The sequence below is a fragment of the Quercus suber genome, unplaced genomic scaffold (genome assembly GCF_002906115.3).
Source record: "Quercus suber isolate HL8 unplaced genomic scaffold, Cork oak 2.0 scaffold_648, whole genome shotgun sequence".
NCBI lineage: Eukaryota > Viridiplantae > Streptophyta > Magnoliopsida > Fagales > Fagaceae > Quercus > Quercus suber.
In genome coordinates, this window is record NW_027070089.1 from 274,940 (window position 1) to 418,473 (window position 143,534).

General features: G+C 33.4%; 12 protein-coding genes and 2 long non-coding RNA genes across 17 annotated transcripts; 8 read left to right on the top strand and 6 right to left on the bottom strand.

Annotated features, from left to right (window-relative positions):
• Positions 1–38,269: 38,269 nt before the first annotated feature.
• Positions 38,270–39,471, bottom strand: LOC112031843 (transcription factor MYB63; the record flags this gene model as incomplete). The annotated part of the gene is given in 8 exon segments (XM_024064555.2): positions 38,270–38,442; positions 38,445–38,494; positions 38,496–38,594; positions 38,596–38,649; positions 38,651–38,897; positions 38,900–39,064; positions 39,067–39,113; positions 39,335–39,471. Coding segments are annotated over 8 exon segments (972 nt in total), but the record flags the coding sequence as incomplete, so codon positions are not given.
• Positions 39,472–49,854: 10,383 nt separating this feature from the next.
• On the bottom strand, positions 49,855–60,938 carry LOC112031844 (uncharacterized). The gene is made up of 4 exons (XR_002885025.2): positions 53,539–60,938; positions 53,265–53,364; positions 50,570–50,734; positions 49,855–50,462 (listed from the first exon to the last, which is right to left on the bottom strand). It is a non-coding gene; the product is annotated as an uncharacterized LOC112031844 (long non-coding RNA).
• Positions 60,939–61,089: 151 nt separating this feature from the next.
• On the top strand, positions 61,090–63,380 carry LOC136064224 (uncharacterized). The gene is made up of 3 exons (XR_010625896.1): positions 61,090–61,205; positions 62,800–62,877; positions 63,026–63,380. It is a non-coding gene; the product is annotated as an uncharacterized LOC136064224 (long non-coding RNA).
• Positions 63,381–65,058: 1,678 nt separating this feature from the next.
• Positions 65,059–66,821, top strand: LOC112004461 (uncharacterized). The gene is made up of 2 exons (XM_065765693.1): positions 65,059–65,691; positions 66,451–66,821. Exons 1-2 carry the CDS (start codon positions 65,586–65,588, stop codon positions 66,588–66,590), a joined length of 246 nt encoding a protein of 81 aa, XP_065621765.1. The 5' UTR covers positions 65,059–65,585; the 3' UTR covers positions 66,591–66,821.
• A 2,908-nt stretch (positions 66,822–69,729) lies between these two features.
• Positions 69,730–70,386, top strand: LOC112004471 (uncharacterized). Its single transcript, XM_024036727.2, has one exon. It carries the CDS (start codon positions 69,789–69,791, stop codon positions 70,275–70,277), a length of 489 nt encoding a protein of 162 aa, XP_023892495.1. The 5' UTR covers positions 69,730–69,788; the 3' UTR covers positions 70,278–70,386.
• A 1,886-nt stretch (positions 70,387–72,272) lies between these two features.
• LOC111988186 (uncharacterized) lies at positions 72,273–72,953 on the top strand. The gene has a single exon (XM_024019968.2). The coding sequence runs from the start codon at positions 72,356–72,358 to the stop codon at positions 72,842–72,844; it is 489 nt and encodes a 162-aa protein (XP_023875736.2). The 5' UTR covers positions 72,273–72,355; the 3' UTR covers positions 72,845–72,953.
• Positions 72,954–74,126: 1,173 nt separating this feature from the next.
• On the bottom strand, positions 74,127–79,903 carry LOC111988202 (pentatricopeptide repeat-containing protein At1g20300, mitochondrial). Its single transcript, XM_065765689.1, has 2 exons — positions 78,623–79,903; positions 74,127–75,612 (listed from the first exon to the last, which is right to left on the bottom strand). The coding sequence occupies exons 1-2, from the start codon at positions 79,761–79,763 to the stop codon at positions 74,399–74,401; spliced, it is 2,355 nt and encodes a 784-aa protein (XP_065621761.1). The 5' UTR covers positions 79,764–79,903; the 3' UTR covers positions 74,127–74,398.
• Positions 79,904–82,136: 2,233 nt separating this feature from the next.
• LOC111988199 (probable prolyl 4-hydroxylase 3) lies at positions 82,137–86,461 on the top strand. 3 transcript variants are annotated; one of them, XR_010625895.1, is made up of 8 exons: positions 82,137–82,500; positions 82,576–82,660; positions 83,758–83,855; positions 84,036–84,133; positions 85,102–85,231; positions 85,347–85,534; positions 85,647–85,732; positions 86,201–86,461. XR_010625895.1 is itself a non-coding variant. In XM_024019981.2 (8 exons), exons 1-7 carry the CDS (start codon positions 82,373–82,375, stop codon positions 85,714–85,716), a joined length of 801 nt encoding a protein of 266 aa, XP_023875749.1. In that variant the 5' UTR covers positions 82,137–82,372; the 3' UTR covers positions 85,717–85,732; positions 86,201–86,461. The 3 variants fall into 3 exon arrangements, 1 of the variants encoding a protein (XP_023875749.1); XR_010625894.1 differs by having other exon boundaries at positions 86,204–86,461; XM_024019981.2 differs by having other exon boundaries at positions 85,643–85,732.
• A 1,830-nt stretch (positions 86,462–88,291) lies between these two features.
• On the top strand, positions 88,292–91,869 carry LOC111988198 (probable prolyl 4-hydroxylase 3). Its single transcript, XM_024019979.2, has 8 exons — positions 88,292–88,640; positions 88,739–88,823; positions 89,294–89,391; positions 89,505–89,602; positions 90,421–90,550; positions 90,669–90,856; positions 91,040–91,130; positions 91,558–91,869. The coding sequence occupies exons 1-7, from the start codon at positions 88,450–88,452 to the stop codon at positions 91,111–91,113; spliced, it is 864 nt and encodes a 287-aa protein (XP_023875747.1). The 5' UTR covers positions 88,292–88,449; the 3' UTR covers positions 91,114–91,130; positions 91,558–91,869.
• A 1,670-nt stretch (positions 91,870–93,539) lies between these two features.
• LOC111988200 (RNA pseudouridine synthase 2, chloroplastic) lies at positions 93,540–101,384 on the bottom strand. Of its 2 annotated transcripts, XM_024019982.2 has the most exons (8): positions 100,921–101,382; positions 99,690–99,833; positions 98,052–98,300; positions 97,671–97,873; positions 96,466–96,544; positions 94,421–94,596; positions 94,236–94,338; positions 93,540–94,010 (listed from the first exon to the last, which is right to left on the bottom strand). In XM_024019982.2, the coding sequence occupies exons 1-8, from the start codon at positions 101,278–101,280 to the stop codon at positions 93,993–93,995; spliced, it is 1,332 nt and encodes a 443-aa protein (XP_023875750.2). In that variant the 5' UTR covers positions 101,281–101,382; the 3' UTR covers positions 93,540–93,992. The 2 variants fall into 2 exon arrangements, with proteins under 2 accessions (XP_023875750.2, XP_065621763.1); XM_065765691.1 differs by having other exon boundaries at positions 93,540–94,338; positions 100,921–101,384.
• Positions 101,385–106,242: 4,858 nt separating this feature from the next.
• Positions 106,243–107,838, top strand: LOC111998760 (protein WHAT'S THIS FACTOR 1 homolog, chloroplastic). Its single transcript, XM_024030852.2, has one exon. It carries the CDS (start codon positions 106,402–106,404, stop codon positions 107,617–107,619), a length of 1,218 nt encoding a protein of 405 aa, XP_023886620.1. The 5' UTR covers positions 106,243–106,401; the 3' UTR covers positions 107,620–107,838.
• A 4,438-nt stretch (positions 107,839–112,276) lies between these two features.
• LOC111998766 (proline-rich receptor-like protein kinase PERK2) lies at positions 112,277–113,479 on the top strand. The gene has a single exon (XM_024030859.2). The coding sequence runs from the start codon at positions 112,479–112,481 to the stop codon at positions 113,253–113,255; it is 777 nt and encodes a 258-aa protein (XP_023886627.1). The 5' UTR covers positions 112,277–112,478; the 3' UTR covers positions 113,256–113,479.
• A 4,033-nt stretch (positions 113,480–117,512) lies between these two features.
• On the bottom strand, positions 117,513–119,004 carry LOC111998775 (adenylate isopentenyltransferase 3, chloroplastic). Its single transcript, XM_024030872.2, has 2 exons — positions 118,854–119,004; positions 117,513–118,705 (listed from the first exon to the last, which is right to left on the bottom strand). Exons 1-2 carry the CDS (start codon positions 118,925–118,927, stop codon positions 117,694–117,696), a joined length of 1,086 nt encoding a protein of 361 aa, XP_023886640.1. The 5' UTR covers positions 118,928–119,004; the 3' UTR covers positions 117,513–117,693.
• Positions 119,005–131,294: 12,290 nt separating this feature from the next.
• Positions 131,295–134,659, bottom strand: LOC112016287 (pectinesterase). The gene is made up of 2 exons (XM_024048814.2): positions 133,658–134,659; positions 131,295–132,123 (listed from the first exon to the last, which is right to left on the bottom strand). Exons 1-2 carry the CDS (start codon positions 134,598–134,600, stop codon positions 131,432–131,434), a joined length of 1,635 nt encoding a protein of 544 aa, XP_023904582.2. The 5' UTR covers positions 134,601–134,659; the 3' UTR covers positions 131,295–131,431.
• Between the last annotated feature and the right edge of the window lie 8,875 nt (positions 134,660–143,534).

Consider the following 143,534-nt stretch of genomic DNA (forward strand, 5'->3'; position numbering starts at 1 on the left):
TGTTGAAGAATATATTAGAAGCATCTTAAAGATATGGCTGAAATTGCTCATTTACTACTGGTTCCCATACATGCACCAAACTAGCTTCATTTAAGACTAAAAATTTGTATTCTTTATAGATAGCGAGTGTACATTTTTAGACCCTTTAAACACAAACAGATTAACCTAGTTATTTAGCCAAGTGATTAATTTAGGTAAATTATTCAAATTTAGGTTAACACAGATAAATCATATGATTGAAACAGTGAAAATAAATAACATAATGATATGATAACTTAGGAAAACCAAACAAGTAAAAAAGCTGGGGAGGATTTAACCTAGCTATCCTCAAGATAAAACAGATCCACTATGAAAGAATTGGAGTTTACACAATAGTGACTTAGACCACTAACATCCTATTGCTACCTTGAGTAGGAAACTTACTACCACGACCATGACCACGTGATAGTTTCGAGTTCACGGACTACTTTTTTATTGGATTCACAGCAACTACAAGTACTCCCACTTATGTTTTCCTTTAAGCTCTTTATGCAGCAAGTGAAACGATCACCAAGCTCTCAACATCAATCTTGAGATTGGAAACCCTAAGTATGTATAAAGGAAAACACATCTAGATCTCACAAAAGATTCACACGCACAACATAAACAACAATTCTAAAACGTGGCTAGGGTTTTTTCTTTTATACTTAAGGCAAAACATAAAACCCTACATGTTATATGGGCTTGGGCTTGGGCTTTAGTTGGAAAATTCTGCAAAAAAACAATCTACACGAGCTTTGATTAATCGAGTCTAATTTTCAATCGATTGAGCCTTGCAGATTTACACAGTAAATCTTGCGGTACACTCGATTCCAACTTTACAAATAAATACACTTTGAGCAGCCTAATTCTAGACTCTAAATTTTGATCATGGTTTGCCAACATAATACAAATTGAAGTTCTGATACATTAGTCCCTAAAGTCTTAGAACTTAACAAACTTCCCCTTTGGTAATCCATGACAAAACACATAATAAACAAAATGCTTAAAGTTACAAAAATAGCCCATTACAATATAATTTCCCAACAAAAATAACTCAACCTAACTACTATCTATCAGTTGTAAGTGTAAACAGCAGCACGACTTAATCAACTTGTATATTCCTGAAATACTTAACAAACACATAAACACATGTGTGGAAAATACAAGTAAAACAAAGTAAAATTTTGATTTCACATAACATAAACTACAAGACATATATCATCAATAACCTCATAAATATAAATCAATAATCAATATAGCACAATGTGAAATAAGAAATAGAAAGACATCAAAATAAATACATAATGAGCCAAAAAATAAGTACAAAGTGAAGCACCTAGATACAATATAAAGCTCCAAAACTCCAAAACAACAAAAAATCTCCCCTTATCTCCATCCATATGTACTCCCCCTTTTTGCGACGAATTGCTAAAGGGCAATCAAGACTCATCATCAAAAGGAGGTGGCGGAGGGGACCATCTAAAACTCACCAACTATGAACACAAAGCCTGAAGCTCTGTGAGAACATCCACCAAAAGCAGACCATGAGCCGCCTGAACAGTCATAACAGTGTCCAACATATGACAAATGCTGGAATCATCCGAAGTAGAAGGTGGAGGAGCAACAGCAGCAGTCGGATCAACATACGCATCAGCATTCGTGTCACCTGAAGAAGGAGGAGGATAAGGTGCAACACCCAAAGAAGACTCAACTCTAGGCTGTTTAAAGCTAGCTCGCATCTGAGCAGCCCTCTGTTTAAGGAAGGTGGTACCTATGGGAGCTATGATATGTACGAGCTTAGAAGCAGGAAACTCATCTAAACCTAGATGCAACAAAATTCGATGAATAAAAACCGGAAAGAAAAAAGCATGAGCAGAAGAACTACTCCTATAAACCTCAACCAAAAAATGAATGAAAAGATGAGGAAGCTTATAGGAGCTTCTGTGACAAGAGCATACAAAAATGCACATCTCTCGGAGGAATAGTATGCAAATGAAAGATAAGCCAGATAGAATGGCAAGAAATCCAGAAAAACAAGTAATGAATCTCGATCAACTCGTGAGAAGTGATCCGAGGATCAGAACCCCACTGGATAGAAGATCCAGTAAGATATGACATAATGTAATCTATGGGAGGAGACTCATCATAAGGATATATGGGATGCTAGACCCTAGGCACCCCAAGAGTAGAAGCCACTACCGTAGGAGTAATGACATACTTTTCACCCTTTATCCAACTCTTCACCAGTGTGTCGGAATCATTGGAATGGATAGAGAGGTTCGAATATAACTCTCTAATCAAGGTAGTCGGTGGAGGATGGTTTACATCCAACAAAGGCAACCAGCCCCTACGCTCAAAGTTTCTCCTAATCTCTGGATCAAGCTCATCTAAGACGACCTTTCTCACAGCCCACACATTCCTAAGAATGTTCAGCTTCTCATAAGTTTCCTGGTTTTTCTCACCTGGAAACCTCTTACTATCAAAGGACAGGTAGAAGAAGAGGTGGATTTCCTATTGGCTATAGTCTTCCTAGTCATGATGCTAAGGTTGGAATAGGATAGACAGTAGAGAGACAAAAGAGAAAAAACAAGAAAAATCCAAGGGCAGACTGCATCAGACACAATTAGAGCAAAAAAAAGAAAAAAGAAAAAAAAATCTATATGATGCATGAACAGCATTAACACATGATGTATGCTCTAATGTAGTGAGAATAGTTCAGTTTTACTTTAAAAACACAGAATTTGGCTTGAACACAGAGTTTATATCAAAAATCCCAAATTTTGAAAATCCACTTTCAAAAAACCAACAAATTGATCACATTATCATTACACAAGTTAGATAACAATATATAATGATAAGATTAAACAATAAAACATGCCAATTTCATCAATTTTAGCTTAATTGAACAAAATCCCCAATTTGAGTAGTTTCAAGCCTTAGAATTTTCAATTCTTCCCAAATTCATCAAATTGATCAAATTAAATCACAAAGATCAGTTTACAATCATCCAACAACAAAAACCCATTGATCAATTTTGAAAGAAATGATTGAAAACAACAAAAACCCCAAAAATTCATAGGTTCGAATTTCTCCCTAAAATGCATGAAAAATGAAAATAATTGAAAAAGGAAGGGTAAAAGGGTCTTACCGGTGTATGAAGACAAAAACCCTTGAAAAAATTTGAGGGAAAACGATAAAAATCTTTACTTTGAATCTGGATCAGTCGAAGAGAGAGAGAAAAGCTTTTTGAAAAAGTTGAAATAGTGATGAACACGTGAAAAGCTTAAGTTTTTTAAAAAATTTCTGAACAATTTTCGATTGATCGAAAAATAGATTCGATTGATCAAAAATTACATTCGATTGATCCAGCGGCAATCGAGAATCAATCGAGCCAAACAAATTCAAAACAAATTTTTAATCGCAATTTCGATTGGTCGAGCAACATGTTTGATCAACTGAAAATCTAGAAAAATTAAAATTTTGAAAAATAGAACATTGCAATGCAGAAACTCCTCAAAGCACAATAGTTTAGGAATAAAATGCATGAGTATGAGATTAAAAGTTTTCCAAAAACCCTTGAATTAAACCCAGATCTTCCAAAAACAAGATTTTCAATCAATTTGTCCTTAAATCTCAAACTTTAAACATATTTTGCATCAAAATCAAGGAAATTTTAATCTTGTATGGCCACAACAAGATCACACATAATATAATGTACCAAGTTTAGTAAAGAGTAACTTGTGTAGTGTGTGCAACTAGCAAAAGCTTGAGATACATGTGAGGTGATAAGTAAATAGTGATCAATCACAATTTCTACAAAATTCATCACATAAGTTTGAAAAAGACTATCACCTAAAGAGTTACATCATTTAACTCCCACATCTTTTAGAATAAAAGTTTGCAATCATGTAAGTTTCTTGATTTGCCTCATAATGTACACACCAATTTTATTTGATTGAAACTTATTAAAATAGCTAAGATAATGTACGCACCAATTTTAGTTGATTGTGAAGTTATTACAGCTCAAAAATGTACACACCAATTTTAGCATTTAATCTAAGGCTTACACGTTATATTCTTTTTGTGCATGTGCTACACTTTTTCGAGCACAAAATCTTATGATATGCACTAAGGTGTTCATAATTGGCTAGTAAACAGTGGTGAGATGGTTATTTATGCATTTCTCATTAAGTTCAAGTCCAACAATCAAAGACATATGACTTCAAGATCAAGATCATGTGATCAAAAACTATAAACAACTTCCACACAACATGCACTACAAAGCTTGAACTAGTAAAGTGCAATAAAATAAGCTCATCCAAGCTAAACAAGGGACATAAACATGTTATGTAAAGATAATATGGCCAACCTTGATTTCAATTCCAAGAAAAATAATGCAAAACACATTTTTCATCCCTTTTTTTTTATTATAAATTTTTGAAAAGAATAACAAAAACAACCTAGCATGAAATGTATAAATGTTATGCAATGCAAATCCTAAAAAAACAAAGAACCAAAAACAACAAAGAGGAATGGTCACAAAGAATAGAGAGATGAAGCACAAGGACCATGTCAGAAAGACTCAATTAGATCGAGTTTTTTGCATCTAAAACTTTTTAGATGCAACTCTTGCATTGAAGTTGTTATTCATATTAGACTGCTGAGTAACTCCAAGATTGGAATAAAGGTTTAAAGTCTTTACCAACTCACCAATAAGTACCATGGGATCTTGTGCTTGAGGCACAGATACTTTTGGCTTATTTGCTCGCTTAGCAGCTTGCAACTTAAAACTGTTTGGACGAATGTGCCCAGACTTTTCACAAAAATGACAAACCCATGCAGGTCTATCATGCAACTTGTCCTTAGGAGAATTAAAAGTCTTAGGTTTAGACTTTTGAAGATCAACCCTAATCTTCTTAAGAGGAGTAACTTCTGCTGGTTTGACAATTTCACTCATAGGAGACTCAGAAGAAGAAACAAAGTTTGTGGAATGATTCTTAGTCACAAAAATGCTATCTTCAAAACCTAGACTAGTTTTCTCTAAGGGAGACTTTTGAATACTCAACATATGTTCAAGTTTGGAACTAGCAAATTTATTTGTTTGTTCTCTAGCAACAGATAATTCAAGTTCCAAAATTTTAACTTTTTCAAGCAATAACATGTTCTCAGTCTTCACCTTATCAAGTAATTCATTAGCATCAAACAATTTCAAGAGCAAATTCTTCTTATCAAGTTCAAGAGAAGCAATTTTCTGTAAGCCTAAATCAACATTCATAGCATCCTTTATAGCATCCTTGCAAAGCTTATTACAGGCTTCTTGCAAATCAGCATTCTCAGAGAGTTCCCCATCAGAAGGGTTCTCATCAGCCACAACACTTTCATCAACTACAACAGTAGCTGTGAAAGTAATGAAATTTCCATACTTATCACTACTAGACTCATTGTCAAAAACTTCATCATCACTAAGGGTTATAGTCATAGCCTTATCCTTTGATCTCAAGAATGTAGGACATTCTGATTCACATGACCATATTCTTGACAACCAAAACATTGTTGACCCATAGAATTATTAGAGGTTTGACCTGCTTTCTCTTTAGGTTTCTTATTATTGTTCACTTTAGTGGGTTCATTCCTCCTAAAATTTCTAGGTCCAGCATTATTTTTACTTCTTGCTCTTCTATTGTTGTTTCTATGAAAATTTCTAAAGTTCTTGGCAAGGTAAGCAATTTCTATAGTAAAGAGTTCATCATCAAATCCATTCACATCAACATCATCAACAGACTTAAGAGCCATTGATTTGGATTTGCTTGTCTTAGGTAGGTCCAACTTATAGGACTAAAGAGATCCTACAAGTTCATCAATAGGGATGAAGTTCACATCCTTACTTTCAGTTATGGCAGTCACTTTGAGTCTAAAGTCCTCAGTCAAAGATCTAAGTATCTTCCTAACAATTTTAGGTTGATCATAGATTTCACCCAAATTATAAGCAGAGTTAACAATATCATTCAATTTAGCATCAAATTCATCAAAACATTCATCATCAGACATTTTAATACTTTCAAATCTAGAAGTAAACTAATGCAGTTTGTTAATCTTAACTGCCTTTGTGCCTTCGTGCACAGTTTGGAGAATATTCCAAGCAGTATGAGCAACCTCAACATTAGAGATCTTCTTGAATTCCTCCATAGAAATAACATTAAAAATAGCATTCATGGCTTTGTTATTAAAAGCGGCTGCTTCTTTTTGAGAAGTTTGCCACTCATTAACTGAAGTAGTAGGCTTCTCCCATCTGTATTCAACGAAGTTCCAAACTCTTTCATCAATGATTTTAGAAATGCTTTCATCCTTACTTTCCAATAGGCATAGTTATTCCCATCAAAGTGAGGTGGGATCACAAGAGAGTACCCGTGTTCCATGACAACAGGGGTCAAAGATCAACTCTTAGATCAAAAGATCTAAACACAAGAGCTAACCTACTTTGATACCACTTGTACGTTGTTAGACTCCTTAAACACAAACATATTAACCTAGTTATTTAGCCAAGTGAGGTAAATTATTCAGATCTAGGTTAACACAGATAAATCATATTATTGAAACAGTGAGGAAAATAAATAACACAATGATATGATAACCTAGGAAAACCAAACTGGTAAAAAACCTGGGGAGGATTTAACCCAGCTATCCTTAAAGTAAAACAGATCCACTATGAAATAATTGAAGTTTACAAAATAGCAACTTAGACCACTAACATCCTATTGCTACCTCGAGTAGGAAACTTACTACCACGACCACGTGATAGTTTTGAGTTCACAGACTACTTCTTTCTTGGATTCACAACAACCACAAGTACTCCCACTTGTGTTTTCCTTTAAGCTCTTTATGCAACAACTGAAATGATCACCAAGCTCTCGACATCAATATTGAGATTGGAAACCCTAAGTATGTATGAAGGCAAACACCTCTAATCTCATAAGAGATTCACACACAGAGCATAAATAACAACTATAAAATGTGGCTAGGGTTTTTTCTTTATATTTAAGGCAAAACATAAAACCCTACACGTCATATGGGCTTGAGCTTAGGCTTGAGTTGGAAAATTCTGCAGAAAAATAATTTGCCCGAGCTTCGATCGATTGAGTCTAATTTTTGATCGATCGAGCCTTACAAATTTACATAGTAAATCCTTCAATACACTCGATTCTAACTTTACAAATAAATACACTTTGAGCAGCCTAATTCTAAACTCTAAATTTTAATCATGGTTTGCCGACATAATACAAATTGAAGTTCTAATACATTAGTCCCTAAAGTCTTAGAACCTAATAACAAGTTTTTAATATCCAATTACCTTGATATTTGGTAAGCATGATTGTTATTTTTTTTTTTTTTTAAGAATCCAGACCCAGAGGCCAAGTTTTATTTCAAAAAGGAGAGAAATTACAATGCATCCCTTGTAACAAGGGGAGCTATATCATTAGGGATGGATTTGATCCAAACTTGTAGCTCATGCCAAACTTAGAATATGTAGCAAGAAAATTAGCAACAAAGTTTCCTACATGCTTAACATGAGTAAACTTAAAAAAATCCGAAACTTAAAGGCTAAAACAAGAGTGTCTTGTATCACGAAGAAAATGGGCTTTTGCCCTTTTTTATTATTATAAATATCCAGCAAAATGCTCTATATCTGAAACTATTTAGGGAAATGCCGCTGTTTTGAATCTCAATTTTCTAAAAATCGAGTTTCAATTTAAAACTTGATTTTTGGACAATCGAGTTATAGCGAACTTAAAATTTAAAAGAAAAAAAAAAATTCTGGAACTCGAGTTCCATGTGAAGTACTCGAGTTCCCTAAAAAAATTCAAGTGGAACTCAAGTACTTTACATGGAACTTGAGTTCCAGGAAAATTTTTTTTTTCTAAGTCCACGTTCGCTATAATTCGATGTTCCAAAAATTGAGTTATATATTTGAAATTCGATTTTTAGAAAATCGAGTTTCAAAACAAGGGCATTTCTCTAATTAGTTTTAGACATGGGGCATTTTGCTAGATATTTTTTTTTTTTTTTTTTTTAAAAAAAGGGCAAAAGCCCATTTCCTCCCTTGTATCACATGTCCATACTCTAGATGATGGACCTCATTGGTAAGCATGATTGTTATAAGGAAGACATTCAATCAAATGGTGGGTTTGCAAAATATACAAGTTTATAATTAGAAAAAGGTCCTAGGTCATTTGGTCATCATGGGCCACAAGTTGGAAAGTTTGTATTTCGAAGCTTAACTGGTTGACTAGGGTCGAGCCTAGAGTCGAGGTTCACTTAATCTCAATTGATCAAGCAGCTATCCAAGTAGCAAAACTTCACTTTATTGTGAAGATTCTTAGGCTGTTCTCTTGTGTCTTCAATGCAATTTCTCAACCACACTCAAGACACCAAAACTTACAACTCAAATGCATTAAAAAAAAAAAAAAAAAGATTTTGAAATGGAGTTGCCAATAAAATAGAAACTTAACACATTTTAGAGTGGTTAATCCATAGGTGAGTTTGTGAAATCTAAAACCAAGGAATATGCAAAAGATACTAAATAGTGAGTAAGGAAGTATAAAATCAACATAGTACCTCCAAGGAGAAGATGCTAAGTAATTCCTGAGATTAGACCATCTGTATATTGCAAGTTTTAAAAACTAGGTTCATGAACAATGTTTCACACTATTATTACTCAAACTCTAAGAGCATGAACAGGTAATATTTATGCATCAAGAAGCATTCTAGCACCACAAAGACACTTCACTTTAGTAGTTCTTGGAATAAACCTTGAAACTTGTCATTGTAAAACAGATGCCAAGCCCCAAGTAGTGCACCCAAAAAGAAGAGCTTGAAGCAAGATTGGTTATGTGTGAAACTGAAAATAGATAATGAGGGGAAAACGGATGAAAGGAGAGTCAAATCAATATCAATATTATTATTATTATATATATAAAAGCAGAGACCTCATGCAGGAGTGCATCAGGTTCTGCCAAGTGGCACACTCCTTCAAAAGAGAATTGAACTCTCACCACAATCTTCCAAATTGTCATTAAATACTCTTTTTTGGGTGAATGCATCATCATTAATTTACTACTCTTTTTAGATACAACATCAGTAATTTACTAATCAAACTTCAAGTAATACATAAGATAGAGGGATGTTAATTATTAAAGACTCTTCATAACCTTTGGTCTAATTTTCTAAAAGCAAAGTTTCTTTTTTTACCTTGATAGTCAACCACTGGGCTTGAGGTTAATATTCTACTTTGAATCATTGATTGTATACTTACTGAATAGTAATAAATAGTAGAAATGGTAGATACAAAATTCTTGGTAAATTGAAAGAATTATTGTAAAATTGTTAACATTCCAAAGTAAGTTCCTGTATTTGAATATATGAGAAGTATATGAATCCATTGGAGGTGCATTGGTCCAAGAGAACTAGGCTAATCACTAATCAGGTCTCTCCCATCGTATTAACATATAAATAGAGGACCATATCAACCTTTTTATTCCATAGCTATACACACAAGTTTGTGACATCTTGACAAATAAAGCAAATTGTCAAAAAATTGTTTTTTGGTGCCCAATTTTTCATTTTGTTAAGGTTGTGGCACCTGTAGTTGCCACAATTGTTCCCATGGCGGCAACAATGGTGCGAGTTTTGGCACATGCGGTGGCACCCATGGTAGCAATATCTGCTATAGTTATTACTGTGAGGGCAATCCAGAATATGGTTTCTTAAATTCAGCTTTTGGAAAGGAGTATGACTATCCATATGCATACTTATGTTTGGCAGTTTACTATGTAAATTTACAAAATGTTCTATGTATGATGAAGATTTGAAAGCTTTATGAGGGCATCCATATATATGTTCTAAGAATCACTTTTCAACCATTGTGGTTTTTGGTTGATAAGTGCCTGCATATTACAAAAGGTTATTTTCATATTAGTTTGGAATACATACAAAAAATAATAGAGTATTGCTAAATTTGAATTTTGCACTAACTGTGCTCACTAAAAAAATTTCTTCATTTTAAGTTTTAACAAGATTTTATTAAACATTGACGTTTGGAAGACAATGGTAATTTTTATCTTTTATGTTGATGTCTATAATTTCTTTAACATTGTAAATATATTTGTCACATTACTCTTCTACAACTCATGATGAAACACTACATAGACAAAGAATACCCAGTTTTGGAATAAAAAGTATGTCTAAGGACTAGGGTTTAGTTTGAATTTAGTTTTACTAGCAAACTTTGTAGATTAACTATGACTAACAATTGAAATATTCTTAAGTGCCACATCAAAGATAAAAACAAAATAAATATTGAATTTTTGTTTCATTTGGGTCAATGTTTCAAGACTTTTCAAATTAAAAAATTAATATTATTATTTTCCTTTGGACTTATGGTTTTTGTAAAGGCTGAGATTGATTGTGAGTGTTTGAGATGTATATTTTGTTTTAGAAATAAGGAGAAAGAAAGAGAGACATTCTATAACAACTTTTATTCTACAATATTACTCCAAAGTTGTTTTTTTCCCCTCATTCCTTGAATTGAATAATCATAATGGTTATGTGTGTGCAATTTTTTTTTTTTTTTGATGGCATGTGTGTGCAATTTATAATTGTTGCTTTTTATGATGAACTCATTACTAACAAAGTTTTATTACAATTATTCTATAATATATGTATAACATTCTTCAAAATTATCTTACATAAAACATTACAATATTATCCGTACATCGCACGACAACTTACTAGTATATATCTAATTCACAAACTCACAATTTTTCACTACAAAAAAGATTGCTATTAGCGATGGCCAGAGTTCGTCGCAACAACACAAAAAGCCGTCGCAGATTAGTATCGCCGACGGTAAAAGGCCGTCGACGGCCGTCGGAAAAAGCCTTGTCGGTAATACTATATTACCGACAAGACCGTTGCTAACACTCATTTTCGACAGCACAACTCCGTCGTAAGTACTTGGTAATTGCCGTCGTAGATTCAACTTCATACGAGGAAGTTGGACGACCAAATACCTTTTGTGACGACCTTCAGCCATCGTTAATGCATAGTTTCGAAGACAAAATGCTGTCGTAGTAATTTCATTTGTCATCGACAATACAACTTTATATGAGGAAGTCATATGACCAAATACTTTCTACGACGAACTAAGGCCGTTGTTAATACCATTTTTTGACGAATAAAAGCCATCATAATTACTTGGTTTGTCGTTGACAATGTAACTTCATACGAGGAAGTCAAACGACCAAATACTTTCTACGACGAACTAAGGCCATTGTTAATACCTTTTTTTGACAAATAAAAGCCGTCGTAATTACTTGGTTTGTCGTCGACAATGTAACTTCATACGAGGAAGTCAACGACCAAATACTTTCTACGACGAACTAAGGCCGTAGTTAATGCCCTTGTTTTGACGAATAAAAGCTATCATTAGTACTTGGTTTGTCGTCGAAAATAACTTTTGTGATGAACTATAGTCATTGTTAATGTAGTTTTTCAACGACTAAAAGCCATCATAAAATAATTGGTTTTTCGTCAACAATACATCATCAATGTGACCATTTACCTTTTTCAATGAATTTTGACCATTATTGAAACCTATTCACCACGTCAGTAATACATTATTTGCAACAAAATAACTCTGTCAATAATAAAAGAGAGATCATTTCTAATATTTTAATTGTGAGGAAAAATAAATCTCCCAAAAGTTTTGCAATTCAAATAACAAGCACAAATCCATAATTGTCCAAATCTAGAAAGTGCATAATGCAATAAAAAAAAAATTAAAACGTCTATAAAATAGAATAAAAAACATTAATTAAAATGTCTACATGAAAGCTATAATATCCTTCACCAAACTTGAAAACATAAATATTGGAAGATCAATCATCATCTGAGTTAGTATTCTCCTTCTGAAAGCCATCAGAGTCATCTTCTGTGTTTTCGTCCACATTTTGATTTTCTTCTCCAGCATTGGTCTGTAATATTTTGATTAAACTAAATAAGTATATAAAAAAATTATTACTATGCAAATTATATTTACAATACATAATAAAGATATTGAAACATATTAATTTAACAACATCAACAACAATCCCCACAATGAATAACAATGGTATTATCAACATCAAAGAATACAGGATCCTTACTAACAAGAACCTTGTAGTTCTCTTGTGAATGAGAACTTCAAAGAATAAATTTGCCACCAATAATCACATTAATAACATTTTCATAACAAACACTACAAATCATGTACTTTGCATCGATAGGTAAAGATATACTAATTTAAATAACATGTTTTTATCTAAATTTAGCGATCCAAATAATTGAAATCTATAATGAGCAACTTTACAACTTATTTCAACAACCTCAAGAAAATAGCAAAAAATATTAATGTTGATTATACTGAAAAATATATAAATGTACCTGTGTAGTAGGTTCTTGCATAGAATTAAAGCCCATCTTTTTCAAAGCATTTGCTATCATACGAGGCATTTCCTCTCTCAATTGATTGATTTCTCCCTGCAATTCCATTTTCTCAGCAGAACTTTTATCCTCTGCTTCTTTAAAACGAAGCTCAAAATCCTCCTTTTCTTTTAAGCGATCCGCTTGACATCACTTACTACATTGGCTAGATGAACTTGGGCCATATACATCTCTAGGCTTGACACCGGCACCCATGCCAAGCACACGACCACGAGTAGGAGGTCCAGTCACTTCAAAGAATATTTGGCTATCATTAACAATCTCACCTTGAGATGCAACCTCTGATTTCCTTGAATCCATTTTTTCCTAAAACAACATTTATTTCGTTATTAAATATATACAAACTTTAAATTCAAAAAGACATTTAAAAAATAATAATAATAATAACATACATATAATTTTTGTGCTTTTTCACTAGCAAAAGTAACACCATCCTTTTTCATATGCATCGACCTGAAACATTCGATTGGACTTGGTTCACATCCATTCTTCTCCTCCTATGACCATTTTAAAAGGAAAATCATAAGATAAATCAATTCAATATATGAACTAATGTTATAGAAATTTAACATGGCAATTTTATCATACCAATTCTTTTCTGCGTTTAGCCATTGGTACAGAACCTATAGTCGCAATGATAGCTTGATTTTCTTTGCGATTTCTTTTGTTTCTATCAGTCTTTTCCTGGTTACATGAAAAAAATACACTAAATGAGTTAATTATTAAACATTTGCTTCTAAGAAAGATTTAAGAAAAAAATATATTAAAAAAACTATTAATAAAGTTCACTTTATAATCACCTGCCACTTGCGATTATTCCATTTGTTGCACATCTCTTTCCAAATAGTTGGAGTTACATCATCATTGGGATGCTTGTACCATTCATCTTGAGGAATTTTATTTTTTACACAGTGTTCTCTAAGGTGCTACATCCAATCAGGATAGTGTCGTTTGACATGCTCATCAAATACCTCCCTCTCAAGAACTAAGTCATCTGTCTCAAATTGTGCTTCTTTGTATAACTCATAAAGCATATTCAGTTGTTCTTTAGGGTATTTTGAAAAAGTTGTCCATGGCCCAGTAATGTTTTGGTGGAACTTAATAGTAATCTCTTGGGGTATTTTCTTTTCTATGAATCTAATAAAATGAAAGAAACACAAAGCATGTAAAATATTACATATAAATGAAATGTAAGTACTAAAAAATAAATGATTAAAGTAACCAAAAAATAAGGAAAAAAGACCTTCTGTCATGTATCTCACACTTGCAATTATGACTTGGATAAACACCCTTAGCCTTTCCCCGACCTCTTTTCTTTTGTAAAGTAGATCCTACCAATAATGGAATAAGTAAAAATAAATAAATAAGCTTTAAGCATAAAATTGGTATATTAGCATATAAACTTTAGGAAAATATTAAGTATTACCTTCGCTGCCCCCATTAATCACACTATTAGAAGAAACAGGTGCTTCATTAGTTGGAGACTCAAATGATGAAGGTGCAACTTGTGATTGACTACCACTATCACCTTTATCTCTCGCTTGTTTTATAGCTCGCTTCTTACTTTTCTTTGCCATTCACCTGTAACGTAGTGAAAAGGTAAGCCACATCATTGATAAGTTGTAATTATTTAAAAGGCGTTTGGATAGGAATTATAATTCCAACAGTAATCGGAATTTTTTTTTTATTGTTTTCAGTTTTTAATTTTCAACAAAATAAGCGATATCCAAACACACTCAGTCAACAAAAACGTAATTAAAACCAAGGACCACATATTAGAAATATCAATATAAAATTAATTAACAAATTGCTAATTTAATTAAAACTAATTAACATGAAAAGTTTAATCAAATTTTAGAGATCCACTAATTTAATTAAATAATTATATACAAATAACATGCACAGCTTCAACAAATTGCTAAAGTTTAGAAAAAAAAAGAAAAAAAAAAAAAGAATTGCTAAGGTTACTTTTACAGTACACTTATATTATTATATATCTACAAGACAAATACTATTATTATAATACTATTATTATAGGGTCACAGCTTCAACAAAACAAATATATATATTATTAAAAAGTGCTCAACAAGATTCTAGTCTCCTTGCAATTTTACAGACAAAGGAATAGTCAACGGTACACTAACCAATATTATATTATTATATATTCACAACAAACACTAACCATTCATTCAAATATATTTTTTTAATTAAAATTTTTTTTCAGCCATTCATTCATTGGCTCAGCACCTACCCTTCCACTATCACTATATATCTATTTAGTTGATTCATTTACCAGAACACGCAGTATAACATAAAACTGTACAAAAAACTAAATTGCAGAAAAAGAGAGTGAGATAGAGTGAGTGATACCAATGGCTTAGCAAGATGATTGGATTCTGGCAAGTATGGAGAACGATGGTGTAGAGACAAGCAAAGATACTGACGGCGCAAGAGACTAATAAGACAAAGTTAAGTTTTTTTTTTTTTTTAATGTTTCTGTTTTTTGGTTTTTGTATTGGGAATTAGGGATTTGTTGAGGAAGACAGATTTGGGCTTTTTTTGTTTTGTTTTGTAATTAGGGACATGTTTACCTAAAAGGAATTTCCTATATTTTTGGGTTTTTTAAATTTTTTTTTTTTTTTTTTTTTTTTTTTAATATATATATATATATATTTATATTATAAATTCATAATATATTTAAATAATGAATAATTTAATAATCAATTATATATTAATATTTAACAAAACTAACTAAATGAACCAAATTAAAATGTCTTTATAACAATCATACTCAAATTGATCAAATGCATAAGTGATAATACATTATATATAAATCAAATGAATAATTTTTTTTCTTACATATTCGTCATGTTGCTTAATATACATCGTATAAGTCAATGTTATCATCATTTTCATCATCTTATGAAATTAGTTTCTTCACTGATATTTTCTTCATCGTCATTAACATTTACTATTGCATTATTATTTTTCTATTTTATTAACTTTTCCTTTCTATTTTTTTCTGCACATTCTAGTTTCAATGAAGAATAGATCAAGACAAGTTTGAGGATGGAATAGAATTTTTGTGATTTCATATTGATGGAAACCCTTGATCTAACTAAACTAAGCTTTGAAGAGTTGTAAATGACAATGGTAAGGACACCTAACTCTAACACCACGCTAGAAAAGGCAAGACATAGCTCGCATATCATGTTAGAACAAGAAAGCACTAGTGAACTTAGAAAGAATATAAGGGATTAAAGTGGTTCGACCTTCATGGTCTACATTCATTGCAAAAAGCTTGAATAACTACATATTTACTATTAATTTCTATTTTTTACATTAAACTTATTCAAGGGTATTCTTCTAAAAAAAAAAATATTAATTCAAGGTTATGGATAGAAATACAAGGCCTTATATATATATATATATATGAGAAAGGTTAACCTTTATCATGAGTTATAGTTTAGGGTACTAATCGTGCATTCTAAAAGTTTAAAGTGTAATGTGTAATTTGAGATATAATTTAGAATGATAAAGTGTAATTTTCCCTTAAAATTAATAAATATTTACTGTTATACAGAAAATTGTGTGATTTATAGGATGTCAGATCTTATTATAGGTTGACTATCACACATGCATGCACACACACTCACGATAGGCTTCATATGATAACTCTAAAATCATAATAGTATTACAAAACTACAATGGCCCATAGTATTATACAAAACCTTTGTTCAAAATATTTATGATATACTCTATATGATTATAATTTCAATGATATTATACAAAATCAACTACTGCAATATTTTATGATGAGTGATTATAGATATCCTATATTCTATTATATAAGCCTTACAAACTGCCTGTGTCTAAAAGTTGACATATAGGTTTATAAGATTTTTGTAATAAAATTGGTAGTAACTTTCGAAATTTCCTTTTGATTTTGTGTCTAAAAGTTGACAAATAAATTTATAAAAATTATATCGTAAAATTTGTAATATCCCTAACACCACTCTTCTATCATATTAAATTGGAAGATTGAGGACATAAAAAAAGAAAAGAAAAGATGGTTCTCTTTATTTAAGTCAAATGGAAAGAGTTCATTTCATGGTTCAAATTTATTTTTCTTGAATCTAAGAGTGTATATGATTTCATATTTGAAAGGGACAAAATATCTTGGGATGTCTTATGTGACTGAACGGATCGAGTATGGTCCGCTTATGCCCGAATGATCAGATCCATCATTTGCACGGGCCTCCATTGGACGGACCTGATGTGAACGGGCCGGATATGGACGGAGTGAAGGATGTTGGGCTAGACTGGTTACTTGACGCACTAGACATGGCCTACATGTAATGACAAAACCTAAGACTCTGACGGGGTTGGAAATAACGACGGACACATGAAGTACAAATATATGCAAAAGGAAAAAGAAAGGACGGATATAAAATAACTCACCAGAAGCTTGGAGTAAGATGCGACGAGCGACGGATGCTTGAGTGAACGGATCGTGCTCTGACAGACGTGACGGACTCGCTCTGACAAATCTTTTCTAGCAGCAAGTGAGGAAATGAGGGGCGGAGGACTGATATTTATACTGGGAGTGCACGGAACACGAAGCGACGCCTCGTTCCAAAACAACAGCCATTGTCAGGATGACATTTGGCACAACACATTAATGCATCAGCTCCTGATCCAGCAATGTACGAATGAAAATTTACGGATATAGGCATCCTGTATGCCTGACCGAGTTTTAGATCCGTCACCCCATGGGTCTGTTCAGTATTGCTGACGGACCCATCGGGTGAGGGGGCAACTGAAAGGGACAAAATATCTTGGGATGTCTTATGTGACTGAACGGATCGAGTATGGTCCGCTTATGCCCGAATGATCAGATCCATCATTTGCACGGGCCTCCATTGGACGGACCTGATGTGAACGGGCCGGATATGGACGGAGTGAAGGATGTTGGGCTTGTTGTCCATGGGCCTGTTGAGCCCCTAATGGGGGATATTTTGACCCACTCTCATAAGGGCCCAAATAGAGTCCTTGCGCCCGTAGGACTCCGGAAATCTTATATATTTGGTAAAGATCTTCTGCATAAGGAGGAGACTTATTTATCACGTTTAGGGTTCTACAAGGAGAGTCCTATAAGGAAAAGACTTCCGCGCGAAGAAAGGGATGTCAACCTCAAGTCACTATAAAAGCCCCAATACCCTCACAAGCCAAGGTACGCATAATAAACCCCTCTCTAGCACTCTAGAGTTGTGAGAATACTTTCTGACTTAAGTTTCGGAGGGTGTTTGGCCGGCACCACATCGGTGTCCTTTGATAGGTTTACTCTTTTGTTTCGTGCAGGTTAGCATACGAAGTGAAAGGAGTATCGTGCGACTCATTGGTGAATTTTCTTAATTCATCAATATTATTTATAATTCCATTAAACAAAATAGTAAATAGAAATTGATTTTAAATAACATAGTATTATATTCACTTTTAAATTTATTAACTACTAAATCTTAATCATAGAATGCATTCTCTCCTTTTCCAAGCAAATAGAGAGGATGACTTTGGAATTGAAAAGAAAGATTGATGATTGCTCTAATTTTTAGAACCAAATTGGTAACAAAAGATTCTCGGGAAAGCTTAGGAGGTCAAAATTCTTTAAAGATGATAATAATTTTTTGTCAAGGTGTCAACACTCTTTTTAAGTTCAGCAAAAGCAAAGACCAAAAAAGAAAAGAAAAAACTCTTTTATTGAACCAATGACATAACCTTTATCCTTGAACAATGTTTAAAATAAGTTAGGGTTGCGCATAAGAAGATTTTTTTTTTTTTTTTGATTAAGGTGGTGCTAACCAAATGCAAAGGTACACTGGGATAAGTTAGGGTTGCGCAATTGATAGTGGGGACACCCTCCATATGACTGGCTGATATGTATCAAATTAAACTTGCTACAACTTATCGGATTTGGCTCGAGTCTAATGTTCTTACCTGATCTTGACTAATCTTGACGTATCATAGCCTTTACAGATTCAATGCATAGGAGCATTGGACCTAATCTGTGCCCCATCTTACTTAATCTTCCCAAGTTTGAATTTGTTTATTTGATTTTCTTTTTTAAAACTTGTTTGAGTTGTTATTTGCTAAATTTGAAAATATTATTAGCGGGAACCCATTAAATTTTCGAAAATCCAATTTCAGAATGCTTTTTGTTACATGGTTCTGCCAATTGTATTTGTCCTTGTTATATCAAGTTTAGGCTTACCAAATATGATTTCTTAATAAGGCATACCCAATTAAAGGAGTGTGCTGTGAATGTGGTAGCCCATGTATTAGCAAAAAGGGCAAAGTCTATTTTGGAGTTTCAAGTCTGATCAGAAGAAGTACCAGCTGATGTTTCTCCTATTGTAACCTGGGACATTTTTATTAGCTTTTCAACAATAAGATTTGCTTTGTTTATCAAAAAGAAAAAAGAAGAAGAATATGATAAATAAATTTCATAATTACTTTTTTGTTGTGTGTATAGAAATTAACACATCAATTTATGAAATCTATATAATAAAATTATAATATCCTAACATCACTTTTTTTATTAAAAAAAAAAAATCCTTTTAAATCACTAAATACCAATAATAACCAAATTAATTGCCAAACTCACAAACCTAGTAATCTTGGAGGATAATTGAAAAAATAAATTAGGCGATTGAAAAAAAAAATTTTGAGAAGCACCAACGAATCTTGGATTTTTTTAATATTAAAATAAAATAATCATGGAGTTTATAGAATACTATTTGGAGCCGACTTATCTTGGAGAATATTAATTATTTACTATTTGGATAATCTTCTTCTTTTCTTTATTTTTATTTTATTTTATTTTATTTTATTTTTTTTGTACTGAAAAGGCTTTCTGCATGTCGTTAACTACGAAATAATTTATGTTGATCATCCCATTTTAAAAAAAAAAAAATTATGTTGGTCATACTTTTTGTAGGGATTTGAAGTGCATATAAAATATTTTTTCTCAATGAGCTATTATAAAAATATCTAGGCGAAAACCACATTTTCATCCCTACATTTTTACGCGATTTCCACTTTGGTCCCTATCTTTTATTTTCACCGCTTTTTAGTCTCTATTTAGAAAAATGCCTTTCATTTTAGTCATTTCCATCAGTGCCCTAACGGCAAAGTCCTACATGGCAGACGAAACTATTAAAATAATAATAATTTTATCTTGGCATTAAAAAATGCCATGTCAACATCTAAATTATAAAAAAAATTAATTTATTAATTTTAACTAAATAAAAAAAATTAAAAACAGAATTAAAGACCAAAAATCACATGAATTAAGATCTAACTGTATCTTGAACAAGAACAACAAGAATACAAACCCAGAAATTAAAATCCAAAAATTAAAAATCTCAAAATCACCATTTTCTCAAACCCAGCAAAATCATCAAATCTTAAAGCCCCAAAGTACCAAATCAATCCAAAAATACAACACAACCAGTCCAAACAAAAAAAATCTCAAACTCAGAAAAACCCATCTCAAGCAAGTTGAACCCAAAATGAAAAATGAAAAATGTGAGATCCGTTTTTGGTTGGCTAACACATTCATTTTGCCAACCAAAAAAAGTCTCATCTCTCTCTCTCTCTATCTCTATTTGTTTGTGAGGAAAAATGAGGACTTCCATCATGAGATCCGTATAATCTGCCATAGCTAGAAGTAGCAGTAGTAGTACTTATGTGTGTGCTCGCGCATACTCATTGGACTCTGTCCCTGAGCGCAAGGTTGCCATTTTGGGCGCAACTGGTGGGATCGGCCAGCTTCTGGCTTTGCTCATGAAGCTCAACCCTCTTGTCTCTAAGCTCTCCCTCTACGATATCACTAGCACCCCCGGTGTTGCCGCCAATGTTAGTCACATCAACACCAAATTTGAGGTCACTCTCTCTCTCTCTCTCTCTCTCTCTCTCATTTCTATGGTTTTGGTTTTTACCGATCTTGGATTTTTTCAGACTAGTTTTAGCCCTAAACTGGATTTAACTTTACATCTGTGTTCCTGAGATTTTCTCTCTGACACATACACATATTCAAGTCAATTACTTGATTCTTCATTCATGGTTAAAAAGGATTCCTTTTTTTAATTTTTGGTTCTTTAAAGGAAGAAAACGTAAAAGAAAATAACGATCATAGACACACAAAATGAATACAGATTACTTGTTGATTTTCTCACTCTCACTCTCAGAACATATATTTTTTTTCTTCTTTGGATTGGTAACATTTTATTGTGAATTGTATAACATATGGTCAGTGTGAAATGGGTTTAACATTAACATTTAAACTGAATTTGATATATATAAAATTAAAAAAAAAAAAAAAAAAAAAAATTTGAGAAAATGGTGATTTTGAGATTTATAATTTTTGGATTTTAATTTTTGAGTTTGTGTTCTTAGATTTGGGTTAGTGTTCTTGTTCAAGACACACTTAGATCTCAATTCATGTGATTTTTGGTTTTTAATTCTGTTTTTAATTTTTTTATTTTGTTAAAATTAATAAATTAATTTTTTTAATTTAGATGCTGACATGGCATTTTTTAATGCCAAAATAAAATTTATTATTATTATTTTAATAGTTTCGTCTGCCACATAGGACTTTGCCGTTAGGGCACTGACTGAAAGGACTAAAATAAAAGGCTTTTTTCTAAATAGGGACTAAAAGCAGTGAAAATAAGAGATAAGGACCAAAACGAGAATCGTATGAAAATGTAGGGATGAAAATGTGGTTTTCGCCAAATATCTATTTATCACCCTCAAGGCTTGAAAGCTATCCGTTCAACAATTCACACTCCAATTTCACATCTTACCAAGTTATGGACTCATAATGAATGCAATATATCGATTCACATAGGTGCACTACTAACATTTAATTTATTATGTATCAATCACAATTTGCCATATTAATTAGGTATGAATTTACGTGTCTATAGGTTTATTAGTGTGCTTTTTTTTTTTAGAGAGAGTTTCAACATATGGCTTTTGTTCTTGATGATAGTTCTTTATTATCAGATTAAGACACCAATCGGACATATTATTGTGCCTAAATGCATAAGATGATTCAAATTTAGATCATTGTGAACTAGCAGATGAGAAAGCAAAATTAAAATCTAATTAAGCAGCCATTGAAGAAACTAAAATCTTGAAGTGTAGCATCATTGATGAATTGACTAGATTTCATAATCACTCAACATCTCAAATGCCATGCTATTGGTGATTTCTTGCCATTGGTGATTTCTTACACAAGTTCTTTTTATACATTAGGTCATGCAACATGCTGTCATGCTTTTTACTACTGAGACTTTGAGAGTGTCCCTATATTAAATGCCCATACGAGTCTATTTAAAAACCTAATCAAATGAAGTTTTAAATTCAAAGCAAAGTCTGAACGTTACCAATGTCAACATATATATGTCTCACAAATTAATTCAGAATATTAAGTCATTTCATTTGAAATAAAAGGCATGAATTTGTCTCTGTTTTTAAACTGAAATGACTTCAAAGATACCTCGGCATGGGTTTGTTTTACTCTTTGAGAGCAACCATTAATTTTTTTTTTAGAGAGAGTTTCAACATATGGCTTTTGTTCTTGATGATAGTTCTTTATTATCAGATTAAGACACCAATCGGACATATTATTGTGCCTAAATGCATAAGATGATTCAAATTTAGATCATTGTGAACTAGCAGATGAGAAAGCAAAATTAAAATCTAATTAAGCAGCCATTGAAGAAACTAAAATCTTGAAGTGTAGCATCATTGATGAATTGACTAGATTTCATAATCACTCAACATGTCAAATGCCATGCTATTGGTGATTTCTTGCCATTGATGATTTCTTACACAAGTTCTTTTTATACATTAGGTCATGCAACATGCTGTCATGCTTTTTACTACTGAGACTTTGAGAGTGTCCCTATATTAAATGCCCATACGAGTCTATTTAAAAACCTAATCAAATGAAGTTTTAAATTCAAAGCAAAGTCTGAACGTTACCAATGTCAACATATATATGTCTCACAAATTAATTCAGAATATTAAGTCATTTCATTTGAAATAAAAGGCATGAATTTGTCTCTGTTTTTAAACTGAAATGACTTCAAAGATACCTCGGCATGGGTTTGTTTTACTCTTTGAGAGCAACCATTACATTAAAATCGTGGTTAGCAGCTTGTCAAACTCAAACACCCGTGTATAGAGGCAAATAGCCAGATAGGCACTTTTTCTCGTGTTCACAATAACGTTGCTGTTTGTCAAACCCGTATGCGTCAATCTTTGTTATGGGTCTAACACATGGCTCCACAAGCCTAGCACACATAAGATGTTCGTCATGCATATGTTATTATTTTAAATATTATATATTTTTTCTGGTTACAATTTCTCTCTCTTTCACTCTCTGTCCTTGGACTTATCTAGGTAGGTAGTCATGAAAAGTCTTCAATGGTTAGTGAAACTCTACTAACCCAAAACAAAGATGTCAAGATTAGGTGCCAAGTGGTAAAAGCCTTATAATGTTAGTTTCCCTAACAAAAGACTTAAGAGGTGGGGGATTAATCAATGCTTTATTTTAGTCATTGTCAAATGGCTAGACTTGTTAGACTAATTTAGCCTATTTAGGATTGCATGAGGCAGGTTTTTTTGTCATGAAATAAATATTTAAAATGTTAATTATATTATATTCAAGAGGCACTATATTGAGCGGGTGACCTAAATCATAAGACTTGTGGCTTTATCACCAATCACTATGTAGTTTGATTGACATGCACACCATGAATCTCACAACATTCCACTTGCTTTAATCAAACAAAATTTGGTGAGAGTAATCAGCAAAAGAGATAAGATCTTCTGGTTTGTTGCGTAGGGATGAGTATGTTTCATAGCCTTCTTTGACCTATTATACCTAGTTGGTGAATTTGACTGATTTTTGTTTCATAATGAAGTAAAACTCGATATTAATTACAACTATACTTACACTAATCTTAACAAGATTAACAAAGTGAGATGACACCACCGCCCACCCTTGGTGCGGTGGTCACTCCACAAGTATAAATACTTGTGGGGTGTGAGAGGTAAAGATTCAAGTCTCTAGAAGAGAGTTTCACACATATATACATTTAGATTAGGCTAGAGTAAAAATTTTATCTTGTAAAAAAAAAAAAAAGGAGATGACAATATTTACTTTGTATGTGAATGATATGCTTATTGGAGGGTCTTGCATTGAGGAGATTAATAATCTGAAGAAGCAATTGTCAAAATAGTTTGCAATGAAGGATTTGGAAGCTGTAAAGAAAATCCTTAGTATGAGAATCATTAGAGACAAAACAAATACATTGAAGCTTTCACAGTCAGAGTATGTGAAGAAAGTTCTCAGCAGATTCAACATGAATGAAGCTAAACCAGTGAGCACACCCTTGGGTGTCATTTCAAACTGAGTAAAAAACAGTCACCGAAGATAGAAGAAGAAAGGGACTACATGAGCAAGGTGCCCTATGCCTTAACTATTGGCAGCTTGATGTATGCCATGGTGTGTACAGGGGCCAGTCATTACACATGTAGTAAGAGTTGTGAGCAGATTCATGAGTAAGCCTGGAAAGCAGCATTGGGAGGCAATTAAGTTGATTTTGAGATATCTGAAGGGTTTATTAGATACATGTCTTTGCTTCACAGGTGCAAGTTTGAAACTGCAGGGTTATGTAGATGCTGATTTTGCTGGTGATATTGATAGCAGAAAGAGTACTACTGGGTTTGTATTTACTATGGGTGGTACAGCTATATCCTAGGCTTCAAATCTATAGAAGATTGTTACTTTGTCTACTACAGAAGCTGAGTATGTTGCAGCAACTGAAGTTGGAAAGAAGATGATTTGGCTACATGGTTTCTTAGATGAATTGGGTAAGAAGCAAAAGATGGGCATTCTACACAGTGACAGTCAAAGTGCAATTTTTCTTGCTAAAAAATTCGGCTTTTCATTCAAAGTGAAACATATACAGACTAAATACCACTTTATCCGGTACCTTATTGAAAATAAGTTTGTAATATTTAAGAAGATATGTGGATCTAAGAACTCGGCAGACATGTTGACTAAGAGTGTCACTATTAAGAAGCTGAAGCTGTGTGCAGCTTCAATTGGCCTTCTAGCTGAGGAAGGATGATGAGTTGCAAGGATGAGGGATTGCTTTTGGAGGATAGCAGCTAATGTTGGTGATTGAACTAGTCTCCAAGTGGGAGATTTGTTGGGTTTTGTGGAGCCTAATTTATGTTTGATTCGATTGACGACCCAACCCGACCTAAATAATGTTGCGTGGTTTTTAATGAGAGATTTTTAGAGGCTTAGTCCATGGAGCGGAAGCTTGGGCCAACAGGATATATAGAAGCCATTTTTGTGATTAGGGTTTCGGCTTGGTCTTGTCGTGTTTTAGAGAGAGAGAAAAACATTGTAGCCACACTTTGTGTTTTTTCCTTGATAATAGTGAAATCCCTACAACTTGTGGACGTAGGCAAATTGCTGAATCACGTAAATACTGTCTTGTGCGTGTGATTGTTTTTTCTTTGACGTGTGTTTTCTCTATTTATTTATTTATTTATTTATTTTTGTTTCTCACAGGTTGGAATTTCGGTTGAATTCCCAACAACATGGTTAATCCCTACTCACATGTTCCGCTACTTCATTAATTATTTGTCCCAACAATAGATCCTAGGTTAGTTTCCTGTTTCCAAACACGATTTACAAATTTATTTATTAAGTAGTTAATATGACACTAATTATATTGTCATCTCCTTTTTTTTTTTTTTACAAGATAAAATTTTTACTCTAGCCTAATCTAAATGTATATATGTGTGAAACTCTCTTCTAGAGACTTGAATCTTTACCCCTCACACCCCACAAGTATTTATACTTGTGGAGTGACCACCGCACCAAGGGTGGGCGGTGGTGTCATCTCACTTTGTTAATCTTGTTAAGATTAGTGTAAGTATAGTTGTAATTAATATCGAGTTTTACTTCATTATGAAACAAAAATCAGTCAAATTCACCAACTAGGTATAATAGGTCAAAGAAGGCTATGAAACATACTCATCCCTACGCAACAAACCAGAAGATCTTATCTCTTTTGCTGATTACTCTCACCAAATTTTGTTTGATTAAAGCAAGTGGAATGTTGTGAGATTCATGGTGTGCATGTCAATCAAACTACATAGTGATTGGTGATAAAGCCACAAGTCTTATGATTTAGGTCACCCGCTCAATATAGTGCCTCTTGAATATAATATAATTAACATTTTAAATATTTATTTCATGACAAAAAAACCTGCCTCATGCAATCCTAAATAGGCTAAATTAGTCTAACAAGTCTAGCCATTTGACAATGACTAAAATAAAGCATTGATTAATCCCCCACCTCTTAAGTCTTTTGTTAGGGAAACTAACATTATAAGGCTTTTACCACTTGGCACCTAATCTTGACATCTTTGTTTTGGGTTAGTAGAGTTTCACTAACCATTGAAGACTTTTCATGACTACCTACCTAGATAAGTCCAAGGACAGAGAGTGAAAGAGAGAGAAATTGTAACCAGAAAAAATATATAATATTTAAAATAATAACATATGCATGACGAACATCTTATGTGTGCTAGGCTTGTGGAGCCATGTGTTAGACCCATAACAAAGATTGACGCATACGGGTTTGACAAACAGCAACGTTATTGTGAACACGAGAAAAAGTGCCTATCTGGCTATTTGCCTCTATACACGGGTGTTTGAGTTTGACAAGCTGCTAACCACGATTTTAATGTAATGGTTGCTCTCAAAGAGTAAAACAAACCCATGCCGAGGTATCTTTGAAGTCATTTCAGTTTAAAAACAGAGACAAATTCATGCCTTTTATTTCAAATGAAATGACTTAATATTCTGAATTAATTTGTGAGACATATATATGTTGACATTGGTAACGTTCAGACTTTGCTTTGAATTTAAAACTTCATTTGATTAGGTTTTTAAATAGACTCGTATGGGCATTTAATATAGGGACACTCTCAAAGTCTCAGTAGTAAAAAGCATGACAGCATGTTGCATGACCTAATGTATAAAAAGAACTTGTGTAAGAAATCACCAATGGCAAGAAATCACCAATAGCATGGCATTTGAGATGTTGAGTGATTATGAAATCTAGTCAATTCATCAATGATGCTACACTTCAAGATTTTAGTTTCTTCAATGGCTGCTTAATTAGATTTTAATTTTGCTTTCTCATCTGCTAGTTCACAATGATCTAAATTTGAATCATCTTATGCATTTAGGCACAATAATATGTCCGATTGGTGTCTTAATCTGATAATAAAGAACTATCATCAAGAACAAAAGCCATATGTTGAAACTCTCTCTAAAAAAAAAAGGCACAATAATAAACCTATAGACACGTAAATTCATACCTAATTAATATGACAAATTGTGATTGATACATAATAAATTAAATGTGAGTAGTGCACCTATGTGAAACGATATGTTGCATTCATTATGAGTCCATAACTTGGTAAGATGTGAAATTGGAGTGTGAATTGTTGAACAGATAGCTTTCAAGCCTTGAGGGTGATAAATAGATATTTGGCGAAAACCACATTTTCATCCCTACATTTTCACACGATTCTCGTTTTGGTCCTTATCTCTTATTTTCACTGCTTTTAGTCCCTATTTAGAAAAAAAAACCTTTTATTTTAGTCCTTTCAGTCAGTGCCCTAACAGCAAAGTCCTATGTGGCAGACGAAACTATTAAAATAATAATAATAAATTTTATTTTGGCATTAAAAAATGCCACGTCAGCATCTAAATTAAAAAAATTAATTTATTAATTTTAACAAAATAAAAAAATTAAAAACAGAATTAAAAACCAAAAATCACATGAATTGAGATCTAAGTGTGTCTTGAACAAGAACACTAACCCAAATCTAAGAACACAAACTCAAAAATTAAAATCCAAAAATTATAAATCTCAAAATCACCATTTTCTCAAACCCAGCAAAATCATCAAATCCTAAAGCCCCAAAGTACCAAATCAATCCAAAAATACAACATAACCAATCCAAACAAAAAAAATCTCAAACTCAGAAAAAACCCATCTCAAGCAACTGGGATGATAACAACATCCGCTCCCTCCAAAGCTTTTCCCAAATGCTCTTTACCCGCATAACCAGACACCTTTTTTTTTTTTTTTTTTTTTTATTTTATATATATCAAATTCAGTTTAAATGTTAATGTTAAACCCATTTCACACTGACCATATGTTATACAATTCACAATAAAATGTTACCAATCCGAAGAAGAAAAAAAATATATGTTCTGAGAGTGAGAGTGAGAAAATCAACAAGTAATCTGTATTCATTTTGTGTGTCTATGATCGTTATTTTCTTTTACGTTTTCTTCCTTTAAAGAACCAAAAATTAAAAAAAGGAATCCTTTTTAACCATGAATGAAGAATCAAGTAATTGACTTGAATATGTGTATGTGTCAGAGAGAAAATCTCAGGAACACAGATGTAAAGTTAAATCCAGTTTAGGGCTAAAACTAGTCTGAAAAAATCCAAGATCGGTAAAAACCAAAACCATAGAAATGAGAGAGNAAGTCGAGCGGGGAGCTTGTAGTCCTTCTGTAAGAACTTCAATTCTTTCATAGTGAATTCTGTTATGCCTTGAGGATCGGTGGGTCAAATCCTCCCCAGGTTTTTACCGTGTGGTTTCCTGGGTGATCATATCTTGTGTTATTTATTTTCCGCTGCTTTATATCTTGATATGATTGTTTGGATTGTTTTAACCTAGAATTGCTTAATTTGACTAAGTAACAACTTGGCTAATTAATCTAGGCTACGCAATCTGGTTGTTTAAGGGGTCTAAATTTCCATCAATAATAATAATATATAAAGCCTTCTTCAAACTAAAATTTGTTGTATCAATTCTTCCACTACAGTTAGTATGCTTTTGTGAATCTGCGAAATCCCTTTTGGGCTTTAATGATTTGCAACAAATTGACTACTAATGATTATTGTATAATTCTAAAAATTACTAATAAAATTAATTAACTATTAAAGTGGAATTTGGTATGGGGTAATCTTTCAAGATACTTGGGAATGTTAAAAAATTCTCACGTTTGGATGCAAATCGCACAATGGAATCACATGCCTAGGGGAATTTGAATTCCCACTCAAACCCCTTTTTATAGGAATGTGGTAACCCTTTATAAAAGATAGATATCCACATTCCCATGCTTGGAAAAATTTACATTTTTTAAAAATTGATAATTTTACCCATTTCTTTTTGGCCTTTAATCAATAAAAAAATTATAATTATTATAAATTGACAATTTAAATAATTATTTTTGGATTATACATATCATTTAGAAAATGTTGTACTATAATATTATTGATTTTTTCATGATTTATAGTTTATATTTATTCTTTTTAGAATTTATTTGGAGGAAGATTAAAAAAAAAGGTTTCATAAATAAATATAAATTGACGAATCAAAGAATATTTTGGAAAAAAATAAATAATTCTTATAAGATTCCTAAAAATAAATTAAATATAAGCATCTCATATTCCTAGGATTCTTATTAGATTCCCAATCAAACCAAATATAGAATAATTACATTCCCACATATCTAAATTGCTAGACGTCACATTGACTAAAATCTAGGCACGGGAGTAATATAGATTTTCCCAAACCAAATGCCATCTAATAGTTGATTTCATTCATTATTGCTTTATAAGACATTAATTATTTCTATAAAAGAGAAAAATGTAAGATTTTTTTTGTTTGTGTGTGAATAGAATGAATCCATACTTTTAATCACCATATGTTAATTGATTGAACTTTCATCGAGTTCTTATATCATTCGTATTATTCTTATCATAAGTTCACGCCTTTATGAATTTATCATGCAAAAAATTACTCTTAGATAATTATGTTAGTTTACAATTTATTATTATTGTATGGTAATAAATTGAACTTTTACTTAATTCTTATGTTATTCGCATGGGAGTCAAAAACACTTGATAGAGGTCCTAAACAAGAATTCTTGACTAGCATAACTAATTTCTAACACATGGTAGAGAAGAGTTTACAATGGAAAGACTAAGTAGTTAATCAAAGAATTAAAATAGCTGGATCATGTGTTTATTTATGAAGAAATGATACTCCTATGGTACAAAGATGGGTTCTAAGTGATAGATACAAATAAAAAAGTTCTAACTATCTTTCTCTCTCTTGTTCTTGCTCAACTTCTTTCTTTTATTCTCAATCCCCCTTCTTGGTATTCTCCCCCTCCTTTTATTGCCATTTCCCCCTCATCCGCTAGCTATCCTACTCTTAGCTGGATTTGGGGAATACTTGTCCCATCACCTTCTTGCCCTACTATTTTTTAATCATGAAGGAAGACTTTTTGGGGGTGTTTCTACTATTCAAGTCGGTCATTCAGCATTTAATGTGACTGACATTAGGTGGGGGATCTCATTAATGTGGAGGTGATTGTTACATTAGGCTCTGCATTTTCTTCTTCGTGTTCCTTAGGGGGAGTGTGGGTGACGGGTGGTCCTGACCGAGGGAAAAAGTTGTTCCCGGGTGATCTTTGTGGTCTTAGGAAAGATAGTTTAAGGGATTACCTTGGTAATGGGACTTGGGAATAGTAGGTATCATAGATTACCTTAATTGTGGGCCCAAATGGCCTCTTTCTACTAGCAGACCCTTTTATCCCTCATCGGACTCTAGGCTTGGTCCACTCCTCGGATTTACCTCTCGGGCTTTTGTCCTTGGGCCGGATTTAGGTCCACTCTCCCTAAAATTTGTATCAACTAACATTTTTTGTTATTTTCAATAAAGTTATATAAAGTTCAAATTGCGTTACTCCTAACTATTCATGTATAAAAAAATCACATTAATAATGTTGAGTAGAGAGATTGCTTTTTATTAAATGTTAATATACTTTTGCATAAGAAAGTAAAGGTACAATAAGTTTACAAAATTTTACAATTTTTTCACATTTGTTTGTGATATATTTTGTTATTGGTGCTGATACAAACAGTGACACACTTGTGAAAAGTGATGTACTTTTGTTCTCAAGAAAAAAAAAATGTTACTTTTTGTCTCATTAGAAGTGTGTTTGAATGAATTTATTTATTTTTAATTTAGACATGCAATTAAATGAATTTATTTTTATTTAAGAAATAATTATATAAATATATAATTGTACTGATGATATAACACTTTGAAAGATTATAAAATAAACAGAAATTTTAAACTAAACCAACATACTCTCATTTTCAAATTTAGAAGCATTTTTTTTAAAACTACAAATAGAGTTTAATTGATTTTTCTTCCATGGGCCCTCATAGTTTTTTTTTTTTGGGTCTCACACTCACCATATAGGTACAATTGGGGAGGATTCTTAAAAAAAGAAAAAAAAAGGGTACAATTGGGGTGGGAAGTTACAAAGTTTCAATCATAGATTTCTGTTAGCAGTTTTTATTTTATTATTTTTTTTAATTTTTTTTATGGTAAATTGTTTCATCTGGTATTTTATTCAACCGATTGTCATTGAATTAAGTTCAAAGTACTATTAACTCAGAAGTAGAAAGAAGAAAATGACTAGTGAGACAGTAGTTTCTTTTTCTACATGCAATCAGAGTTTGAATTTGATAAGGTAGGGTATAAAACTCATATTTCATACTATCCCATAAAAGATTGTCATGTCAGCATTTATTTAAAATTTAATATATCCTACCATACTTAATCAGCATTTTACTTTATTTCTTTTTCTACATGCAATCAGAGTTTGAATTTGATAAGGTAGGGTATAAAACTCATATTTCATACTATCCCATAAAAGATTGTCATGTCAGCATTTATTTAAAATTTAATATATCCTACCATACTTAATCAGCATTTTACTTTCTTTTTTAAAATTTTTTTATATAGAAATAATTATAATATGTTGCTAATCTAGCTCGAACTCTTTCCCTTCATGAAATATGGTATTTATTGAATGTTATCACGTGCAATCAAATGTATTTATATTTTTAATAATATGATGATGTGACATGTCCTTATTGGATTTTACAAATCAAAAGATTTACAATAAATACAAAAAAGCAAGTTAAAAAAAAAACCAAAAAGAAAAGGAAATTAGTTTCTTTTATTTATTTTCTATTTTTGTAAATGTTAACAAACACCGGCGTGGTGCTTGTTAAGGTTAAAATAATATGAGTCTTACTTAATAAAAAAATGAATAAATAAGAGAAATTGATTAAAGTTGACTCTACAGTGCATAAAATAACCTTAAAATATATAAATAAAGCTGAAAAAATAATGACATAAAGACAATTTCTAACACAAAGTTTGATGTTAACAAACACGTAAGAAAGTTAAAAAGAAGAAAAGAAATCTTTTATTTTTTATTTTTTGTAAATATTAACAAGCACCAGTGTAGTTTTTATTAAGATTAAATTAATATAAATTCTACTTAATTAAAAATAAATAAATAGGAGAAATGATATAAAAGTGTATAAAACTTAATAAAACTGATTCTACAAGTGTATAAGGCGAACAAAACACCGATATATAGACAAAATGTTAACAAATTTTTTTTTTTAAATTTTATTATTATTCTTCTTCTTCTTATTCTTCTTCTTATTATTACTTTTACCTTGTTGGTTTAGTATAGTACGACACATGAATGGTATTAAAAAGCGCAGTGAGGCCCATAAATACTTGTAAAAATAAGCTAAATAGTAAAATAAAGTGGCTTTTGGTACTATTCATAAATCTCACTGTATTATATTAGCTAACCTTTACCTTTATTTACAGCACTTTCAACAAAAAGTTTTCGGTTTTAATGAAATAAGCGGATCACAAACAGACCATTAATTGAATTCACATGTTATGATTGATAATTTGATATGAACAAAGTTTTTTTTCAAACTAGTTTAGAGAGAAACTCTACAAATTCTTCATATATCTTTATATTGAGTGTGAATTTTGAAAATCTAACCGTTAGATTGCATGTTCTTATTATATTCTTTATGCAGGTAAAATTTCAAAAAGATCAAAGATCAATTGTTATCTCATCAAACTAATGTTAAAATTTCAAATTTTTATAATCTAAAATTATATATAAAAAATAAGTTTATTGATCGAATAATAAATAATATCCAATTGAAACGAAATTTGATATGTATATTAAGAACATAAAAAAACATGAAATTCAACGGTTAGATTTTCAAAATTTACACCAAAAAAAGAGATATATGAGAAATTTAAAAAATTTCTCTCCAAACTAATTTGAAGAAAAATGTTGTTCATTTAATATACAATACATGTCATTAAAAGAATTACGTGAAAATGAAATCACACCACTCACAACTTCATATTTTAAGAAGTAATAAAATAACCAAATAAGTTGTGAAAAAAGATTGTGTTATTAGTATTACTCAACTATGTGGAGCGATGTTATGAATATTATTTTGGAATTTGCTTCAGTTTGTCCATTGGAACAGAGTATTTTGGTATCGACCTATTTCAGCATACCGTTGCATACCATTTCGGAGTTTTGAAAAAAAAAAAAAAGCATATGAATTATTAAGGGTTTTAAAGATTTTTTTTTTCTTTTTTGATAGAAAGAGTTTTAAAGTTATAAGTACATATTTGATTAAAATATGAATTTTTTTTAAATAATTACTTCATTTAGATTATTTTCTTTTATTAAACTACTAAACTCTTTTGATGCAACACTCTACAGACATAGCTACTCTCAAATATTTATACACAATCTCATTCCAAGTTAATTACTGCAAAGGTTGTCAGTGGCTCTATAAAAATTTGTCTAACACACTACCCAAGCCAACTGCATTTCCTAATTCCAAGATTTTTCTTATTTATTATTATTATTTTTTCCTTTTCTTTTTACCACTCATCCGTTTCACACTTTGTATCTTTTTAACTTTTTCTCTAGTTGTCTTTGAGGAGTAATGGTAAAAGAATGTACTCATTTATAATAATGTTTGCTCTGTATATTCTTTTTCTTGTATTTTCTCTTTCTTTTTATAAAAGGGGTGAGAATTTGTTATTTATTTTTGGAAAAATGCTAGAACTACAAACAATAAGACAATTTTACTGCAACTTGCCATGTGACAAGTTGTAAGTGGTGAAAAAAAGTGATTGGTCTATATGAGTCTACACATCAACCACTCATAAATCGCCATATGATGAATTATGAAAAAAGTTGTGTGATTGTTTATGGTCCTAGCATTGATCTTATTTTTGGGTGAGAATTTTGTTCTTTTAATAATAAGTTTGTTTAGAACATAGTTCTTAAAAAAAAAAAAAAAAATTTCCGAACATTTGAGCACCATTCAAGTTTTATTTCATGCCGCGTTCCTATTTATAAATGGGAAGTGCTACTTCTATAATATTTTTACAACGCTTTCATAATAAATTATAAGTGGTAAGTTGCTATTGTTTTATTGGTTCAAATTTAAATCTACAACTTAAATTACTTTTTTGCCTATCCATAAAAGCTAGTAACAACCTACTACTTAAAATTTCTTGTGAAATATTATGGACATAACATTTCTCATTTATAAATAGAAGTTTTAGGTTTTAGCAAAAATACTTGGTATTAAGTAGTAAGACATTATTTTTTTCCATTTTAAACTTTGACTATTTTATAAGGAAAGTTAAACAAATACATGACAAGTTGTGATTGGTGGAATATAAAGTGGAACACAAAAAATGGTACAGAGAATTTGTATTCAAGCATAATACAAATCTATTGCATCATTTTTTGTATTTTACTTTATGTTCCACTAATTACAAATTGTCATGTATTTTTTTTTTCCATTTAAACTTTGATTATTTTATAAGGAAAGTTAAACAAATACATGACAAGTTGTGATTGGTGGAACATAATATAGAACACAAAAAATGGTACAAGGGATTTGTATTCGAGCAGAATACAAATCTTTTGTATCACTTTTTGTGTTTCACTTTATGTGCTATCAATTACAAGTTGTCATGTGTTTATTTTTTTCATTTTAAACTTTGACAATTTTAAAAGGAAATTTAAACAAATACATGACAAGTTGTGATTGGTGGGATATAAAGTGGAATACAAATAATGGTACAGAGGATTTGTATTTGAGCAGAATACAAATCTTCTGTATCACTTTTTTATACAACTTGGTCAAACCTAGTTAGGGCCGAATGGGTTTATACAACCCAGTTAGATTTGTAAAATTTGTAAAATTACATCTATGGGTTCACTTTGTTGATTTTTTTTAATGTTTAACATGTTATAATATGGTAATTTAGAGAGGAGAAAACGTAAAGATTTTTTTTTTTTTTAAATGCACTTCTTTGTCTTTCTACCTACCTCCAAGTCCCACATCCTACAAAAGACTACTCTGTTATTGTGAAACCTGAATTTTGAATTATAATTGCAAAGTTAATTTATGCATATACCTATTATTTTAATTTACATATTTATGTTGTGATTTCTCAAACTTATATATATATATATATATATTTATTTATTTATTTATTTTTCAAATTTTTTTATTTGACCATGTAGTTCGACTGGTAATTCACTGGTTGAACCAGTGACCCGACTCATAGACCAGGTCAATATTCGGGTCGGGTTTAATAACTACACCAAAAATGCCGTTTTGATGGTAGTTGGTTGAGCCATTATTCAGGCTACTAGTTTCTATAGTCCCGTCACCAGCCCTTCGACACCAGCGATTCTAGTAGTTGAGCTATCTGTTTTGGTGATTTGCTTGAAAAATTTTACATATCATACCAAACACCTGAAAATAATTTATTGGAAATTTTTTTATATTTCAATTTATATATATATATATATTTTTTTTTTTTTTACATTTAAAAAAATTTTACTTTAGAACAAGCGGAAAGTTAATTACACTTAATAGAAAGGAAAATTCGAGCAGCACAACCCAAATCTAGATATGAGACAATATTTGTTTTTCATGTTATCCAATTACTATATGGTCAGACCTAGTGTCCTTCGTCCCATTCTGTGGGAGTTAAATTCGTGGATTGAATTCCCTTATAAACTTTTGAAAAACAGAAGATCGGGGAGGCTCTCAACCTTAAAGGATAGGGATCTTTTTTTTTTCTTTTTTTCTTTTTTAATTTAATTTAATTTAATTTTAAATATGTTGGAGAAATTCTAGTGTAAATGGGTCCTAATGCATTCTGTGGAAGTTAAATTCGAGGGTCGAATTCCCTTCTTTGCAATAGTATAAATGTGTTCCAAGCTCTAACTCCTAATGCATTGTGAGTGCCTATAGATCATACCATAATGGTTAAAAGCTCCTAATAATAGTTTTTTTATTATCAGACCAAGATGCTAGTCGGTTTTTATGTAGGCAGGAATTAAACTCTAAATTTTTTATTCAACCATCAGATACTTTACCAGTTGAGCTAACTGAAACCCACAAATCCATAAATAGACTTGAAAGAATGAGATAATCATAAATCCTTTCATTTCTGGTTTAGGATATGTTCTAATATTCACCCCGACTTGGTAAGAAAATCCTATACTATTGACCCTACCTAAAGTGAAACCCACAAAATATTGGAAGAAGCACAAGTTTAAAAATGGCAAGGTCAGACTAAACTTTAAAAAACATCCAAAAGTCTTGGATGTACATGCACTAGATAATTTACCAACAAATGTTTAAAGATCAATTAAGAAAACTCTATGTGATGTCATTTTTCAAATTGGATGGCTCTGATTTAGTCTCATGTGGACTATTATAAGGCTGTGTACCATGCCAAAATTTTCTCACTAATTATAAATTCAAATTCCAAATTGGATAACTACAGGAGAGCTTAGCTTAGTGAAGTAAAGAAGCCTATGTCATCATTAGAGCACAATATATATAATAAATGAATAATTAATTAATTTGTGGAATTATGGATTTCAATAATCTTCTTGGATCTCCCCTATTTATTGCAACATCGGGTATGCTACTTCATGGCATGACCCGTGTGGCCTATTTGGAAAGTCCTCTCTCCATTTCTATATATATCTCTAGCTGTGACCCCTCACCACATATACAGACAAAGTTGATGCAGTTGAATGAATCTGATTCATTTGCTAGACTTGGGCAGAAGTGGTTCTCTCTTTGAGTAAAGTGGTGAGAGAGTTCAGGCCAAGAGAGAGAGAGTGTGAGAGAGAGATTATATCATGGGAAGAGGAAGAGCACCATGTTGTGATAAGAGTCAAGTGAAGAGGGGTCCTTGGAGCCCTGCTGAGGACTTGAGGCTCATCACTTTCATTCAGAAGCATGGCCATGATAACTGGAGGGCCCTTCCTAAACTTGCTGGTAATTAATCTCTCTCTCTCTCTCTCTCTCTCTCTCTCTCTCTCGCGCGCGCACAAACACATTTGTTTTGCTTAACTTGAGTATCTGACTATATTTAAAACTCCCGCTTTCTCTCTTTCTTACACATACACATTTTATTTGTTAACGCGACCGTTCAGGACTTGAAACAATGGTATGCATGCATATCGATCAATTTTTCACTTCATTTTTCTATGATACTCGAAACCTTGCATTTTCCTTGGTTTTTTCTGGGTTGGAAAACTGAACCCAAAGTTTGGTACCATTCAAATACTATCCCTTTCGCAACATACGAGTCCCAAATTGTTAGATTCTTTAGCCTTCTTATTGAAGGTTCAATAACAATGATTCTCTCAACACTTTCATGGCCGAATTCGTAAGCCTTATTTCATATCACCCTATATTCAATGACTCAATAGTGCTGAATAAAGCTGACAAAACGTATGCAAGTTATTTTTACGTTTTTCAATGTAACAATAGGCTCAAGTTTTTGACAGGCAGGAATCTGTATTGACATTTGTTGGCTCATTAGAACCAATAGCATGAATGTGTCACAAGTGTACAAACTGAGTTGACCGTTGTCTTTCTTACAAGACAATTTTGAAACGTTCTTGCAACTTCTTTTGTCTTTTTTTCCCACCAATAAAAATTGACACAAACCAAACCATGGATAGTATTTTTTTATTTTTTTATTTTTATGAAACATGGATAGTATTTGAACAAACATGGAAATCACAGTAAATTAAATAAACGAAAACGAAATATTAGTTGTTAGTATTACATATATAGTATATACACAGACGAAATCTGTATTTGTTAATTTTAAAGCTATTTATTAAGCGTGTGTTTGGATTGAGCGTTTTGCCCAATCTGCATGTTCAGGTTTTTTTTAGTGAATTCAATGGACAGTGTTCGAGTACCTTTAAACTCAGCAAAACACAGATTTTTAGGTAAATTTGGATCCCACAGTACTATTCACACCTATAAAAATTATTTTGCTACAGTATTTTCAGTAATAAATTTTTAGCTTTTAGCAAATAAGTGATATCCAAACACACTCTAAGTATAACAAAGCACTTAATCACGGTTCCTCAAGTTTTGGAAATTGTATACACAAAATAGCTCATGAGTGAATTAGGTAAACCTGCATTTGGACCCAGTTTTTTCCTTTATGATCAGTGAAATCTTTATAGGAGTTAATTGTTTTTCCTAAATTTAAAATTTAAATTAAATTAAGATTCCTTATTCTTGCTTTAGTCCAATTGTGGGTAGAATTGTGAGGCAAGAGGGCCACGTTTCAAAATAACCCATGTCTGGATTGGTTCTGGCTTGAAAATATCTGAAACTAAAACATTTTCTGGGACTAGTGGCTGAGCTACATCCTTTGTTGAAATGTCCTTGTTCTCCTCCTCCATTGCATCTAATCCAAGTCATTTTCTAAGTAACGCAACCACTTCTTGTTCTCATCAACTTTTTGCTACCTTCCTCCTCAAAGTTGGAGCTTTGCAAGCATTCACCTCACTATGTTGGACTTCATTAGACATGACAGAATCTAAATTATCTAAACAATGTNTCCACATCAGCCTCAAATGGGATTTTATTCACACTATCCACATCTGGTTTGTTCACCTCCTAATATGTTGCTAACATCAAAAGGTTCTCCATAATCGAACAGCGAAACCATTTGCTCTTCGGGCCTTAACGCATCAACCGGACTAGAATTTGAAACGTTTGAATCATAAGATGAATAAGAAGAACTTGATTGGTCCATAAGGTCCTTGCCAATGCTAAATTGATTGGTGTCTTCTTTTTGCGAACCTTGAATTCTCTCAAAATCATGTGTCAAGTTGCATTCTTCATGAGGTTTCTTGTCCATAGGACTTGATCAGATTGATGCTCAATTCCACCACCTATGTTTGTTTCTCGTCGCGATGTAAACGAACTAGATGAAGATGAGGATGAGGAGGTTATGGATGATAACTCATCTCCATGAACATTACCATCTTTCATAGTCAATTTTTTCTTTAAATGAGTGTTCCACACATTTTAATCTCATTATCCGTTCTTCCCGGTAAATGAGATGCAATTTTGGACCACCTGCACATTAATGTGATAATATTAAGCATCATAAAGAATAGTAAGCCCAAAATAAAAGAAGAATATACAACTATATCTACAAGTATTGCAAAAGATATCCCACAAGCTCGAGCCCATGGTAAAGTGTCACTATGGTCACGCTTAGGTGGAAAACGTCAACTAAGATCACCCCCTCTACCTATTTTAAATTCAGCCAAAAAAAAAAGTACATAGTATCTTACTTGTTCCCCCAAGCTTCGTGTAACTTTACTATAGACTCCTCTTCCTCTTTTGTAAAGTTCCCTCGCTTCACATCTGGCCGGAGGTAATTAATCCATCTCAAACGGCAACTTTTTCCACATCGTAACAATCCTACAAATCAAAGAAGAAATTAATGTGAACATACACTTCACATTTTTAGTAATAAAATAAATAATAAAAGAGATAAAATATTGTTCGCAATTGACATATAGTATATAATGACTTCATAAATAATAATTTCTACTCTCCAACCACCTTGATACTAACAGCCTTTTTTTTTTCGTCATCATATGATAAACATGGTTGCGTTTTCAAAATCATTACTCGAAAATGGCTAATATTTCCAAAGGTTTTATGTATAATATGACTATATATATATATATATATATATAATCATGTACATACGACTTTACCTTTGATAGTGGGGGCGTCAAAAGATACCTAGTGTTTTAGCCGTCACATATACAATTGTTTTTTCTATTTCATTATTATATTTACGAGTGTTCCAAATTTGACGTGCATTGACAATTTTTACCTAATCACTTTTTTCTTTGTTGTCTATTTATCTTCCTAAATTCCACTTTTTGTACTTCGCTATCAAACAAAAGGTAACATTAACTTAGGTACAAGATTGTGAAATTTGATTCAATAAGTTTGGTCGAGTAGAAGTTGCTATCAATTCCTAACTTGGCCTTTTTTAGGTGAGATTTCCTTTACTTGCTGTATGTGGCAATCTTTTTTTTTTTTTTTTGATATGTCCACAACTTTTATTTAAGACCAACCAATCAAGAAATTATTATGTACACTTGATTTACGGGTCTGCTTTTTGAATAGGCCAGTAAAGTTGTGGTTCTAAGAGTATGTCAAAATTGACTACTATAGTAGGATTCCTAACTTTGTGATTGTCCATTAGGTTCTGATATATTATGAATGTTATTAACACATTACACAGTTTTAAGTGCAGAATAAACAATAAGCATGTATTGTTTATGAGTGAAGATTTATTATTCACCCGTTATTGCACACTTTATACATATTCTTTTTGAAATTGTGTTTTCAAAAGACGATTTCACAATTTTAACTGAAAAGACGAGTTCTAAAGGAGCGTGCTGTAACAAGATTTTCCCATTGTTCATCGTCCGAAGTAGTGGCTGTCAAACGTCTGCTCAGTGGGTTGGTGCGATACTCCACTAATTGCCATTTCTTCATGTTCCTACACCTTGAAGGAATGATGACAAATATAATTTGGAAGTATATCGTCTAGTTTCACACATGAACTTGAACTGCACATACTCTTAATGTCAAGTCAACCAACAACTTTGATTGACCTTGATTTGACACTATTTGCTCAACAACATATTTGAACTAAGATAGAGAATCTCGACGAAGAAAAAATAGGCTTTACTAGAGTTTTCCACTGAAAATTGGCTTGTAATTAATTGGTATGCCCGCATACAACTTTAAGCAAACACGCCTTAAAAAGAACGGACAACTTAGATATAGTAAACGTTTGGCTCCAAATTAAAATACCAGCTTATTTTACTATTCAGCTTATTTGTGCTGTTATTCATTAGTTTCACTGTACTTTTAGTACTATTAATGAGTCCTACTGTATTATTTCAGCTAATTTTTACCTTTATTTATAGTACTTTTAGCAAAAAAATTTCAGTTTCAGTAAAATAAGTAGATCTCAAACAGACACATAATTTCCTAAATTAAATTTAAATATATAATTAAATGACCGATAAAGCATAAACAATGTTATTTTTTTCAAGAACAATGAAATTAAAAAAATAAAAAAAACATAGCAACAAAGAGAGGGGAGTAGTGATTCTACCTTTAAGAATACCATCAGTATGAGGGTGAGATTTGATTGATTTTTATTTTTATTTTGGGTAAAGTTTAAAGTATCTCGTATAAAAGTATGCGGTTTATTATATCCCTTAGGGGATATAATTATGAATTTCTTTTTTTAAATATATATTTTCTATTAATTTTGGTTATAGAGTCAGTTGATATAAAATTAGAATAGATTTATTGGTCAATTTTAGGCCAAAGTGGGGTTTTACCATTTTCTTACAAACTTTCCAGCAAAATGCCTCATGTCTAAAACTATTTAAGAATATGCCTCTATTTTGAAACTCAATTTTTGGACAATCGGGTTATAGCGAAATTGAACTTAGAAAAAAAAAAAATTTCGGAACTCGAGTTCCACAAATTTTTTTTTTTTTTTTAATTTTCAATTCGCTATAACTTAATTGTCCAAAAATCGAGTTTTAAATTGAAACTTAATTTTTAGAAAATCAAGTTTCAAAACATGGGCATTTCCATAAATAGTTTCAGATAAGGGGCATTTTGTTGGAAAGTTTTTACGAAAGGGACAAATGCCCATTTTGACCATCAATTTTAAATACCAGACACAAAATTAAAATGGATTATCTTAACCTCTATGGACCATCTCGTACAAATAGATGCCTAAGCCAAAAAGAAAATAAAAAACAAAGGTTGAAAGTTGAAGTTCTACCTACCAAGTATTTATTTGAAGAAAATCTTAACAAACCAGAGGAAATGGTCTCAAATTTCGCTGCCAATTAATCATTTGAACAGATTCTCACCAAACTAGCTGAAGGTCTTATTTTGCTGCTTTGTTTGGAGCTAAGCTAGTGGCATCTTGTCAACGAAAGAAGGATACAAATTTCTGGAAAACGATATCATCAAATAAAATGTGATTTGGTAACGTCAATGACTAGTGTGTAAAACTTGGCTTTGAGAGATGTTAGAACAAAAACAATGAATATGTCCATTGACTGTTTAAGCACTACTATTACCATACCACAATGACTGGGTTTTTGGTATTGCAGTATTGCGCACTCAAAGTCCACAGTCCACACCTACTTTGATTTTCCATAAAGGCATGCATTATCAAATTGAAAACATAACTTGAGTTGTGTCGATTAATCATTTATCATATGTAGTAGGGGTAAAATACTATTTTAGTCATAAATTTGATCAATATTATTTTTCATTCTTAAATATTAAGAAGTTTGTTATTTATCCTTAAACTATTTAAAAGTTCGTCTTTCATCCCGAAACTATTAAAAATGTTTTATTTGTATCCTTAAACTATAAAAAAGTTATATATATTTTTTCATCCATAAACTATTGAAGATTTCTTTCTTTTTATCATTATTTTTGTCACTAAACTATTGAAAAATCTCTTTACAAAGCTTAAGGATGAAAAAAGGACTTTACAAAGTTTAAAGACGAAAAATATAATTTTGATAAAATTTAAAAACCAAAATATTATTTTATCCTATGTAATATGTCATGATCCAAATATGCCATTGGGGTAAAAGAGAAATGTACTGGTATTCTTTAACCCCCAAAAATTACTAGGCTTTTTGTTGCTAGAAGCCTACACAATTTTTTTTTGGACATGATGAAATTCTTATTTTTCTATTGAGTTATTGAATTTGTTTCATATTAACCTGTCATGGGCTGAGTGATAATGTGCCTAATTTCCTTAATTTGTCTATGAAATCTCAAAATTTTCATTGAGTTGTCATCTTTATCCTAATATAAGTAAAAAAAGTGATGCTATTCTAAATAGAAAGAATGTATATGTATATGTATCTATATATTTTATGACGAGAAAGCTGTAAAATTTGTTAGTGTGAAATTCTTATTTTGCTGTGGAATTAATTAATTTGTTTCATACTAACTTGTCATTGGCTAGTGATAACATTCTTGATTTGCCCATGATTGATACGTAGTTCTTACACAATTTTTCACAAGCTGTCATAAGCCACCCAAGGAGAAGCCTAAAACATACGGACCCTATTAATAAGGTAAGGCCAAGTCTTCAATTAAAAGCCGACAAAGGGGCCACAATCATAAATTCTCGGCAGAAGCCCATAAAGGACTACACCTACAAAATGATCCAAGAATCCACTCAACAAGGCAATGAACTAATATCCATAGAAAAGTCGAAGCAAGCCCGTATAAGCCCAAGACGGAAAGCAAAGAAGATCAAGAGAGTATGATGAATTCAGCTTTAGACCAGCAGAATAGAAATTAGTTTGCTCTAAAATATTTATCATCATCTCATCCCTTAAAATTCCAAAGGACTGAAGTCCAATGAATCAATCACATGCACCACTAAGTTAGTCCAACACATCTTCTCAAAAAAAAAAAAAAAAAAAAAAGAATTCATCCTATACAATTTGAATTGAGTTTATACTCTGAATTTGGGAGTTCAAGCTGAAGTATCTTGTATCTCAATTAACTCAAAGCATCTGGTTTAGAATAGGTTATTTAGACTTTTGCTAAACTTTTTTTTGTTGAAAGTGTGCTAAAGTATACTAATACTTAAAAAAAAAAAATAATTTGAGAAAAAAGTTTTTAAAAAAAGTGAGAAAAAGTGAAAAAAAAAAAAAAAAGTGAGAAAATATTATTAAAAAAAAGTGAGGTTTCAAAAAATTATACATAAAAGCTAAAGCTTAGCTTATAAGTTCTAGTGAAATAGTCACTAATGACTACTTGATTATTATGGTCCAACTATATACTTCGTGTATACTTGAATGAATCTTTTCACGATTTAATAAATTTTCCATTACTTATAATTTTTTTTTTTTTTAAGTTTGTATATAAAGTGAGAAGTGTTGAAATTTTGGCTATGTTTGTAACCGTTTTTATTTTCTATTTTTAAAAACTTGTTTTGGGGGATATAAATAAAAAACAATTTTTTTTGTATTTTTGAAACAAAAGACATATTAGGTTAGTTGAATTAAAAAAAAAAAAAAAGTTTTTTTTTTAAAGAAAAAGTAGTTTTTTGAAGAAAAAAAATAAAAAATACTAAAATATGTTGTTACTAGGATTTGAACTTTAATGCTAACTCATTAAATGAGGAAAATTCATTAAATTAAATACATATTTTCATTGAATTTTGAAAATTAAAAACTGAAAACAGCTTTTTGCATGTTTTCAGTTTCTTTCACGAATTAAGTTTTGAAAACAGTTTTTTTTTTTCGTCCATTTTGGGTTGCTAAACAAGTTTTTTAGTCTCAAAAATAAAAAATTGTTTATAGAAACAGAAAATAAGGGAAAAAAGTTACCAAACATACCCTAAGTCTTTTCATATTTTACATTTTCAAAGAATATGCTGGCAGTGAAGTTGTGAGAAAACAAGAACTAGTAGTGGTCTTGTTGATTAGAGCCGTGAGAAATTAGTCTCTTTCCTCATTTTGCCAAATAACTTTGAATAATACCTATAACACCAATAAATTCCGTTTTTTGCAATATTTAGCTAAAAGACTCGTGCAAATGTGTGGTCTTTAAAATTAGTAGGTTGAAATAAAATTGAGTTAATCCTTGGTCTTTTTTTTTTTTTTTTTTTGGTATTTAATCATGTGATTATTTAATATTAGATAGGTTTCTTTTTTTGAGAAAAAAAGAAAGAGATAATTAATTAATTAATTAATATTTAGTTATTTAATTATTAAATAACAATAATAATATAATCTAAAAAAATAAGTTGTGAAAAATTTAATGCATAAATTCATTCCAAATTAAATAGATTTGATAAATTTCAAGACTAATATAGATTTGATAAATGAAAAATAATGTAAGCATGAAAAATATGATCATTAAAAAAAAAAAAAAAAAAAACCATTGGAAAGTATGATTGTTGAAAATTTTTAAAATGTTACCATTGGGGGATTCAAAAATATAGTTATTGGGACTTAGAAAAATATAATAGGTGGGAATGCATAAAGAAATATTAAAAGAAAGAATAAATGAAAATTAAAGAAAGAATGAAAAAATAATATTTAAATAGGATAGAGAAGTGATAGAGAGTTTGTTGGAATGAATATTCGAAAAAGTAAGTAGGTAAAAAATAAATGCAACTGTTCACTCTCCAAACAATACAAAAATTTAGAGAAGTTGCTGAAAATGCTCTTAGACTGTTTGGTTCAGTGGAAGGGAAAGGAAGAGAAGAGAAAAGAAAAGGTAAGAAAAAGAAAAAAGGTCAAAAATCCTGTTGGCATTAATCCAGATGTGTTAGGACATACGTGATTCACATGTTAGGAACATATATCACTATTTTATATAGTTGGCTAATCCTTTGACAAAACGCACCTTACTTGTATTTTGGTAGATCTATGATGTGTTTAATACTTCAAAAAACCTTGTTTCAAGTTCAAGTGTTAAAGCCATGCAAGTCTGTCCAAGAATCAAGTGAGAAAGTACTGAAATTTAAAGCTCGATAGCTTCTCGACACCCCCTCGATACCTGGCTATCTGTCAAACTCTTCAGCTGATTCTTATCGCAATCTTGATAGCTTCTCGATAGCTAGTCGACCGATCGAGAAAGTTTCTGTCCCCTCGACACTTCCTCGATAGCTGTATTTGTTGAGATTCATTAAACCTCGACACCTTCTTGACACCTGCTATCTGTCGAGGTTATGAAAATTCAAATTTCTATTTTTGGGCCAGGCTTATGTATTTGTGTAGGGTTTCTTTTCTCACAACCTTAAATCTATTTAAGGCTTATTTTAGAAGTCATTACATAAGAGAATACAAAGAAAACATATTCAAAAGGTGACTTGTACCTTATTCTCTCTGAAAGAAGCTACTGCGTCTTTGCGCCTTAGGGTTTTGTAACTAAGTGCTTCTTGATCTTCATTATTGATGAAGTGAAGAACTTTGCATTCAACATTCTTCTTCCTTAAGTTGGTGAGTGAGTCATGTATTAGGATTCGTGCAAAGAAATTAGTCACGTATTGGGATCTGTGCAACATCAAAGGGTAGTGTTCATATATTGAAGAGTTCAAAGATTTTGAAGCGGTAGAAGGTTTCTGCTATGAGTTCATCTACGGGATTGTAGAATCTAGGGACAAAGGTTTTCTACTAGATCTGAAACTTCTCTTTACTATAGTGGATTGCTTTTTAGGAAGGTTTCCCCCCAGGTTTTTTACTGTGAAACTGGTTAGTTTTATTGGTTTTCCTAGGTTATCATATCTTGTCTTATTTATTTTTCCATTGCATGATTTTGACATGAGATTGATGTTTGTTTGTTTTAACAAGTTTTATTCATAATAAATCTAATTAACAACTTGGGTTTAAAACTTGTTAATTCTATCAACTGGGTCTAAATTTCCCAACAAGTGATATCAGAGCGGGTTCACTCTAATTGGATTAATTTCCTAAGTGTGATCCTTAACTCCTGTTGTCATGGATAGAGGACAATCTTTATTTATACCTTATTTAGTTTATGACATTAATTATGCGTATTGGAAAGTTCGTATGAAAGTTTTTTTGCAGGCTCTAGGTGAACAGGTTTGGCAAGCTGTTGAAGTTGGCTGGATTAAGCCAAAGGAAGCGCCGGTGGATTGGGATGATGCAACAATCATAGCGGCAAATTTCAATAGTAAGGCCTTGAATGCTTTGTTTTGTGGGGTGACCAATGAGGAATTCAAGAAAATATCATCCACGAAAATTGCCAAGGAAGTTTGGACCATTCTTGAGACCATCTATGAAGGTACCAAGGCAGTAAAGACTGTGAAGCTTCAACAACTCACTAGTAATTTTGAAGAAATAAGGATGAAAGAGGATGAAACTTTTGATGAGTTTTATGCTAAACTCAAGGATATTGTGAATTCTGCTTTCAACCTTGAAGAATGTATTGCAGAATCCAAAATTGTTAGGAAAATCCTTAGGTTCTTGCCTAATAGATTCCATGCCAAGATCACTACCATTGAGGAAGCAAAAGACATTGATCAAATTCCTTTGACTGAACTTGTAAAGAACCTTCAAACCTATGAGATGGGATTAATCTCAATGGGAATAGGTGGAAAGAGTAAAAACTTGGCTCTTAAGGGTATAGAGGAAGAGATTGAGGGCTCTGAAGATGAAAATGAAAGTGAAGATGAGGTTGAGGATCTAACCTTCATAACTGATGAGATTATCAAGCTTCTTCAGTTTAGGAAAAATGATAAAGGCAAACCTCCTAGGAAACCTAAATCCTCTAGGAAGGGCAAGAATAAGAAACCCCTCATCAAATGCCATGAGCGCAAAGGTTTTGGTCATATGAGGATAGAGTGTTCAAACTACCTCATTAAGGAAAAGACCAAGGAGTCAAAAGATAAAAGGTTGGTTGCATTCTACCTGGTGATTAAAGCAATAAATAAATTTATAGACAAATCTATTTCTTTGTTTCGCGACGCAGAATTGTAGACTTTCATAGTTCTGAAATTCAAACTCAAAAAAGAATTAACTGACATCTCCTCCCGATGACGAATAATCAGCCAAAACTTGTTCGAAATACTAACACCCAATTAAAATTAATTTGGATGTTGCAGGATAGATTATGATCTCCCCAAATATTAGTTAGCTTTTGGTAACATTCCAAACATTGTAATTCTATATTTCCAAAGAACTCAACAACCACAACATACTTCATCATTGTGTCTAATGTCTATTCTATGCCATTGCCTCTATATGTACACTCAAATTAGCACAGGCAAGAAGTTTATAGAAGTCACTGCATCTACAATCAAACATTGAACTTAAAGAGAAGTTCATATGAAAAGCTGTATTTGTTGAGATTCATTAAACCTCGACACCTTCTTGACACCTGCTATCTGTCGAGGTTATGAAAATTCAAATTTCTATTTTTGGGCTAGGCTTATGTATTTGTGTAGGATTTCTTTTCTCACAACCTTAAATCTATTTAAGGCTTATTTTAGAAGCCATTACATAAGAGAATACAAAGAAAACATATTCAAAAGGTGACCTGTACCTTATTCTCTCTGAAAGAAGCTACTGCGTCTTTGCGCCTTAGGATTTTGTAACTAAGTGCTTCTTGATCTTCATTATTGATGAAGTGAAGAACTTTGCATTCAACATTCTTCTTCCTTAAGTTGGTGAGTGAGTCATGTATTAAAATTCGTGCAAAGAAATTAGTCACGTATTGGGATCTGTGCAACATCAAAGGGTAGTGTTTATATATTAAAGAGTTCAAAGATTCTGAAACGGTAGAAGGTTTCTGCTATGAGTTCATCCACGGGATTGTAGAATCTAGGGACAAAGGTTTTCTACTAGATCTGAAACTTCTTTTTACTATAGTGGATTGCTTTTTAGGAAGGTTTCCCCCCAGGTTTTTTACTGTGAAACTGGTTAGTTTTATTGGTTTTCCTGAGTTATCATATCTTGTCTTATTTATTTTTCCATTGCATGATTTTGACATGAGATTGATGTTTGTTTGTCTTAACAAGTTTTATTCATAATAAATCTAATTAACAACTTGGGTTTAAAGCTTGTTAATTCTATCAACTGGGTCTAAATTTCCCAACAAGTGGTATCAGAGCGGGTTCACTCTAATTGGATTAATTTCCTAAGTGTGATCCTTAACTCCTGTTGTCATGGATAGAGGACAATCTTTATTTATACCTTATTTAGTTTATGACATTAATTATGCGTATTGGAAAGTTCATATGAAAGTTTTTTTGCAGGCTCTAGGTGAACAGGTTTGGCAAGCTGTTGAAGTTGGCTGGATTAAGCCAAAGGAAGCGCCGGTGGATTGGGATGATGCAACAATCATAACGGCAAATTTCAATAGTAAGGCCTTGAATGCTTTGTTTTGTGGGGTGACCAATGAGGAATTCAAGAAAATATCATCCACGAAAATTGCTAAGGAAGTTTGGACCATTCTTGAGACCATCTATGAAGGTACCAAGACAGTAAAGACTGTGAAACTTCAACAACTAACTAGTAATTTTGAAGAAATAAGGATGAAAAAGGATGAAACTTTTGATGAGTTTTATGCTAAACTCAAGGATATTGTGAATTCTGCTTTCAACCTTGAAGAATGTATTGCAGAATCCAAAATTGTTAGGAAAATCCTTAGGTTCTTACCTAATAGATTCCATGCCAAGATCACTACCATTGAGGAAGCAAAAGACATTGATCAAATTCCTTTGACTGAACTTGTAAAGAACCTTCAAACCTATGAGATGGGATTAGTCTCAATGGGAATAGGTGGAAAGAGTAAAAACTTGGCTCTTAAGGGTATAAAGGAAGAGATTGAGGGCTCTGAAGATGAAAATGAAAGTTAAGATAAGGATGAGGATCTAACCTTCATAACTGATGAGATTATCAAGCTTCTTCAGTTTAGGAAAAATGATAAGGGCAAACCTCCTAGGAAACCTAAATCCTTTAGGAAGGGCAAGAATAAGAAACCCCTCATCAAATGCCATGAGCGCAAAGGTTTTGGTCATATGAGGATAGAGTGTCCAAACTACCTCATTAAGGAAAAGACCAAGGAGTCAAAAGATAAAGGGTTGGTTGCATTCTACCTGGTGATTAAAGCAATAAATAAATTTATAGACAAATCTATTTCTTTGTTTCGCGACGCAGAATTGTAGACTTTCATAGTTCTGAAATTCAAACTCAAAAAAGAATTAACTGACATCTCCTCCCGATGACGAATAATCAGCCAAAACTTGTTCGAAATACTAACACCCAATTAAAATTAATTTGGATGTTGCAGGATAGATTATGATCTCCCCAAATATTAGTTAGCTTTTGGTAACATTCCAAACATTGTAATTCTATATTTCCAAAGAACTCAACAACCACAACATACTTCATCATTGTGTCTAATGTCTATTCTATGCCATTGCCTCTATATGTACACTCAAATTAGCACAGGCAAGAAGTTTATAGAAGTCACTGCATCTACAATCAAACATTGAACTTAAAGAGAAGTTCATATGAAAAAAATAACAATGTCAAGAGTCCATTATGGTCAAGACTATCACTTAGGAACTGACCAATGGCAAGGAGCAGTTCTGTCGGATCTGACCTTGAGATCCAGCCAAAACATTAAGCCCTGACATCTTCATCATTGCCCAAGCAGATTCACTCATTTCCAATGATTCCATGGGTTAAGAAGAAGGCTGAGTGGTGGTCCTATTGCTGTCTTGATACCTCATTCTCATGTCAGTAAGGAAATCAGAAGCTCTGGTTGGGTCAGGCTGTCCTAACCCCTTGAAGTCATAGAGGTGTTTCTGTATGAACTCATAGCCAATCTTCCCAATTTTGAGTGCAACTTCAGATGATCAAGAAACCGATGCAAACCAAAGCAACATTTTAAACCTTTTTCAATTCCATAAAACAAGGGCATAAAATGAGAAAAGGCAGAGAACTAGTAAGTACCTAAAAGATGCACTATTTCTCTTTCATCAAAACCTCTTAAGGCCAAAAAGGGGAAGTGTCTATAATATTATCATCCAGTCATGGAATCTTGGCCAGTGCTTTGTTGAAGTATGAATAAATGTTGTCCCTTCAGCCTGTTAACACTGGATAGAAAGGGCCACGAGCCTGCGATGTCAAGTAAAACAGTTTACATAAGAGAACGCCAATAAAAAGAACAGCTAAATATTGTAAAATAATTAAATAAAGAGAAAACAGAGAGAAGCATAAAATAGCTATCCTCAGCTTGGCTGCTGAGAAGTGGAGGTGAAGGGTTTGGTCCCCCAATAAAGGAGAAAAGATTCAACTAAACCAAGTGTAATGTAATTACTTGGCTGCAAGAAGTTGAAGAATCAACCAAGAACATCAAATTTGTTTGTTTATCTTTTCACCTTCAAAGAAACTGGTATAATGTGGACAGAGAAGAATCAACTGGGGACAAAAGATATATAGGGAAGCACAATACACACACACACACACACACACACACACACAAGTCAAGAGAGAGAGAGAGAGAGAGGAATGGATTGTAAATCATAAAAAGAAAATTATTAACAATAGAATCATGAATCAATATCAAAATGTTATGTGAAAGAGTTATCAAAATAGAAGTGTCCATCATTATTAGTTTTGCCAACAAAATAATACGTACAAGATATTTGAAGAGGGGATAAAAAAATTTTGAAGAAGGAAGAAATGAAATTTTGGTTACTTCAAGGAAACCAATACCTCACCTCCAAATTTGATAAAATGAACTTTTTCAAGGGAGTCCACCTCTTACACAACATGTGTTTTAATTGAAATAATATCTGATCATGTTTTCAAAAACCCCCTGCTGAATTTATCAAATTGGAGACTTGGGTTGCCACAAAGCAAATATAATTCTATTCATCCTTCTCTAAATCGTTTACTTTCTCAAAATATTTGCATGTATCAACTTACCTGATCTAGATGTCAGCTAATAAACTGAATCTGCTCCTCCCAAATTTATCTCATACAATTTGATTTGAATGGTTAGTAAGCTATTAGACCTGGCAGGCAACCAATTCCAGCTGCCTTCCCATATAACCGATATTAAACTAATTGGGAAGTAAAGTTAACAATGCAATAGTTTTCTCTTCAACAAAATCGAATTCATTAATATACTAGAAGACCAAATAACTACATGCAACAGAACATCTTAATAAGATGGGACAAAAAAAGTAGACTCTAAATTTAACCAGCATGTTTATCGGTGTTCATGCGTATCCTTTCAGTCATTCCTCCATGTGCAAATTCATGTATAGCTAAGTTAGCTAAAAACTTTTGTGCTAACCTATTGCTATTTGTGCCAAGTGCTCAACAACTTGGGGAATTCATAATTTCCTAATATAACATGTTTTGTTCAAAATAAAGGATGATTTGAAAACAACCTCAGTGATTAAAAGTTTCGATGAGGGGATTTCTAAAAGAGCGCATATGAGACTGTATTTGTTTCTATAGTAGATTTATCAGACTTTGGAATTAAATTATTTATTTGTCAAATTGCATTTCAATCAAGAAATCTCCTTCAAGAAATGAAAAACCAAAAGAAAATTGACCTACATGAACTATAAGGGTAATGAAAAATCCTGAAAGTAATCCAGTTAGGTCATGTTTTGTACACCTTTTGAAGTTAGTCAATAATTAAAATAGGTGGTATGAGTTATCCTTGAAGAGCCCCTTATAGTAATTTGATTTAGTCCAAGAAATAAGTAACGTGCCCACTTTTGGTAAGGTTTTCCAATTATATATGCCACATTTGTAGTACAGATGCTCCCTCCACCCGTGTAATGATGGAGGTAAACAGTATGTGTTTTGACCATATGAGCACCTTTCCTCTTGACATGAGAGATTAGTGTCACGCCATCTGTAAAGCAATAGGTGCATATTCTGAACCGTTTCAAAAGTGTATCTAGTCATACCAAATTTGGTTACCGGTCCAATGGCTAATTGGAGATTTGGAAATACCTAGATTATAGTGCTCTACTATTAATTGTGTTTGGATTAACTTTTCGCTTATTTGCTGATTGTTGAAAATGTGCAAAACGTACAGTTGTACCTATAAATGTAAGTTTTTAAAAACTATACAAGAGGAGAACCAGGTGATACACTAGAGCAGATAACTACTTCCATAAGGCTTTGGATATTAATTTCTAACTTTCGTCTGAAATTAATATTTCTGGAAAATTTACTGTTGAAAATACCATGTTTACTTAAATAAATTTTTTGCGGATGAATAATAGAATTTCATTTTAAACCAGTATGAAAGCACAAAAGTAAAATTCTAGGGCTATTAACTAGACAAAATTAATAGCCAAAAACAAAATGATAATGTTACACAACAATGGGGCTATTAACTAGACTACTGTTAAAAGCATCTGAAATAACTTTAGGAATGTTAACTCCAGATATTCGATGAATCCAACAAACACTATCTCGTATATTCTTTATTGCACATTGTTTAACTAATAATCATAAGGATCACAGCAACAACAACAATATAAATACAAATACAAATGACAATATTGTAAACTTACAATATGCCCAAAGTATTTACTACTTCATGCAAACAATAGAGCCACCCCATTTAAAATGTTCAACCATGACAAAGTAGTGGGGTAGAGAAATGTGTTCTTACACTATAGCATAAACCAGGGCTAGACCAAAACGTGCAGTTCTGCAATAGTGAGCGAGTTTATTTTGTTGTGTAGCTATTACTAGCATAAAAGCTTATCCACCTGTAAGCAAAGGTTTTTCATCATTAACACAAGTACAAACATTTTTGGCCAATGGAAAGTAAATTAAAAATGAACAATCCGTTTGACAATATAAAAAGAAATTTTTTTAAGGAAAAAATATTATGAAATAGAGTATGTTCTAATATATTAGTGTTGAAGTCCTAAAGAATATACCTTAAATCACTATTTGTTTCCACCAAACTCTTCTTGGACTAATTCCTTTGTGAGCATTCTTCTTGGATCTTCGTACCTTGTGTTGTTCTTTGCCAACCACATTTACCAGCCATTTTGGATGTTTACTTAAGAATTCAAGGAAACCTATAGTCAATCCGAACATGAACCCTCATCCGCACCCCAACAATACAACTTTCCAACAACCAATTTCCAAACTTGAAATCATCATCTTGAATGGTTAATGATGGCATGGTTGTTGTCCCTCAACATTGTCACAAAGTCTTATTAATGGAAATCCACATAACCCCAACCCCAAGTCTCCAAAGTAAGAAACATTTGCAAATGTATTGAACTGATTACCTACAGGTATTGCCCCACAAGACGATTTTCCGATAGATTTAAAACTTCAAGTGAAGTAATATCTGCTAACTGTGAGCATGTTTGAGGAGAGATTTAACCATTCAAGATTGGTCAAATTTCCCAATGATGGAGACCTATGACCTATAAGATTATTGTACGAGAAGTTAAGCCCCTTGAGAGACTTAAGCTTTCCAATTGACTGTGAAATCTCACCCCTGAAACTATTGTTTGAGCAATCAATGGTTGTAAAGAGATTTTGGATTTTCACCATTTTAATATAAAATCCTTTCATGGTGACCATCATAGAATTGTTTTTTTTTTTTTTTTTTTTTGTTAAGTAAGAATTTTATATATACGAAAGGCTACTCTATGCATAAAAAACATAGAACAGACCTAGAAAATACAAGAAGAAGAAAACTGAAAAAACAAAAAAGAAAACCAAACAACAAAATAATTACAAAAGAGAAGAGAGCTAAGAAAAGAGGGGAGAGAATCACTAATCGTGAGTCCCCATGCCCAAGACCAATCAAAAAGAGTCCCACTAAAAAAGGTAATCATCTGAACACCGAAACTATCCAAATCCTCAAAAGTCCTCCGATTCCGTTCCTTCTAAATACACCATAGGATGCACAATGAAACTAAGTTCCAAATCTAAGACGAATGCTTCCCCAACCAATTCCACCAGCCAAAAGCAAATCTGGGATCGATCTAGGCATAACCCAAGACAAACCAAAAGTTATTAAGATAAAACTCCACAACCGATAAGCCATCTCACAATGAAGAAGTAAGTGGTCTACCGTCTCTGCACAATGCCGGCACATAACGCACCAGTCTACATAATCCAATCCTCTCAATCTTCTCAAGTTATCACCCATTAGGATCTTATTCCAAGCTGCACACCAAACAAAAAAAGAAACTTGCCTAGGGGCTTTAACTTTCCATATTCCTTTCCAAGGAAAGACAATTGAGGGAGAATCTCACAATTTGTTATAATACGACCGGATTCAAACTCCCCATTAGGTTTCAACTTCCATCTCATCCGGTCTCTAACATCCATTGGAGGAGAATTAGCTCCCAATATATGAAGAAAATGCAGCCCTTCATCCATCTCCCAATCATTAAATTCTCGAATAAAACGAACATCCCGAAATCTTCTATCCTCCGCCCCCGCCTTGACAAAGAAGCTCCTACAAATGCCTCCTTATTAATGGCAATACCATACAACCTTGGGAAAACTACTTGGAAAGGTTGATCCCCATACCACCCATCCTGCCAAAATCTCACTCTATTCCCCAACCCAACAACAAACTGACAATTCTTGCTAAAATCCTCCCATCCCATGCGAATACCTCTCCACAAACCACACCCATGAACTCCCCTACCTAGCTTTGAGGTCCATCCCCCCCATTCTTCCCCATATTTAGACGCTACCACCCTCTTCCTTCCCAAACCGCCACAACCATTTCCCCAATAAAGCCTTATTGAAAGTAGTAATTTTCCTTATCCCCAACCCACCATTAGCTATAAGCACACATACTTTATCCCATCCTACCAGATGAATCTTGCTATCACCCCATAGAAAGTCCCTTTGCAACTTTTTAATCTTATTAGCCACATAAGTAGGAATAGTGAAAAGAGAAAGAAAATAGGTAGGAAGACTAGATAACGTACTCTTGAGTAGCATCAATCGACCCCCTTTAGACGAATACAATCTCTTCCACTCGGCTAATTTCCGCTCAGTTTTTTCTAAAATAGGATTCCAAATTGAAAGGAAGTTATGTGAAGCCCCCAACGGTATGTCGAGGTAAGACATAGGCAAAGTTCCAACTCTACAGCCCAAAATTTCCGCCAGGGCATGCACATCACCAACCTCCCCTATAGGAACCATTTTACTCTTGTGCACATTTACCTTCAAACCTATTACCGCTTGAAAACTAAGTAATAACAACCGAATATGAAGAATTTACTCCATATCTGCATCACAAAATGGGATAGTATCGTCTGCAAACAAAAGATGTGAAACACATTCCCCACCACCCCTCCTACCCTCAACTTTAAAACCGCGGATCAAGCCAGCTCCCTCCACGGCTTTCACAATCTTCCATGGCTTTCACAATGTCATTTTCAAATGTATTGAACTAATTACCTCATGGTATCATTCCCAGAAGACGATTTTTTGATAGATTTAAAACTTCAAGACATGTAATATCTACTAACTATCCTGAAATTTCTCCTATGAGCATGTTTGAGGAGAGATCTAACCATTCAAGATTGCTCAAATTTTCCAATGTTGGAGGCATATGACCTATAAGGTTATTGTGTGAAAAGTTAAGCCCCTTGAGTGACTTAAGCATTCCAATTGACTTTGGAATCTCCTCCTTGAAATTATTGTTTGAGAAATCAATGGTTGTAAAGAGAATTTGAATTTTCACCATTCAATATAAAATCCTTTCATGGTGACCATCACAGAATCGTGATAATAGCTTTCACCCATATATTTCAATTTACCATTATTTGCATTCATGCTCATCATGGCTTTGAAATGATTGAAATATTTTGTTAGCAAAAGACTGAAATTCATTGTGAGAAAGGTCTATGATTTGCAAATTAGGGAAAGAGAATTTGGTTTTGGGATTGACTATGGCACCATGAAACTTTTTTGATCGCAAAACAAAAACCTGTAACTCTGGAAGACTCTCTAACCAATGAGGGAAGGTGCCACTTATCTTGTTGTTACCAAGATCTAGAACTTCCAACCTTCGACAATTGATCAACAATCTTGGCAATGACCCTTCCAATTGATTGTCATTGAGGTTAAGACTTCTCAAGTAGTTTCCCTTCGCAAAAGTTGCTGGAATAGTGCCATTAAGTTTGTTACTTCTCAAATCTAAGACTATGAGAGAATGACTGAAGTTTCCGAAACACAGAGGAACCGTGTTACTCAAGTGATTATGAGACAAATCAAGGACATTGAGGGAAGTGATATTACAAATCAAGGAAGGTATGTTTCCAATTAAAGAATTCCTTGAGACTGAAAAGAAATAAGTGCCGAACAGAGATACTGGAAGGCGTCCTTGAAGCAAGTTGGAACTAAGATCAAGAATATACAAATTCCTCCAAGGAAATTGTCTAATACTTGTCAAGGAGTTGTATGAAAGATTCAAGGGATACAAAGAATCCTTCGCCGCCTCCAACAACCACATTGGAATATTGCCTTTGATTTGGTTATTGGAAAGGTCTAACTCTTCTAAACTTTCCATGGATTTTATAAAATCTGGAAAGCCACTTATGTTGCAAGATAACAAATGCAAATCCTAAAGTTTGGACAAAGTATAGTCTACAATACTATAGTTGTTGAATGATAACAGAGGATTATGTGAAATATCAATTGTATAGAGAGTTTTAAGCTTTGAGAACATGCTTGACTCCAGAGGACCACTAATATTATTGAGGAAATATTTAGATGTTAAAGGCTCACAAGCTTAGCAATAGAGATTGGAATGTGGCCATGTAGGTTGTTATTACTCAAATCAAGATAATTTAAAGAATTATGCTGGAATTCATCGATCTATCTAGTGAATCGGTTATTGCCTAGAGATAATTCAAACAAAGATGGTATTGTATACACCCAAGATGGTATTGTCTCATTCAATAAGTTACCAAATAATATGAGAGATTCTAAATTGGAAGGAATCTTGTTGACTAGTTGACTATTAGAAGAATTACTTGAAGAGAAAATTTGGGTCAAGTTTGTTGTAACTTTCAGAAGCTGCCCTATGAAATTGTTGTATGAGAGATTTAAGTAAGTAAGAACTTCAAAGTTTAGGAGAGACCATGGAAACTAACCACCAAAGGTATTATCTAAGAGGACCAAAGAAGTGATTTGTGTGAGATTAGGAAGAAATGTTGGATATGATCCTATGAAATTGCATCCTCCGAGGTACAATTCTTTTAAGGACTTGAGATTGCTGATTAAATTAGGTAAGTCGATTGGGAATTCGGTTATAGAGAGATCCAAGAACTTGATAAGAGTACTCCAGTTATACGTTGGAAGGACTTGTTCCTCTTCTCTCTCTTTTAATTCATCAACGCCTCTGCCATTCACACCAATCCTCTGCTCTGCTCAATTTCAAAAACTCTTTTTCTATCAGCGATTCTTATTATTCTTGTGATTTGTACTCTAATCCTCCGAAGAATTCGTGGAAAATGGGTACAGATTGTTGTGGGTGGGATGGGGTCACCTATGATACGATGACAGGTCGTGTCATTAGTGTCAACCTTAGTTGTAGTCACCTTGAAGGTCCCATCCATCCTAATACCACCCTTTTCTCTCTTCGCCATCACCAGAGACTCAACCTTGCTTACAACTATTTCAGTGACTCCGCAATTTCATCTAAGTTTGGTGGCTTTGCAAACATGACGCATCTCAACCTCACTTGGTCCTCTTTCGCTAGTAATTTCCCATCCGAAATCTCCCACTTATCCAAACTAGTTTCACTTGATCTCACTTGGAATTTTGGCATGAGAATAGAAACGCCTAGTTTGAAAAGGCTTATTCAAAACTTAACCCATCTAACAGAACTTGTTTTGGATTGTGTTGACATGTCTTCTGTTTCACCTAATTCTTTCGTGAATTTGTCTTCCTTTTTGACATCTCTTCATCTTTCTGACTGTGGATTGAAAGGGAGATTCCCAGACAATATATTCCACCTCCCAAACCTCCAGCTGCTTAATGTATATTACAAGAATCTCACCAATTCCCTTCCAACTTCCAACGTATAACTGGAGTACTCCTCTCAAGTCCTTGGATCTCTCAATAACCGAATTCCCAATCGACTTACCTAATTTAATCAGCAATCTCAAGTCCTTAAAAAGAATTGTACCTCGGAGGATGCAATTTCATAGGATCATATCCAACATTTCTTCCTAATCTCACACAAATCACTTCTTTGGTCCTCTTAGATAATACCTTTGGTGGTCAGTTTCCATAGTCCCTCCTAAACTTTGAAGTTCTTACTTACTTAAATCTCTCATACAACAATTTCATAGGGCAGCTTCCGAAAGTTACGACAAACTTGACCCAAATTTTCTCTTCAAGTAATTCTTCTAATAGTCAACTAGTCAACAAGATTCATTCCAATCTAGAATCTCTCATATTATTTGGTAACTTATTGAATGGGACAATACCATCTTGGGTGTATACAATACCATCTTTGTTTGAATTATCTCTAGGCAATATCCGATTTATTAGACAGATTGATGAATTCCAGCATAATTCTTTAAATTATTTTGATTTGAGTAATAACAACCTACATGGCCACATTCCAATCTTAATTGCTAAACTTATGAGCCTTTACCATCTAAATATTTCCTTCAATAATATTAGTGGTCCTCTAGAGTCAAGCATTTTCTCAAAGCTCAAAACTCTCCATACAATTGATCTTTCACATAATCCTCTGTTATCATTCAGTAGCTATAGCATTGTAGACTATACTTTGTCCAAACTTTGGGATTTGCATTTGTCATCTTGCAACGTAAGTGACTTTCAGGATTTTATAAAATCCATGAAAAGTTTAGAAGAGTTAGACCTTTCCAATAACCAAATCAAAGGCAATATTCCGATGTGGTTGTTGGAGGTGGGGAAGGATTCTTTGTATTCCTTAAATCTTTCATACAACTCCTTGACAAGTATTAGATAGCTTCCTTGGAAGAATTCGTATATTCTTGATCTTAGTTCCAACTTGCTTCAAGGACCCCTTCTAGTACCTCCGTTCGGCACTTATTTCTTTTCAGTCTCAAGGAATACTTTAATTGGAAACATACCTTCCTTGATTTGTAATATCACTTCCCTCAACGTCCTTGATTTGTCTCATAATCACTTGAGTAACACGGTTCCTTCGTGTTTGGGAAACTTTAGTCATTCTCTCACAGTCTTAGATTTGAGAAGTAACAAACTTAATAGCACTATTCGAGCAACTTTTGCAAAGGGAAACTACTTGAGAAGTCTTAACCTCAATGACAATCAATTGGAAGGGTCATTGCCAAGATCGTTGATCAATTGCCAAAGGTTGGAAGTTCTAGATCTTGGTAACAACAAGATAAGTGGCATCTTCCCTAATTGGTTGAAGAGTCTTCCAGAGTTACGGGTTCTTGTTATGCGATTAAACAAGTTTCATGGTGCCATAGCCAATCCCAAAACCAAATTCTCTTTCCCAAATTTGCAAATCATAGACCTCTCTCACAATGACTTCCATGGTCTTTTGCCAACAACATATTTCAATCACTTCAAAGCCATGATGAGCATGAATGCAAATAAAGGTAAATTGAAATATATGGGTGAAAGCTATTATCACGATTCTGTGATGGTCACCATGAAAGGATTTTATATTGAAATGGTGAAAATCCAAAATCTCTTTACAACCATTGATTTCTCAAACAATAGTTTCAAAGGGGAGATTCCAAAGTCAATTGGAATGCTTAAGTCACTCAAGGGGCTTAACTTTTCATACAATAACCTTATAGGTCATATGCCTTCAACATTGGAAAATTTGAGCAATCTTGAATGGTTAGATCTCTCCTCAAATATGCTCATAGGAGAAATTCCAGGACAGTTAGTAGATATTACGAGTCTGTTTGGTTTAGGCCTGTTTTGAGTGATATCACTGGAAACTAATAACTCAGTGATGAAAAAACGTGGGACCCACAGTTTTTTTTTGTTTGGTTTGCTTTCCTAATCTTGTTTTCATCACTCAAACTCAAAAATTTTGAGTGATGAAAACCAAAAACACCAAATTGGTGTTTTCAGTTTCTGAGTTACATAACTCAATGGCATTGCTATAAATATTCGGACTTTGTGGGACCCAGCACATCTGTGTTGTCCCGTTAGTTCAGAGCTGTTTAATATTACCGTTGCAAACAACCACAACAAACCCATCGCCACCACAACACCACCACAACAAACCCAGCGCCAATCCACACCACCGAAACACCAACCCAGCATCAATCCACAACAAACCGATTCAAGCCACGCCATGACCCATAACCCATATTGTGTTAGGGTGTTTTTAGCATATTTCAGTTTCAACTTAATCACGAAATCTCTCCTCAAATAGTCTTAGGTGTAAATGGCTGGAGGAATTTAGTTTTTTTTTTGGGTCTCAACTAACAAGATTTGTTCATTTATAATTTTTTTTTTGCTATCAATAATACTTTTTTTTTTTTTTTTTTGTTGGTCAAATGTACATAGGTTTGACTTGCCTGCACAAACCATCACCCCAGAGATTGAGAAAGATCTGCATTTACTGAAGGTGTGGTGAACTCTATTTTTGTCTATGTAATTTGTTTATGTGGCACTACTTTTCAATTATACTCAAATTATTCTCTATGTTAACATTTTAATTTGTTTCATTTTTGTGAATTTTCTTATTATTTCAATTTTCAAACTTATGTGGTTAAGGAATATGCCATTATGCAACTTGGGTCACGGTCATGCAGCAATGGAACTAGGGAAATATTTAAATGTCTCTCTCTTTGTAATTAAAATTATAGCTTAAAGTTTAATTAGATCTTATGCTTCTACTTAAGAGATTGTTCGGATTTAGATAATTCACAATCTAGAAAATTAGAAATGAAGTAGAAGGTAGGGTATTTCCTATTAATGCATTTTATATGTTCAATAATGTATGTGTAGTCATTAGCCTTTGGTTGGATCCAGTTGAGCTTTCGAAAATTGTTTCCTGTGTATGGAATGTAAAAAGTTTTTATTTACCTAAAATAATTTGTGTATAATTTGACTCTAAATGGGTAAAATAACAAACTGAAACTGAAAGCTGGTTGATTTTCCACGACCTGGAATTGATATACGTCAGTATGGCACTAGTAGTTGTTTTTCTACCAATGACTTTGACTGGGTTGCTGATTCATGCCTTTCTGTAACTTTCAAGCAGCATTCTTGGTGAGAGGGGTTTACCCTACACCCTAAAAAGATGATTTTCCAGGGATATAAGTGATATCTTTTAGTCATATTCTGCCAACTACGTTTCTTCTAAAATGGCATCGGCTTAGTTAAGCGTAAAACTTGGGCTGGACTTGAAGTAATTATGATGGTAGTATCTTGGAATCTTTGATTTGTTGCTCTATCTAGGATGTTTATAGTTTCAATTTCAAAAGCTCAACTTCACTCAAAAAGTTGTGTTTGCATTACATTGACCTGAATGCACATGATTCTATTCTCTTACATGAAATTCACATCAAGAATCAATCGAACGTATCATAATTTAAGATGTGCTTTTAAATTATGATGTGCTCTTACTTTGACCAAAGTGAGCGCTATCTTATGATAACATGTTCCAGATATAAGATTAGACTTAATTCATCCCAAGATTTCTTTGGAGTTGAATAAGTTTGACTCAAACAATCTCCCATTTACTTTTGAATTATGCTGAAACTCATTTAGATTTTTAGTCATTTTATATCTATCTAAATAATGGAAAGTTATACAATACTCCATGAGCAATGCTCTCTCCTCTCACATGAATGACAAGACCTACCATGAATTTAATTCGTGAGACTTATTGTTATGTGAGGGGAAGAAACGTGGCTTCTGGTGTACTAAATAATTACAATTAAATAATCATATATAATAACTTATTGTGAAGCTTCGGTTTTTTTTTTTTTTGGATTTGGATTTTGAGGGTTGGGGGGGGGGGGATAAGTTGTTGTGAAGCTTGGATATGCATGTAGTGGTTTATGGCTTTATCTAGTTAATAGGACACTTTTTATTGACTTTGATGGTTCATTTGCTTGCTAGGAGTTTAGATTCTGTAACTTAATTATATTCTAAATTCTTATAAAAGAAAGTTCCATCTTGATTTTTGAATTTCTTCATGTTCATGATTACAGTTGAGAAGTGCCATTGATCTGTAGAGGCACTACAAGAAGGGTGATTCAAAATCCAAAACTTTGCCCATGTATTTCCAGGTAAGTCTATTTGTAATTTCTAGAATAATAGTATAGTATGTGATATCTTGGAGCTGTAAGTGGGACTCTTGTTTATTCTCCTTTGTGGTATACATTTTGTTATTTAGGCTTGGCTAATTCATACACCTTTTGGTCTTTTGACAATTAGATTGGGACAGTGATAGAGTCAGCATCAGACTTCTTCACAAGTAGACTAACAAAAAAGGAGAGTGAAGGAACAGTTGCATCTGAGGTGTTATCTAATCTCTCCCTTGCTAACTACAACTGTGTTAGGAGAGGGACTTATAACTTGCTCTGCGACTCCAACTGCGCATGCAGTTTTGGAGTTGGCATGTGAGTTTAAGTCCTTATTCCATTCTGCTAAGCATTGAGTCTAGGTTTCCCCTTCCCCTATTCCAAAAAAAAAAAAAAGGTTATATACTCTTAAAATATAAGGAGAGTAAGGGAACAGTTGCATCTGAGGTGGCATCATCCCCAGAAGACGATTTTCTGATAGATTTAAAACTTCAAGATATATATGGCTCGTTTGGTTTAGAGGTGTCTCAGTTTTCAAAACTCATAACTTAAACCAAAAACTCATAACTCATTACTCAAACCTCACATTCACTCAAAAATTACAAAACACATGTTTGGACTCATAACTCAGTTACATATTTCTACAATTTTTCTTCAAAACTGTTTACCCCACCCATTGACACTGCTAGTGCAACACTGTTGCTACCCGCATCTTATTAACAAAAAAAATATTCCTCCTTTACTTCTCCCACGCATCCTCTTACCTTTCATTTCTCTGACTCCCTTTTTAATCAAATATTTTTGTCTATCTCTCTTTCTTTGTCTCTTCCCTCTTCACTCTATATTTGATTTTTTTTTTTCCACTCTTCTCTGTTTCTTTCTTAGCTTTCTCTGTCTCTCCCCTCTTCAATTTGTATTTGATTTTTTTTCCCTCTTTTCTGTTTCTTTCTCAGCTATTTTTGGTTGGTTTGAATCTGTGGTTATTGGGTTTAAAGTGGTGGGTTTTTCAATGGTTGCTAGGTTCGGATTGGTGATGGTGGGTTTCGGTGGTGGTCATTTGGGTGTTGGTTGGGTTTCATGGTGGAGATCGGGTTTGAGATTGGGTTTTTGTAGCTAGGTTACGGTGGAGATCAGGTTATGGGTCATGGTGTGGCTTGAATCGATTGGGGTTGGGTTACGGTGGAGATCGGGTTATGGGTCATGGCGTGGCTTGAANACACAAATTGCAATAAGCCAAAGGCCCAAAGCTAGGGTTTCATTTAAAAAAAAAAAAAAGTTAACGGTTAAATAATATAATTGAAAAGGAAAAAGAAGAAGTTGGCATACCTTGGGGCAAAAAGAGGAGCGTCTAGCGAAAGCTGAAGATTGCAGAGGCAGAGCAGACCAGTAACTGAGGAAGGAAAGTCCAAAGGAAAGAGAAAAAAACGGCAGCGTTTTGTACAAAGCACTGTGTGCGTTTGGGAAGCGCGTTTTGCGCTTCCCAAACGCGTTTGCGTTTTTTTTTTTTTTTTTTTTTTTTTTTTTTTTTATTTATTTTCAGCTTTCCAGCCGGCTTTTTGTACGGTTCATTACTGTTGTGGCTATTATTTATTAAATAGTAACCACATCTTTTTCACACAAATTTTATTGTTTATGGATTTACAAATTTCACTTTAGAACAACTTTAATATCACGATACTACTTACACATTTAAAAATTATTACAATACCATATATCAAGCAACATAAAACAAAAAACACCCATACAGAAAACAAAAAGAGCACAAAATGTTGATAATCCCAACCTAATAATGAAACTTAAAAAAGGTGTCTAATTCAAAAATATAGAGGAAACTAGCTAGTCCTCAAAGCATCTTAGGTAGTACTAGGGTAATTAATACCACTCTTCAAGCAAAAAAAAAAAAAAAAAAAAAAAACCACCACACTTCAAGCCATCCAACCAACAAGATCTTTTTTTTTTTTTTTTGTAAAAGTACAACCATCCTAACTAGCATAAAGAAAATAAAAATGAACTATTGTCTTAGCAATTTAAAGAGACATTTTTAAGAAACCAAAATTATAAAATAGAGCATTTTCAAATATATAGTATATAAGAAATACCTTAAATTAGAACTTGTATCCAGGGGATCTTAGGATTTAGGATTAAAAAAAAGAAAAAGAAAAAAAAAAGCCAAAAATAGGGGTTCTGTGATTAGGAATTAGTTTCACATAAATGTAATGTATTGCAGTTCATAGCAAAGTTAGTTGTTGAATTATTTTATTTTTTATTTTTTTATGTTATATGGATTATACTATGATATGAAGCACTTGGGATTTATTTATTTATTTATTTTGGGTGTTAAAGATTAGACTTGATTTTTTAAAAGTAATGTTTAGTATTAGATTCATTAATTACAGTATGTTGCTTCAATAAATTTGTATAATTTGTACTGTTTAATTCATAGGCGCTCATGCGGCCATTCATCAAAGATGTTAAATGAAATCTGCATAATTGAACGCACTAAAAGAATTCTAACTAATCGTGATTATGTCAATTTGTGTTTGTTTGGGTTTTATGAACTTAATTTGGAGATCTTATATGTTTTTTTTTAAGTTCTTTGAATAGATTTTTCTTGAGTCGCTTTTACAATTATATTGTTGCTGTTTTGGGTGTGTTTTGATGTGGAAATATGGTGTTGAGGAAGAGAATCAGTTATGGTTCTCCCCTTTGATTTGCAGGATTTTCTTCTCCGTGCTCGAGTGCTGAATCTTTACAGGCAGGCACTGAGGACTGCTCAGAGAGCCCCTGTTCATGCTAGAGGTGAAACTTTGCTTAGAAAAATATGTATCTAAGTAATGATAATATTTCTTGAGAAATTAGTGAGGAGGATAGATCTCAGTTAGTCACTAATGTAGTCTGACAAAGCTCTTTGCCTAACTTAAGGGAGATAGATTTCATTTAGTTACTAATGTGATCTGACAAATCTGTGCCATTCTGGCATGTTCTTCTAAAACTCTACTCCTTGGCATTTCTCTTTGCTTGACACTCAGCTGTGACTTCACCTCTAGTGAAACCCATGAATCATTGGTAATTAATTAATTTTAAATTGTCATACTGTTGGAACCCCAAACTTGATGAAAATCCATTGCATTGACAACTATTTCTGTTGCCTTTGTTTGCTATGCAACTGTTTCCCCTCCGAGGAACTTTCAATCAAATCAAAGAAATTTTTAGTAGATTTGGTGGGCTGGAAATTTGGGGAAAAGACCATATTGCAAAGTTCTGTCATCTCTGGTCTGGCTAAAACCATGTAGACAAGTTCCTCCTAGCTTAGCAGTTAAACACTACCTTGTATTTATCGGGAATTCTTTTGCCTGGAAAAAATCATTTTCTGGGTCAACTTCTTATTATTACTTCATAGTTTGTTAAATATTCTTTCATTTTTTTAATCAAATTTTCCTTTGCATTACATCAAACTGATTATCTCATGCCAACTGTTTCCTAAAGAGTCTATGCTCTCCCATAACATTGGATAAATGGAAATCTGATAGAATATCTGAAATGCATTGAATCTTACAGCTGAATTGAGACAGACGATTAGACAAGAGATGGAGAAAAACCGGAACTGCAATGACAAGCAAAGGATCCGTTTCTTGATTAGTGAAGGATTAGAGAGATTGAAAGGTCTGGATGAGATGCTTGATATGCAAGGTCACTGATAGTGAAGTAGTGAAGTTTTTGATAACTGCATTTGGTATTCTTTTGGATGCAACCATCTTTCCGAGGATTGTTATTTATATTTTCCCCCTGCTCATTGCAACCTATTCTATTGTGTCTAAACATTTTAATGACCTTCTTTTTCCATACTAGAGTCTACTCATTGGAGACTTAGGGCTCATGTCCAAACTCCAAATAATCATGAGATTGAGGTTCATGGTTTGCATATTCCATATCGGCTTAGCTAAAAATGGGTTAACAAATACAAATTTCTGTCAATTTGATAATGTTATTTGAAAACTCTCTGCCTTTTTATATATCCTAATGCATGCATTGCTGACACTAGAAACATCAAAGTCTGATTTCAGAAATTTTTGTACTTCTGGTTTAGAAACCTATTGCCCTATCCTTCTACAAGAGCAGGATGCAAAAAACAAATGTTTATTATTTTCCAGCATTTGATCAAAAGCAAATAAAGGGATGTATTATTCTGATTCAAATGAAAAGGTCTTGTCCGAATACAAAAACATACGGAGCAAAAACTGAACTATATTTTGGATTTTTCTAAAACGGGAATTTTGTAAGTTGTAACCAATATGGCAGGTAGTAGGAATAACCAAGACAGACATGGTGGTTACAAATGTCGCTGTTTGCACTAAACGTTAATGCGCATAGTTCGATCTCAGCGACAATATACTATCTAGAATTTGTTATAAAAATGTTCGTATTCTATAAGAGCATTCACACCCCAAATGCCTTATGCTAAATGTAAGCATTTTTTAGCATTTAAGACCAAAATTCTCACTCCATTAGAACTTGTAAAAGCCAAGTATTGCAATTCTGTTAAAGCACAATTCTACCTACAAGTAGAATTGCATTGTAGTTGAATGGTAAAGAGATACTCTCTCCGTCCCAATTTTTTTGTCCTGTTTGAAAAGTCAAACTTTTTAAGGGAACATCATTTATTGTCTTGTCTATCTTTTAAAAATGTATAAGTTTCCAAAACTACCCTTAAAAAAATTTATTAAAAAATTGAATTAGTAAATTAATAGGGTTATAATAGGAACATTAGTAAATTAATGACTTTTATTTTTAGAAACAGGACAATATTTTGGGACATCCCAAAATGGAATAGAGGACAAAAAAAATGGGACGGAAGGAGTATATTATTATTTAATTCTCTCTCTCTCTCTCTTCTGCCTTCTCTTTCCTACTTTGGGATATATTATTTTATTGTGTATAAATATTATTTTAATGTGTTGTATTGTAAAATAAAAGTTGTGATGCTGGAGTATTGTAAAACAAGGGAATCAATCTTGTACCGAAAACTGTACCGGTTTGGTCAGCGAAACGATAAATTTCGGTACTAGTTAATACCGGTGTACCGTTTTGGATTTACTGTTATTTTATATATTTAATATATACTCCATCCGTCCCAATTTTTTTGTCCTGTTTGAAAAGTCAAACTTTTTAAAGGAACATCATTTATTGTCTTGTCTATCTTTTAAAAATGTATAAGTTTCCAAAACTACCCTTAAAAAAATTTATTAAAAAATTGAATTAGTAAATTAATAGGGTTATAATAGGAACATTAGTAAATTAATGACTTTTATTTTTAGAAACAGGACAATATTTTGGGACATCTCAAAATGGAATAGAGGACAAAAAAAATGGGACGGAGGGAGTATATATACACACACAACATTCTCTATTTACCATAAAACATTACCTCAAAAATTCATGTTTACCATAAAATATTGTCTTAATTAAATTATTCTTAATTTTAAACTTTAGCATTATCTAAAAAGAATACAATATAAAACATATAAAGCTTTGCATAAAAAAAAAAAAACAAATAATATAAATAATTAAGTTAAATGCAAGTTACTTCACAAGTACCGCTTAAGTGTCAAAACTTAACGTGCACAGTAAATGTACATGATTCATCCGATGCCTTGAAGAAAAACAAAAAGTAGGCTCTGTTGAGGTCTATGTCCCAATACTTTCACCCTTTTGACCGAAAAATAAAAACTTGTCTCATTTTAAAATGAAATGGGACTCTGTCTTTCAAGGATGTTGAGAAAACAAGGAGTTGCTCGCTGAAATGAAAACAAGAAGAGAAAGGATAGTCCACCTGAATCGTCTGGTCTGTTGAAAGGAGGAAGAAGAAGTGAGGGATGATCCTGCAAGCTGAAATTTGGACTATCATGGTCATCCAACAGTCCAAAGATAAAGATATGTAAGTACCAAAAATACTCAGGAAAAAAAAAAAAAAAAAAAAAAACTCATGCATCTTGTACCGGCCCGAAACAAAATATGTAAGTACCAAAAATACTCAGGAAAAAAAAAAAAAAAAAAAAAAACTCATGCATCTTGTACCGGCCCGAAACAAGTTTACCGCCGAAACACATTGGAATTCGCCAGAACTACCGAAATGAGCCAAAACACCCCCGTATTTTGGGCGGTACAAATCAGTAGGGTTTCTGTACCGCTTGACCTGCCGGAACAGTAAGTTTCGGCCGTAGTAACTGCTACGGTACGGAATTATCTTCCAAGTAAAATGACATATAATTGATAAAATAATTTTTTAAATTGACAAAATAAAATAGGATGGTATTTTAGTATGAGTATGCCCTAACAATAACATTTAAAATTTATTGTAAAAATATTAAAAATTTATTACTTCTTCCGTCCCAATTTTTTTGTCCTGTTTGAAAAGTCAAATTTTTTAAGGGAACGTCATTTATTGTCTTGTCTATCTTTTAAAAATATATAAGTTTCCAAAACTACCCTTAAAAGAATTTATTAAAAAATTGAATTAGTAAATTAATAGGGTTATAATAGGAATATTAGTAAATTAATGACTTTTATTTTTAAAAATATGACAATATTTTGGGACGTCCCAAAATGAAATAGAGGACAAAAAAAATAGAACGGAAAGAGTATAAAAATGTGATGGAAGTCAAAATTTTTTTTTTTTATCTTTCTCTTTCTCTCTCTCTGTTTTAAGTTAAAATTGTATTATTTCACCAAAAATATGTGTTATCCCCTGGCCTAGACGTCGAATATGAGCCCATTATCAAAATATATATATATATATATAAGCCCATTCAGCCTAATAGGCCCAACATATTTCTCCAAATGCCACATTAGTCCCACACTATCGCTCTATCGCTCAAACGCAATCGGAGAGAGTGAGAATGATAGCCATTACAAAGCTGCAAAAATGGCGAAGCATATCGATGATTCCTTTGAACAACCTCATAGGTCGCTGCGACGTCGTTTGTATCCGCCGGCTCTTGCACAACGGACCTGACACCCTTGAAGAGCTCTTGGACCGTCACTTGGCGAAGGAACAAAAACCTACCCTTGACGACGAGGAGGCCGAGTTGCTGAATCGTCGCCGACTCACCAGCACTCGGCGCGAGGCACTGAGTCTCTACAGGGACATCCTCAGGGCTTCCCGGTTCTTCACGTGGACCGATTCGCGGGGCTTCCTGTGGCGAGACATACTGAGAGAGAACGCCCGGAAGGAGTTCGAAGCTGCCCGGTTCGAGACCGACCCGGAAATCGTGACCCGGTTGATTCTTGGTGGTCAAGATGCTGTGGAATCGGCTCTTGAAAAGCTCGCCGAGAAACATAGGCAAGAAATTGAGAAGGAACGTCGTGGTGGTGGAGATCGACGGTGATTGTTGACTTTCGGTACATTTTGATCTCTTTATTTGTAATTGTAATTGTAATTGTAATTGAAATTTCTGTTGTTGGTTGAGGAATGAGAAATTGGATCGTTTACCTTTACCTGTAACTGTATAACTGTTGCAGTGCATATAATTTTGGTTATTTTATTTGAATTGGGAAAAAAGATTTTGTGTTTAGGGATTTCGAATAGGATACAGATTTTTTTTTTTTTTAAATGTCAATTATAAAATGTACGTAAGAATTTCTTTACACATCAGGCTATATGCAAAACCAATGGCTTAGTCTTACTATAGGCAATGTCATTGCTGATTGGACCATAAGCTAATGCTCTCTGGAGAGTAGTATAATTGTTGAAGGCAATTCAAGGAGAAAATCTTGTATGAGCTGCTTATTAAGGAGCTTTTACAGCTCACATGTTGATCTCACGTATTTCTTATACACCAGCGTATAAAGATACTTTCCCGAGGCACCAGTTGATTTAGGAACCTGGAAATGGGGTGCTTGTTATGGAGCTTTTAGGTTGCATCTTACAGTTTGCAGCGGATTCACAGATCACTATGCGTCCATATACTCTACAGATTACTAAAGGCAGAACACTTAAATGGAGGTTCCTATAATAGCGTTCAAATAATTTTCGAACTGGTTGTAGTAGACGAGGCATTGGTGTTATCATTAGGGACTCCTCTGGGGCTGTGATTGGGGCCCTTAGCAAAGTCCTCCCCGTGAGCCTCAATGCTGAAGTTACTGAAGCATTCGCGCTCCTCAATGGGGTGCTTTTTGCGCTGGAGTTGCAGATAAGTCAAGCCATTTTTGAATCTGATGCGTTGTCCATTATCCTGGAGGCGAGCTTGGCCACATCATTGAGGACATCATGTCGGCTTCATGCTCATTTAGTCATTGCACCTTCCACCACCTGAAACACGACGGCAACAAAGCTGCTCACTCCTTGGCTAGAGAAGCAAAACTTTCTGGCCAAACTAAAGTTTGGAAAGGAACCCCTCCCCAATGCATTCTACAAATTCTGCATGATGATATGTTGTCCTCTCTTCCTTTTTTGGGCTCTGCTCTCTGATGTATGGTTGTGATTATTTTATGTGTTTCTGCTTCTGCAAATCTTTGTATTTCTGTTTCAGCTCTTGCTGGTTTAATGAAGTTCATATCCTCTTTCAAAAAAAAAAAAAAAAAGTACCACATCAAGTGTCAAAACTTGATGTGCACAGTAAATGCACACGATCCATCCGATGCCTTGAAGAAAAACAAAAAGTAAGCTCTGTTGAGGTCCATGTCCCAATACGTTCACCCTTTTGACCGAAAAATCAAAACTTCTCTCATTTTAAAATAAAATGGGACTCTGTCTTTCAAGGATGTTGTGAAAACAGGGACTTGCTCACTGAAATGAAAACATGAAGAGAAAGGATAGTCCACCTGAACCGTCTGGTTTGTGGAAAGGAGGAAGAAGAAGTGAGGGATGATCCTGCAAGCTGAAATTTGGACTATCATGGTCATCCAACACTCCAAAGATAAAGATATGTAAGTACCAAAAATACTCAGGAAAAAAAAAAAAAAAACTCATTCATCTTGTACTGGCCCGGAACACACTGGAATTAGCCGGAACTGCCGAAATGAGCCGAAATACCCCGGTATTTTGGGCTGCACGAATCAGTAGTGTTTCTGTACCGTTTGATTTGCGGGAACGGTAACCAGCTAGTACGGTACGTTTCTATAATATTGTATAAGTGGTAAAATAATTTTTTAAGATAATAAAGTAAAATAAAATGACATTTTGAAGTGTAATTGCCCTTATAATTTAACCATTAAAGTTTATTGTAAAAATATTAAAAATTTATTATAAAAATGTGGTGGAAGTTAAAAAAGTTTTATCTTTCTCTTACTTTCTCTCTCTGTTTTAAGTTAAAATTGTATTATCTCACCAAAAATATGTGTTACCCGGTTATCGCCTGGCCTAGACGTCGAATATAAGCCCATTCAGCCTAATAGGCCCAACATATTTCTCCGAATGCCACATTAGTCACACACTATCGCTCAAACGCAATCGGAGAGAGTGAGAATGATAGCCATTACAAAGCTGCAAAAATGGCGAAGCAGATCGATGATTCCTTTGAACAACCTCATAGGTCGCTGCGACGTCGTTTGTATCCGCCGGCTCTTGCACAACGGACCTGACACCCTTGAAGAGCTCTTGGACCGTCACTTGGCGAAGGAACAAAAACCTACCCTTGACGACGATGAGGCCGAGCTTCTAAATCGTCGCCGACTCACCAGCACTCGGCGCGAGGCACTGAGTCTCTACAGGGACATCCTCAGGGCTTCCCGGTTCTTCACGTGGACCGATTCGCGGGGCTTCCTGTGGCGAGACATACTGAGAGAGAACGCCCGGAAGGAGTTCGAAGCTGCCCGGTTCGAGACCGACCCGGAAATCGTGACCCGGTTGATTCTTGGTGGTCAAGATGCTGTGGAATCGGCTCTTGAAAAGCTCGCCGAGAAACATAGGCAAGAAATTGAGAAGGAACGTCGTGGTGGTGGAGATCGACGGTGATTGTTGACTTTCGGTACATTTTGATCTCTTTATTTGTAATTGTAATTGTAATTGTAATTGAAATTTCTGTTGTTGGTTGAGGAATGAGAAATTGGATCGTTTACCTTTACCTGTAACTGTATAACTGTTGCAGTGCATATAATTTTGGTTATTTTATTTGAATTGGGAAAAAAGATTTTGTGTTTAGGGATTTCGAGTAGGATACAGATTTTTTTTTATGTCAATTATAAAATGAACGTAAGAATTTCTTTACACATCAGGCCATATGCAAAACCAATGGCTTTAGTCTTACTATAGGCAATGTCATTGCTGATTGGACCATAAGCTGATGCTCTCTGGAGAGTAGTATAATTGTTGAAGGCAATTCAAGGAGAAAATCTTTTATGAGCTGCTTATTAAGGAGCTTTTACAGCTCACATGTTAGTCTCACGTATTTCTTATACACCAGCGTATAAAGATACTTTCCCGAGGCACCAGTTGATTTAGGAACCTGGAAATGGGGTGCTTATTATGGAGCTTTTAGGTTGCATCTTACAGTTTGCAGCGGATTCACAGATCACTATGCGTCCATATACTCTACAGATTACTAAAGGCAGAACACTTAAATGGAGGTTCCTATAATAGCGTTCAAATAATTTTCGAACTGGTTGTAGTAGACGTATGTCATTCACTCCACAGATTACTAAAGGCAGAACACTTCAAAGGAGCTCTAGAGGCAGTCCTGTCAGAATAAGTAGATGGCAAACCTATAAGAAACTACGACATCACTCATCAGCACTCAGCACTCAGCACTCAGCACCCAATCCACATAAAAAAGAATAGAAGCTCATTACATATGAAACTTACCCAACAGTATCGTTAACGATTTCATGGATGAGAGGGGGAGGGTATATATTTTTAATGCAAAGTGAATAGTATTGCACTTGCATCCCATGAAGGACCTAACAATGACATACAAGCAAACGAGGGATGATGGGTAAAGAAGCAACATACTATGTGCATTTCCATCAAGATACTCATTAATGATGAGCATTCTGCTAATTACTTTCAACTGTTAACGTGAACCAATTAAGCACATTAGAACCAAATGCAAAACCATCAGCATCACTGAGGATCCTACTAGAGCAATGGTATTGGAAAATCCTCAATCCACCTAAAAGGTACCAAATAATGCCAATGCATCATAACTGTTTAGTTTGTGACAAAACTAATCAAAGAAGATCTAATATGATACAACTACAGGTAATCCAAATTGAAATCATCCAATAACAAATTTACAACATATAAAGTAGGCAGCCATGTGCATCCTTGCCATTTAGCATTTAATAGTAATCAAACATTGGAGAACAATTGAGCCTGTCAAAAGGTTATATTTCCAAAATTTGAGACCATGAACCACAAGTAGTTCATAACTGTCTGACATGCAATGTCAAAAACACAATGCAAATATTGAAGAAGCGATTTCATCAAAATTGGGAACAAGAATAATTGACACAGATACAGAAAACAATGATCACCTAATCCTGTTCATAGGCACAAAATAAATAGCTACTTCTACAAAGGGCGGGTAGCAAAACCCCTATCCACCATCTTCTCCACTAACTCCTCATGCTTCTTTAACTGCCCTGCATTCCTTAGCTGCTGCAAAACCATCTGATAATCATGCATGCTAGGTTTCAAACATTTCTCTTCAATCATCTCCCTAAAAAACTTGTAGGCATTGTTCCAATGCCCCATTCCACAATACATAGATATTAAAACCTTGTAAGTATTCACGTTAGGCTCAATCTCATTCTCATCCATTTCCTTCTTCAGCTTGAGAACCATATCAGTCGATTTCGAGTCAGCAAACATCCTCATCAATACATTGTACGTCACGGTATTAGGCATACAATTCAACTCCTTCATCTTAGCATACATTCGGTGAGCACCATTCACATCCCGCGACTTCACAATGCACCTAAATATCAAATTAAACGTAGACGCGTTCGGGCTACACCCTTTCTTAACCATCAAATTAAGCACCTTAATAGCATCCTCAAGATTGTCATCCCTACAATGAGTCTCTATAAGAAAATTATACGTAATCGTATCAGCATCACACCCAAGCCTCTTCATCTGATTATACACTTGCAAAACCTTCTCAGTCCTCCCCGCCTTCACGTGAACACGCATTAGATTATTAAAAGTAATCGAATTCGGGCTACATCCCTCATCAAGCATTTCCGCAAACACATCGTGTGCACGCGTAATTTGGCCGCACCTACACAAAGCATCGATCACAATACTGTAAGTATACACATTGGGCTTAATCCCAGCCAATTTCATTTCCCCAAATACCCTCTCGGCCTCCGAAATATTACCAGACCGACACCATCCATGAACCAAGCTAGTATACACAATAACATCAGGCTCGAACCTATCCTTCAAGCTATCGAAAAATGACTGAGCCTCTGTAGCCCTTCGTTTCTTACACAAAATACCAATCACAATTGAAAACGCAATCTTATCGGGCTTACAACCATAGTCCTCCATTCGATTAAACGCATGAATCGCCTCGGCGACCAACCCTGCACGAACGTACCGGCGGACGAGAATCGAGAAGGTCTCGACGGTAATTTCGACATTCCGAGCTTTCATCGAATCGATAACTTGCCAAGCCAAGTCGAACTGGCGAACTTTTCCGGCGAGGTCGATCATTTCGTTGTAAGGGTCGGGTGACTGGGCCGGAATATCTTGGGCCGTGGCCCAGTTGAAGAACGATAGGGCTTGAGGGTTTCTTCAGGGTTTAAGGTAGTGGTAGGGGTAGTTTTGGAATCATTATTGTCTGCGTCATCTTCTTGAAGAGTTGGTTCTGAAGTTGAAGAAAAGAATGAAAGGGTTTTGAGTATTTTGGAGTGAGAGAGAGAGTGAGGTAAACGTAGCTTTGATTTGATTAAGGCCATGTTCAGCTCGTTTCGGCAGTTCGTTTACTGAGACTGTGTGTGCCTGCGAGGGAGAGAGAGAGAGAGAGAAGTGGGGGAGGGAAAGTGAAACAAATCGAGAAAGGAATATGGAGTAGCATGTCGTTAACTTCTGGCTAAGACAGACTAGTGATGTCGTTTAATTGCTAGCTTGGTGGCAAAGAGGGACTACTTGTCGTTTCCTGTTAACTGAGGTAGGTTTAACTTTCAAACCTTTGATGGACTATCAATGAGTATACAACATCATTGAATAAGAAATCTAGGGTTCAATTCTCGTTTACATAAAAAATTAATTGATATCTTAGTTTGGTGATAAAGAGCTATTATTAGGAACAGACGTCATAAGTTGAAATTTTCTATAAAAAAAATGATTACACAACATGATTGAAGGTAGGACAGCCTATCTACATGCACAAAGGAAGATCGAATAACACAAGTGACATTGGAATGGAGCCATCCTAAGTTTCTTCGATACTTGAATAAGTGATCACAATATTTTTTAGATGTCAGAGTAACTTGATCGCATTTTTCTCATACCTTTGGATGATGGAATTAGTAGTATCACGGAATTTTGGAATCGATTCTCTCTCATGGAGCCACGTATGTAAGCTAAGCCACTTTAAGCTCGACACTTGACTAGGCAACAAAAAGGACCTCTATGAGAGGAATATCCCCAAAAAAAAAAAAATCTTTCCCCAAGCTTTTGTTTTTCTTCATAATATAGAAATGAGAGAATTGAATAATTATCTCAAGACTTTGGATAATTTTTGTTTTAGGGCTGTAAATGAACCAAACTAGTTATGAACAACTCAAGTTCGTTTTAGATTTTTATATATATAACAAGCCAAGCTGAAGCCCAAGTTAAGGCTCAATTATTAAACAATTTAAGTTCAAATATATAATGTGTTTGTAAATAAGCTTGTGGTCATAATGCTTGATTTAACTATATATAATCTAACATTTTTATATGTAAAATTTTCTAGAAATAGTCATATATAGACTTAAAATTGGATTATGTAAGTTTATAAATAGGTCCATATGATATCAAATTATTATTTGTAGTTTATTAATAATACAAACAATAAATTTGTATTGAAAATTCATAAACTTATGTATGGGCAAAAAATTTAAGTTATGGTGTTACTACACAATGAAAAAAAATAAGTTAATCAAATAACTCGTGAACAAGCTCGAGCTTGTTCAACAATAAAATGGGCCAAACTTGAATATGTAATTTTGTTTAGTAATAAGCTCAAGTTTAACTTGCATTCTAGATAAAACTAAATAAACAAACCTAAACTTTTAATACCTAACTATGATCGGCTCATCTATAGCCCTAATTTAGTTATTTAAGACTCCTTATTTATTTTATATATTTTTAGGAAAAATCGGTTTAAGAATTCAAGATAATTTATTAAGATTTACATTTGATAAATAATTTTTATTTTATCAACAAACTATCGATATTTTTGCATATATTAAATAGGGTAAATACTAGTGCACATTAGTTATTGCACACAACCGTACACACATATTTTATAGTGAATCGTGACTTCATTGTGGGTAAAAATTGGTGTGAAATAAACATTTTCCTATTATATATATATATATATATATACACACTTACAAATTTGGGCTTAGTTCTTGGTGGACTTTAAAACTTGTTTGCTATTTTTTGCATAAATAATTGAATAAGAGATTTGATATTTGATCTCTTGTACAATAAAAACTAATTATTATTTTGGTTGAATGATAAAGAGTGAATATCATAGGTTTAAAATTTCTATGCATGAATGAAAAAGAAATGAAATGATAGAATAAAAAGAAAAAACAAAGAAGAAGAAGAAAAAAAAAGAAAAAGAAAAAATGTGAGGGTCAGTGTAGGAAATCACAACTTTGCATTCTGTTTGTTTCAATGGAAAAGTTTGTGTAAAGATAGTTTTCGTATTTTTCAGTGTTTGGTAGTATAAGAAAAAACAAGTCAAAGGAAAATTATCTTTAGTCAACATAAAAAGTATAGTTTATTTTTAAAGATTTTTTTTTTACTAATTTTATTTAAAAAAAAAATTTATTTCCAAGCAAGTTAGATAAGAGAAGTTATAAGATTATTTTTCAATTCATTTAAAGTTACTACCAAATATAAGAAAATGAGATAATTTTATAGAAAATACTTTTTGAAAAATGACTCATTTTTAAAAAAAAAACAACATTGCTGGAACAAACAGAATGTTAATTTTATTTGAATTTTTTTTTTATCTTACAGCAAGTTAATGAGATTTATTTTCAATTTATTTAAGGTATAAGATAGTTTTATAAAATATGTTTTTGGAAAAAGACTCATTTTTTTAGAAAACATAGGTATTGAAACAAACACAGCGTTATCTTGATCCTGAGTCATCCGTATTAGTAGCATTTTCCATTTGCGTAACAGAGGGACGGTCTTAAGTCTTAAATGACCACATCCCGGTCAGTATAGTAACTCATAACTCTGCATATTAGAAAAAAAGGAAAGAAAATCTTTAAATGGCGAAGAGATTTGGCGGTCTGCTTCCTTTTTATTGCTCAAGCAATGCGGGGTTGTTGGGTTCAATTCAACAATTACAATGGGGAAAGGAAGGTCACGTGGGCAGAAATGGACGCAGGCGTTTTTCATGCTATCCCTCCTTCTTCTTCTTCTAATGCTATTCACTCTTGGAATCCTCTCGCTTTCAAACAGCACCGATGGTTCTCCCAGGTATGAGTTGTTGCATGTCTTGTGTGTCTGTGTGCGTTTGATTTGTGATGAGTCAATTTGATTTTTTTGTGGCAGGAGGGCTACACCCTTTCTTAACCATCAAATTAAGCACCTTAATAGCATCCTCAAGATTGTCATCCCTACAATGAGTCTCTATAAGAAAATTATACGTAATCGTATCAGCATCACACCCAAGCCTCTTCATCTGATTATACACTTGCAAAACCTTCTCAGTCCTCCCCGCCTTCACGTGAACACGCATTAGATTATTAAAAGTAATCGAATTCGGGCTACATCCCTCATCAAGCATTTCCGCAAACACATCGTGTGCACGCGTAATTTGGCCGCACCTACACAAAGCATCGATCACAATACTGTAAGTATACACATTGGGCTTAATCCCAGCCAATTTCATTTCCCCAAATACCCTCTCGGCCTCCGAAATATTACCAGACCGACACCATCCATGAACCAAGCTAGTATACACAATAACATCAGGCTCGAACCTATCCTTCAAGCTATCGAAAAATGACTGAGCCTCTGTAGCCCTTCGTTTCTTACACAAAATACCAATCACAATTGAAAACGCAATCTTATCAGGCTTACAACCATAGTCCTCCATTCGATTAAACGCATGAATCGCCTCGGCGACCAAGCCGGCACGAACGTACCGGCGAACGAGAATCGAGAAGGTCTCGACGGTAATTTCGACATTCCGAGCTTTCATCGAATCGATAACTTGCCAAGCCAAGTCGAACTGGCGAACTTTTCCGGCGAGGTCGATCATTTCGTTGTAAGGGTCGGGTGACTGGGCCGGAATATCTTGGGCCGTGGCCCAGTTGAAGAACGATAGGGCTTGGAGGAAAGGGATGCCATGGCGGACCCCACCGCATTTCTCGATAACGTGGCGGACGATGGGAGGGGTGATGGGGTGGACGGTGGAGATTTGGGAGAAGTCGAGGGAGAGAGTTGGGATCGTGTTGTCAAGGCTTGGGTTTTTGCGGTGGTGGTCTTTGATTAGGGCGTGGAATTTTTCGGCGATTAGGGTTTCTTCAGGGTTTAAGGTAGTGGTAGTGGTAGGGGTAGTTTTGGAATTATCATTGTCTGTGTCATCTTCTTGAAGAGTTGGTTCTGAAGTTGAAGAAGAGAATGAAAGGGTTTTGAGTATTTTGGAGTGAGAGACTGAGTGAGGTAAACGCAGCTTTGATTTGATTAAGGCCATGTTCAGCTCGTTTCGGCAGTTCGTTTACTGAGACTGTGTGTGTGCCTGCGAGGGAGAGAGAGAGAGAGAGATAAGTGGGGGAGGGAAAGTGAAACAAAGCGAGAAAGGAATATGGAGTAGCATGTCGTTAACTTCTGGCTAAGACAGACTAGTGATGTCGTTTAATTGCTAGCTTGGTGGCAAAGAGGGACTACTTGTCGTTTCCTGTTAACTGAGGTAGGTTTACTTTCAAACCTTTGATGGACTATCAATGATTATACAACATCATTGAATAAGAGATTTAGAATTCAATTCTCGCTTACACTAAAAATTAATTGATATCTTAGTTTGATGATAAAAAGCTATTATTAGGAGCAGAAGTCATAAGTTGAAATTCTCTATAAAAAAATGTTTACACAACATGATTGAAGGTAGGACAACCTATACATGCACAAAGGAAGATTGAATAACACAAGTGACATTGGAATGGAGCCATCCTAAGTTTCTTTGATACTTGAATCAGTGATCACGATATTTTTTAGATGTTAGAGTAATCTGATCGCATTTTTCTCATACCTTTGGATGATGGAATTAGTAGTATGACGGAATTTTGGAATCGATTATCTCTCATGGAGCCACGTATGTAAGCTAAGCCACTTTAAGCTCGACACTTGACTAGGCGACAAAAAAGACCTCTACGAGAGGAATATCCAAAAAAAAAAAAAAACTTTCCCCAAGCTTTTGTTTTTCTTCATAATATAGAAATGAGAGAATTGAATAATTATCTCAAGACTTTGGATCATTTTTTTTTAGGGCTATAAATGAACCAAACTAGTTATGAACAACTCAAGTTCGGTTTGGATTTTTATATATATAACCAGCCAAGCTGAAGCCCAAGTTAAGGCTCAATTATTAAACAATTTAAGTTCAAATATATAATGTGTTTGTAAATAAGCTTGTGGTGATAATGCTTGATTTAACTATATATAAAATAAAATTTTCTAGAAATAGTCATATATGGACTTAAAATTGGATTATGTAAGTTTATAAATAGGTTCATATGATATCAAATTATTATTTGTAGTTTATTAATAATAAAAACAATAAATTTTTATTGAAAATTCATAAACTTATGTATGGGCAAAAAATTTAAGTTATGGTGTTACTACACAATGAAAAAAAAATAAGTTAATCAAATAACTCGTGAACAAGCTCGAGCTTGTTCAACAATAAAATGAGCCAAACTTGAATATGTAATTTTGTTTAGTAATAACCTCAAGTTTAATTTGCATTCTAGATAAAACTAAATAAAAAAACCTAAACTTTTAATACCTAACTATGATCGGCTCATCTATAGCCCTGATTTAGTTATTTAAGACTCCTTATTTATTTTATATATTTTTAGGAAAAATCGGTTTAAGAATTCAAGATAATTTATTAAGATTTACATTTGATAAATAATTTTTATTTTTGCATATATTAAATAGGGTATATACTAGTGCACATTAGTTATTGCACACAACCGTACACACATATTTTATAGTGAATCGTGACTTCATTGTGGGTAAAAATTGATGTGAAATAAACATTTTCCTATTATATATATATATATATATATACACACACTTACAAATTTGGGCTTAGTTCTTGGTGGACTTTAAAACTTGTCTGCTATTTTTTGCATAAATGATTGAATAAGAGATTTGATATTTGATCTCTTGTACAATAAAAACTAATTATTATTTTGGTCGAATGATAAAGAGTGAATATCATAGGTTTAAAATTTCTATGCATGTATGAAAAAGAAATGAAATGATAGAATAAAAAGAAAAAACAAAGAAGAAGAAAAAAAGAAGAAGGAAAAAAGTGAGGGTCAGTGTAGGAAATTACAACTTTGCATTCTGTTTGTTTGAATGGAAAAGTTTGTGTAAAGATAGTTTTCGTATTTTCCAGTGTTTAGTAGCATAAGAAAAAACAAGTCAAAGAAAAATTATCTTTAGTCAACATAAAAAGTATAGTTTATTTTTAAAGATTTTTTTTTACTAATTTTATTTAAAAAACAAATTTATCTTACAGCAAGTTAAATAAGAAAAGTTATAAGATTATTTTTCAACTCATTTAAAGTTACTACCAAATATAGAAAAATAAGATAATTTTATAGAAAATACTTTTTGAAAAATGACTAATTTAAAAAAAAAAAAAACATCATTGCTGAAACAAACACAATGTTAATTTAATTTTTTTTTTTTATCTTACCGCAAAATAAATATGAAAAGTTATGAGATTATTTTTTAATTTATTTAAGGAAACTACAGAATATAAAAAAATTAGATAGTTATATAAAATATGTTTTTGGAAAAAAGACTCATCTTTTAGAAAACATGGGTACTGAAACAAACACTGCGTTATCTTGATCCTGAGTCATCCGTATTAGTAGCATTTTCCATTTGCGTAACAGAGGGGCGGTCTTAAGTCTAAAATGACCACATCCCGGCCAGTATAGTAACTCATAACTCTGCATATTAGAAAAAAAGGAAAGAAAATCTTTAAATGGTGAAGAGATTTGGCGGTCTGCTTCTTTTTTATTGCTCAAGCAATGCGGGGTTGTTGGGTTCAATTCAACAATTACAATGGCGAAAGGAAGGTCACGTGGGCAGAAATGGACGCAGGCGTTTTTCATGCTATCCCTCCTTCTTCTTCTAATGCTATTCACTCTTGGAATCCTCTCGCTTTCAAACAGCACCGATGGTTCTCCCAGGTATGAGTTGTTGCATGTCTTGTGTGTCTGTGTGCGTTTGATTTGTGATGAGTCAATTTGATTTTTTTGTGGCAGGAGTGAAGGGTTTGGAGAGAGGGTGGAGCAGTGGACTGAAACTCTTTCTTGGGAGCCCAGGGTTTTCATTTATCACAATTTCTTGGTTTGTATTTTAAACCTTTGTTTATATATACTTTCTGTGGTTCTGTTTTCGATATGGGATTAGAAAATTTAGCTGTATAGGGTAAAAGCTGTTGTGCACACTGCACACACACACACTTACACAACTGTACACCCTTACAAAACAACCGAAATCGTGCGTTTAAAACACAGTTCCCTATTGTGTAATTAACATTTCCCTTTAGTTGTATATGACTATATGTTTATTACATGGAAAAAGGTCAACCTACTCTTTATATAATAGTTGGACATACATGTTTCGAGTTTTGAAACGTAGGAGAAAATATTTTATGTATCCGGCGTATGGTATAACACGTCGAAATGTAGATATAAATAATAATTTTGGACATCACCCACAGAAACATAGGGCTTTATGTGTACGAAATATAAAGAAAATAATTACCATATGATAAAAAAGTAATTGTGAATTTGTGTCCACTATGCATCTTTTGCTTTTGTTTTCAAAATTTTTAGTGAAGGTTGGGGATAGCTGATTGGGTCTTTGTGAGCTTCAACACTCTTGGTGAGAGGGAGAGAGAGAGAGATGACATTTCTTCCTATTTGATGTAATAGAATATAGGGAAAATTGATACAATTTATTAATTCAGCACGTAGGAGACATTCTAAAACTTGGGTTTAAGACTCACTATGTATGCGTATAGCTTTTTAAAAGAAAGCTGAATAATACTTGTTTGCACTCTTATAGGGTCTAGAATCCTGTTACCATAGCTCATGACTTTCTACATATGGCAGAAACTTGTCTTTGCGTTCATTAGCAATCAGGTTCTGGGGGTGTGAACTGTCAAGTCTTTTGTTTTCTTCAAATCTATTATCTATCTGGAAGTTAGCTGTAGTTTATTTACCAAATTTGTTCTCTGAATATATGTTCTTTATATATTGAAAGAGCCCTTTCTCAGATGGTTTTTAGATTTGTGAAGTTGACATAGGAGTCTTCTTGTCAAGTTTACATAATAAATTTCGGTTGTGCATCCAAGATATGTATTTTCTTTATGCTCTAGTGACTAATTGATCGATACTTCTTGTATTGAGAATATTAATTCTTGATATTGTTTTGAACAGTCCAAGGAAGAATGTGAGCACATTATAAGTCTTGCCAAACCTCATATGAGAAAGTCAACTATTGTTGATAGCAAATCTGGCCGGGGAATAGAAAGCAGGTTTGCATTTCCAACCCCTCTATCTCCTCTTTCAATTCAAAATTAAATATTCTGAAGAAAATGAAGGTTTATTTTGCATCATGTGATGATTTAGTTGTTGGTATGATCAGCAATGTTGTTCAAAAATAAATTCTACAGAAGACATAGGTATCTAAGATACTAGACATTCCTTCTTTGCAGGGTTCGTACGAGTTTTGGGATGTTTCTGCACAGAGGACAGGATAAAATTATTAGGGATTTGGAGAGAAGGATAGCAGATTTCACACTCATACCTGTAGGTATAAAATTCAAAATCAAAACCTATAAATATTTGGATTTGCTTTTTCATTAACTAAAAGCCTGTTTGGATTGAGGGGGGAGGGAGGGGGGCAAAGGGGAGTTGGCCAAAAATTATACTAATTTCCATCCAAATCTACTCTACTCCCCGCCCTATCCCTCAATCCAAATGAACCTTAATTTATTCATTAACTGTTATAATATATCTTTCATATGTTTTCCTATGATCAAGCTAGAGGCATTTAGGCATTTATGTGCTGATTCAGTGTGACATATTATGATATTAATATGTAGTGCTTAGCTACAGTGGGAATTCTTCTTTCCCGTAACATTTTGTTCTCTCTCATTACAATGACTGTTCTGACCTGTTGCTATCTATCGAATATCAGTTTCCACATTCATTTTATAAAGATGGATTTTCTGATTCCTAAGCTTGTTATCATGCTGCTGGTGTAAGCGGTGAGTGAAATATTATCATGGTTTGTTGGGTGACTTTCTGAAAGATTGGGCATTCTTTACCTTCTTGATTATGTACGATTACTTATGCTTACTGTATAACTACATATAAGTGTTTTATGAGTAAAAGAGATTGTTGGAGAGGAATCATCACACCACTTAGGGATGGGACATAGGTTAGAGGGATGCACATTTTGAATAACAGGTGGGGCACATATAATAAAACACTTTTAGTTTCTTTGGTATATCTCTATCACATGTTCTGAGTTGAAATGTTTTTGAGATTATTGGCCTTTTGTTCGCTTATCTTTTTCAAAACTTCTATATCTTGCTCTTATTGTTGTTCTGGAATCTGGAGGTCATGCATGTGGGTTGGTGGTAATTATGAGATTCATAAAATCTGATGGTATGAATAATATGGCTTATAATTAAAAGATGAGGTTAGCTGTAGATAAGACTGAATATGTTTTGAGAAGAGTGTGGAAATTTATCATGGTGACATTACAATATACAGAGCATGGAGAAGGACTTCAAGTTCTCCACTATGAAGTAGGGCAGAAATATGAACCTCACTTTGATTTTTTCCATAATGAGCTCTATACCAGGAATGGGGGGCAGAGGCTTGCTACTCTTCTTATGTATCTGTAAGATTGTACTCCCTCTTTTCATGATCTGGACTTACCTTGTGAATTTGCGTGATGCATGCTAATTGCTTCAATTTTCCTTTTATCCTTTTTGTTAATTTTGCCATGGATGCAGGTCAGATGTTGAAGAAGGAGGCGAGACAGTGTTTCCTGCAGCAAACCAAAATTTTAGTTCTGTGCCATGGTGGGATGAGTTATCTGAATGTGGTAAAAAGGGTCTCTCTGTCAAACCAAAAATGGGTGATGCATTGTTATTTTGGAACATGAGCCCTAATGGCAAACTAGATCCCTTGAGTTTGCATGGTTAGCAATTTTTCAATTTATTAATTCTTGTTCTACTGTTGGGCCTTAGTTTTTTGATAATTAAAAGTTAATGACTTAAATTCATTATAAATGTATGGTTTGTGCTAGGTAGTTGCCCTGTGATTAGAGGGGACAAGTGGTCATCTACAAAGTGGATGCGTATTGAGGAGTTCAAGGTTTAAGCCATTGGTTGTAAAGGTACTTCTTGATTCCCTAGGTAGTTAATGATTAACACTGCAGTTGTCATTTCAGTTGGTAATCGCTTCTGTTTTTCAGTGAAGTTATCAAGTCTTTTGATTCTTTGATATCTTTGTTCTTGAGGAACTTATAAACTCTTTTTTTCTTAATTTTACCGAATGAATTATAACTTGATGGATGGTTTAGGCCATTGCTGATGGAAATTGCCAATGAGCTCTAGTTCAAATGACACATTCTCCCATTTTAAGAACAAGATGGATGGTGAGATCATGGGTTTAAGACCAACTGCGTGCATGTATATCTTACTAATCAATAATAAGAAACAAAAAATGGAAGTTAATGGAACCTGCTCATAAGTTCTTCCCAACTATAATTTTCTTGATGGAAGTTGAATCCAGCTAGTAGCTTTACTTGCTCAAATTGAATTATGATTTGATCTTGACCTCATAATATATATTTTTTTGGCAGAAGACCAGGATGAGTATGTCATGAAGATCCTAGCTGGTAGTGTAAGTAGTAATTTCAAACAAAGTTTCAACTCAATTTGGTTTCCCTTCCAACTCAGCTGCCTTACTTAAGCCTTCACTTGGTGTACTTCCCATACTTTTGACATGCAACTTTTTTAGGAGATAGAAAGTCAATTGCAAATGTTCTGTCCTAGCCAACTGTAAACTGACAGAATAATCAACTGAGTTTTAAGTGCTTATAAATCCTTATACTCTCTTCTCATGGGACCTGTTTGTTGGCACATCCAACCCTTTTTTGTTGTCCATGCTTCAGTTATTGACATTAGGCCATAGACTCAAGTAGCAGGAAGGGGTCCAGCCTGTGAATATACAGACATGGGCCAGTAAAAGAGGCCAGTATGGTCTCGATCAAATTTGGATTTTGTCGCCACCAAACCCAACTGGGCTTTAAAATTATTAGTATTTTAGCTTATTTTATTGAAGGAGTACAATGAAAAAGAGAGAAAGAATAGTCCTGTACCCAAAAGAGATCCTCCTCGCTCTCTCTTGCAAACCCAGCCAAAGCAGCAAGATTGTAGGCCTTAGAGAGCACTGACAGAACTTAAATTGGACACTGGATATTTGGGGAACACAAAGGCAACAATTGCATATAAGCATAAGGGCCCTCCACCGCCACAGAGTGAAAGCTTATCTTTGATACTACAAAAAGTTTAGTACACACACTTTTACACAACTTAAATACAAGCAGTGAATTACTTTTCATTAAGTAGTGGTGGACTCAAGTGATCTAACCAATCACATATTGACAAATACGCAAGTTGTGTCAAAGTGTGTGAAAGATGACGTGTTTACAAAATAACTGTTCATACTATCAAAATATTTACTTAAAATTAGTATTTTAGATTAGTTTTATAATTTTAAGTTTTAACCTCGAATTACTTAAGAGGTATAAATAACTAAATAAGATATGAGCATGCCCCCAAACATCAAACTGAATTGCTTAGTTTGAACTCAAATTCTTTTGATATAAAATGAAAGAAAGGAATAGAATTTACAAAACAACTATAAAATAGTCAAGTGACCATTTTCAACCATTTTGGTGATGATTTCAAACTCAATTTGTATTTAAAATAAAATTAAATGAACTGTCTTAAACTTTTAATACTTAGTTAGACTTTTTTACGTCTACTCATTTGCCTCTCTTTGCAAACATGATCATCCTAGTTGGCCTTAACGAGACAGCAGTTATAGTAGTGCATTTTGACAAAGTTTGCGTCCATGATTATCTTACTCACTTGCCGCTCTTTGCAAAGATCATCATCCTCCTTATTTGATATTTTTTAGCAAAACAATTCAAGGTGTTTTATTAAAGATTTGATAATATATTATAAAAAAAAAAAACTGTGAATTTGTTAATTGTGCATATATATATATATATATATATAAACACACAAACACGGCATATATTTGGGTTTATACTAACGGTTGTTTCAAAAAACGGTTTTAAATGCATTAGTTTAAGAAATATTTTTAAAATTCTACAATTAATTTTTTGATGACTTTACATAATTCGCATAAAAATAATATCAAAATTTCTTAAAATAATTTATTATATTTTTCCTAAAGTACTAGTTAACAAAAGCTTTCTTTCCATCACCCCATGGCGAAACTTTTATAAATGAAATGAATTGGTGGTCTTATAATTATTTTTAAAAAAAAAAAAAAAGGAGTCGGTGGGACTGGAAATTTTCTTTTCTTTGCTTTACTTCTCAGTATACCACTAGTACCTATTGAGTTTATTAAATAATAATAAGTAAATTAATAATAAACGACTTGTGACTCTGAGACTCGGTATTTAGTCTTTATTTAATTTAATTTAAATATGTTGGGTTCAAGGAAGGTAAATACCAAACCTGGGGCAGCCAACCATGGTGGCACAGAAAACCATTAGCACCTAGATGTCCAAAATTACCCGGTAATTGACTCGCTACCCCCACCGTCATTGACAAAAATACAATTGTTGAAAAAGAAACTCAGGGTGAATTTCGTCATTACACTACAATTCTGAAGCCTATATATAAATAAAAAAACAGAGATTGTCTAAAATTATAAATGCCTTTAGATCCAAGTCAGTTAAAAAACTGATAAGCAACATCTCTCTAAGAAAATCTGAGAGACCAAGACCAAATCTTTCTTTATTCATTGCTCAATCAATTTTGGGTTTTGGGTTTTTATTATTAAGTTTTAACAATGGCGAAAGGAAGGTACAGTCGGTTACATGGGAAGAAATGGTCGACGATTACGCTTGTGTTGTTCATGCTTTTCGTGCTCTCTCTTGTTCTTCTAATGCTTTTGGCTCTTGGGATCGTCTCGCTTCCAATCAGTAGCGATGATTCTCCACCGAATGATCTCAGTTCGTTTAGACGCATGATTGTTACGAGGTATGGAGTTTGACCCATTTGATGATTCTATGTCTTGTGGGTCTCTGACTCTCTGTGTGTGTTTGATTTGTGAGTGAAAATTGATTCTTTTTTGGCAGGAGTAAAGGATTGGGAGAGAGGAAGGAGCAGTGGACTGAAATTCTTTCATGGGAGCCCAGGGCTTTCATTTATCACAATTTCTTGGTTTGTAAAATTTTATGTACTTTTTTTGTGGTTCTTTTTTGATATGGGATTAGAAATTTAGATGTATTTGTTGGGTTATATTATGAAATACTAATGTGATTGCTTGTCCATTATGGGTTTTCTGGTTTTGATTTCAAGATTCCCAGTGAAGGGTTGGGTGGGGAGTGTGGATAGCAGAAACATTACATATGTGTTTTCATTAGCAATCAAGTGATGTTACAATTCAAATCTTTTATCTTCATCTATCTGGAATTTTAGCTGTGATTTATTTTTCCACATTTATTCTTTATGTATCCAAAGAGTTGGTTTGAGAGATGTTGGAGTCTTTCTTGATCTTGTCAAGTCTATATAATGAATTTCGGTTGTGCACCCAAGATATGAATTTTGTTAATGCTCAAATGGCTGACTTAGTAGATATAGATTGATATTTATTGTATGAGAATATTAATTCTTGATATTATTTTGAACAGTCTAAGGAAGAATGTGAGTACATGATAAGTCTTGCTAAACCTCATATGAAGAAGTCAACTGTTGTTGATAGCAAAACTGGTCGGAGCAAAGATAGTAGGTCTGCATTTCCAACCCCTCTATCTTTATGTGATGTTGTTGGTATCATATTGTTCAAAAATTAATTATATACTAGACATAGGTATCTAAGACACTAGACATTACTGTTTGCAGGGTTCGTACAAGTTCTGGAATGTTTCTGAGGAGAGGGCAGGATAAAATTGTTAGGGATATAGAGAAAAGAATAGCAGACTTCACATTCATACCTGTTGGTATGAGATTCAAAACCATACCTATAAAAATTTGGATTTGGTTTTCATTAACTATTTTATTTATTAATTTTTATAATTGATCGCTATTTTGTTCTCCAATTATCAAACTAGAGGCATTTAGGCATTTATGTGCTAATTAGGTGTGACATTGATTTATAGTGCTTAGCTACAGTTGGAATTCTACTTTCCTCCAACATTTTGCTATGTCTTATTACGATGACTGTTCTGACCTGCTGCTATCTGTCAGTTTCCGCATTCATTTCATAAGGATAGGATTTTCTGATTCCTAAGCCAGTTACCATGCTGCCTTGTAAGCAGTGAGTGTAATATTATCATGGGTTGTTGGGTGTCTTTTTGAAAGATTGTGCATTCTTACCTTCTTAATTATGCCTGATTACTTATGCTCACTGTATGACTATGTATAACTGTTGTGACTAACCCAATTGTTGGAGAGGAATCATCACACCTATTAGGAATGGGACACTAGGATAGGAGTGGTGCACATATTGAATAGCAGGTGGGGCACATTCGAAATTCAAACACTTAGTTTCTTTACTAGTATACCTCAATCACATGTACTGAATTGAAATGTTTTTGAGATTATTGGCCTTATGCTTGCTTATCTTTTTCGAAACTTCCATCTCTTGCTTTTATAGTTCTGGAGTTTCTGCATGTGGGTTGGTGGAAATTATGAGATTTGTAAAATCTAATTGTATGAATAATGGCTTATGAATGTAAAGATGAGGGGAGCTGCAGTTAAGCCTGAATATGTTTGAGAAGAATATGGAAATTTCTCACGGTGACATTTCAATGTACAGAACACGGAGAGGGACTTCAAGTTCTCCACTATGAAGCAGGGCAGAAATATGACGCTCACTTTGATTATTTCCTTGATGAGTTCAATACTAAGAATGGGGGGCAGCGGATTGCTACTCTCCTCATGTATCTGTAAGATTGTATTCCCTCTTTTACATGATCTGAACCTATCATCTTGTAAATTGCGTGATGCATACTAATTGCTTCAAATTTCCTTTTATCCTTTTTGATACTTTTTCCATGGATGCAGGTCAGATGTTGAAGAAGGAGGTGAGACGGTGTTTCCTGCAGCAAACCAAAATTTTAGTTCTGTGCCATGGTGGAATGAGTTATCTGAATGTGGTAAACAGGGTCTCTCTGTCAAACCAAAAATGGGTGATGCATTGCTGTTTTGGAGCATGAGGCCTGATGCCACACTTGATCCTTCAAGTTTGCATGGTTAGCAATTCTTCAATTTATTAATTCTAAATAAATGATCACATCTGTAGTTTGTGTTATATGTTAGAAGAATAGGAGGCTTTATCTTTTGTGCTGTGATCTAAAATCTACTGTTGGGTCTTAGTTATTTAATATTTATTAGTTAATGACTTAAATTTATTATACATATATGGTTTGTGCTAGGTGGTTGCCCTGTGATTAAAGGGGACAAGTGGTCATCTACAAAGTGGATGCATGTTGAGGAGTACAAGATTTAAGCCATTTTTTTTTATAGGTACTTCTCAATTCCCTATTAGTTAATGATTCACACTGCAGTCGTCGTTCCAGGTTGTTATCACTTCTGTTTTTCAGTGAAATTGTTCAATCTTTTGATTCTTTGGTATCTTTTGTTCTTGAGGAACTTATACCCAGATGATATTTTATTTTATTTTTGTTCATTTAAATATTATGATACAAGATAAACTCCTTTTTTCTTAATTTTACCAAATGAATTAACCTTAAGAATGTGGATATGAATAACTTTACCATCATCAATCAATAAAAAGGAGGAAGAAAAAAAGAAGGAAGTCGATGGAACCTGCTCATAAGTCCTTTTTGCAATTATAATTTTCTTTATGGAAGTTGTATCCAGCAACTAGCTTTACTTGACTCAAATGGGATATTATTTGATGTTAAATCCATTATATATTTCTTTTTGGCAGAAGACCAGGATGAGTATGTTGTGCCAATAGTGTACGGTAGTAATTTCAAACACAATGTGGAGTCCCTTTCAACTCAGATGCCTTGCTCAAGCCTTCACTTTGATGTACTATTCGTACCATTCTAATCGGGATATATTTTTGGCCGTTGCTCCTTCTTGAAGAACAAAATAGGCTTCCTCTGCTACAGAGAGTGTATACTTTGAGTTGCAAATTTATTAGGAGATAGGTAGTTGGGTTGCAAATGATATGTCAATAGCCAACTTGTAAACTAACAGAATAATCAATAGAATGCACATGTAATCCTTATTGTTATCCTGTTCATCATTTATTGAGTTTGGGCCGAAGACTTAAGCAGCAAGAAGTGGTCCAGCCCAGGGATTTCTGGACTTGTGTCTACATAATTTTTCCGCAGCATTGGTCTTGTAGTTGTGGGGATAGTAAGAGGTCCAAGGTTAGGCCAGGTTGTGCTCATGCTTGTATTTGGCCCAATTTGCTCAACATGGCCCTGATCAGGATGAGGGGTGCTCACGGTCTATTGGGTTTGATCCAAGTGTGATCGAGTTCAAAACTTAGCACTTGATGCCAATTGATATGCATCAGGTGATTGACCGACAATAGTTTTTGGATTGATCTCATCCAGCGCAAATGAGACCAATCAAGGTGAAAGATGACATGACAGAACTTGGATTGGATTCAAAAACTCGGATTCGATAATAATAATAATAATAATAATAATAATAATAATAATAAAAAGCTATGAAAAAGTAAAAATGAGAGAAAAAATGATCTTATGCGCTGGTTGTATGGAGCACGTCTCTCACAAGCATACGATTTTCTGCATGTGGGAGTCGCATGAGATCCACATGCTTATGAGAGGCGTGCTTTATAAGATTCAACGCACAAAAACTCAGTTGGATTTGATAATTAAAAAAAAAAGAAAAACTATGAAAAAGTAAAAATATGAGAGAGAGAGAGAGAGAGAGGAAAATTATCTTATGCGCAAGTTGTATAGAGTGCGCCTCTCACAAGCATGTGATTTCATGCATGTGGGATCTACATGCTTACGAGAGACACTTTATAAGACGCACACGAAATATTGTCACAAAAGAAGCGGATGTGATTAAACAAAAAAATAATAATAATAATAAGGGGGAAGGAGGAATACATGTCAAAATAATAGAGGGGTAAAATCTCATGCGCCTAATAAAATTAAGCTATGTGTACATTAGATAAGGTTTAAAGGATTGGTTTGGAAATATGATAGGGCTATTCGATTTTAATTCCCCCAACCTAACATTTGACTAAAGTTAAAATCTAGTTCCAAACAATCTAGGTGAATGAAATAGTCTAAAATCAATTGGATCATATTGGAATGAATGAGATTCAAAATTTAGATCTAATTTTAACCAACCATGGGGTGAAAAACAATCGAAATCGGAAAAAGTTTGGTTCCAAACATGTTTGGATTTATCTTGCTATAACAAATTATGTGACAATTGAAAAGACTATCTATGTATAGTTTTAGTTAAACGAGTCATGATTTTTTAAAATAATATACATTAATAGTCTTATAATTTGCCATGTGATGGATTGAAAAAGATAGTTTCAAACAGGTTTGGAGCCTAATTTTGTCCCTTAAAATTGATTAGATCAAGGTGGGTTAGATTTTTGAAATACAAAGTTTGGTTCAAAACCAATTTGGCCTATCTTTTCCAACCCATCATATAGCGAATTATAAGACTATTTATGTGTATTATTTAAACAAATCATATATCTGATTAATAAAATTATGTGACTAAAACTACACGTGAATGATATATTTCAATTACCATAAAGTGAGCCAAACTTTTTCTATTTTTGAGTACCCAAGTATGATGAGATTCTTGTTTTGTCAACAAAATGAAGAAAAACCAGAGTACAGATAAAAAGTAAGTTTGGAGCACACATTCCACAACAACATTGGCTTTTCAGGGTGAAGACACTTCTTTAAAGAGAGCAATTTTTATACATAAACATTCATACAACAAAAGAATTCTTATGGTTGTTGGTCTGGATGACATTTATGAAGATAAATAAGCATAAAAGGATCATACAATGTTATAACAGTACAATTACTGGCTCTAGTAGGGGTTTTAAAAAGAATGAAGAAAAAAATTCACAAAATTGTTACATAAGACATCCTAAAAATTCCAACTTCACTGCAACCGGGGAGGGACCACTAGATCTTTAGGTCTTCATTTTTAATTACTGAGCCATATCATCCACAAAAGGCTGCTGGAGCATCAGGTATTGGAAATGCACATGGTTTACTTAGCCGATGTCTTCTTTGCCATTGCCTTCACCAGCATGCTATAAGCATATGCCAATCCCAAGTTGGCTATTCAGTTCCGGTTCTGGGCAGTCTTTACATTGTGAGCTTGCTTAATCAAATTCAATCATTCCTTAAATGAAGGCTGCGCATCAAATGCTTGATAATTAGAAAGGTCCACAATGGGCAATGTTAACCAATCAATAAGATCATTTGTTTAGGATGGATTTTGTGTTGCTAAGCCAACTAGTCCATTATAAGTATGAAAAGTCTTGATTGAATTGCTAGTTTTTAGACTCCATTCCTTTCCATCCCATTCCATTTTTTTATGAACTTCCAAGCCTGATCATGCGTTTTGAAAGGTAAATACCTTCTGTGTACCAATTTTACGAAGTTGGCTCAGGATTTCAGCAAAATCTGCAGGTGGAGGGCATGAAAAGTTTACATTCTCCATCGTGTGTGGGTGCTTAAACCTACAAAAGAATAGGCAGAAGTAACTAATCTGTAACACCATTTATAAAAAGAAAACATTGAAAATAAGCTTTATCCTCTAACCCAAGGGCCAAAGCATGGAGGCAAGGCCTTTCCAATCCAGAAACCAGTTGCAAAAGTTGCCCATGATGGCTTGCTGCAGTTCTAGGCCTAAGCAGTGACAAGGCCATGTTCTTGGTCCCTCCATACACCTCATCACCTAAAAGAGGAATTCCCAAGTACTTTGCATGTGCACGTATCTATTTCAAATAAAACAATCCAGGATTGTGAGGTATGAATTACAGGAAAAAAAAAAAAAAATCATCACCAATTAGTGTTTTATGTACTTGGATTACATTTCTCAATTTAGTCATTTAAAAAATTAAAGAAAATGAAAAGTGTACATGGAACCCTGCAAGTGTTTTTCATATGTTATATGGATTAAACTGAGATTGTGAGATATGAATTACAGAAATAAAAAAAAACTTTCATCACCAATTAGTGTTTTATGTACTTGGATTACATTTCTCAATTTAGTCATTTAAAAAATTAAAGAAAATGAAAAGTGGGTGGGTATGATGCAAAAGATTGTGAAATTACATGGAACCCTGTAAGTGTTTTTTATATGTTATATGGATTATACTGAAAACGAATGTATGCATAGTCATCATTCAGCAGGCTCAGCACAGGCCAAGCACATATCCATTGTCAAATGAAAAATAAAATAAAAAACCAATGGGGCTTAGTTGGACACTAACATGTTAGATACAAAATTTGTCATCACACAGTGAACATGCTTAAACGTATGAGTGACCCCTATAGCAATGATCAAGTAACTTACTTCAAAGAAGAGAGAACTGGGAAGTGTTATCTATTGATCTTATGGAAAGAGACACAAATAAGCAACCTTTCTCAAATTAAATATGCAAGGCAAACGTCATTGGGACAAAGAAGTTTTAAAAAAGAAAATAACATTGCTCCAAAGAAAAACACTTGAAAGATTAACAAAATTATAAGAAAAGGTGAAAAGCTAGCGTTGCTAGCAAGAAATATAAGAGATTGGAAAAAAAAGGCACTTTAATGAAAAATACCGGCAATACAAAAAACAGAGTCTTACCCAAAAACCACAGATTTGAAAAAACTAATAAGAAAATTTGACAAGACTTCTAGGTGAAGTGACTTATTTGAAAAAATATATATAAATATATATATATATATATATTTTGAAGTGACTTAAGTTCAGTACCTATTTTCCGGATTTTATTAAAAAATAACCAAATCCATCAAACTATTGTATTAGTAAGGCAAGGTTTGAAACATATTTGGTTTATAACAATTCGACTTTTCTGGAGTCGATTTTGTCCTTTGAAAATTCACTGGAAATCGACTCCAGAAGAGTCGAAGGGCGAAATCAACTCTAGGAAAGTCGATTTTCCAGTGGATTTTCAAAGGGCGAAATTGACCCCAGAAAAGTCGAATTGTTATAAACCAAATATGTTTCAAACCTTGCCTAACTAATAATATAGTTTGAGATTTATAGTTATTTTTTTTAAAAATCCCCTATTTTCCTCTATAAAGGCATGTTTTAGTTCAAACATTACTAGTCTTCCACTAGGCTTCATGTCCAAACCTTCAGAAGAAAACCACCATTAATAATTTATTGACACTTGTGATTTAGAGAAACTGTGTGCTACTGTTCTGCTTTAATTCAATTCAACCTAACCTAACACCACAAATCAATTCTTAACTTTATCAAAAGAAACATACTGTTTTTTACCATTTCACTAATAAATTTTATTTCTTTCTATAAGTAAAAAAGCATATCTGCTCTAGCGGAAAGTCAGATCCTAGGACTTGAGATATTTTAAGCTCCCAGCCAGTGTAAGCAGAAAACTCATTATGGAAACAACCACTCCCTTAACGTACAATAGGTTCTGGTAGACATTTGTAAAGGGCTTCAGAGTACACATTTAAGAAATCATAATGGATATTCTAAAAGCATACATTCAATATGATGGTTTCATGAACATGACACCAATATTCAATGAATGCATTTAGTCATCAGTGTTTGAATATACATTTAATATTTAATTTAACCTTTGAGTTTAAAATTATACACTATGCAGTACCTGATGAGTGCGTCCAGTTTCTAATCTCCACTCAACCAATGCAGAACCACCGCCAGCAAGTATTTCTATTACTTTGTACCTGATACAGTTTCAGGCTTCAGGAAAAAGTAATATACCAATATATGTTGTTTAATAAGCAACCAACTTTAATATACATGCACCATAACCTGATAAAGGTTTGACCTTTAACTCTAATGAAGCCTACGCACCCATTGATGAGGGATGCTAATGCAATATTAGCAGAAGTAACAGAACATGTTAATCTTATAGAATCTTTTTATTTCCCCCCATAATCTTAAAAAATCATTTTGACACCACTTATACCTAAACATTCTTCTATATACCTTCAGCATCAGAATACAAGCAATCCCAATAGAATGAAGCTTTATGAGAATCGGATAATAGTTTGCATAGCACAGAATTAAGATATCGCTTCATTTCTTTCAAGCTAACTTGTATTGTTGCATCAAATGCACAGTTCACGTTTATTTTTACAGTATGCTCACATTTAAATCCTAATTGATGCTTCTTTTCTTCTGTTTCATTTTCAACGACCACCTGAGTTTTATATACAAACCAATCACAATTGCCATTCACAAGATATGGGTTTCTTTCTTTTCTTATATTCCAACTACTGTAGATGTGTAAGCAAAATATATAATGCATATGTTGGGATGAAATAAAATTTACTTTGATTCAAAGAGCTTTCTCCTTATTAGTATATATGGAAAATAAATGAGGATTGCAGCATAGTGGAAACCAAATCCACTAATCCCAAGACCAAGCCCCACTGGCAAATTTGTTAAGTTTTTTTTTTTTGGATAAGTATATTTGGTAAGTGTTTGAGTCGTCCTAATTCCTATATTTCACTACTATAGGTGTCAGAGGTTCAGCTCTGATACGAAGGTAGTATAAATCCTCAGGAACTGAATCATCCCTACAGCCATATTCATCAAGACTCTTGAGACTAGGCAGAGTTGCACTGATAACCAACTTAATTCTAAGCAAGGTATGACCACATATTAGTCATAGCAACTCTACTATCATATGAAGATCATAATAAAACCTAATATATACTACATTGACATTATTCTCTCTCTCCTGTTTTAGTTGCATTTACCAACATTGTGAAGCATAACTTCAAGCAACAGACAAATACAATACTCGTAACATGATAAAGAAAGTAACAGAGGACCATCAATCACCTACTAGCAGCATGACGGGCCTGTCTACAGTTGTATGATCCAGGTATAGCAGCCATACGAATCCGATTATTTACATCACGACCAATTGGCACCTCAACACGTCCAGCAGTTGGAGATGGAATTCCAGAAGTAAGACTGATGTATACTCTTTGGATAGTGTGTAACTTAAATTGTTCAGATAAATGGGCATGCGAGTGTTCATCCTGCCATCAAAGTGAAATAGTCCAAGGGACTTAGCCAAGCTGGGGATTAGCCACTGCAAATTCAACTATTATATACAGAATAAGCTAGTGTGTCTGGTTCTGTAGAACAGTTCTCAAGGGAGGGGAGGGGAGGGGGGGGGGGGGGGGGGGGAGGGGGGGATGGGTGTTGGGGAATTACCTTTGCAACAACAAGTAATCCACTAGTGCCTTTGTCCAATCTGTGAACAATCCCTGGGCGAATAGATGCCCCACTTATGCTAAAATTTAACTCGTTAGGACTTTTATCAGTACTCAAATCATCATCAGAAATATCCTCAGCATCAGAAAGAATTTCCTCATTTGAAAATGCAGCAAATGGAAGACTACAATGATGAAGAATGCCATTAACAAGTGTGCCAGAAGCATTCCCGGGTGCTGGATGCACAACCTAAATCAGAATCAGAATGTCATTTGTAGTGTCAAACTGAAATCGACATTAATGAAGATTTTTGAAGCTTGACCATGAATGCAATGCTCTCTCTGTGTATAGGATGAAGGAAAAGAAAATTGTAATTTCACAAGGTGTTGGGGGGAACCGAAATAAAGCAAGCTGTGTATATCATGGCCAGCATGTGCTACCAACATGATTCATTCTAAGATTTCAGTTGTACTTGTCCTTTTCTTTATCTTCCAATCAATCAAACAATGCACTTTGTTGTGTCAAAGGTCAATTTTAAGCATGACCAGCAAGCTGAATTTCAAGAATATTTTAACAAGCAATCAGTTGGTACTTGTTTTTTCAACTGCATGGTTTGAAGTCAATTTTTTTCTTAATTGTCAGAAAGAAGTGACTCCCTCGTTGTTTCTGAATTATATGAATATTTAAATAAACACTAAACATGATGTATCTGGCATCAGTCAAAATAATGACATCTTATAGATTTATAATCTGCATTAGTTTGCTAGAAAATCCTGAATTTCAACATTGACACAACTAGGGGTGTTTGCAGTGCAGTTCGGTGCGATTTTGGGTCATTTTAAGCACTGCACTTTGCGGTGCAGTTTGGCCAAAACCATAACTGCATCACACATCAATTTTGTGGTCACATGTGCGGTGCGCTGCTGTGTATAAGGTGCGATTTGGTTGATTTGGGGATGATATATTTTTCAAGATGTCATGACAAATTTCTAATTTACTACTAATAATAATGACAATATGACAGTAAGTTTTCCAATAAAAAAAAAAAATGACAGCAAGTTTTTTTTTTTTTTTTAAATAAAACCATGAACAAGTACCACAAATATATATATTTTTTGAGAAACAGTACCACAAATATATAGTATATACAAAACAAAAAAAATTATATTAAACTATTGAACTTTTGATTTTGTGAGAGTGAGAGTGTGAGATGAAGAAGTGAGTGAGGTTTTGAACTTTTGATTTTATATTTAACCAATTCGAAGTTGTTTTTAACATGAAACTGGAATGCACTAACACTAGATTGGTCACTTACTTCATATAATATTAAAATTTTAATATATATTTAATATAAAATAAATATATGTGGGTGTGGTGCGGTTTTGTGCAGTTTTCTTATCATAAAACCGCACTCTGCACCACATAATGCGGTGTAGTGTGGTTACTTCATTTTGCAAGTAGTTTTAGTCAATTTGGGTGCGGTCGTGCAATTTGAGTAGTTTGGTGAACACTCCTAGTCACAACAGATGAACAATAACTTGAGACTACAGATGTGAGTAACATGACTATCAAATGATGTTCAATAGAATAACAAATTTGATAGAGACTCAAAAAAATGTATAGTTTGAGTTATTTTACCATGTGTGCGGGCTTGTTAACGACTAGTACATGCTCATCTTCAAAAACTATATCCAAAGGTATGTTTTCTGGCTCAGCCCTCAAGGGTTGCAACTCTGAAATAGTGCAATTTACCATATCTCCAGCTTTGACATTGTGTGACACCTGCTTGCATCAAAACTGAAATCTAAAATTTCCAATATAGAAGAGGTCCAGGAAAATCAGATACAGAGAACAAATAAGAAACTCCCACAAAACATGATGTCATGAAACTTTACCAAGCATACACCTTAGATTATAACTAATAAGAGACCGACATGGCATTTCAGGTTGAAAGCTCTGATTCCATGATTGCAACTAGAAACATTCAGAGAACAAATAAATTTGCAAAATGGAACTATCTCAAGGAAATCTAGAATCAATTAATGGGACACTATCATCTATAACATGCTTAATTTGACGTGATTGTATTGAAAATTAAAATTCCTTCAACATGCCACCAACTAAATCATGCAGCTTCAACTAGGGAAGCCCCATTGGTAAAAAAAATGGCCTAATAAGGTTGCGTTTGGATATGAGGATTCAAAATCAAAGGATTTGAAGAATAAATCATAAGTACAAATAGATTGATATAAATTTAACACCGCATGATGATGATATTATTTTTGGGGATTTTTCTCGAACAAAAACTCTTATAATATTATGAATTTGAAATGACATCTTCTAATTAGTCATCTTAAATCCACATATTAATTAAGCTCAAACCCCTCCATAAATTCCGTCAATAGAAAAAAAAATGTCATTTCATAATTCATACCCTATTGAATTCATTTAAACTAAAAAATTGAAATCCAAATACAAATTAACCATAAACAAATTTGTTGGATTGCGCTACACGCAGTTTGTTAAAACTTCTTCACATACACACAGTCCAATATCTCAACCTCAGATATACTCATTCAACAGCGAAATTGTTCATTAAGAGCAAAAATCTCTCTCAAAACAATGAATCGAATTTAACACCGAATTTCTAAATTTCTTCTAGTAATTGAAGAAAGCAAGGTTATGGTTCTTTGCAAAACCAAAACGCTATCAGTGATAATTCTCTGTTCATAGAGAATTTACAATCGCATGCACACATGTTATCCATTTATTCACTTTCCTATCATTTTAATGGTGCATTTGTTCCAAAAACAATGTCTTCAAATGAATATCATAAGAAAAGAAAAAGAAGCAAAGAATTGAAGAATACCTTGTCGACAATGCGGCCATTGACAGAGACGAGGCCGGAGCGAATACTGGACTGGACGCGAGCTCTACTGATGCCGCAAATGCGAGAAGAAATCCAAGAATCAAGCCTGAGCTTTCCTGAGTTGATATCCACAGTCTCTTCCAGATTGACTCCGCCGTAATTGGCTCGTCGGCCGGCGAGGGATTGTTGGCCTTCATCAGAGTTTGGAGCAGCAGGAGTGGCTGTGAAGGTTCTCAAAAGCTTAGAATGAATTCTAGGGTTTCGAGGGGAGAAGGAGAAGAGAGAAGGTGAGGTTTGAAATAGTTTTGAAGAAGAAGAAGAAGAAAATGAGCAAGAAGAGTAGCAGCAGAGGGAGAGCATGGTCTCCACTCTCCTATTATTTTTGTTGCTTTCCTTTGGTTTCGGTCCTTTCGGATATAAAGTGGGGAAGGAAAAATGAGAAATGAACGACAACGTTTTATGAGAAACCTTGATCAACCGAGCTCACTATGTAGTTCAATTTATTTTATTCCGTACTCACTCCAGGTTATTATCAAATTAGATTATATATTTATATGTATGACCGGAGTGGTTGGTTTAGTGGTATGAGCTTAATACTGTAAGAGTTTGAGTGACGGACAGCCTAGGATTGAATCTCACAATGGGAAGTGTACGTGGAAAAAATTGCATGCTCTCGGCTCATGCTTACTAGCATCTTCAATGGGAATGAGTGTATAGTTATTGCTCATTCAGATCACCTACTCCCACAGGCCCAAGCTCAGTAGGTAGAGTGTCATTATGGTCACACTTAAGTAAAAGATGCAAACTCAGGTCACTCACCCTACCCTTTTTTTGTTCATTAAAAAAAAAGTTAGATTATATGTGCAAATGTAGTTCATGTTTTTTTTTTTTTTCTAAACAACATTGTTTAGTTTTTTTTTTTTTTTTTTTGAAGAAAGAAACACAGTTAATAGTGACATGAAAAATGCAAAAATTATTATAAAATTTAATTAAAAAATTTATGATCATTAATGACTATGAATGTGATTGGTATCACATTGACACATAAATTTATAAGACTTATGTATATTTTAATTAATTCAATTAATAAATGTTTTTATTGTCGTCAAATAAGAGACCTTGTTTCAAATCCCATGTGCACCAAAACTCAATTTGTGTCATGGTTTGATAATAATAACAATCATCATGAAACAAATTCCATCAAAGTTACTTTGAGAATTGGCCTATTTTGAATTTTCTAAATTTGAATTTGTCTCATGAAAGAGATGAGTTGTATGTGTAAATGAAACTTAACTTTTGAAGAAACAAATATATATATATGTGTGTGTGTGTGTGTGTATTTTGATAATTAGAAGAGTAGGATTTGAAACTTTTACATCTTTATTAAAATTATTTTCAATAATAAAAGGACTATATTTCCAAATACTTTTAAACAAATCATAATTAATAAGATTAGATAGTTTTCAAAATAATAATATTAATAAAAAATGGCCAAATAAACTTTGTAATATACTTATGTATTATTATTATCAATTTACTCTAATCGACAATGACAACTGATGGGGATCAATCTAAGGTCAACATGTCCATAGTGGTCGTCCAAACAGTCAAACCACGTCTATAATAATAGCATCAGATAACCTTAAGGGAGAAGCCCAACAATAGCATCATGTATGACTGATACTCGTCCGTCAGTAGCAAGACCATTCAATCTCATGATGGTCGTCCAGGACTAACACAAGGACATGGACGACCAAAAGATACTTAACAAATTCTACAAGAAAGCTTCTCATAAAACTCCATGGAATCAAGCCATGATGCATTACTACTAAAACGTGGAGAGAATTCCCCATGATCCGCTCCACGTTTCCCATTTCCTCTATTAACCACCCATATAACCCATGATTGTGGTGGATCTGAACAAGTAGACCTACTTCTAACTCTCTATAAAAGGAACAAGTCCTATTCACCCAAGGTAAGTCTCACCATTCACCATTTTTCCCTTCCTTGTGTTTTAGAGAGAAAAGTGACTTAACCGTCGAAAGGTCCTTAACCGTTGAAAGGTCCTTGGCCAAGTTACACCAGTCACCCTTGACAGTTTTTTCTTTCTTTTCAGGATCTACAGCCATTACCAAAGTCCGAAACATTCCAGCCTACTGATTTTCGTGCATCATCAATTGACGTTGTCTGTAGGAATGAGNTAAAAAAAAAAAAAAGAGATTAAATTTTACAAGGCAATTATTGAATTGCAAAATTTTGTTTAAACCATCTGATTTTGTATTGTTAAGTTATTTTGATCAAGTAACTATAATTTTCTTCAATTTTGTACTATTATTTATGGGTTTTTAAGTCTTTCACTTTTTAAATTAAAAGTAGTCAAAAGATCAATTCAATTGTCCTATTTTTTAGTCATTTATATATATAAAGACACATTAATTTCTATATTTAAATTAATTTTTTGAACAATGATATTCTATTAATTTCTATTTGTTATATTTACATATTCATGTTTAAATTGAATACCATCTCTCTCTTTTTTTCTTCAATTTATCTTCGTTTTTATGTATTTTCAATTATTTTATATTTTTTTAAATAAATAAATTATTAGTCCAATCCAATAGTTAAACTAATGAACTTTCGTACCACCCAATTTCATTAGTCCAAAAATGGCTTGAGGGAAACAAACTTGTCATGTCATTCTTGGCTAAAGCCTAGGAAAAATGTTCAAAACTCACTGCCTATTGAACTAGACCTCTTCTATCTCTACCAACCCTTCATCTTTTCACTACCAAAACCCTGTAAAAGGGTGTACATTAGTTAAGAATAACAAAACATAACCTAACACAATAGTCAGTATACACTTAGCATCCTTAGCTAAAAGTTTTAGTTCCCATATACCTTAGCCTTCTTACAAAAAAACAAAAAAACAAAACCCTCACAATCTAAACTTCACTAAACTGATCTCACCATCTCAATACCACACAGCACCAAAAAACTCCATCACATGTTCATCACCTACCTAAGCATGTACTAAGAAAGAAAGCTTGTTTACTGTTGTACACAATTGGACACGCATTGTCTTTCTTCAACTATACTAGGTCTGCCTACTTTTACTTAATGGGTCTAATGGAAGAACTCATTCAGGACGTTTGGTTGGTTGTAATGTATCCTTGATATGATGCACTTCACAATGATGCGACATTAAAGTTTTTGGCTTCATTTATTTTTTCTAACATTATCAAAATATAAAATTATAAAATATATCACATCACATTAATCTTATAACATTCCTAAATAATATAATATTGTATTCTTGTATTGAAATTATATTAATATAATATTACGATGTAATGTAAAATCGGGGCGAACCAAACACCCACATATTGTATTATAGTTTTACTATTGATGGATATAATCTATTTATTATTATTGAGATTATGCTTATAAATGAAAATCATATACGTAACAAATTCAAATAATACAATTTAAATAATCATTGAATTATTAATTGTTAGTATAGATATGTTTAAGGTAAAATATTTTAGACACAGCGGAAAAAGTAATTTTAATAAAGTAACTGGTGAACAAATTTGATGTTGTTCGATTTAAAATTTTTTTTTTTTTTTTTTTTGGTAATTCGATAGTTACAAATTACAACAATGACAATGAGATATTTGAACTCTAAGTCTCCTAATATAGGATAGTAGGCTTTGCTATTAAGCTACAAAGCTCTTGACTCAATTGTGCTTAACTTGAGACCATGAGATTAAGTTATAATTGAAAAAAAAATAAGGGTTTTAATTTTTATGTGGACCAATAAAATTATGTGCTAGTAACCTATGAGGCTACGAATCATGTAATTGAGATAGCATGTACAATTCTTTCTAAAAAAAAAAAGATAGCATGTACAGTAAGTTTGGACTTGTGAGCTTGCTATATAAAAGTATTCAACTCATTAGTTACACAAAATGGTTATTATTCACAATCCAAAAACCAAAATAATTAAATAAATATGAATTAGGTTTCTTCTAAAAGTTGGTAAAGGTACAATTGTATTCTGACAAAAAAAAAAGGTGCAATTGCATTTTAATTTTTTTAAAAGGCTTTAAAACACTATACGTAGACAAATAAGTTAACGGGAAAAAATGAATCCAAATACATGGTAAGTAATGTCACTAGTCAATATAAATATGAATTGGGACATGAAAAACACATTACGGGGCAATGATTTCTATTTTTTTTTTTCTTGTTTTGTTTTAACAGGACAATAATTTCAATTATTGCAACTAAAATTTAGAGATTATATAACAAACCATGCACAATCTAAAGGTTTGCCTAAACAATACAGTTTCACATTTAAGGTCCCTCATGATCATTTTTTTTTTTTTTTTTGCTGAACCATTTTATCATTTGGATGCAAAAAACCAAAAACTGAAAAAGACTTGTCCTTATTTTTGTATCAACTTTTAAACTTTAATTTGATCTTGTCATGAACAGACTCAACTAATAAGTCAAGGAAAATTAACAACTATATATATATATATGTGTGTGTATATATCATATTAAAATCATAAAGTTTCTTCACATAAATTAAAAAAAAAAAAAAAATCATAAAGCTTCAAATACAGGATTTGACACAAACAGGGCTCAAGCTCAACTGATATTTTTTTTGATGGCCCAACTCATATTTCAATTGGGCTAAAAAGTAAAAACAGAAAAAACTCGTCAAACAGTCTCTAACCCAAAAAAAAAACCCTGAAATTTTTGCTGGCGCTGCCTCTCTCTCTCTCTGTGTGAGCGTGTGAGAGAGAAACTTTCACAGTAGCTGTATTACTGAGTGTGGCTTTCTCGACTGGTACTTCAATTTCCAGGTATGTTATCGAAAACCCAGTTCATATTTTCCTACTTGAACCATAATCTCAAATCCACACCCACAAATCCTTTTATCAATCTCCAAACCAAACCCATTTCGAGTCTCAAAGTTGTGTGGCGCAAGGACTCCAAACTTGACCAAGCAATAGAGATCGACAAGCGGTACAGGCTATGTGCTCGCGTTGTCAAGGAGGTTCTTAACGAACCAGGCCAAGTGATCCCACTTCGATACCTCGAAAAACGCCGTGAGAGAATGGGGCTAACTGTGAAAGTTAGAACCTTTCTCACAAAAAACCCTGGTTTATTTACTAGATTCTTCACATAAATTAAAAAAAAAAAAAAAATCATAAAGCTTCAAATACAGGATTTGACACAAACAGGGCTCAAGCTCAACTGATATTTTTTTTGATGGCCCAACTCATATTTCAATTGGGCTAAAAAGTAAAAACAGAAAAAACTCGTCAAACAGTCTCTAACCCAAAAAAAAAACCCTGAAATTTTTGCTGGCGCTGCCTCTCTCTCTCTCTGTGTGAGCGTGTGAGAGAGAAACTTTCACAGTAGCTGTATTACTGAGTGTGGCTTTCTCGACTGGTACTTCAATTTCCAGGTATGTTATCGAAAACCCAGTTCATATTTTCCTACTTGAACCATAATCTCAAATCCACACCCACAAATCCTTTTATCAATCTCCAAACCAAACCCATTTCGAGTCTCAAAGTTGTGTGGCGCAAGGACTCCAAACTTGACCAAGCAATAGAGATCGACAAGCGGTACAGGCTATGTGCTCGCGTTGTCAAGGAGGTTCTTAACGAACCAGGCCAAGTGATCCCACTTCGATACCTCGAAAAACGCCGTGAGAGAATGGGGCTAACTGTGAAAGTTAGAACCTTTCTCACAAAAAACCCTGGTTTATTTACTAGTTACTATGATAAAATAAAACCCAAAACCCAACCGGTCGAATTTTTAAGAGTTTCGGACCGGCTCAAAGATTTTCTCGAAGAAGAGGAAAGGGTTTATAGTGAAAATGAGCATTGGATAATGTCTAAGTTGTGTAAATTGTTGATGATGTCTAAGGATAAGGTTCTTAGTGTGGATAAGTTGGTACACGTGAAGAGGGAATTTGGTTTTCCAAATGATTTTTTGGTTAACTTGGTGCCCAAGTATCCTCAGTATTTTAGGTTAGTAGGGTGTCCTGGTGAGGGGCAATCGTTTCTGGAGTTGGTTTTGTGGGAACCCGAGTTTGCAAAATCGGTTATTGAGAGGAGGGCAGAGGAGGAGTCAAGGCTAACGGGGATTCAGGTTAGGCCTAATTTTCATGTTAAGCTTCCGTCGGGGTTTTTCTTGAGGAAGGAGATGAGGGAGTGGGTTAGGGATTGGATGGAGCTCGATTATGTGTCCCCATATGAGGATGTGTCACAGTTGGATCAGGCGTCTAGGGAAATGGAGAAGAGGACGGTGGGGGTTTTCCATGAGTTGCTTTCGCTTTCATTGCATAAGAGGGTTCCTGTGCCGATATTGGGGAAGTTCAGTGATGAGTATAGGTTCTCAAATGCTTTCTCGAGTGTGTTTACTAGGCATTCGGGGATATTCTACATGTCGTTGAAAGGTGGGATAAAGACAGCAATGTTGAGAGAAGCATATAAGGGTGATAAGTTGATTGATCGGGATCCACTGCTTCAGATAAAAGATAAGTTTGCTGAGTTGTTGGAGGAGGGATGGAGAGTGAGAGCAGAGCAGTTGAGGTATCACAGGGAAGCAGTTAATAAAGACATGGAAATGATGGCAATGAAGAATGTTGAATATGACAAGCATGCGTGTGATGAATGACTACAGCTTGGAGAACTACACTGTGATCATGAATGGCAAGGATGGCTTCAAGACCAAGCATTGCAGGTAAAGAGGACTTTATCAATACTTGGGATGATTGTAGAGATTATGCTGCATTTGTGTTGAGAAATTGAACAATTGTGAGGAAATGTAGTATCCTTTATGTAAAAAAGTACAACCAAAATTTTTATCCAAAATAAATGGAGATGGTTGATGTCACTGAAGTTACAGATGAGGTGTTGCTTTATTCTCTGAAACATAGTTGGAAAGTGCTTTCAACAGGACAGCATGTAAAAGCATATTCGAATATGTTTTCTTCTTCCTCAAATAAGAAGTTTTCTGACTGACCTCTCAACATAATTGTGGAGTAAAACTTTTACAATCGTCAGAGTTAGTTAAATCATGTGTATGTTATGGTTTTGATTGAAAATAGAATGCACTTCATGAGTGGACATTTTTTTTTTTTTTGACATTGGTGCAATTCATGGCTTGCACATTGCACAACCAAGCATCATAAAAATGATGGCTAGATTAAGGTTTTTATTTATTTATTTATTTTTAAACCCATTTTTGCTGTTATGGGGTTCAGTTCACATGGAAGGGACACTAATGCATGTAGCTAAGCTTTTGGGTTATGTATTTCAGCACTAGAACTGGTTTTAGATTAACCAGCTGGACCCAAGGAGTGAACATTGTTAATTAATTATGATATTGCTAATTTGCTTACAAGTTACAACTAGATATGGTCATCATCATTTCTGTCATGTTTGTGATTACTCTTGTAATAATTTTTTTTAGGAAAGCAAAACGACAATAATGACACATTCCATAGGTTATGAACTTTTAAAGACTTCTGTCTCATGATCATTAATGCTGTTGTGGATCAAATTAAGAAAATTTTTTAAATTTATCTTTAGCTCCTTATCCTGTTCTGACATTCTGCATAAAAAAAATAAATAAAAAAAGAAGAAGAAATCTATATCTTACATTTGCCTGTGTTCTGCATAAATTTACCACTAAGCTCTAGTTCAACTGGTACCCCTTATAAGTTCTAGGGGTAAGGTGAGATCGTGGGCTAAAGACCCATTAAGTGCATATGTAACTTAAGTACTTAACAATCAATAAATAAAAACCTTTATTGAGTTGATTGATATTTGTAATATATTGTACTGTCCCTTTTGTATACATCCTGTATACTTGGGTGATTAGTTTCTTTTATCAATAAAGTTTCCATTACTTATCAATAAAAATAAATAAATAAAAAACACACCCCTTTGCTTTGATAAAGAAATATCCTTGATTGTGTTGGCCATGCTTAAGGTGTGATGGGAGATGAAATCTACATTTTGCATGCTTTAGATTCTGATTAAGTCATAATTTATTACTGTGATTGCTGTCTATGAAGGAATATTTGAGGAACTGAATAAGTGAGAACATTTTGGAATGGATAAATGTAAGATATTTTAAAGAGAATATTGATCATGTCTTTCCCTTCCCAATGGTCATATTTCTAGCAATGTTGGTGTGGTTATGCATGTTACATTAAAGATATTTGTTAATCTCAGATATGTTGCTAATGAAGGACAGTATCAAATGGGGGATAAAAGGGAAAATTGAACAAAATAAAAATGCTAAACCTTAATCAGCACTTAGGGGTTTGTTTGGAATCAGCACCAAGCAAAGAAAAACTTAGGAATCAAAGTTGCTAGGAATCACTACTCAGCAATTGGAATTTTTCCAATTCAAAATTTCATTTCATCACAGTCTCCCTTGATGAGAGTGCATAGTTTGTTTTTATAGGAATATTAAACCCTAGTTTTAATAGGTGTAGGAAACAATAATTGCCTTATCACAAAAATAACCTCGACTTTAAGTAAAAATTCTCATAAACCTACTTAAATCCTAGGGCCTAAATTAAAATACAATTGACTTTGTGAAATAAAATAAAACTAAATTAAAATAAAAATCTTTCTGAATCTCCCGCATCAGTTACCTTATAAAATTTTGATGTGTATGCTTACTGATCTTCTCATAATTATAATATTCGTGTGCTGGTAATGCAGATGTGATATCAAATTTTAATTGTATAAACACACTTGTGGCCATCTCTTTCAGGTTTTGATCTAATGCACACTTTTAGGAGGCCCAAAGCATTTTCTCTGTTTCTTTGTCTGATCTTAGCTTTCTGATGACAGTTTTAATAATAAAGTATCCCATGAGACAGAACTCTATTCATGCTCTTTACGCTCTTGTTAATGCAACTAACAATACTTGTTTTTATTTATTTATTTTTTTTGGGGGTGGGGGGGCGCACTGGGGGTGAATGGGATGGTTAGAATTTATTACGTGAGATAAACAATGACTAGCCTGTAGTATAGTGTGGAAATTTATTTACAAGAAAACATTTGAATTTTGTAAAAGCCATGAGGCAGTTGGATTTTTTGTAAAATGTTTAAGGAAAAATATTTTATATTCTTAGATGTTGAATGAGACTTTTAATGACATTGCATTTGGTTCATAGTAGCAATTGAAAGGATTGTGCACCCTGGAGTAGATCTTGAAATGGCTGCAGTAAATTGTTTCTTCAGCAGAGCATTATCCAATGTTCTATGTTGACATGATAATTTTTGAGCCTTTCCCCTTATTTTATGAGTTTGTTCAGTAATACTAGATACTACTTTTCCTTTGCAATGCCTGGGGTTTCATCTCTTGTGCATTCAAGTGGTTTTTTTTTTTTTTGGATAGGTAATAAAACTTTTATTGAGAAAAACTTGAACATCATGTTCATGATGGTGAACACTTTGAACAAGAAAACAAATACAAAAAGATCAAGAGCTAAAGGAAATAGAAACTAAAAAAATAAGATATAGTAGTACAATTCGTACAACCCCCAAACACGAGCCTAAAGAAGCAGAGTATGAAAAAGGAGACATTTTAGATTTTCTAATGTTCTCGCCTTATCTTCAAAAATGCGAACATTACGTTCCTGCCAGACTAACCACATTAAACACGTCGGGACCAAATTCCAAATGGTGAAAAGATACTTTCCAAACCAGTTTCTTCAAATAAAGAAAAAAGAGCTGATTGATCTTGGCATTACCCACTGGATCCCAAACACTGCAAAAACTTCACATCATAAGGCGTGAGAGAACTTACAATGAAGAAGAAGGTGGTCCATTGATTCTCCATCGCAGCAGCATAAGCAACACCTACTAGCTTGAAACTGACATTTCTTAATAAGATTATCAATGATGAGTATTCCATCATTAGTTGCTCTCCATAAGAAGAAAGACACCCGTTTAGGCACCTTAGTATGCCAAATACACTCCCAAGGAAAGGCATCAGTGTTAGGACTAGAAAATAGCTTATAAAAAGAGCACACATCAAAAACACTAGACTTAGTCAATCTCCAAACCAGCTGATCATTCCCCTCACCCCTTGGCATAGAGGAATAAATAAACTCAAAAAAGGAATAGACCGTAGCTGCCTGCCAATCCTGAGGACCATGACGGAACAGCAAATTCTAGCTCTTACCTCCTTTTGAAGTAGTTACAACCAAGTCAGAGACCCATTCTTCTTTAGATAAAGAGCAAGCATACATAGTAGAAAAGAGTTCCTTCAAAGGAGTAGACCCACACCATGGGTAATGCCAAAAACTAACACGGCTACTCTCCACCACATTATACAGAATCTGGTGGTTTTCAGAATGCTGTTTTTCACATTCAGTTTCTTTACACTCTTCTCTTTGTTGTGCTAGTTGTAATTGTAATTTGATCTCATCTTCCTTCATGAGCTTATATATAAAATCAAATTAGGATCATCTTGGGTAGAAAATGATTTACTGAATACGCGGTTTTCGTTTGACTAAGTAAGATCCATTTTTTAATGTAACCATAGCCACTTAATTTACTTGAAAGATTCTGCACAACAGGGCTCAACTAGGAGTCTAGGATCATTCTAAGGAGCTCTTATCTGCCTGTAGTCCTGTACTAGTGTATGTGTATACAGTTCACATGCTACTAAATTTAATTATGAAGAGATTTGATGTCAACGTTCTTCCCTTCCCAAAATATTAATGGTTTCTGTAGATTTTTTTCTGGTTATTAAAAGGCAAGGATTGATATATGATAAATCATTGTGGGGTGTGAAAGTAAAAAAAAATATTTATATATAGATTATTATTGCATTAAGTTTTGATTGCACATGTTTCTAGCAATTAAGTGTGTGATCATTGCAGTGCGAATCATATGGTGATTGATTGGGCAATATAACAAACCAATAAAACATGAATGAACAAGACTTAGGTACAATACTTAGGTGTTGTTCCTTAGATTCTCCTTTTAAGATTATGCCATGTGGATTTTTTCTTATGGGATGAAAGTGTATTTTTTAATTAAGTAGCCACATGGTTAAATATTAAGAGGGGAACCTAAGAAACAGTACCTAAGGTATCGTATATAAGTTTTGTCCAACATAAATTATGTCTTTTTATTTTTTCTCCCTTCTTTCAAGGAATGAAGAAAATTACAATATTCTTATGGTATGAAGAAGGTTGTTAGTGAAATACTTATTAAAAGAGCGTGTACATCACCTAACAAAATTATCACATAAAATGAATGAGGCATTCTCAGTTCTTTAGAACCTAAACTCTTCCATACATCTACCAGAAAATAAGCTACATTCTCTTGGCAATCCCATATTTTAGTGTCGTCCCACTAGAAAGAGCTAATTTTTTGAAACGAGCAGCCCTTGAATGTACAAGTATATAAATCGAAGCAAGGCCAGTCTGAATCACCATTCACCTAAAACCATTCTCTTCCCTGTTTTTGTTGCAGTTGAAACAGATAGGGACTACTAACATGGAGAAACTCAACATTGTTACAATAACACTCTTTGCAGCATTCATTTTGCTTGTGCCCAAGTCAGAATGCCAGGGGATATTTCCACCTCCGCCAGTGCCAATTCCGATTCCAATGCTAACTCCATATTATCCAAGTCTCCCTCCACTCTGTGCATCACAATTTCAACTGGCAAGCTATGCATGTTCTCAACTTCCACCCTTCTCCCCAGTTCCTCCTCCAACACCAGTTTCTCCTGTTGTACCATCTCCTAATCTTCCACCCTCCCCACCTAATACTCCACCGTACACACCATGGTCTCCTAATGAAGATGCTGATGATGATGATGGAGGAGATGATGGTGATGAGAACCATCACAGGAGTAGGCATGGGCATGGACATGGACATAGACATAGGCACGAGCATAGGGAGAGCCCTGGGTATGGCATCTTCGCTCCCTCCGTGGGCCCAACCCCGCCTGTCAGCCCAACCCCGCCTGTCGGCCCAACTCCTCCTGTAGGCCCAACCCCGCCTGTCGGCCCAACTCCTCCTGTAGGCCCAACCCCGCCTGTTGGCCCAACTCCTCCTGTCAACCCTGGCATGTCACCTCAAGAAGAGAATTGTTGCCGGTGGGTGCAACAGGTGGACAGCCAATGTGTTTGTCATATTCTATATCATTTGCCTCCCTATGCAAGCTTCCTCCTGAGGCCTGTGCATGAAGTCACCCTTGATATTGGTGCTGGTGAAGGTTGCAGGATTACTTATACTTGTGCGGGGACAATAAGAAGAGCTCATTGATTATCACATACATTTACGTTATGATGCAAGGCAGTGCTTATAGCAATGAGGAAGTAATTATATTAATGTTTGATCTAATTATGTTTGGTTTTGTTGGTTTAAATTATGGTCATCTGCTAATACTACCTGGTCTTGTTACTGAATGCTAGTTTGTTATTTACTAGCTGTTTCTGTCTGTACCAATTTCATAATTCATAATAAATTAAAAGAAGTTGGCATGGGAATGTACCAAAATGTTCATATTCTTATCCATCTTTATATAAGAGGAAAATGCAGTTTTCATGCATAGAGAATAGAAATATAAATGATGTTTGAGCTTTGATATCTGCTTGTAAAAAACACAGATGAGAAGAGGCCTGAGTTTGATAGCTCAGGTCTTCTCATAGATAAGCATGGGCATATAGCTAGTTGGACATTTGGGATGCAACACTGCAGTGGCAAAACTAAAAATTTTAAGCTCGGGGCCAAGTAATAACAATTATAAGAAGTGAACAAACTTAGAGTGATCATATGGGAGTAAAAATTTTTTTTGACATTTTTGCTGAATATGTATGTATCAAACTCAAAGAAGGCAAAGAATAAAATTTCACCACCATAAAGGGATTTAAGTTTAACCATGTCAGACTTGCTCGGAAAAAACCCAAACAAGAATAGTTGAGATGGAGATAGACCCTTGAGTTGAGTTACAAATGGCCCAAGTAGCAATATTATTTGGCGAAGGAGTTTACATTTTGACAATTTAGTAATGTAAACAAAAGAACTATAAGCAAAATAAAAGATCTTCAACAACGCTATCAATTTCTCAATACAAAGATTTGATATCTTCAACTTTGGAGACACCTATATACTTGTTGCAAAATTGAACTAAATTATAAATGTAAATTTTAAAATTTGGGAAAATGTTTTACGCCAAGCATCTATGAAAACGCTCAAGTGGTTGCCTGGTTGGAGATTGGAATCAACCAGTTAGATAATCACAATTCAAAATTGTGTAGCACGGTTTCAGCATTAGCATTCTTTTTCTTTATCAGGTAATGATTTTTCAGCCCAAAAAACAAAAAGAAATGTTTTTATTTTTTGTATTTTTTTTCCTTACTTTCACGGTCATGGGAATTTTGTGCCAACTTTTATAGGATCGCATCATTCATAGTGGACAAAACTAAAGTTTTCTTATCTGGACAGCTAATTCCAAAGATAATAGTACTACTTTCAAGAGTGAGGCGCCACTTGATTGTTATTCTTTGCCCCATTCAATACAATGCTTTTATCATCAATTTGTTTGTGAGTCAATTCAAGTAGGTTCCAAATGGTTATGTTCCAAATTAAAGAAAGTGACCAATGTCGTTTTGGATTATTCTACATCTGCTTTTACATACAAAAAGAATAATTGGCTTACAAGTTGTTTATAAGAACTAAGAAGTAATCGGGTCTCAAAACAGAAAAAAGAAAAAAAGAAGAAGAAGTAATCTGTGTCAAGTCGCATCATATGCATTCCACTCACCCAAAACTTTCTTTTCTGCTATTTTTGATTAACAACTTTCTTTTCTGCTAGTTTAAAGATAATAATAACAATTTCATAGCAAACAAAAAAGTTTATGTAAAGTTTTACAAATTTAATTAGGTATAGGGCCCCAAAAGCCTGAGACAAATTTATTTTTGATTAGGTAGTGGACATGTTTCTTCTTTAATCTCCCATTGAACAATTGGGGTTTTAAAAAATAATGGCTGCACATCAAAGACAAATATTTGTCTAAAAGCCTTAAATCAATCTTTAAGTGACTTATAATTTGAAGCCTTTCAAATTTTAGGCTGATCAAGGTCAAGAAATCAGTTTTGCTTTTTATCTTGTGGATCCATGAGCATTTCCTTGGGCCATTTATGTTTGGGATATATTCTATGATTGTGATTGGAATCATTCGTCTTGAAAAATAGCATTGATTTTCTAGAACAAACTGTCCATATTCCTACTCTTATTTTCCTTTTTAACTTACATTCTAGAATAGATTCTATGTCATTTTAGCATAGTGGTGTGGCCATATCATATGAAGAAACCAGTTATGTTGAAGAGTTCCTTTCTTATTATCGATTAACAAAACAAGATGAAAGTTAAGAAAAGAATTTTTAAGATCCACTAAACTTTAACTCCAACATTCAAGAAATTTTAGGTTAATATAAGTGATTTCTTGTTGTTGTCTAATAAGAAATATGGAATCAAACTAGATGATAAAGAATCATTACTGTGGAATAGACATCATAGACTCAAGTTTGATCATCTGCATATATATAAAGTGATCTCTTTGTAGAAACATAAGTTATAATATTATAGGGAAAGAGTTTCAAAACCACATTTATCTTACGGCTTTTCTTTTGAAAATATTGTCTTTCTAAACCTTACATGAGAATTTAAAATATTTTTTGTTTTCATGCTTTCAAATTAACCATTAACAAGTCAATTAATTATCGTGAGTTGGACCATCATTAATTTCACATTAATTTGACTAACACAACAATTTTTTAATCAATATAGAATTTTCAACCAAATCTATGTTTCTTTTTCTTTTTGCAAAGAGAAAAAGATTGGATTCATGATACCCCTTTTTGACTATGCTAGAATCTTTCGAGTGAAAAATAATTACTTTCAAATTCAAGTATCCTCGTAATAAACTTATTTAAAAGAAAACTTAAACCATTATCAGGGGCTTCACACATTAGGAAGTAATCAAAACTAATAATATCACTTTAGTTAAATGTTATGCGACTCTATAAAAAGATCGATTTATTGCAATAACATTTTTAACTTTAATCATTACACACTGGCACTAATACACCAGCCAAAAAAAAAAAAAAAAATTTTTAAAAAAAATAATTTTATTAATTTTAAAAAATAAAAATAAAAATTGAAAAATAAAGGACCAAAAAAAATTAAAAAGTAAAAGTTTTGAGGCCAGCAGACAAGTTGTAATAACGATAGAATTGCAAAATTAAGTCAGCGCACTGTGTACGGAAGATGCGCGTGCGTGCGGTGTATATTCGCCGCCACCATGGATTGATTTACATTTCAAAGTTGCTTTCTGACTGTACGGCCACTATTAGGGAGCATTAACATTTTTTTCTTTCTATTGTGGATAAGTTCCTTTGCAAGAAAATAAAATCTACACTCCTAATTATTACATACAGATTTTTCTTTGAATGTCTATCATTAAGGAAAATTAGAGTACAAAACAAAAGTAATTTATCCTTAAGAAAGTTAGGCATTACTTTTTCCTTTACAATTGATTACATTTTGTCGAATTTGATTAGCTTGTGTTTGATGGGATCAAGTTATAAGTGTTTTAATGAGATTTTCTTGGATTATTAGGCTGTGATCCTGTGATTATTTTGTTAGAAGTTATATAGTTCGGTTTTTAGGTTTTTTGCCTTTTGTACATACATATATGTACTATCAATGACTCTTTTGCCATTACCGTATACATTTAGTATAATGGTCATTTTATAAATACTAGTTTTTGTGAAATGAGAGAAAGGACAAGGGCCGTGATTCAAGTTTATAAAAAAAATACTTTACACACATATACAAATGATCTTTTGGCTTAATGGCATCTTCATTATCCCAGTAAGTTTTCCTAAATTAAGTAAATAAATGATGAGTATATGTTACTTAAGCATAATGAGAGAATATTGTTAAGAGTTTATGACGTTACTTTAATTGAAATCTAATTGGATTTTCTTTGAATTTTGGCTTTTAATATATATATATATATATGAGTTGGGTTAAAGTTACATTGGAAAAACTTTGAAAATCCTACCATTGAATTACATATTTTATATGTTCTTAATACGCATACCAATTTTCATGTCAATTGGATGTTATTTACCATTCGATCTATAAACTCATCTTTTATGCATTATTTTAAATTACAAAAACTTGAATTTAAATAATTGATTGATGACATAACTATTAATTTTTTGATCACTTTGAAAATTTTCAAGTATGGAGAATATACAAAGATAATGTAATTTAACGGTGAATTTGTCAAAATTCGCATCCAATTAAAAAATATTGAGTGATATAACATTGCTTGAAATTACACTTGGTGTAACTTCAACCCAATCCTCTCTCTCTCTCTCTCTCTCTCTCTCTCTCTCTCTCTCTCTCTCTCTCTCTCTCTCTCATATATATATATATATATATATAAATAAAAGGAGATGTAAATTTAGTGACAAAATTCTTGGCAACATAAACTATATTAAACTTAAATTAAAAAAAAAAAAAAAAAGATGTATATGGTTGGAATCACAATTCACAAGTACAATGTGATCTTGTTTATATTAAAAAAAAAAAAAATGGTAGAATGTGACCTATACAAAATTTGGTTCAAAAAGTAGATCTCGGTTGTCTCTCTCTCTATTTCTCTTGGCCACACGATAAATTATATCGTCAGAAGCAAGTATCCACCTTTTGCATCCTCTGATAAGTTGCTGTTGCAATGGCAGCTCCTACAATCCTCATCTTAATGCCTGCGACATTTGTAGGTACCTTGGTAGCCAAATTGTAAAGAAATTGGCCAACAATCTCAACGCTTGGTCCAGCTACAAGCTCTTCCCATGCCTTATCTGCTTCTCTTCCATACTTTCGAAACACTTCTGTGGCGTCAAGCCTATGCATATTCCACCCTTTCATATTTCTAAGCCGATGAATTTTCTCCCTTTGGCGACATGCTAATTTACAATTATTTTCCTTAATGTGACATATTGCTTCTTGGAGTAACATTGCCCGTTGTTCTTTGCCTAAAAATTGTTCACTTCGAAAATATAGATCGAATTCCGGAACCCCAATTGCCCTTCTAATCCCTCTTGAGTAGTCCAAATTGGGATTGAACATTTTTCTTACCTCATCTATCATGCCCTTTTCAAGCATTTGATCAACTCGCTTTGACACAAATGAGTGAAGCAAAGGCATTGACACATCCACCCAAAGAAAGCAACATTCATACTTTGATCTAAATATAAAATCATCATCATCTATTAAGGCTTCAATGTAAGAATTGGAGCCTCCAACAATGATTGGAAGGCGGCCTTGTCCTACAATTGACTCAATCTTATGTGACGCTTTGTCACAAAACTCTGTTACCGTGAAATCAGCATTAGGATTTACTATCCCTAGCAAATGGTGAGGCACACCACGTTGCTCTTCTACAGTGACTTTGTTGGTGACTATGTCAAGTCCCTTGTACACTTGCATTTTATCAGAGTTGATGATCTCGGCCGGAAACCGACTAGCAAGATCAATGGAGAGTCTTGACTTGCCAGTTCCTGTTGCTCCCATTACAATCACTACCTTTTCTTTGTGTCTTTGAGGATTGAAGAGATCCATTTTCAGCCCACTAGATGGAAAATCTAGAAATGGTTGTGTTTGTTGGCACATGAATGTGGAAAATGCCATGATGAACCTAATGAAAGAAATAACAAAATAAACAAAATTGAACATATAAATATAATAACAAGGCTTGCCCTCTAAATTTTACCAAACATCAAACTAGAAACAAAGAAAATTAACATGCATTTGTGATGTATGAATCTAAATTATAGAAACCTCACCTTCTTGGTGTATGAGATGTGACAATCTGAAGAAGTACGAATAGAAAAAATGTTTGAAGATGATTAATGCTCATCAATGCTAACTTCGATCAGAGATTTGATCAGAGTGTCATGAACATGAAGCAGCTAGATAAAAATTTATATCATATAAATTCATATTATCAAGAAGTTTGGGGAATTCAATTTATAGAGGAGGCTAAGGGCAACTGGGCGGGCAATTAGGTCTTTACGACTTTACCTGTAGCATCAATTAAAATAGTCAAACACTAAGAGGAAAAGTAGTCTTTATAATTATTCATAAAAAAAGAAAAAAAGAAAAAGCAGTTTCGATACTATTCCCTTCAAAAAATTTCTTGCCCCCTTTTTTATTTTTTTGTTTTTCATTTTCCCTTTTTTATTTATTTATTTTTTTTAGTATAGCTTAATAATTTCACGGGTCATGTGGTATCCTTCTTATTCTTTAATAATTGCATTAAGACCGTCGAGTAACAATATGGGCTAAGGTTGTTCTTTCTTTATTGGTTGTACATATTTGTATATGGGCTAGAGTACCAAATTGGCTCAGAATATGGTTTCTTTGTCTTTGCAGCCTATTTGCCCTCAAAATTTTGTCTTTCATCAGTGTCATTTGTTGGCATCTTGAGTGCTTATATGCCTTTCCACGCAAGGTATTGCACTAGATAGGTGTTAAATAGTGGCATAGGGACTAAACAATATACATGTCTTTCTTAATTAGTTTTTGTACTTTGTGATGAAGATGTGAATACATAGAATTTGATATATGCAATAGTTTGTGCTTATGGTTTGCTAATTTAAAAAATTATTTATAACTTTTTAAAATATTACCTTTTTATTAAGTACATGTTTATTTTTGTAAAGGAGCTATTGTGATGAGAGGAAACAGTACTTCTATTTCATGGTACGAATATAGTGACATAGACCAGTAGGCTTTTAAAAAAAAAAAAAACTGTGAAATCCCATTAAGAACAGTATTGCTCTTATTACCACCTTAAAGGGTATTATTTTTCTTGGAGTAATGTTAGGGGAAGTCTAGAGTCCCACAATTTTTGTCATAATTTTCACGTGACGAATTTTGAGTAGTAAAAGTATGAACCTATTATTTGACTTTCATTATTCATTACTCACCATGTGACGAGTTGTAATAAAAATTGTGAGACTTTTCATGTTCCTAGCATTTTCCTTTTTCTTGTCATGCTTGCACTAATGCCTATCCAGAAAAAAGGATAAGGGAAAAGGTTCATCCATCATTACAAATTCACAGATTATATGATGCACTTTCTCTGAGATTCTTTTAACTAATGCCGGATTTCTTGTGTTTTATCCTATTTTTTCTAACGGGTTTGGTTTACTTTCAGTATTTTTTTAATTGGAATTTTATTTTGTTTTAATAAGAAATTGCCACATCACCCACTAATTAAATAAACGGTAAAGATTAAAACCCACTACCTATACTAAAAACAAAAGGAAATATTCGATCGAAAAGTTACTGGGTAAGCTAAACTGTTTTCTAATTTCTAACAAACATCCGGTTCCACTGTCCAATTGGTTTGACATATTCAATTTTCAGTGTAAAGTTTTGGCATTAATTCTAACATAATCATTTCTTAATTCAGGCCAATGACTTCCTTGTGGGGGTTGGTGCACTATCTAGATTCATTCTTTCCTACTCTTTGGAAAACCCAAAAAAAAAAAAAAAAATCTTAATTCCCCTGCATCATAATAATAATAATAATAATAATAATAGTAAAACTTTTGGTGATCGAGGATTAGTTAGAGCACAAATTGTACTTATTATTCAAAAATATCAAAACTTTTAATTAAAAAAATTTAAGAAACAAGAATAAGAAGAAAGTCACATAGTAAAAAAATTACTTGTTTTTCACCCTTCCTTTTAATTTAAAAAAAAAAAAAAAATTCTCATCTCTGTCATTTCTCCCCATTCTTTAAATTGATGTATTTAATTAATAATGAAACTGGATTAATATATATTTACATTATTAATCTCGCAAAGCTATCTAATTATAGTTGAAAGTTGAAACTAGTTTTTGGTTAAATTACACCATCCTCCGTGAGGCATAAGAAAATGAAAATGACCAAAAAAATTTACAAAAATAACAATCCCCTTTTGAGTTTTATAATTAAATAGCAAATAATAATGAAATCCCTATCTTGCCATAAAATTTACCCTTGGTTGAGTGAATATATTTCTAATGAGTAATACTATAAACATAATAATTTTTTATAAGAACAATTGTGTTGAAAGGTTTTATTGGTTCTTATTAGGACTTATTATTAATATCACTTTATTATTCACATTTAACAACTTGCCATTTCAACAATTATAAAATATTTTGTGAAAATTGTTGTGGCTCTATAATTATTTAATTATAATTTTTTTGGTATGAGGTAACTCAATGGCAAAATAAGGATTTCATCAATAAGTCAAGCATAAGCTATGATCTTATTGGTTACTTAGTGGCATATTAATCCACAAAAAATAGAGTAAATCAATTTCTATATATATATATATATATATAAGTAAATCAAGTGCAAAATAAAAATTATATAGTTTCTATTATGCTTATGACAAAATTCAAAGAGGATTGTCTTCACAATTTTACGCAAAACCTAAATTCATATATGCAACACGAGTTTCATCCTAAAATTAATGGAGTAGTGGATGACTAGATCCTTCCTCTCTCTAAATACTTATACAATGAATCTCTCTTTCTCTCTCATTCACTTTTTAATTGTTTTCTTTTCAAATGATAAAGGTTCACTTTCACCCTTTTATCCCTTTATTCCTTACAAATTCAATTGGCCTTTAGACCATTATTACAAGATACAAGTTCACACTTTGGAAAGTATCATTAGGCTACAAGATACCAAAGTGTATTAAATTTTGAACATAAGTTAATGTTAAAAAGTTATATGATACAAAATACAAATAAATAAATAAAAGCACCTTAATCGGACCAAAGTGTTCTTGACTACTTGTAATGATGTTAACAACAAATTAAGTAAGTCGTCTTAACAAAGTTTAATTGGGCGTTACAAAAAGTTACAGTAAGATGACTGAAGCCTTAACAAGTTGAATGTCAGCACTAAATTGTTTTTGAAATGGAAAAAAAAGTACTTTTAAGCCTTTTGAAGTGACTTATAAAATAAATCTTATATATTGATATATCCTAGTTATTTATTTATTTATATTTTAATTACAACAAATGAAGGAGAAGTGGATGATTAAATTATCAAGAGGATTTTTTCTTTCTTTCTTTTTTACCTAAAAGAAAAAAAAAAGAAAAAATCTATCCAAACTAGCCATCCAAACAGGCATAAAATTCAAATATTTTGGCACAAAAAAGTTAGATCCGAACTAGTTCAAGGTAGATTTAGACTGACACTCATTCCACAGGGGTCTTTGAGAGGTGAGAGTGGCCTGGGAGTGGGAGAGACACAAACCCAAAAGGTCAACTCTAGGATACAACAAAATACGCCATAAAGAACAAATCGAACCCACAAGAAGGATAAAGAAGTCCTCTAATAGGAATAGGATGGAGACTGAGGCTCACACCGAGAAGAGAACAAAGCCTCGAGCACACTTTAGAACAGAGATGCTGACGTGCACAAAAAGTTTCTCTCTCTCACGCGAGAGAGAGCTTCCAAATTGAAGTTCTATGGCTAAAGGTTACGTACGTATAGGAGCCTCCCCCGGCCCATTGATAACTCGCACTATGATAAGCACCTCCTTTTTTTATGTGATTGATGGCTGATGGGATATTCATATTCTGCTCAGATGGGAAAGCTATGATTGGTGGAATGATTAAATTCTTGCCTTTTACAAGTGCATTCGATGTTTCTATCCCCATAAATCCGGTTGGCGTGATCCTACAACACTCGTCGCCAATATAAATATATAGGAGCTTTTCAATTTCAAGATAACTTCTTATCATGTTGGGCAATGGGCATGAAGGAAGGATTATAGTTGATATTGTTACTGAATTTGATTGATGTGATGATGTTGATGAATTTTGATCTCACTCGTGCATGAAATTAATAGGACAGCCTACAAATTTATACTCCTATCTTTTATCACGTTTAATCCCACTTACTTTGTTGTTTTGGATTTGGATACAATCGACTTCTTAGTCAACCCAACCAAAACCAAGATCAAATTGAAGGCCCTTTTTTGTCATTTACAATGCAAGTAAATCGGAAAGGTTAACTCACTAATAAATTTTTATTCTTAAAAAAATATAAATAAATTAAAAAAAAAAAAAAACTCTAATAAAGTTCCATTTATCAATAATCATGGAGAGATAAAATTCTATCATAATTATATAAAATTAAAAAAAAAAAAAAAGGTTTCTTAGTTGGAGACCTCTTTTTTTTTTTTTCNCTCTCTCTCTCTCTCTCTCTCTCTCTCTCTCCGATGGCGGAGTTAAGGAGGACATCGGCCACCACAGTGAAAGGCTAGATCGACCACAACAGAGAATATTAATTCCTTGCCCAGATCGACACCATTGCTTTTGTGAGGAATCCATCTCGACAATCTAAGTCGAACTGTGATGCCTTCATTCTTGCTTTGTGGGTTTCATTTTTTTGTGATTTTGGTTGTGGGTTCATCTGATTTTGCTTTGTTCTTTCATCCCGACAGTTTAGATTGGACTACAATGCCTTCATTCTTGCTTCGTGGGTTTCATTTTTTTGGTGGTTTTGGTTGTGAGTTCATCTGATTTTGCTTTGTTCTTTCATCCCGACGGTCTAGATCGGACTGTGATGCTTTCATTCTTGCTTTGTGGGTTTCATTTTTTTGTGGTTTTGGTTGTTGGTTCATCTGATTTTGCTTTGTGCTTTCTCTCTTTTTTTTGGGTAAGAAATATAAGGAAATTTGGAGAACCCAAATTGAAATTAAAGGGTGTTTTTTAAAGAAAAAAAAAATCCATAACCCAGGTGGAAGGAATAATTGTTTTGAGGCTGTGTTTGGTTCAATGTAAATCGAATTCCGAGTGTAAAATGAATGCAAAGGTAAGTGAATTCCTGTAAGGAAAATGAAATTCAGGTGTTTAGTTTTGCAAAGGAAAATAGTCCAAAAAACAATTTCCAGTGTTTGGTAATATTCTGAAAATGATATTTTCCTACAAATTTTACACATTTTCTCGAGAGAGAGAGAGAGAGAGAGAGAGAGAGAGAGAGAGAGAGAGAATGCTGTAGAAGAATAGGTGAGGGGAAAGAGACACATAGGAAAATATGATATTTATAGTGATTGACTTAGGTTTGATTTTTTTGGGCATATGTTCTTCGTGTTTGTGAATTGTGAGAGACCAATATCAGAGTGAGATTTGTGTGTTATTCCTCCACTTTATTCTTATAGAATTTCTTAAGCAATTAAAACTCTAACTTTTTGATTTTTGTTATGTTTGTTTTTCCCTAAACATATGTTTTTCTAACGGCAAAGGGAGAGGTGGATAACAGATTCCTAACAGAAGTTACCTCAGGTGGACAAAGTGTTAAGTTTTGAACCACGGGTAGGTAAAGTGAAAACAGGCCTAACAACAAGTGGGTTTGTTGTAATTTCTCCATAAACAAAAGAGTAACAAGAGTATTGGTGCAATTCTTTTTAATATACAACCCATACAAATCAGACTTCTTGGCTTCACGATAGCAATGGTTGATCAAACTTAAGGACAAGGTGTGGGGGCCTTTTTCACTATGTTGGGCCGGGCTGCCCCTTTGTGAATGTAGGCCCAAGTGTTCTGAGTTGCAGGAGTCGAGACCGGGCCAACTGGAACTCAACTTGGCCGGTTTGTGCTCGAACTATGCCTCGTTTGGCAGGAAAGTACTTACCTCAGACTGAGCTGTTCCAGAGAAGAGCTTGCGGCAGGCAGATACAATTGATAAAACAAAATCACATGTTCTGGAATGACCAGATAGTTCTTTTAATAAGAAATGACCAAACTACAATAACATTCAACGATTTTTGACAAATAAATAGTAAGGGCAAATGGTAATAAAGATTTAATCCACAACTTATGTAAATAAATTCAGTTCGGTCCGCAAGAGTAAGGCCAAAGAGAATGAATGCCTCTTCTCAACGCAATTAACCTCCAAGGGAAGAAAACAGGATTCCTGCCGCGGAAGTTAATGGGTTTGAGGGAGGCGGACCTGAATGGATACTTCTCAAAATAATTATAGAAGAGCACAGGGATTCGAGAGGGAGAGAAGGGAAGGGGCCTATCGGTGCATGCCGCTATCACTTGCTCCCTTTTTTCTCTCTTTCTTTCTTTCTTTTCTAGTCATTTCTCAGTAATTTCCACTTTGGTCGTTTTTTAGTGTTATCCTCCTCTGTTTTTCTAAGCAAGTTACAGAGTATTTTCTTTAAGTTGCGTGGTATTGCTCTCATGCTTGTTGTTTTTGCACATGGCAGAGGCGTCCATTTATAGTGCCTGCCGTGACCGATTTTTTACTATTCTACCCTCTAACCGTTTTTCGTCTGGTCTGGGCGCACTCGCAGACCCTTACTGTTCTGTCTGCGAGTCCCTCTGTCACAGACACAGACAACGTTTTGTCTGTTAGTCCACCGTGGCACCTTGTCCTGCCGCGGTGATGTTTCTCTCTCTCTATCCCTCATGGCATGCACCTATTGGTTCCCACTCAGCCTTGCTTCTTTTGGGTGATATGCCATCCCAACAAGACGTATTCCCCAAAAGAGTCTGAGCAGGGACCTCAAAACAGGTCTTCCCCTCTCCCTACCTCCAAACCATGCCCTCTTACCTCTGACCCATGACCCCACCATGTTCTGTATTGGCTGGGTACAGGCTGGTGGTGCCTGGGCCTTGCGCGTGGTTTATGTCTGAAGTCTGCCTGCTGTCCATATATCTACCGTGTTCTGGACATTTTTGCTTGCATTGCCAGTCGCTCGTCCTTGGCTTTTCCCAAGCTTTTACTCTGATTTCCCACCCCATAGGGTCTGGACTTTACCGAGTACTGGGCTTTGTGTTCTCTTCAGCCCAATTCTTTAATTGCCTTAGCTTTCCACCGTGTTACTCGGCCTTTCCTGCCTTGGCGATTTTTGTTCCTGCTGGGCCTCTTTTCAGGCCTGCCGTTCCTTTCTTTCCCCAGTGGCTTAAGAGAACCTACTGGTGTTCTTACTCATGGGCTCCATTGTCCCTTTCTTTTTTCCCTTTGGGCCTGCTGCCCTTTTATTTTTCTTGGGCTTCCTCGGCTCATTTACTGACTTCGCTTTCCCATGGGCTTTTACTAACTTGATTGGGCTTCCCCGGCCCAATCTCCTCATATTCATCCTTGGAGTTCATGGGCTTGCCATCAACCCCTACTTTCTTTGTTTGCATTGCCTTGGGCCTGCCGCGACCCATTCTCGCTTTTTCATACCATACATTGCCCATGGGTGTTATTTCTCTCATTCCGGGCCCTTTGGACCCATTTGCTTCCTCAAGACTCATTTATTCATGTTATGGGCCTGTGTTTTATTTTTCCTGCCGCTTGAGCCTAACAGTCTTATTCTATGTCTGCCACTCTTATTGCCTGCTTTGCTGGGTTGGGCTGGCTTTACAAAAATGACCCTCAACACAAGGCTAAGAATCATAAGTCATTAGACATAAGTTTTAGGGATAATTACAGTAAACCCACCTGTAGTATGACTCGTTTTCACTTTGCCTACCTGTAGTTTAAAACTTTACACTTTGCCCACCTGAGATACCTTCCGTTAGAAATTTGTTACCCACCTCTAGTTTTGCCATTAGAAAAACACTTTTTAAGGAAAAAACAAACATAACAAAAATAAAAAAGTTAAGGTTTTGATTTCTTAAGAACTTCTATAAGAATAAAGTAGAGGAATTCAAAGTGGGTTTGATTGCTTATTCAGGTGTTTTGCTACTATGACTGGGATTCAAAGTGGGTTTGAAGATGGAATTGGGGGTGAGCTTGCTACTGTGGTTGGGTTTCATTTGAGCACAATTTCTTCCTATTGACCATAGTGCCAAAAACAAAAACAAAAACAATAAAGAAGAGAGACAGGATGAAGAAGCTAGACACAATGACAGAGATGAAAGCCGCTGCGAATATATGTGCTCGGTGGAAATATGCTAAGGCTCTTAACGTTGGTGATGCTTTACGAAATACGCTAATCAGAGATACAAGAATCAAACTCAATAAGGCTTCCCAACTCATTATGGGTAAGAGAATAGTTACTGTGTCTACCAGGAAAGAGCTTAAAGCTCTCATTCTACTGCGTGAGGAATATGGTTGGACTGGAAAGGTTAAGATCATAGCACCTAAGAATAAGGACAGAATCGTTAGATTCGCAAACCGTAATGGCATCAATTTGGTTGACTAAAGTAATACTACTCTATTTTTTTTTTATTTTTTTTTATTTTTTATAAATCTCTCTACCTCTCAAACCTAGAAACTACTCTCCGATTCACGAGCTAAGAGGGGCTTGTACAGCGCGTGAACCCTTAGAGTGATTTTCATTGAGTCCTTTGATTTGTGTGCTATTCCTCCACTAAAAGTGAATTTCATTGAGCCCTTTAATTTGTGTGCTATTCCTCCACTTTGTTCTTTCTTAAGCAATCAAAACCCTAGCTTTTTGATTTTTGTTATGTTTGTTTTTCCCTAAAAATGTGTTTTTCTAACGGCAAAAAGAGAGGTGGGTAACAGATCTCTAACGGAAGGTATCTCAAGTGGGCAAAGTATAAAGTTTTAAACCACGGGTAGGCAAACTAAAAACAGGCCATACCCCAGGTGGGTTTACTGTAATTATTCCTAAGTTTTACACACACACACACACACATATATATAAATATATATCAAATTTAACATATTATAAAATCAAATAAGTGTACATTTGGCTTCAGCTTAAAATGCTAGTTTATTTTACTATTCAACTTATTTTTGTTACGATTCATGGGCTTTACTACACTTTTTAGTACTGTTCATGGGTCTCATTGTACTATTTCAACTAATTTTTACCTTTATCTATAGTGTTTTCAGTAAAAAGTTTTCAATTTTAGCAAAATAAGTGAATCCTAAATAGACCTTAAGTATATAAAATTGTTTAATTTGCTATAAACATATAACAAAATATAAAAGAAATAATTTAACATCTCTCATCAAACTTATGCGCCATGTTGGTTCTTTATATAATAAAATTGATCTATTATCATTTCCACATGTAACTTCTTTGCAATTTCCTTTTTCAAGTCTTTGAAGGAAAAATGGACCATATTTCCATTCTTTATAAATTGTACAGTGTCTGACAGTTGGAGTAACCTGGTAGATATGCCATCCTAAATTAGTTTGTAACTACATAGGAATTAACATGTGTTAGATATTGTTTTAAGACTTTTTTTACATGGAAGGACAACCAATAGCAGATACTTTCTTGTGTGATATTTATCTGCTAGCTTGTGAAGGTGAAGATGATCCATCATTTGAGGACCGAATTGGCCTGTGAACTAAGACTATGATTGCCTGGGCTCCACTTTTTTCTATGGTCCCCAATTTGTCAGCTAGCTTGGCCTTAAAAAAAATTAGATTTGATGCAGATATTGCCTTAACACAACAGGGATGGAATTTAAGATTTCATTTTTTGGGTCCCCACTTTTCTCTATCATGCCCAGTTTTGCGTGGCTTTACAACATTTAGACTTGGTACCAAAATTGCTTAACACAACAGGGTGAAATTTAAGGTTTGATTTTTCTACTGTTACAAAAAGAATAAAAGATTCATGTCATTCACCCCTTATGTGGGGTCCTTTTTCATCATTGATTTATTTTATTTAAAAAATAAGTTGTGTAAAAGTACAATTATATCATTAAGGGACCGGCATGATATCTTAGTGTGATGGTAAAAAACATGATCGGCATGAAAAACGAATAACATAAGTTCAAATCTAGATAAGTAGGTATGTATATGAAGAATGAAAAAAAGGAAAAAAAAAAAAAAACAGTACTTAACAAAATAGGCTAAAAAGAAGTTGAAACACATGCATCCTTGAATATTTTTTTAGCCCAGAGAAAGGGGAGGCAACTAAAATAATGGGATCAATTTTAGGGTCCATTTGGGAACAGTTTATCTTAACAAAATAGGCTAAAAAGAAGTTGAAACACATCCTTGAATATTTTTTTAGCCCAGAGAAAGGGGAGGCAACTAAAATAATGGGATCAATTTTAGAGTCCATTTGGGAACAGCTTATTTAACTGAAATTGTAAATTTTTTACTGAAAGTACTGTAGCCAAAGTTAAAAGTTAGTTGAAATAATACAATAAGACTCATGAATAGTACCAAAATATGCAATGACACCCATAAATAATAGCAAAAATAAGCTGAATATTAAAATAAGTTGCCAAATAATAATCTATCCATAGGCAACCTTAATCTCAATAACTTTGTTTATAAAAAATTGAGAATGGACAATTGGATAGCATTGGGTAGTGTTAAATATTAGCATTGATATATCATGTTGCATATGCTAGTATGGATGCGAAAGTAAAAGCATAAAGTATAGAACACAATAACACACGAGGGTTACGTGGTTCAGCCTAACGGCCTACATCTATGGAGGAAACCCTAAAGGACTACATCAATAATATATTATAGTATAGTACAAATCCTGTGTTGCAATGAATCATAACATGTGTATATATAGTAGACTAAATCATAGACTAATAGACTTCTAGTACAAGTAGGAGATTTGGCTTGCACACAAAGTTGAATTAGGATTGGGCCTATGCTATTGGGCTAATATATCTCAAACAGGTAGAAAATATAATCCCACCGTATCCATCCTTGAAATGGTTGACTGATTACCATTTTTAATAACTTGTTTGCCAGCTTTTGGTGATTTCTATAACACTTATAATTTGATTGTGATTTTCAATATTCTCTGCCAGAATTCATGAAAGCTCTTTTTTATATTGATAAAATTATTTCTCTTTGATCAACATTATACAGTGTGGAGTACAAGTTTATAATAGTATTTCTCAAACCCCATAAACAAAATCATTCAGTTAATTAGATTCAGTGAGAGAAACTGTATCTTCATAACTGTCAAACATTTTTTTAAAAATTCTTCCATGCCATTTGAATGGATAGCAAAAACTTTTTTTACTTTGTTTATATTTTATACACAAATGGCATTTTACTTTGTTTAAGTCTGATTTGTATCAATTTGTGACCCTTACTTTGCTTAAGGACTTTTTGCCTTCGTACTATTAAAATATGAAAAAGCTTGCGTGCATGTTGTCCTATAATCTAATAACATTAAAAGCCAATATATGTTTTCTAAGCAAAATCACACAAAAAATAATAGGTGGTGTTTGATGATTCTGCAGAGGTTTTTCTTTCATGGTTGGAGCTACGTTTGGTTCAGTTGTTTCTTTCAGAGAAACGGCATCGAAATTTCTTGGTTACCAAATAAGATGGAAATGTATTGCAAGTTTATTAAAATAATGAGGCAGCAAGCATAATTGTAAAGGAAAAAAAGAATTAGATGGTGGAAGAGAAATTAGATTAAATTTAGGTCAATGCTGATTGGTTTGAATTAGGATTAATATAGTGGAAAATGAAAGTTCAATTGTCAAATAATTTAAAATTTATTTGTCAACAAGAAGATATGTCCTTTCCAGATATCTGCTTTGCATTTGGGTCCTTTTTCAATTATAAGCTGGAACTTGCTGTAAATCCTATTCTTTCTTCTTCTTTTTTTTTTCTTTTTTTTTTTTTGGTTTGAAACAAAGTTGTTGGTCCAATGGAATTAAAAGTCCATATGTATTTTATGATTCTAGTACTTCTTCTATGTAGGATGGGATGTTATTGTTAAAATTATAAGGCCTTTCTTGCCGGCAATGTTGCCGTCCACAAATTAGCCATAAATGATACATGGCTATTTCTCTTCATGTTTTAGGCTCTTGAACAGAAAGTCCCTAGTTTTCTGACATGTACCTTTTCTATCTGAGGCTGGATTTTGTTTTCCTCTGCAGTAAAAGTTTATATGGTTGAACAAATCTAATCAAACACAACTGGAAGTCAATTGATTGACTCAAATTAGAAATTAAAAGTATTGGAAAATGGAATGGGCATTCATTTTCAAGACAACTCATGACACTACAAGAAAATATGGTCTTCTCAATTTGGAAAAATGTAGGCTATTATGTGCTGGAATTTGCTGTATATCCATTTTATTTATTTGACAGTATTTGAGTTGGGAGTGGTTATTTTTCTAGTTAAGTATAGCTTGGATATTTCAAAATTCTTGATGTATCGTCTCAGAGATATTTTTGCATGCGTGTTCTCAACGCGTTGGAAGAAAAATAATTACTTTTAAAAAAAATGTCTTTAATTTTGTAAAAATTATGAGATTAAGCAAAGGGTTTTTATTTTTTTTTTAAAAAAAACTCATTTATGTGAACCATAAACTCACTAGTAAATTGTTGTACAAAGACATTTCACATACGAACACAACATTATAAAGATGAAAATAAGTCTAGGCAAAGGCCAACAAGCTTCACCTACTGAAATACAAGAGGAAGCCATATTCACAAACCTTCCGTATAAGCCACCCCAGTGGACTTCAACCATGTTCCTCCTTGTATCAGCTCAGCTACTGTGAACTTTTTGGCTTCCTTTGCACTAGTAATGACATGATAACCAGACCATTTCACTCGCTTACTAGTACCAGCACTTGGTCCCTTGTTATTATATTCCCCATAATACAATGTTTTTAATGCAAAATCCTTATCCCACACAGACCACCCAGTTGGATTAATATGATCACCAATGTAGGATTGCATGACAACAGTTCTTGAATACTCTTTCCAAGGCCGACCCAAATATGATCGAATTGAGCCCTTTACGGGCTCAAGATCTGGGCTTGCTATAATGTCACATTTTTGAATAGAAGTCCCAGTGGCTTGGTTTGGATCAGTTCGACCTTGGGCCGTTACCATGTTGGCTTGTCCACTCATGGACTTTCGGGCTACTAGTTTGCAATTTTGGAGCACAACGGCTGCATTTCCGAATATAAAATCAACTGTACCAGTGATGTAAGAATCCCGAAAGAATTGTCGGTTTGAGTGGGCGTAGAGAGTGTCTTGGTAAGCATCAATGCGACAACGATTTATGACAGATTGATCGGCCCCGACACGGAGTGCCACTGCTTGGTGCTTCTGTGGCCCAGCTGTGTTTTGGAACCATATATCTTGGGCTATGAATCCATCACCAACTGCAGCTGTATTAGTAGATCATAAATTGGTTATTATTTTTAGAAAGCAACTGTCCTAGATTTGATACGCACCCAGCCCAGATACTAGTGGGCAATTCTGAGGTGCTGGTTAGGCCCAAACAAACAAGTACATGACCTTTTCTGTGCATTTATTTTTGACCTTATCCAATAGGCCCAGTACTTTTTTGCTGTAACAAGCTAATTTTTTAAGGCCCAACAGGCCCATTTTTTTTGTTACGCAAAACAAGCCCATAAATTTTTTGTTAAGGTCCCACAGGCCCATTTATTATTTTTCTAGGTCCAAACTATGGTCATCGTATAACTCTTTTACAGTAGCTTTGTTTTGGTATAAATTTAGAGGGTGTTTGGTTCATTAGTTTTCATAACTCAATTCTAAAAAATGATGAGACCCATAGCAAAATACTTATTTTGCTGTACAATTCTCTTTTTCCATTACTCAATTCTCTTATTTTTGAGTTATGAGTTATGGAAACTAAAAACACATTTTGGCTGTTTTCAGTTTCCATAACTCATATCTTAATGACAATATTGTAATTAAACACACATAGGGGACCCACAAATAGTACCAGTTGCACCTTTTGACTTTTTTTTTTTTTAATTTCTTCTCTTAGGTGGGTTGGCTGTTCGGGTTTTTTTTTTTTTCACTGGTTCAATCTGTTCTTTTTTTTTTTTTTTTTTTTTCTTTTCACTAGTTCGATCTGTTCTGGGTTTTTTTTTTTTTTTTTAATGGGTTCGGTGAGGTTGGGTACTAAAAAAAAAAAAAGCTGCAGCGGTGACAGGTATGGGGCCCACAAATAATGTGAAAAATATTGAGGGATGGGAAGTGAGTAATGGTGCCAAACAAACATGGTATTTTAGAGTGATGGGTGATGAGTGATGAGTGATGGAAATTGAGTGATAAAAAAAGTGGTGCCATTAGTATCTAAAAGGGAATATTATCTTATGCGCTCTAAATGAGTGTCCCTCTTACAAGTATGTGGGCCTTACGCCTATAAGTGTAGACTCATATACTTGTGAGAGGCGTGTTCCATATATCCAACACAATATACCAGCTTTCAAAAAAAAAAAAAAAAAAAGAGTATAAACTATTGGCCAATTCCTTGCATACCAAAATGGCTAAATCAAATAAGAGCATAATTTCAGGAAGGTAGCAAACCAGCTACCATTTCTTAATTATTCCACTTTAATTATTAAAAAAAAAAGCATATTTAATTATTTAATTATGATTCTAAAGTTAAGGTCCCAAAGACTATAAAACAATTGTTAAACATTTTTTTTTTCTCACAATAAATAGGGCAGGGGATTCAAAAAATTAGCTTATCATGAGGAGCTAAATAATGTAAATGAGTTAAAATACTCTAAATGAAATGCTAACAGTTATAGCATATAGATTTGATGCATTTATCTTATAACAATATTCCTAATTCAATCCAATCTGATTTTTCCTTAATTGCAAATGCTTAAAGAAGACTAGTAATAAATTTCAAATCTTGACTTAAAAAGGAATAAGGATCTTTACCTACAGTTGCAGAATTGAAAGTTGTGGTTCCGTCAACAAAATTCAGGCTACCGGTGATAATGGTTGAACTCATGCCATCACCAACTATCATCAAGTTCTTTTTACTCTTCCCAACCTCAACATTCTCTTTATATTTCCCTTTCTTCACATAAATAACGTACCTAGTTTTGCCATTATTTGGTGCCGAGGCCACAGCTTCTTTCAAAGTCTTGTACTTCCCACTCCCATCCTTAGCCACCACAACGTTGGCCTTGATTTCCTTTGGCAAAGCTTGTAGAAGTATCCTGTCCCTACTCGTGACCCATGTAGGGAATTCTCCATTTATTGGCTCATCAATCATTACTTTGGTTTTCAAGGGTGAAACTTCAACAAGCATGGCTAAGGAAGTTCTGGCTCTTGATATTAAGTCCTTGAGCCCTGGCTCCATTGTGGCCCGAGCTGAGCCCTCTAGTCCGTCCAAGCAAGTGACATGGTTAGTGAGTACACTACTTAGCCATGCATGTGCATCTTCAATGGAACTTGTAGTCATATTTTGAAGAGCCACTTTCGAGTCAAAAACCCTGTCCATGGACAAGTCCATTAGCTCCACACAATCAAGCAAAGCCACTTGTTCCCTAGGATTATTGTTGATCCTTTGGTTGACATTTTTGGCTGTATCCATTGCTTTCTGTATAGCTGATGCGGATTCTTCTAAAAACATTTGCAATATGATTGTCTTAGAGTCTTTGAAAACTTCTGAGACGATGGATATGCATCCTGCTTGGTCATGGGCTTGATCACAGATGTGGCTGTGTAGGAGGGGATTAGAGGAGCTGGGTTTAATAAGATGGGTAGCAACAAGTGCAGTTGAGAGTATGATAGCAGCAAAGTAGAGAATTAGGTAAAGAGTACTCTTGCAGTGAGAAGTTTTGGGGTTCTCTAACAGAGGTTGATGGGTTGCCATGTTTGGACTTTATGCAATGGTTGTTTTCTCCAGTAAGTTTATCCCTTATCTTGTCTTATGGCCCTTAAATAGAGTATAGGAGATATAGCAAAAGTTTACTTTAATTGTTGTTCTATAGGTCATAATTATTGGCTTCACATCAGGCGTCGAATTCCTGATAGGATGAGCATTATTTTCCTACTTTTGCATTTTATATTGTCAATTTGCTAATCAATGATTGACTTTAAGGTAGTGGGATTATTAGTCTTCAGGTTTCTCAATTCACTGTTTCATGAAAAGTGATATTAGAGATATAACTATATAGACCTTGCAAATTATTCTGATAACTTTTAAACAAAAAACAAATGAGTGATCAAAATCATATATATTATATTAGTGTGTAAGCTGAGAGAAAGTTTAATTTAAAATCCAAATTAAATTTTGATTGCACACTAATTTTGTGCTAAGTGTCAATCTAATTACCCTATTATTTGATGTCAAGTGTCTTTATATTTCAAATCTATATATTACTAAAAGCTGAAGCGTAGCGTTTAATGCTGCTGCTCTTACGTTGCGCCACATCAGCTGCCACGTCATTCTTTTTTTTCTTTTCTTTTTTAAAATATAATTTTCCGATAATTTTAAAATGGTTTTTACAAATTTCAGCCCTATAAATGCAGGCCACTACTTATTTATTTTTTTCCACTATCACCCTATAAGAAATCTGTATAATTAATCCAGTCCACTTTTTATTTATTTAGTTCCACTATCAAGTCCAACTCAAAATCTTTTCAGTTCAACTTTAGGGTTTTGTGTGAGCCTTTTTAGCTTAAAGGGGATTTTTTTTTTTTCAATTTTCCTATAATTGCTTTTAACATTTATTTTTTTAATATTTACACTTCTCCAACCTTTCTCTCTCCCTTACCATTTCATCTCCCCACTACTTCTTCATTTTTTCTCCCTCCTTTACATTTTCATCTCCCCCCTACCCTCTACATTAATATCATTCTTCCTCTTTTCCTTCATCTTTCTTTATTTTTGTCTCTTCTTATTCACACCCTCTTACTATAAATTTATCACTATCTCTTCTATTCTATGCATAGTTTTTCCTCACAAAAAAAAAAAAAAAAGGTTCCTTCTCTCCCTCTCTCTCTCTCTCTCTCTCTCTCTAATTATAAATAATACAACTTTAAAAAATTTTAAAATAAACTAGTTTTAATTTTTTTTTACCAAAAAAGTAAAAAATAAAAATAAGACAAGAATTCAAGACTTTGCTCATTAATTGATGTGAAACCAATATATTTATGACCATTGTTTCAATCTCTTAATATACAATCATTAAGGCCAAGACTTTGGCTTTTACCGACTTTTGAATAATTCTCAACAATATCTCGATAATACCGTAATTTTTGACCAATACTCCTCGTAAAGATGATATTTAAGTTGTTTTTGAGAATTGTTGAAAAAAGTTCTTCTTTTTTTTTTTTTTTTTCTTTTTTTTGTTTCAATTTTTTTTTACAAATAATATAACTTTAAATTTTTTAAAAAATATTTTTTTTACCAAAAAAGTAATTCCTAAATGGACTTTTTTTTTTTTTTTTTTTAAGAGTACTAAGTATTGTTTAACACACACAGGGAGAGAGGAAAATGTTTTTTTTTTTAAACTTTCAGTAGTGTATATCCAAAAGGGCCTCTAAATAGACATAATCTTCATTGAAAAGCCAATTTTACTTTTATATATATTTATATGAAAGGTCAGTTTAGTAAAATGGTATTATATGTAACCACCCTTTTACATAAAGGTGACTCCATTTCTATGTAAAAGAGTGGATACATATATCCGATATATGATAAATAATTTCCTTTGGAGTGTCATGTTAAGTAAAAAGCAATGATACCATTATGTTAATTGTATCATCAAAGATTTCATTCTAGAATTTATGAGTTGTTAATTAAAACTAGTAGCATCTCCAAGGGCATTGGTACATGACTTTTATTATTTAAAATTTGGAGATTTTGTGTATTGTATATGCTCCAGCAGCTTTGGTATAGCTGGATTTTTTTTTTTTTTTTTTGGCTAATGAACAATAGCTCATTAAGTCTGATGGGCCACTGTTCATTCTTCAAATACATTTTTTCTATTATAATAATTATGTGTTGAATAAAAAAATGTTGGAAGATGTGTAGTTGTTAAGAAAAGAATAAAGTATGAATAAAAAATAATATTTAAATGAAATAGAGAATCTGTTGGAATGTGTATTTAAAAAAACAGGTAGATAAAGGTAAAAGTCACTGTTCATTCTCCAAACAGTACAAAAATTTGATGAATCTGCTCAAAATGCTCTTAAGGAGTTGGGTGTGAAGTGGTGAGAACGCTCTCTGAAGCTATGTTCACAATGGTACATTTAATTGGTGTTTGTTGCCTTAGTGTTGTTCATTTAAATAAAAAATAAATGCACCATTTTTTTTTTCGATTATTAAAAAAAAAAAAAAAAAAAAGCACTAAAGCAACAAACACAGGCCTTTATGCAAAGCTACCTAATAAAGAAATGTCAAAAACAGCATTATATTATCTCACTCCGCGCTGGAGCGTTTGGTTGAGCTTTATAAAATTGTGTCAACTTTTTATCATTACTACTTAGTTGGTCTAATGCCACATAAAAAATCATATTATTGGATCCAGAAACACACAATTTGTAAATTAAGACATTATAAAAATCACGTTTTAAAACTACAATTGTAATTTTGTTGCTCAAATCGTAGTAACCAAACAAGCACAAAGACCCTCAATATTAATCTAAACACTTTAAATTAAACTAGGTTAGAACATTAACAGTGTGCTAAAAAAACTAGCTTTTAGTGTGTGTGCGTGCGCGAGGGTGCAGTGTGTACCTAATAAGTAATCAATTGTACATATTAATAGTATTATAAAGAACCATAATAAATTAGAATTAAGTCTTTTTATATTTTCTAAGTTTAGATAAATGAATTTGCATGTAAGCATAATCAACACACAATTAAAGTACAATAGAAAGAATACTTTGTGCGAAATTATAGTGTACTAGCCGCGAACCCGCGCGTTGCGCGTGATAATTATTTTTATGGTAGTTTTATTAATTTTTTTTTTTACAATTTAAACTAATCTAATAATGAGTAATGTATTTTGTAATTATATTTTTATTTATTATAAGAACAATCATATATGTAATATAGGATCAATCCAAAACACCAAAAAAAAAAAAAACTAAAAAAAATTAATAAAGCTTAACAATGATTAATTGAACCAATATTAGGATAAAATTTTGTTTTTGATAATCTATTAAGGTTACTTTCTTTGTAGAAATTATAATTTCAGCCGCCCAAAACATATTATCAAATAAACAATTATTAGCAAAATCTAAGAATTAAATTTCTATACTTATTATAAAATAATAATAATTAAAATAAAATTTAAAAATTTAAAATTTGTCACCTATCCAATTACTTTTGTTTGGCTAACCTTTTCTTTTCTTTAAATAAATGGCATTATAAATTATTTCTATTACAATTATTAAGAGTAATTTGTCCACCACAAAGGATTCGAAAATAAACAAAAATTAGTAAAGTCTNTTTTTTTTTTTTTTGGCTAATGAACAATAGCTCATTAAGTCTGATGGGCCACTGTTCATTCTTCAAATACATTTTTTCTATTATAATAATTATGTGTTGAATAAAAAAATGTTGGAAGATGTGTAGTTGTTAAGAAAAGAATAAAGTATGAATAAAAAATAATATTTAAATGAAATAGAGAATCTGTTGGAATGTGTATTTAAAAAAACAGGTAGATAAAGGTAAAAGTCACTGTTCATTCTCCAAACAGTACAAAAATTTGATGAATCTGCTCAAAATGCTCTTAAGGAGTTGGGTGTGAAGTGGTGAGAACGCTCTCTGAAGCTATGTTCACAATGGTACATTTAATTGGTGTTTGTTGCCTTAGTGTTGTTCATTTAAATAAAAAATAAATGCACCATTTTTTTTTTCGATTATAAAAAAAAAAAAAAAAAAAAAGCACTAAAGCAACAAACACAGGCCTTTATGCAAAGCTACCTAATAAAGAAATGTCAAAAACAGCATTATATTATCTCACTCCGCGCTGGAGCGTTTGGTTGAGCTTTATAAAATTGTGTCAACTTTTTATCATTACTACTTAGTTGGTCTAATGCCACATAAAAAATCATATTATTGGATCCAGAAACACACAATTTGTAAATTAAGACATTATAAAAATCACGTTTTAAAACTACAATTGTAATTTTGTTGCTCAAATCGTAGTAACCAAACAAGCACAAAGACCCTCAATATTAATCTAAACACTTTAAATTAAACTAGGTTAGAACATTAACAGTGTGCTAAAAAAACTAGCTTTTAGTGTGTGTGCGTGCGCGAGGGTGCAGTGTGTACCTAATAAGTAATCAATTGTACATATTAATAGTATTATAAAGAACCATAATAAATTAGAATTAAGTCTTTTTATATTTTCTAAGTTTAGATAAATGAATTTGCATGTAAGCATAATCAACACACAATTAAAGTACAATAGAAAGAATACTTTGTGCGAAATTATAGTGTACTAGCCGCGAACCCGCGCGTTGCGCGTGATAATTATTTTTATGGTAGTTTTATTAATTTTTTTTTTTACAATTTAAACTAATCTAATAATGAGTAATGTATTTTGTAATTATATTTTTATTTATTATAAGAACAATCATATATGTAATATAGGATCAATCCAAAACACCAAAAAAAAAAAAAACTAAAAAAAATTAATAAAGCTTAACAATGATTAATTGAACCAATATTAGGATAAAATTTTTTTTTGATAATCTATTAAGGTTACTTTCTTTGTAGAAATTATAATTTCAGCCGCCCAAAACATATTATCAAATAAACAATTATTAGCAAAATCTAAGAATTAAATTTCTATACTTATTATAAAATAATAATAATTAAAATAAAATTTAAAAATTTAAAATTTGTCACCTATCCAATTACTTTTGTTTGGCTAACCTTTTCTTTTCTTTAAATAAATGGCATTATAAATTATTTCTATTACAATTATTAAGAGTAATTTGTCCACCACAAAGGATTAGAAAATAAACAAAAATTAGTAAAGTCTCAAGTTTAGCATCTAAATTGAGCACTATAAAAAATCATGCTATGTAACAAAATATAAATACCAAATTATCCAAATCATGCTATGTAATAGAATAATATATTATTTTTTTATGCTATATTTAATTCTTTAGAATGCAATAGGATAACATATAACATTCAAAGAGAATAAAAAATAAATAAATAAAAAACAACAACAATTTAAAAAACAAAAATAAATCACAATTTAAAAAACAAAACTAAATTGCATTAACCCAAAATATAGTTTTAAAGAATATAAAAAATTATCAACCTAAAGTAGAGATGCAAGAAAAATAAAAAATAAAAATCCACCAAAAATAAAAAAAAGTTGAAACAAAAAAAAAAAAAGTAAAACTTTTTTCAAACAATTCTCAAAAGGAGTAATGGTCAAAGATTACGGTATTATCGAGATATTGTAGAAAATTATTCAAAAGTCGGTAAAAGCTAAAGTAAAGGCCTTAATGATAGTATATCAAGAAATTGAAACAATAGGTCATAATTATATTGGTTTCTCATCAATTAATGAGCAAAGTCTTGAATTCTTGTCCTATATATGATAACCATATCTAGTATTGACTTTAAGCCGGTGGGATTAATAATTTAATAGTTTGCAGTACTATTTTATGAAGAGTAATATTAGATATTTAGAAGTATTATAAATCTTCAATTGCATTGTTACGTAGGTTTTGTTTTCTTTCAAAGTACATAGCTGTGGAAGAAAATGTCTCTACAAATTAAAGGAATTTCACTCTTTGTAAGCATATTTTTATGTGCTTTCCTAGACAATGAGGGATTTCATAAATTACAAGACCCCTTTTGAGTCACTACATTATCATATCAATATGTTGTAATGAAAATGATATTATGTTTAACATTTTAGTATGTGATAATTACAAATTCATCCACCTGAGATTCAACTCAATTTCATGTAACCTACCCGTGATTTGTAAAAATCACTTTACCCACCCCACGTTGACTTTGTTATGTAGCTGTTACTCATCTAATCAATTTTAATATGAAAAAGGAAAAAAAAACATTAAAAAATACAAAAAAAATGTATATATATGTATATATCTAAAAATTAGCGTTTTGTTACTTTTGTATAAATTAATAATAAATAGTATCAGTTAGCAATGAAGCAGAAAGGAGTGAAGAAGAAAGGATCACAGAACAAGAAGGAAGAAAAGAAGAACTAAGCAACACAGAACAAGAAGAACTAAACGACACAAATGAGCTGCAAGTGTAATTTAGATTAGTTGATAAACGGCATGTAGTTTAGCTATTAATTTTATTCAAATTGTATCTCACGTGCTGTAACTAACCTTCCCACGTGTTATAACTGATTTCCTTATCCTCTGATTAGTTTGTTACATTCTGTTTTGGGGTTTTAGATACAGAGGTGTATATATCCCTAAATCATGTATAGATTCATTATTACAAGATCAAGAGAAAGTTTCTAATCTTCTATCTCAAACATTCTCTCTTACATTCATAAATTCTTGGCTTTCTTCATCTCTGTTTTGTAATATGGTATCAGAGCACGAGCCTTCTTCAATGGCGTTAAATACTCAAACTGCTCCACCTTCCTCTTCTCAGCGAGAGCTGACTCCAATGGAAGATCCACGAAGTCCATTTTTCTTGCACCATGGTGAAACACTGATTCTTGACTGCCAAGAGCAGTTGATTCAACTGAGGGAGCAACATTGAAACCCAAACATCTTTGCCTTTCCTCTTGAATTACTAAAGAAAATGCCTTATCAATGGAAGGACTAGGCTCCATCATGAGAATCTGTGTTCGAACTTGAGAATAAGAATCATTCAAGCCATTTAAGAATTGCATAAGTGAATCTTGATGCTGAAGTGCTGTGATTTTGTCATTTACACCACAAGTGCATTTACCACATGAGCAACACGGTAAAGGCCTGAAATTCAATAGTTGATCCCAAGCAGCTTGAAGATCAGTGAAGAATCCTGTAATCGTGGCTGTTCCTTGCATCATAGTTGAAATTTGCTTCTGAAGTTGAGAGATTTTTGGTCCATTGGCTTGAGAGAAACGTTTCTTGAGAGTGTTCCATACTTCAAATGCAGTGTCTCTGTAAATTACACTAGCAGTGAGGTGAGGAGAAACTGAATTCAAGATCCATGAAGAGATCATTGAATTGCATTTGGACCAAGCTTTCTTCTCTAATGGTGTGACTGCCATCGAAGCATTGATAGAACCATCAGCAAATCTGAGTTTGCTTTTGGCATCCAAAGCCATTATTATTACTCTGGACCACATAGGATAATTGTCCTCAGTCAATGATTGAGTAACCAAAATCTCACCTAGTGTTTCACCATGGTGCAAGAAAAATGGACTTCGTGGATCTTCCATTGGAGTCAGCTCTCGCTGAGAAGAGGAAGGTGGAGCAGTTTGAGTATTTAACGCCATTGAAGAAGGCTCGTGCTCTGATACCATATTACAAAACAGAGATGAAGAAAGCCAAGAATTTATGAATGTAAGAGAGAATGTTTGAGATAGAAGATTAGAAACTTTCTCTTGATCTTGTAATAATGAATCTATACATGATTTAGGGATATATACACCTCTGTATCTAAAACCCCAAAACAGAATGTAACAAACTAATCAGAGGATAAGNTAGGATTCTCAATATGAGTTTTTTTTTTTTTTTTTTTTTGAGGAAAATTCTCAATATGAGTTCAATCATTTTTTTCTCATGATTTAGGATTTATCTTAATTGATTGAATGCTTGGTTTATTATTTCTTTTCTTTTAAAATTGGATATCTCTTGTGATTTGTTTGTCAATAGATACAATTGATGATTTAATTTTATATTTAAGAAGCGAAGACGAGCATGCTTTAGATTTTAAAATAGACATTTCAATGAGAATATGTTCCACGAAAACAAGATCGATTTCTAGATTATCATGTAGTGGTTTGGGAGACCAAACAACTTAGAGTAACGTTTTAGTAGTCCCACTCTCCCATCAACAACTCTTTTCTTAGATATATATATATATATATATAAAATAATGTATTCAAAGTGTGGATTTTTCAAAAAAAAAAAAACCACATCAAATACAAAATTATTAAGTAGTGTAATTTGAACATGACCATTATATAGACATGCACCCAAAGCTAATTCAACCATAGAATTTAGGAGGGAGAGAGGAGAAGAAGAAGAAGAAGTAAAGAGAATAAAGAAAAATCCATTACATTTTGGCAAGGAACTATTGAAATAATTGTCAGCTAAATTGAGGACCTCCAAGCTTCTTAGACTAGCAAAATATGCAGCAATATGAATATAACGAATTTAGAAGAGACAGGGCATTATTTATTTATTGCAACGTTAAATAATATATATATCGAAAAGCAGGGCAGCAGTCAACTTCTTCCCAAATAACAAAGTCCTTATGTGTTTATTTTTGGAAGACCAAACAACTTTTGAGTAACGTTTTAGTAGTCCCACTCTCCATCAACCACTCTTTTCATATATATTATTTGTTTATTAATTCTTTATTTTGGGTGTAAGAACCAAAAGAACCTTGCATTACCTTGGTCATAAAGGGGGCCCTCCATTTCATTAGAATCCAATTTCAATGATGTAAGCGCCGATAGTGTGCCCAAAGATCTTAAAATCTCTCTTTTGAAAATATTGCCACCTAGGTCTAGGTGTTTCAGCTTCGACAAACATTTGAAATCTGAGAGTACACAATGAAAATAATAACTAATTATTGTATGCAATTAAATTAATTACACTTTTGTACAGTAATAAGCAGAGC

Bases quoted from the DNA above. Each gene is read 5' to 3' on its own strand.
- LOC112004461 (XM_065765693.1), top strand. From the start codon at position 65,586: ATGGTTCTCCCCTTTGATTTGCAGGATTTTCTTCTCCGTGCTCGAGTG. The intron at 65,692-66,450 runs GTGAAACTTTGC...TGAATCTTACAG, and splicing joins AGCCCCTGTTCATGCTAGAG to CTGAATTGAGACAGACGATT.
- LOC112004471 (XM_024036727.2), top strand. From the start codon at position 69,789: ATGATAGCCATTACAAAGCTGCAAAAATGGCGAAGCATATCGATGATT.
- LOC111988186 (XM_024019968.2), top strand. From the start codon at position 72,356: ATGATAGCCATTACAAAGCTGCAAAAATGGCGAAGCAGATCGATGATT.
- LOC111988202 (XM_065765689.1), bottom strand. From the start codon at position 79,763: ATGGCCTTAATCAAATCAAAGCTGCGTTTACCTCACTCAGTCTCTCAC. The intron at 75,613-78,622 runs GCCCTCCTGCCA...GAAACCCTCAAG, and splicing joins GATGGTTAAGAAAGGGTGTA to CCCTATCGTTCTTCAACTGG.
- LOC111988199 (XM_024019981.2), top strand. From the start codon at position 82,373: ATGGCGAAAGGAAGGTCACGTGGGCAGAAATGGACGCAGGCGTTTTTC. The intron at 82,661-83,757 runs GTTTGTATTTTA...TGTTTTGAACAG, and splicing joins TCATTTATCACAATTTCTTG to TCCAAGGAAGAATGTGAGCA. The intron at 83,856-84,035 runs GTTTGCATTTCC...CCTTCTTTGCAG, and splicing joins GGCCGGGGAATAGAAAGCAG to GGTTCGTACGAGTTTTGGGA.
- LOC111988198 (XM_024019979.2), top strand. From the start codon at position 88,450: ATGGCGAAAGGAAGGTACAGTCGGTTACATGGGAAGAAATGGTCGACG. The intron at 88,824-89,293 runs GTTTGTAAAATT...TATTTTGAACAG, and splicing joins TCATTTATCACAATTTCTTG to TCTAAGGAAGAATGTGAGTA. The intron at 90,551-90,668 runs GTAAGATTGTAT...CCATGGATGCAG, and splicing joins GCTACTCTCCTCATGTATCT to GTCAGATGTTGAAGAAGGAG.
- LOC111988200 (XM_065765691.1), bottom strand. From the start codon at position 101,280: ATGCTCTCCCTCTGCTGCTACTCTTCTTGCTCATTTTCTTCTTCTTCT. The intron at 98,301-99,689 runs GTAAAATAACTC...ATTCTGATTTAG, and splicing joins TTAACAAGCCCGCACACATG to GTTGTGCATCCAGCACCCGG. The intron at 94,339-94,420 runs GTTAGAGGATAA...ATTCTTTTGTAG, and splicing joins CTCCATGCTTTGGCCCTTGG to GTTTAAGCACCCACACACGA.
- LOC111998760 (XM_024030852.2), top strand. From the start codon at position 106,402: ATGTTATCGAAAACCCAGTTCATATTTTCCTACTTGAACCATAATCTC.
- LOC111998766 (XM_024030859.2), top strand. From the start codon at position 112,479: ATGGAGAAACTCAACATTGTTACAATAACACTCTTTGCAGCATTCATT.
- LOC111998775 (XM_024030872.2), bottom strand. From the start codon at position 118,927: ATGAGCATTAATCATCTTCAAACATTTTTTCTATTCGTACTTCTTCAG. The intron at 118,706-118,853 runs GTGAGGTTTCTA...TTCTTTCATTAG, and splicing joins ACATCTCATACACCAAGAAG to GTTCATCATGGCATTTTCCA.
- LOC112016287 (XM_024048814.2), bottom strand. From the start codon at position 134,600: ATGGCAACCCATCAACCTCTGTTAGAGAACCCCAAAACTTCTCACTGC. The intron at 132,124-133,657 runs GTAAAGATCCTT...CTACTAATACAG, and splicing joins TTTCAATTCTGCAACTGTAG to CTGCAGTTGGTGATGGATTC.